The sequence below is a fragment of the Marmota monax genome, unplaced genomic scaffold (assembly GCF_021218885.2).
Source record: "Marmota monax isolate L192 unplaced genomic scaffold, Marmota_monax_Labrador192_F-V1.1 WCK01_AAM20220418_F8-fsc00149, whole genome shotgun sequence".
NCBI classification, from domain to species: domain Eukaryota; kingdom Metazoa; phylum Chordata; class Mammalia; order Rodentia; family Sciuridae; genus Marmota; species Marmota monax.
Window position 1 is genome coordinate 1,150,514 of NW_026693170.1, and position 110,566 is coordinate 1,261,079.

General features: G+C 50.2%; 3 protein-coding genes, 1 long non-coding RNA gene, 1 other non-coding gene and 1 pseudogene across 15 annotated transcripts; 3 read left to right on the forward strand and 3 right to left on the reverse strand.

The window, feature by feature from the left end:
- The first annotated feature begins 12,914 nt into the window (after nucleotides 1-12,914).
- On the forward strand, nucleotides 12,915-14,119 carry LOC124100135 (paraneoplastic antigen-like protein 8B; annotated as a pseudogene).
- Nucleotides 14,120-19,884: 5,765 nt separating this feature from the next.
- On the reverse strand, nucleotides 19,885-22,636 carry Ccdc8 (coiled-coil domain containing 8). Its single transcript, XM_046455755.2, has one exon. It carries the CDS (start codon nucleotides 21,887-21,889, stop codon nucleotides 20,303-20,305), a length of 1,587 nt encoding a protein of 528 aa, XP_046311711.1. The 5' UTR covers nucleotides 21,890-22,636; the 3' UTR covers nucleotides 19,885-20,302.
- Nucleotides 22,637-32,767: 10,131 nt separating this feature from the next.
- Nucleotides 32,768-33,985, reverse strand: Pnma8c (PNMA family member 8C). Its single transcript, XM_046455758.2, has one exon. The coding sequence runs from the start codon at nucleotides 33,434-33,436 to the stop codon at nucleotides 32,822-32,824; it is 615 nt and encodes a 204-aa protein (XP_046311714.1). The 5' UTR covers nucleotides 33,437-33,985; the 3' UTR covers nucleotides 32,768-32,821.
- A 1,933-nt stretch (nucleotides 33,986-35,918) lies between these two features.
- Nucleotides 35,919-78,828, reverse strand: Pnma8a (PNMA family member 8A). Of its 11 annotated transcripts, XR_009227902.1 has the most exons (11): nucleotides 78,586-78,828; nucleotides 77,081-78,445; nucleotides 76,478-76,635; nucleotides 63,949-64,023; nucleotides 61,324-61,406; nucleotides 54,369-54,627; nucleotides 51,909-51,978; nucleotides 42,457-42,663; nucleotides 40,968-41,131; nucleotides 39,830-39,880; nucleotides 35,919-38,542 (listed from the first exon to the last, which is right to left on the reverse strand). XR_009227902.1 is itself a non-coding variant. In XM_046455756.2 (3 exons), exons 2-3 carry the CDS (start codon nucleotides 78,372-78,374, stop codon nucleotides 76,619-76,621), a joined length of 1,311 nt encoding a protein of 436 aa, XP_046311712.1. In that variant the 5' UTR covers nucleotides 78,375-78,445; nucleotides 78,586-78,828; the 3' UTR covers nucleotides 74,866-76,618. The 11 variants fall into 11 exon arrangements, 1 of the variants encoding a protein (XP_046311712.1); XR_006854204.2 differs by lacking the exon at nucleotides 51,909-51,978; XR_009227904.1 differs by lacking the exons at nucleotides 54,369-54,627; nucleotides 61,324-61,406.
- LOC131424602 (uncharacterized) lies at nucleotides 43,106-50,636 on the forward strand. Its single transcript, XR_009227906.1, has 2 exons — nucleotides 43,106-43,405; nucleotides 48,641-50,636. It is a non-coding gene; the product is annotated as an uncharacterized LOC131424602 (long non-coding RNA).
- A 3,476-nt stretch (nucleotides 78,829-82,304) lies between the features above and the next one.
- Trnat-ugu (transfer RNA threonine (anticodon UGU)) lies at nucleotides 82,305-82,377 on the forward strand. Its single transcript has one exon. It is a non-coding gene; the product is annotated as a tRNA-Thr (tRNA).
- The last annotated feature ends 28,189 nt before the right edge of the window (nucleotides 82,378-110,566 follow it).

Genomic DNA, 110,566 nt, shown 5'->3' on the forward strand with positions numbered 1-110,566 from the left:
ACTTGTCCTTCCTTTTGGAGACACATCCTGAGATATTCTATACCCTTCCCTTCACGGGAGAGTTTACTTCTCCTCCCCTTGAGTGCGGGCTGGACTTAGAGACTCACTTCTAACAAGTAGAATATGGGTGAAGGGAGGGTGTGTGACTTCTGAGGTCCCCGAGCCTTGTTCCCCTCAGGGCATTACCCGGCTCAAAGTAGAAATGCCTTGGGAAGGTTCCTGTCCTCCTTCCTCCTCCACCTTCCTCTGGACAGTGGCCTCCACTCTGAGGCCCGGCCTCCTTCACCTTCCCTTGGGTTCTGGATGTGTCCTTGGACCTGAGGGACAGGCTCGGGAAGGGCACCTTGTTTGTCCCTCTGCCTGGTCCAGCCCGGGGACTGATCTCAGGAGCGAAGTTTCCACCCTCCTGTGAGTTTTGGTGTCTGAGGGGCTGGTGTAGACCAGATGGCCACAGACCCTGGGCTCTCTGTACCCTATTGCTGACCTGTTTGTGGCCTTCCTGGGGTGCACTCTGAGGCATTGCCATCCTGGACAGTTGTCCGTAAGGTCTCCTTCGGCTGTGAGAGCTGACACGTCGGGGAAACTCCTGTCTTCTCTGATGGTCTTCAGATCAGGGGCTCTTTCTCCATCTCCTCCTTTTTGGTTTTGTCTGTCATGGTCACCAAAGCCAAGCACTTCATGGGGTCATCGGCCCTGTCCCCATCCTAGGGAAGGGCCCACTTCTTGTTTTGTTTTTGTTTTTTAATATCTATTCTTCAGTTTTGGGTGGACACACTGTCTGCATTTTACATCTATGCGGGGCGGAGGATCGAACCCAGTGCCTCGTGCACGGTGGGCGAGCCCTCTACCACTGAGCCCCAGCCCCAGCCCCCCATTCTTGGTAAGAAGCTTTCTCCTGCACAGCTCTCTGTCACTGTCATCTCTGCTCCCGTCCCCCTTGTCCGCCTCCTCAATCTGGACTCCAGGCTCTCTCTCTGGGGATCCTCAGACTCGTTCTTCAGCATGGGGACAACATCCTCCTAGTCACGGGGTGCCCTTCAGCAATGCTGGCTGCCCTCCAAGGGGCTGACCTCCCCTGCCTCCTGTGCTGTCCCTGAGCCTGGGTTCCCCAGAGCGAGGGCTGGGCCTGCCCCTGGGGCCTCTGGGCCTCTCGTCCTGCAGCAGGAGTTCCATCTGCCCAGGACTCCTGTGTCCTGCGCCCGGTCCTCACACAGAACCCTCCAGACCTGCTCCTTGCCCCATCTCCCTGGGGATGGCAGCGTGACCCGTGTCCTCCACAGACTCCACCAGGGTGGCCTTGGCTTCCGGCTCCTTCCTCTAGGCACTCCCTCTGCTCAGCCTGAACCTGCCCAGGGCAGGACGGTGGGCTTCGGGAGGGCTTCCTGTCTGCCTGCTCCAGGCCCTCGGGGACCCAAGTGACTAGCAGGCCCTGTGCACGTCCATGTCCAGCCCCCCACCAGTCCTGCCCAAGGAGCATGGCCATAGTCTGCTGGCTCCATGCTGATCTTGGGGCAGGAGGGCACCCGGGCAGGCTGGGCGGCAGCACACCGTGCCCATAGCTCTCTGGAAGGCCACCCTCTGGGGTTGGCGGCAAGGCTCAGGGTCCTGCTACCTGCCAGCGGGCTGGACCTGACACCAAGGTCTTCTCCCACACCCGCTCCTCAGGGCTCTCTGAGGATGTGACCACTGGCTAGAGGACCCATGGGGGACGTAGGTACCTCCTATCTGGGGTGCCACTGGCCAGGCTCTGAGGCCAGCTGGAAGGACCCTTCTGGACAGTGGGTCCCCCACTACCCCCACCCACCAGCTGCTGGGGACTTAAAGATGAGGACACTGTGCCTCCTGCAACAGCCCACGTGGACACTTGCTGCCCTTTAACCCTGTGGCTTCTCCACCCAGCAGAGCTTTGGGCTCCTAGTGGACCTGGCTCTGTGGCACCATTAGCTATCACTGTTCCCATAGCAACCGTATTCAGGGGTCATTTTAAGGAGCCCAGTGAATGTGAGCGTGGGCATGGGGTGTGTTTATTGGGTCACTCAGGACCCTGGGAGGCAGCCTCACACTGAGCTGGCTCCAGTGGGGGTCCAGGCCTATATCAGAGGCCTCTCTCTTGGGAGAACCAGGCTCCAGGTCTGGGGTGAGCTGGACAGTGAGGGTGGCCAGGGAGACAGGAGAAGTGGGGGCATGCAGGGCACAGCAGTCCAGGTTCCCCAGGGCTGCTTGGTATAGGGGGCGGGGTGCTCAGAGGGCCCTGGGAGGAGCCCGGGGACACCTGCAGAGTATCCTTAAATAAAGTCCGTGGGAGGCCGCGGAGTGGGAGGGGTCTCCTGCAAGAGGCCCAGGCCCAGCAAACACCCAGGGAACAGGGAGGGTGCTCAGGGCCCATGACTCAGTGTTGGGACTTGGCAGAAGCTAATGCCTGTCACTTGGTCAACTGGAGAAGGTGAGCATTCCACTGGGCAGACACCGACCTGGACCGACTGACCCGTTAGGCTGGAGCCTCGGAGTCAAAGTCAGTGGCCTCCACGTCCCTCTGCTGTCCTTCTGGAGCCGACTGGTCTGGAGGCTGCTCACCTCGTTCCATTGCTTGTTTTGCTTTCTGTTTCTGGAGCTGGGATCCAGCCCAGGGCCTCTCCCGGGCTACGCCTCCATTCTCCCGCTGAGCTTCAGTCCCAACCTCATTTTGGGGGGAATCAAGGGTTGAACCCAGGGCTGCTTAACCACTCAGCCATGTCCCCAGCTCTTTTTATATTTTATTTTGAGACACGGTCTCACTAAGTTGCTGAGGTTGGCCTTGAACTCGCCATCCTCCTGCCTCAGCCTCCAGAGCCGCTGGGGTGACGGCGTGTGCCACTGCGCCTGGCTGCACTGATCTTGTTTTAACAGCTGAACAAACTCTGCTCAGTTTAATTAGCCTGAGGCCTTTTTCCTTTTTGACACTATCATACTATGATATGTGGGGAGGTACGTTCTGATATCTGTTGGCACCCCAAATGTGTGGCCCCACTATGCTCCAGGGCCACACCTGGTGGTGCCTCTAGAGCTACCTGCTAATGCCTGCTCCTGCCCCTTCACCCCCTGGGGGCGGAGATCTGGGGACTCTGGTGATGAGCCCTGGATTAGGCCTTCACCCCTCTCTCCCTCCCTCCTTCCATTTGGGCAAAATAGCCGCTATTTCTTTATCCAGGACCCACCCCGAGGCCAAGGCCGAGCTGGGGTTAGCACAGGCGGGGGTCTGTCCTGCAAGCCCAGGTATAGGGGGGTCTGACAACCCCAGGGGGCTGAATGCTGGGAGCCTGTGCCCTCGGCGAGGGAGCGGGCCAGGGTGCCCAGGTGGGCGTTTGTGGAAGGTGTCTGGATCCTTGGCTGGGGAGGAGGAGGCTCCATCCCGTCCCCTGCTCACGTCAACGCCCGAGGCTCTGCTCACCCTCTCAGTGTTTTGTGGCTGATGTGGGGGGCTCTGGGGGACCTTGGCGATCCCGGCAGACCCTCCTGGGGCTCTGGCCTGACCCCACATGGACGTCAACACTGGGAGGAAGAGGCCGGGGCTGTCCCGGAGGTGGGTTGGATCAGGGCAGGCTTCCCAGAGGTGACACCCAGTGACCTTTGTGGGACGTGGTGGAAGGAAAGGGAAAGTGCTATCCAGGTGGCTGGTGGCCGGTGGCCTGCCTGACTGGAGGAGGACAGGGGGACTGAGGTGCTGAGAGTAGGTGTGTTAGCTGGATTAGGGAGGTGGTGGGGCCAGGCTCACAGGGTCTGAGAGTTGGTCATGCCAGGGGTGTGACCAAAGAGCAGAGAGCGGTGGGGTCACTGAGGACACCAGATGTTTCCAAGCAGTTTAGGTGCTGTGCAACACTGGGAAAGTCAACCTCTCTGGGCCTCACTTTGCTCCTTCCTGAGGTGGCCGAGTGGCTGTGTTGGGTTGGGCACCGAGGGTTTAACCAGGCAGCAGGAGGTTTAAGAGGAGGTTGTTGGTGCTAATGGTCCTCTTCACTGTCCTAATTCCTTTTCGAAGACACAAACTGAAGCGCCATTAGGCACTGGCTGGGTCAGAGCGCCCTCTGGTGGGTCTAGGGAGGCAGTTCAGGGAAGGGAAGGAACCAGAGATTTAAAGGGTCCTCCTGGGGGCTCCTCCTGGGGCTCCTCTTGTCCTCCTTCCTCTTTCATTCTTCACACTCTTCCTCCTCCTCCTCCTCCTCCTCCTCCTCCTTCTCCCCCCCCCCTCTCTCTTTGTCTATACCAGGGATTGAGCTGGGGCACTCAACCGAGCCACATCCCCACCCCTTTTTGTATTGTATTTCGAGACAGGTCTCACCGAGTCGCTTAGCTCTTCGCTGTTGCTGAGGCTGGCTTTGAACTCGCGATCCTCCTGCCTCATCCTCCCGAGCCAGTGGGATTACAGGCGTGGGCCACCGGGCCGGGCTCTTCACACACTTTCCTCACAACCTTCTCCCTGAAACCTAGGATATCAATGAGCAGGACAGCTCAGGTCCTGACGTCCCGGGGTTCACAGCCTGTGGGGAGACCCAGGACCCCTGTGGAGTGGGCTTAAGCCCAGAGCCTGGCGCTTTAGGCTGGAGTACAGCAAGCAGGGCCTCATACTAGCAGGCCAGGAGGGAGCTGGGGAGCCACGGGGAGCTCTGGGGTAAGAGAGAGGAAGGGTCACATTTGTGGCGTGTGGCAGATGAATGGGAAGGGCGCTACGGGGGCTGGAGCGGAGGAGGCGGCTGCCCTCTCTGGTGTGACCAGGTCCCGGAACTGCATGAGGGAAGACTGGGCTCCAGCCCTAGTGGACCAGCCCCCTCAGCTTCTCCTGTGAGGACGGGGTGTGTCAGCCAGTGTCCCCCACCAGGGGCGCTGTCCCAGGGCACAGGGGTCGGCCCAAAAGTCTCCAAAAAGATTCGGCTCAAGTGGGTGCCGGGATTCAGTACTCAAACAAGACCCGTGAGCATGTGTGTCTTACCACGTGCTCATCCATCATCTTAGGCAAGTTTCGTCTCTTTATTGTGCCCCTTTCACAGATGGGCGAACTAAGGCTCAGAGAAGGTGGGGGACTTGCCCAGGGTTGCACAGTGCTAGACTCTGAATCCAGGCAGCCTGGCTTGACTCAAGTCCCCTCCATGTGTCCCCTGAGTCTGACTGGAAGATCCCCACTTGCTGATCCCCCTGGACTCCAGGTAGCGGGAAGCCAGTGTGAGGGGTGGGGACCAGGCACCTAAGTGGAAAAGCCACCCTGGACATTTCTTCCCCAATCGAGGCTCATGAAGCAGAACCAGCCAACTCAACACAGCATTGATTGCAAAATCGACAGAATAATATGCCGTCGCTGTTATTTTAAGCCATAAAATTTTGTTTTGCAGCAATACACAAGGTCCACCCAACCCCTCGCAGCTCCTGCTCACAGCAAAACCAGTGTCGTCACCCCACCCTGCACTGTCCTCCCCGCGGCTCAGTGTACTCGAGTGGCGGCCACGTCTCCTCCTGCCCCACTCGGCAGCTTTCTGCTCTCTGCCCCAGGTCACCCTCCTTGGCACCCCTGCACCCCCCTCACGCTGTCTCACAGACACAGACCAGATCTGCCTCGCCCTGGGACTGAGCCCACCCTCGGTGGACCCCAGGTTCTCCCCAGGACCACCAGGGAGGTGACAACCAGAGCTCTGCGTGGGGACTCACACGTGGCGGCCTGAGGGAGGTCATGAGGTGTGTGATCAGGGGCCCCATCAGACCTCTACCGCGGAGGTCTTGTTACAGCCCCCTCTCCCCTGGTTTTCCTGCAGATGCCGGGGCAGGTTCTTACTGTGTCACTGGCCTGCGGTTCAACAAGGACTTTATCTTTGCTCCTGTATTTTCTGTGGCACTGGAGGCTGAACCCAGGGGCGCTTTACCACTGAGCTACACCCCAGCTCCTTTTCTTTGTTTTTTTAAATATTTATTTTTTAGTTGTAGTTGGACATAGTGCCTTTATTTTATTTATTTACTTTTATGTGGTGCTGAGGATTGAACCCAGGGCCTCGCACGTGCCAGGCAGCGCTCTACCGCTGAGCCACAACCCCAGCACCGCCCCACCCCCACCCCAGATCCTTTTATATTTAATTTTGTCAATTTGTCCAGACTGGCCTTGGCTTTGCGATCCTCCTGCCTCAGCCTCCCGAGTCAGGGCTGCACAGAGCTAGACTCTGAATTATGAGCATGCGCCATCGTGCCTGGTGGCTGGGCACATTTTGCAAGAACACTTGTCAATAAAAGGACAGACAAAAAATAAAAAGTGACAGAGTTTGCTCAGGGCACGGGAGGAAAGGGGGAGAGGGACACATTCAAGAGGCCATTTTAAAGATGTGGCGTCCAGCAGAGGTGACAGTTCCTTGGAGATGCAGGTCCTGGAAGGTGCTTGCTCCCCTGCCATCCTGACGTGAGGGAGTTAAACTGATTTTGCTTTGGGGATATGCTGATCTGGTTTCCCTGGCAACACTGCTTGGGCTGAGAGAGGGTGAGACAGAAAGACTGGAATGGAGACCCACCTGCAGTGCCCTCAGCTCCCGGTTGTAACCCACGGGAGAAAACACCCCCAATCCTTTCTTAGTTGGGGGTCCAGGGAACATTGCATTACATTCTCTGCAAGTCTTTGGTCTCAAGTCCCCTCAAATTATTTTTTTTAATTATTTTTGTACTGGGGGTTGAACCCAGGGGTGCTTAACCACAGAGCCACATCCCCATCCCACCCCCTTTTTAAATTTTGAGGCACGGTCTTGCTAAGTTGCGGAGGATCTCCCTGAGTTGCTGAGTCTGGCTTTGAACTTGCAATCCTCCTGCCTCAGCCTCCCAAGCCACTGGGATTACAGGCGTGCACCACCACGCCCAGCTCAAATTATTAGAAATTTGTAAAGGAAAAGCATTTGAAGATATTTAATCAGTACAAGATATGTCTGTTTTGCAAAAATGAAATACTGCTTAGAGATTCTCTTTAAATACTTTAGAATTTTTGTGCTCAAATATATTTTCTGTTCATTTGTGCTTTGGTCTAGATTCATTAAAAAAAAATCCAGACTTAGTCAAGTATATTTGATCCTGTCAAAAATGATATCTTTGTTATTAAAAATTTGATTGCACAAAAATTATCAAGAAGTTTTAAGAGTTTTTATTTATGTGGTTTTTATCTGTCCACATTTGCCTTATTTGTTTATAACTCTTTGAAAAATAGCAGTAACATGTTACATATTCATGTATATGAATTTATTATTATTATTATTATTATTTGGTACTAGGGATTAAACCCAGGGACACTTAACCACTGGGCCACATCTCCAGCTCTTTTTTTTAAAAAAAAATTTTTAATTGTAGATGGACGCAATGCCTTTATTTTATTAATTTATTTTTATGTGGTGCTGAAGGTCTAACCCCCGTGCCTCACACATGCTAGGCGAGCGCTCTACCACTGAGCTACAGCCCCAGCCCCCAGCTCTGTTTATTTTTTATTTTGAGACAGGGTCTCGAAAAGTTGCTTAGGGCCTTGCTAAGTTGCTGAGGCTGGCCTCAAACTTGCAATCCTCCTGCCTCAGCCTCTGGGTTACTGGTATTACAGGTGTGCACCACCACAACCAACAACAGACATATTTTTCTTTCTTTGTTTAATTTATTGATATTAATTTTATTCCAATTTTTTAAATATTGTAAACTTTGACTCATCGGGATTACTTACATGTACATTCTTTCAAATTGATCAGCATTTATAATTCCCTTTAAGAAGAATTGACCAAAATAAATGTGAAACTCTATTTATTTATTTAATTTGTAACATAAACATATTTCATTTTGATAATATCTATTCATAAATATGAAAAACTAAGTAAGTTTTTGCTTCACACAATAAGTTGTACTAATTGCAACTCAGATATTTGGGATGTCATGTCCTGCATCTTACATCTTCCCAATTATTTCAAGTTCCATTATATTTTCAAATTACTTAGTAGATGATTGATTCTAATCTGAGGCAGAACATCTACCAACCTTTCTAAGATTACCTCTAAAATCATTCACATCGATACTCCTTGAAATGTTGACGATATCATGGAAAGGATATGACTCGTCAAAAAGTCATTCTTAGAAAAAAACCTTTTTCCTTTTTACGTATCTGCTGCAGTTTATGATAATGAAAACAGGGAAGAGGAACTTCTTACGAGCACATTTAGATTCCAGACATATCATACTTTACAAGTGTTGTGTTATTCAACCTTAATAGCAGGATTATGATCTTGATGACTAGATGTATTTTTCGAGACAAAAAAAGGATTCAGGAGAAGACTGGCGCTGTTCTCTTTTAACAGTTTTGCAAATCTTTCATGTCTGACTCAACAGTCCTTCTACCTGCTTCTTCTGTCAGTTGCAATGTCAGACACCATGTAGGTTCTAGAAAATTCCACTGAAGGCTGGTAAGAGTGAAAAGACCAATGATGGCACCTCCCCTTCCCCTATTATGAAAATAGGTTAGACCTCAGGGACTCCCTGAAATGGCCTGGGGTCCCCTGGGCCACCACACTTTGAGAATCCCTGCTCCTACCAGGCGAGCACCAGTTAAAGGGACTTGATTTCCCCACTTTAAATGCAGAAAGAGGGAAAGAATTTTGCAAAACGTTTCATGTGCCCTTTTCTCCCAGCTGCTCCCACAGGAAACTTAGAGGCAGCAGGTCCCATCTCTGTCCGGGAGGAGATCACCGCCACCACCAGGGGAAATGTCAAGGGAGGGGGTGAGACAGGACATTTGGGTCCAGTCTGTCCTTATCCTCTGCCCTGGAACTTGTCAACCACAGGGATCCTCAGCTTCTTGAATGCCGCACGACTCCTTCAGCATGTTTCAGTCTCTAATTCTCTTTTTGGCTTCTGAAACCAAGACACCCCCACCCAGCCCTGCTCGTCACCCCACCCACCAGGAGAGAAATGAATGGGGTAGAGCAGCCAGAAAGCAGGGGAAGAGGATCAAAGGTCACACCTGCCTTCCACCGACCCAGGGGTTTAAGAGAAGCAAGAAAAGGAGTTGGTTGGACTGTAACATGGAGGATGCGGGGGGGGGGGGGCTCTAGGTGTCTGTGTGAAACAGAGAGAGCTTCCGGGCTGAGCTCCTTGCAAGCAGAAGTTTCACCTATGTGAGTGCCGGTGGCTTGTGAGACACGGGGCAAGTCACAGTTCAGGACCCACCTGGGCATTGGATATCCCTGGACCACCCTCGAATGCAGCAAGTTCCCAGGTCACTGTGACAACCCAAAGAGCCCCTCTTCTCTGCCAGGTGTCTGTATCGTAGCCCACTCCCAGGGGGTCAGACTGCCCCGCGAAGAAGCCCTGAGACACACTTCAGGGCAGGGGACTTCCGCGGGCCCCTAGTGTTAGGTGCCAGGGCGGTGACAACAAAGCGCCACGGTGTGGGTGGTTTAAAGAGGAGGAACCCACTGTGGCTGGACAGCCCAGAGCAGCGGGCGGCCAGGGCTGGCTTCTGGAGCAGACTTCTCCTTGGTTGAGACCTGCCTTCCTGCTGTCTTCAGAGGCTCTTCCTCTGCACATGCTCAAGGAGGGGGGGGCTCTGGCGCCCCTCCCACTGAGACCCCCCCACCCCCCCACCAGGTTTTGCTTTTTATTTAGAGACAGGGTCTCACTGAGCTGCTTAGGGCCTCAGTAAGTTGCCGAGGCTGGCTTTGAACTTGCCATCCTTCTGCCTCCGCCTCCAGAGCCGCTGGGATTACAGGCGTGGACCATCGCGCCCTGCAACCAAGAGGTTTTCTGAGTCTGGCTTATTTCACTGAAGATAATGCCTTCAAGATGGGGGCACAATGCACCCCTACACTTGTGGGCCTGCCTAAAAGCCAGATGCTCTCCTGGGGCAGAAGTCCTGTATGTCCCTCTGTCCTGTCCTATGGTGGGAAGGAAACTTATTTCCAGTCACACTCAGGGCTGGGCATGTTCCAACTCCAATGCACCTCTTCTCGAATCCTCGTGACCTCATGAAAAAGTGGGGTCACTGAGGCACAAAAAGACAAAGTGACACGCCCTGCCATGGCCAGTACCCAGCTGTCGGGGAGCATTCCCCCCACCTTTGTGGGAACTAGAATGAGGCTCTTGCTCTAAAATGAATCTTGCAAGAAGCACCCCTCAGTTACTGAAATGACTAAACACAGAGTCACCGTGTGACCCAGCTCCCCACCCCTACGTGTGTACCCAAGAGAGAGAAAACACAAGCCCACGCAGAAATTTCTACCCAGATATTCACAGCGGCATTATTCACAACAGCCCTAAGTAGAAAGGACCTAAGTTCTGATCAGTTGATGAATGGATAAAAAAAATGTGGCACAGGTATCCAGTAGGACGCCATCCAGCCACGAGCGCAGTGGGCCCTGACCCCGGCGTCAGCAGGGAGGAACTTGGAGAGTGGGACACTTGGATGGACTGTCCAGAACAGGTGCGTCTGTAGCCACAGACAGGAGGTCAGTAGGACTGGGGACTGGGAGATCGAGAGGCTGATGGCTAAGGGGGGTTGAGCTTCTTCTCTGGAGTCATGAGCTTGTTCAGAAGTGGATGTGGTAGCCAGGCACATGCCTGCAACCCCATGACCCTGCTGCAGCAGGAGGATCACAAGTCCAAGGTCAGCCTGGGATGTTTATCGAGATCTTATCTCAAAATAAAACATGGCTGGGGATGCAGCTCTGTGGTAGAGCACCCCTGGGTCTCCCAGCCCTGCCCACCCTCCCAAAGAGTCGACCGTGGTGATGTCACAACTCTGTGAAAACAGTAAAACCCATTGACCTACACACTTAAATGGGTGAGCTAGCAGGTGTACGCATCTTCATTTTCACATGAACTTCATCCACGGTCATCCTCCCTGGGCATGGAAAACTTTTTTCATTGTGATTTCCAGTTGGGTAGGGTAATTAACAACACTTGTGCTGAACATGTTCACACACAAACACACAAACACACACACACAACACACCCCTGAGAAATTCCTCAATGGCTGTGTGTGACTGTCATGCCTTTGGAATGCAGCTCTTCCAAGGGACTCATTTTGGAGAAGACAATGTGCATTGATTGCTTTGTACCATGGTGTGTGCTTACGACAGCGCCTTGTGCATTTCAGGGTCAGTGAAATCTAGCCTTAAATTCACTTCGCCTGCTTCTTCTTTTTTCTTTTAATTATTTATTTTTTGTTCTAGGTGGACACAATGTCTTTATTCGCCTGCTTTTTTTTTTTTTTAATTAACGAATCTTAGCTGTCATTTAGCATGATGCATGGAGTTATCATTCAGGGTTGGGGTGGCACTTCTGTTGGACAAGACTGCTTGTGGGAGAATAGGAATGTCCATTTCAGGATAAGAAAGGTGAAAGGAGACAAAAAAAAAAAAAAAAAAAAAAAAACAGTAGGCAAAATAAGTAAGTAGTTTGGCCCAGTTGCCATGACAACCTTGCAATTACATCTCTTCCTATGTAAAAGTCAAACAAACAACAAAAACACTGCCTGAGGGAGGGGGAACCGAGGTGTCTTTGTTCTGTTTATTTATTATTTAACAAATGCTTATATAATGTAAGTGCTCCATAAATAGTTCTCCTGGTCCCTCTCCAGGGAGCATGACTGTGTGTGGGCAGCCCCTCTTCCAACAGCTCCCACGGAGTTAACCTCTTTAATCCCAGGAGAGCCCTTTGAGGTAGGGACCATGGTAGTTGCCATTTCACAGAGGAACAGTGAGACCATGGAAAATGCCAGAATGTTCCGGAGTTCAGCTGGGGAAACCGTTGGGATGGGGTATAAACCTAAGGATGGGGCTGCTGGGCCCCATGGAGGACAGGACAGCTTCAGGGAGTGCAAAGGATGGTGGGACCAGCGCCCGTGGGAGTGACTCTGACACTCACAGCCAAGCCATTAATTCTTCACCATGCTGTGTCTGTCGGATAATCGCAGGTTCAGACCACACGTGTGGCGTAAATGCACATGCGTGGTTAAGAACAGGAGCACACACCAGAGCGAGGCCCAGTCCTGCTGGTGCCCCGCAGGCGAGTCCTGTGCGCTCTGGTGTCAGGCGCCTGCCTCTCCTGTCGCAGCCTGGGCCCCGAACTGCACAGACACTGGGACTGAGCCTCATGTCCCCAGCGAGTCCTGGCCGCACTGGATGAGGCCAGTGCCCTTGATCTAGCCTATAATCAGAGTCCCACCTGTCCCCTGGGAGGGGGGATTACACTCCCCCGGAGGCCTCTGACTCCTGAATGAGGCCCGTCCCCTCCAGTGAAGTCTGGTCCTCTGGGAACACCGCCTTGTTCTCTGACTAACGGAGCTGGTGCTTCCAGCGCCCCCATCTTTCTTCCAGGACCGCCCTTGAAGATTGGGCTGCTTCCCTTCCGCCAGGCAGACCCAGCTCCAGTGTGAAGCGTTGCTATGGAGACAGGGTCCAGCCACCAGGGGAAGAAAATGGGCGGGGATGCGCGGGGGGGGGGGGAGGGGGGGTGCAGTCGCAGGAACAGTCTCAGAGGTGGCGCTGAGACCCTGCGGAGTGGAGACCAGCCATTGATCTCAGACACCACTGTGAGTGTCAGCTCCCATGCCCCACGCCCACCTACTGGGCTGGGTGCTGCCCCCCCTACACCTGGCATCCGATGGAGACATTGGGGCTTGTGTCAGGGACAAAGGGAGACAGGAGTCGGACAAGCCAGGAGGGCAGCCAGGGAAGTCCCCTGCGGATTCTCGGATTCCCTGCCTGCCCTGGGGGGGCGGGTGTGGGAGAAGACCTTGGTGTCAGGTCCAGCCCGCTGGTAGGTAGCAGGAGCCCTGAGCCTTGCTGCCAACCCCAGAGGGTGGCCTTCCAGAGAGCTATGGGCACGGTGTGCTGCCGCCCAGCCTGCCCGGGTGCCCTCCTGCCCCAAGATCAGCATGGAGCCAGCAGACTATGGCCATGCTCCTTGGGCGGGACTGGTGGGGGGCTGGACATGGACGTGCACAGGGCCTGCTAGTCACTTGGGTCCCCGAGGGCCTGGAGCAGGCAGACAGGAAGCCCTCCCGAAGCCCACCGTCCTGCCCTGGGCAGGTTCAGGCTGAGCAGAGGGAGTGCCTAGAGGAAGGAGCCGGAAGCCAAGGCCACCCTGGTGGAGTCTGTGGAGGACACGGGTCACGCTGCCATCCCCAGGGAGATGGGGCAAGGAGCAGGTCTGGAGGGTTCTGTGTGAGGACCGGGTGCAGCACACAGGAGTCCTGGGCAGATGGAACTCCTGCTGCAGGACGAAGAGGCCCAGAGGCCCCAGGGGCAGGCCCAGCCCTCGCTCTGGGGAACCCAGGCTCAGGGACAGCACAGGAGGCAGGGGAGGTCAGCCCCTTGGAGGGTCAGTCTGGGTGGCAGGAACAGAGGTTGACCCAGAAGGGCAAGAAGAGGAGTCAGGGATGGTGACCTGGAAGGAGTGGGTCTGAGGACTCCTTGGAGGGAGCCTGGGCCTGGTGATAGCGGGGGACCTGAGTGGAGATCAGGATCCCAGTGCCTCAGGCCCAGCCGGGGAACTCAGTGGAAAATGGGCCTTTGGGGCTGTGGGGATGGAGCTGGACCCCTCATGTTCTTGGCTGTGGTCACCTTGACAGACAAGCCAAGAGGGACTGCACCCCTGAAACCTGGGGTGCAGTGCACCTGCTTGAACACCAAGGAAGACAAGAGCAGAGTCCCCGACTTAGTGGCATACTGGCTGTGAGAGACATGTCCGAGGAGGAACTGTGGACAGGACATATTGGGGAGCCGGTTGTGGTAAAATCAGAGCTGAGAAAAGAGGAAGTAGACAGACAACCCTGAGTTCCTGGCTACTGCGGTGTACACCGACCCCCCGCCCCGGGACCTTTCCCCTGGGAGGACAGGTTAAAAATCCCTTCCTTCTGTGATCCTGAGTTGAACCGACAAGAAAGAAAAAAAAAGAGGCCCTTCCCCAAATTGTCATTTATGTGCAAGGACACATCGGAACCCACGTGAAATCGTGGAGGAGGGAGGCCTTGGGGTGGACGCCAGCCAGAGTCCTGAGGAAGCCAAGGGGACGGGAACCTTCTGGAATGCATTTGCACTTGGCTGAGTCAGAGAACCGCCCCAAGGAGAAGAAGGCTCCGCGTGGCCTCCGATGACAGCCAAGAAGGCTCCGGGTGGCCTCCTGGATGTGGCTCAGGAGTGGAAGGAAACACGTGGGAGGGCGGGGCTCACAGAACCCACACAGGTGGCCAAGGCCACGGCCCCAGCACCCATTCGTAGAAGAAAGCTGGTTGAGGGGCTTTACCCAGAAGGATGCGCCAGAAAGCAAGAGGGGCTCGCGGAGGCCAAGGGTCAGCAGCCCGCTGGCCACAAGTCGACTGGTGGGAAGAAGACGCATCTGGGGTGGGGGATGCTCCCCAAAAGCTGCTAGTGGGACCCACAGACATCAGGGCGGGGAGCAGACCTTGCCGGGCCACCGCGCAGACCCAGCTGGCTCCTCTCTCCCTCCCTTCCTGGCCTCTAGTGCACCTGACCTGGCCTCCCCCCATCCCACAAGGGTCCCCAGGTTCTGTCCTGGTCTCCGCCCAACGGTGCCTCTCCACGCATGGCCCTCAGCCTTCTCCAGCTCTGCCCTCGTGGCACCCCAGAGCCACCCACCCCATCGGCCCTCACCCTGGTGCCCACCTGGGTCTTCACCCTGCATTGTGCCCTCCAGCCCTCTATGCCCAGCTCACACTTGTCCCCAAAGACCTCTATCCAGGCTTTGCCCCGGGCCTCTGCTCTGGTCCTCAGCCTGGTCCTCTGCTCTGGTCCTCAGGGCTCCTGGTAGAAGTCACATCTGACCTCTGGTCAAGCCACTCCATCTCCAAATCCTTGAAAGGCTTCTTCCTTTGTCACCGCAGTTCAAAGCCAAAGATCTTATAACTATCTGCTGTGTCTAACCGCGTAGCCGGACTTCCCTGCAGGGGTGTAATTTGAATTTAACTGTAGTTAACTTTCCTCAAATGCCACACTCCCAGGGAGGGCGCCCCTGACCACCCTATTAACAATGCAACCTTTTCTGCAGCTCCTCCCTTGACCTTCAGAGTCCGGCTGCTCCCTGCGCGCTGACTTGTTCTCCGTGGCACACCAGTGATGGTTGTCAGGGAGTTTAATAGAGAAATTGGTGACAAGGTACTGCTGTCAGCAGGTGCAACAAGGGCAAGTGCAGGTTGCCCAGAGGTTAGTAACCGGCAAGTGGCTGCCGCCCAGAGGCTAGAGGGGCCCCGTGGGAAATGCTGCCAGGCTGCCCAGGTTCCCTACACAGAGCCCGTCTGTGAGGACAGTCCCGGGAGCTTGCAGCCTACCCCTGCGGCTCCCCCACGGAGCAGCCTCCAGATATCGACCCCCTCCTCCGGCTTTCCAACCTCAGCGCCCCCTCCACACACAGCAGCCCCTGGCAAAGGGCCCTGGCAGTGGCTGCAGGGTCCTGCCTGCACCAGGGCAGGTGGGCACAGAGGGGAGGGGCAGCAGAGCCGCTCAGGTCCAGCTCCCCAGGTGGAATGGGGTCTATCCTGTCTTTGTGGTGTCCCAAGCTCCAACGCTGTGCCCGTCATGGGAAAGAGCTGACATTTGTTGAATGACTAACGGACAGAATGAACCAGGCTGGGAGAACCAGGCCACGGATGCACCAGGTGGGGAATGTTCTAGAACAGCACGGCCCCTGGAGCGAGGGAGCAGAGGGGTGTGGAGAGAGGAGCAGGTGAGGCCCGAGGAGCAGCGCCAAGGCCCTGAGGCCGGCAGGAAGCAGCACCAGGTGGGCAGCCCCCAAGGCCACCTCCTGTGCGGGTTGGGACTGCAGGGGTGTCCCGGGGGAGGTCGGTGCAGTTCACAGTCCAGGGTCCCCAGGAACCAACTTCTAGATGAGGACAAGATCCTACTTCGGAGAGCGAGGCCAGCCGGGCAGAGGAGTCCCCCCCTAGGAGGGCAAGGGAGACAGCGTTGCGCTCAGGGTGAATGGGGCGCTCTGGGTGCTCTGGGGCGCCCCGCAGAGAGGTGACCTGAGCAAAGACCCGAAGGCGGAAGGCAGGAGGCGTGGGGCGGGTGGCCCCTGGAAAGCGCAGGACAGAAGCGGGAACAGCCAGGGTTAAAGCCCAAGCCAGGCCGTGGCTATCGGGGTTGGTAAACATGGAATCACTGGCCCCTCACCTGCCAGGCACAGTGCAGAGGGAGATGTGTCACCCAAACAAGCCACCTGCCTCCGGATGTGTGTGCGGGGTGTCGGAGTCTAGTTGAAATGCAGTTCAGAAGGAGAATTTAGAATGGAAGCCAGCGTGCGCACTACAGGGAGCTGAGCTGGCACCCTGGGCAGAAAGACCGGGTCCCCCAGGGTGGGGTTGTGGGGACCACAGGAAGTGAGCGAATCAATTTTCAGGGAGACTGGCTCCACCGCACCCTCCCCTGGCAGGCTGAGTGTCCAGGTGTTCGTGCATCCCTGCCTGAATCTGTTTCCGGGTGGACCTGGGGATGCCTACATTAGGGGGTGTTGCCGTCTGTACCCCACCAGACCTGCTTTGCCCTGCAGGCTGCCTGCCGGCACTGAAACTCCGGGGGGAAAAGGAGTTCGCCAGAGAGACCTGGTTTATTGGAGAGTCAAGCATGAAGATGGAGAGCAGGTCTCAAACCTGCCCCCCAAAGCTCCAGTTCAGGGGTGTTCATGGGATAAAGAAGCAGGGTCTGGGGGGGATTGGAGGTGAGAACATCTGTTGCCTTCCCTACATAACAACCTTTGTGGGCTGGGGATGTGGCTCGAGCGGTGGCGCGCTCGCCTGGCATGCGTGCGGCCCGGGTTCGATCCTCAGCACCACATACAAACAAAGATGTTGTGTCCGCCGAGAACTGAAAAATAAATATTAAAATTCGCTCTCTCTCTCTCAAAAAAAAAAAAAAAAAACAAAAAAACAAAAAAAACCAACCTTTGTGGCTCCCTGTGGGACGCGGGTCCAGGAATGGCGTGACCTTAGAGGTTTTCAGCCATTTGAGAGCAAACACATTGCCCATCAGACAGACACCGGGGCCCAACACAGGCGGGGTCTCCCTGTGTTGCCCAGGCTGGCCCTGGACTCCTAGGCTCAAGCCACCCTCCCACCTCAGCTCCTGAGAACTGGGACTGCAGGCAGATGAGGCTTTTTCAATTTTCTCTTGGTTTCATGTCTGGGTGTCTTTATTTGGTTCTGGAGAGAGAAGAGCAGGTTTGGGCCAATAGGATGAGGGCAGGTTTTCACGCCTAGTTCCCAGGTAAAGAATCAGGCTTAGAGAAGCAGGGGAGGTTGCTGAACGCCAGTTTGTCCTGCTCCAAGGTCCCCTCTGGATCTGGGGAAGACTCCATCAACCTGGAGCAGGACTTCTTCCTCGTCCCTCGGCCGGCTCAAGCGGGGAGGGGGCGTCACATGACTTCCAGGCGTGAAGCGGTGTTCCAGATCTGGTTCTAGAACTGCGGGAGGGAAGAGGGAAGAGTGGCAGCCAAGGACTGTCCCCACCGCTGTGGCGCCCCGGGTCTCCAGCGCCCTCAAGAGCCAGAGCGAGCTGCGGCTCCCGTAGTGCCCATCAGGGGGCGCTCCACGACCGCTGGTTTAAAGCACACGGGGGCCGCGCTCCCCCTGGTCTCAGATGCCAGGCTGCTTTGGGGTGGGGGCGGGTGACCGTGCAGGCGCCACGCGAAAAACCCTTGGATTCTCAACAATACGGAACACCCTGTTACTGTCTCGGGTTACCCAAGGGATCCTTCCACCTCTGGGGCCTCGTTGGAGGCCCACCCTGAGGATGCTGGGGACCGAAGGGCAGAGAAGGCCGTGTCCACTGGAGGGAGGGACAAGCTGAGACTCAGTGGGGGACAGATTTTAGAGCTACTCAGAAGGCTGTAAAAATAGGCCCCAGGAAGAGGGTGTGAAAGCGTAATTGTCTCGAGTTTTGTGATTGTGTGTGTGTGCACAAGTCCAGCCAAGTGTGTGCACGTCCTGTGCATGGGTGTAAAGGTTGACATTTGTGGGCTGGGGTGGTGGCTCTGCGGTGGATCACTTGCCTAGCACGTGGGAGGCCCTGGGTTGATCCTCAGCACCACATAAAAACAAATAAAGGTATTGTGTCCAACTACAAATAATCAAATAAATATATTTAAAAGGGCTGGGGATGTGGCTCAAGCAGTAGCACGCTTGCCTGGCATGCATGCGGCCCGGGTTCGATCCTCAGCACCACATACAAAGAAAGATGTTGTGTCCACCGAAAACTAAAAAAATAAATATTAAAAATTCTCTCTCTCTCTCTCTCTTTTAAAAAAAAATAAAAAATAAAAAGAGCTGGGGATGTAGCTCCGTGGTAAAGCACCCCTGGGCTCAATCTCCTATGTTAAAAAAAAATTATATATTTAAAAAAAAAAGTTGACATTTGTGAGTGTGGCGGGGAATGTGTGAGGGGCCTCTCGTGTGTACATGGGGCCCAGCAGGTCTGCGTGTCCGAGGGTATGTGTGGGCTCACATTTGTGTCCATGGGTCTGTGCATGTCGGCTGGGGGTTTAAGGTGTTTGTGCGGATCTGCGTGTGTCGGGCAGGAGTTGGTCATCGTGGTGTGCGTCTGGGTCTGTGTGTGCACGCACACTTGTGGCGGTGACGAGGGTGTGACCCAGTGTCGCCAAGAGGACCTGATGACTATGAAATCCAGCTTCACATCAAATCCATCTTGCCTGTTGTTAGGGCCAACAAGCCTTTCCCTTCAAGGACCCCACTGACCCCCAAGGCCCACTGAGCTCTGGGTACTGCAGGGACAGGCGGGCAGCGCCGGGGTTGGCTGGAGACCCACCACAGCATCTGTTCCTTCTGAGATTTCTTCCAGGGTCTCTCTGGGACCCTGCTGTTCCCTTTTACCTTCCAACTGCTCAGGTCCCTACGGCCTTGAGACCACTGTCCTCCCAACTGGGCATCCACGAAGGACAGCCCCACCACCCCACAGACCTGGTATGGAGGGCACTGCTCAGTGGCTCCCGACACCTGTCCACCTCACCAAGCCCACCCTCCAGGCAGGGCCGCACCTGCCCATTCTCCCAAACCTCTGTGGCCTCTTTCTAGTCAGGCTGAGCTGTGAACAAAAGGCCAAGTCCATGCCCAAGGGCCACTCAGGGCTCTGTGTGCTACCACCAGTGACCACCTCCTCTCAGGGCACAGCAGGGAAGAAAAAGGGGCTGGGGTGAGGTAGAGCATGTGCCTGGCACTCTGAGGCCATGGGTGCGTCCCCAGCACCACAAAAAGGGGCAGGGAGGGTGGGCAGGATTTTTACTTACCAGAGATGTTCCGGCCAGTTCTGCGGCCGAGTCTGGGGGGTGGAATTTGTTGTGAACCCCTCGCTGCAAATACCCTTTGCTCTTGCTGAACTTCAGCAGAGTTGGGGTGTAGACAGTTGCTGTCCGGTTTTTCACTGCTAGGGGTCGCAGGGCCACAAGGCAATTCAAAGAAGCCCCCCACCCCCTCCGGGTCTTGGCAACCCAGTCCTTCCCCGATTTCAAGAACCAATCATGGCCCACTGCCCTGCACCCCATTTCTGCCCTGTCCCTATGACTTTCCAACACATCGGTGGCCAAGCCGCCTCAGGTATAGAGTAGAGGGTCACACAACCAGCACAGGCAAAGCCACATTCTAGCACCCCAAGGGCCCCCAGAGGTGTTTCAGGTGTGTTTTCCAGAAAATTGTTTTGTAGCTGGTCACCAACTGGGGTGCAGCTACGCAAAACCATGAGCCCTGTATCCTCCGACCCACAGAGCCCAGGGCAGAGTATGTTAACCAAAGTGAGGACATAGACACAGGGGTCCCCTTCATGGAAGACCCGAGTGGAACACCAGCAAGGGCCAAATCACCCTGGAGCATAGTCAGCTGCCAAGTCCAGACCCAAGACATCAACTCAGAGACACTTTTATTTGCATGTTGGCTTAAGCCCTCTTTTCAAGTTCAAGGAGGCCAAGTTACAAGTGCTGGCAAAATGGAGGCAGGAAGGCTGGGAAGTCCCCCCCTTGCTCTGCCCTCCTCCCTTTTTCAAACTGAGCACTTAGAAGTTAAAACCCCGGGCAATGCCACCCTGACCTATCAGCTTCTTTCTTTACATTCTTTGGGATATAGTATTAAAAAAAAAATAAATGCACAATAGATAAGACGAGGGTCACTGGGTAGAGATATGGGAGGTGCTGCCTGTCCCTCTGTCCACCTCTATTTACAAGTCTGGAGGGAGAGAGTAGCTCCGCTGGGACCTGGGAGGGAGGTACCTTAGTGGCTGGTGGGAGGTGGGGCACAGGATGCTCTGAGGTCCCCAGGGAACCCTCACAGCGGATCTTCTTGTTCTCCCTGCTCTGCTTCTGCTCTGGCCTCAGCCCTTAGCACCCTGAGGTTCCTGGCCTCACCTGCCCTGGGGACTCTCTTGGGCAGGGTTGGCAGCCGGGGAGTGTGCCAGAAGGCTCTCCTGCGTTTTCGAAACCATGAAAAGCGCCCAGGGGTCTGGAACCTCACGGTCTTGACTTGTTTCCGAGCCCCAGCCCCTGGGGCTGCCCCGGCGGCCCCCAGACCAGCTAAGGCTTCGGCTTCCTGGATAGCCTGGGCCTCCCCAGCCTCTTCCCTCTGATCACCTGAGGCCCTGGCCCTCTGGTCAGCTGGGACCCCTGCTCCCTGGTCAGCTGGGACCCCTGCCCCCTGGTCAGCTGGGACCTCTGCCCCCTGGTCAGCTGGGACCCCTGCCCCCTGGTCAGCTGGGACCCCTGCCCCCTGGTCAGCTGGGACCCCTGCCCCCTGGTCAGCTGGGACCTCTGCCCCCTGGTCAGCTGGGACCCCTGCCCCCTGGTCAGCTGGGACCTCTGCCCCTTGGTCAGCTGGGACCCCTGCCCCTTGTACAGCTGGAGCCCCTGCCCCTTGATCTGCTGGGGCCTCTGCCCTCTGGTCAGCTTCAGCCTCTGCCCCTTGATCTGCTGGGGCCTCTGCCCTCTGGTCAGCTGGAGCCTCTGCCCCCTGGTTATGTACACCCTCTGCCCTCTGGTCAGCTGGTATGTCTGCCTCAGGAGCTGGGGATGCTGCCTCCCCCTTCCGACGACGTCTGAAGGAGGCCCAGTTGATCTTGGGCCTCCATCTTCTGGAGGAGGTGGCCAGCACGCTCCTATCTCCTGCGTTTCCCGTGTTTTCCCCGGGGCTGGCACTGTGGTTGGGCCCTGCCGCCCCATCTCTCTCCGCCCGGGGGGAGGCTTGTGGGGCCTCCCCGACCTCGGGGCCAGATCTGGGAGCCCAACCCTTCACCCGTCGTTTCAGCTTCCCCCAGGACACCTGGCTGACGTACTCTCGCCACCTGTCTGCCTTGGACTGTGGGGGCCCCGAGTTGTTCTCGAACATGGGTACTGGCAGGTTGACCCTGCGGCGCACGGGTGGGGCGCTGGGCTTCTTCTCCCCGCGCCGGAGGAAGGCCTCCACCAGCTCCTCATCGTCCTCGCTCTCCAGGTCGCTGCCCAGGAATTTGCTGCCCAAGTAGCTGACGGGCATTTTGCGCACCTTCCTGCGGCTGCGCGGGCCTTTGCAGCCCTTGGCTCTGGAGGTCTCGAAGTCGCTGAAGTCGCTGTCGCTGGCGTTGCTGCTGTCGAACGTGCCCACGACCAGCCGAGGCGGGGGAGGGACCATCTGTTGGACTCTCCTCCTCACCTGGGGCTCCTTGGGCTTCTTGGGGGGCTGAGGCGGGTGTGGGGTGCTCTTCTCTATGATGCGGGCCACGTCCTCCAGGGTGCGGCCCTCTTCCTCTAGAAACTGGATCAGCCGCTCCCGAAATTCCGCTTCCTTGGTGGCGGGCTTGGAGATGACCCTCCACACGCCCCCCGCCAGCCTGACCTCCCGGGGGATGAGCAGATAGTCCACGTCCTCCCCGATCTGCAGCATGCCCACCGTGGAGTCCTCCTCCTTGCGGAACACCTTGCCGATCTTCTTGAAGGTGCCCACGGGCTTCAGGGCTTCCACGAGGACGTCCAGATCCACATCTTTGCAGACATCGGGGACGCTCCAGAGGATGAGGCAGTCGGGGGACGGGAGGAAGCCCCAGGGGAACCAGCCCCCGATATGGCTTTTCTCCAGCGTCTTTAAGATCTCCAGGGTGATATCTGGGGTGGGGGGCAAGGAGCCCAAACAGACGACGGGAAGCCCCTAGTCTAGGGGGAAGAGGGGCGGAGGGTCCCGGCAACGCTGCCCGGAGGGTCTCACCTCCCCTCTCCTTCCAAAGTCCCCTCCTGCAACAAGCCCAGTCTTGACCAAGTCGGGCTCCCCACAAAGGGCTGGCGGGTATCAAGTCCCAGGATGCTTATGTGAGCCGGGGTGAGATCAGTCCCGAGGCTCGAGGCCCGCTCCGAGATGGTAACGTGGTGTCCCGACTCCAAGTTGGCGCGCGAGGGCTGCGAGTCCTCCCCGGTCCTGGCACCCGGGACGCGGCAGGGACTTGGGAGAGGTCTTCGCAGACAAAGACGGCTCGGCGTGGCTGTTCAATATGGCCGAGGAGCTTGGAGGCCTCAGCCCAGCCCCCAGGAGGGTCTCCCGCCCCCAGGCAGGCGGCCACCCGCTCCAAGCTGACCTTGACGCGCCGCCCGCCTCCCGCCCGCGCGCTCAGGCGGTGCGGTGCAGCGCACGGGCAGGAAGTTCCCCGGCGCCCTCCCCCTGTGAGGCCCACCTTCCCTTCTCAGCTTACACTCCGGGACTGGGAAGACTGACAGGGGGGCTGTCCACTCCCTTCGGGGCAGCCCTCCCCCCAGGGGTGTGGCTGCGCCCCGGGCCTAGCTGCGGCGGTGGCTTCTTAGCTAAAGGGCGGCGCAGGCCCACGTCAGCACCTTTCCCCAAAGCCAGCGGTCCCCAAAGCTACCTTCCTAAATGTGCAGGTTTCAGACAAGCCCCGAGGTAGGATGTTAATGGAGCCGATCATCTGAGAGCCATTGGCGCCTTCGATTACAATTTAAAATCCACCGAACTGTTGGTACCCGCAATTCCTACCCGCACACCCATACTTGAGGGTAGAGAAGTCCGTGCCAGGTCTTATTGTACCACTCCCTAGAGTGGTGGTTGGCACACAGTCTGTGCTCAATAAGTATGAGTGAATGGATGAACCTAAATGGTCATCCGAAGGGACTGATGACATTTTATGGCCTAACCTGATAATGAAGTTCTATGCGCCTATGAAAACTGAAGCGGCTAAGGCCACGCAAGTTTTAGGGAACCGCTGTGCTAGGCGCCATTCTAAGTGCTTTCTATGAATTAACTCATGAAATCCGCACGATGAGACAAAAGTCCCATTTTACAGTTGGAGAAACGGAGCCCCCCTACCCCAAAATAAAATCACTTGCTCAAAGTCACACAGCCAGCCCCCAAGCAGTTGAAGCCTGGGTGTGAAAGCAGAACTGTTTTGACTTTTGTGTGGAGGTCAAGGAGTCCAGATGTGTCTGTATGCTGGTCACAGGCGCGCCGACTCCCCAGATTTCTGGGGAGAGGGAACCTCCCCCCCCCCCCCCCCCGCAGCAGAGAGCCTCCAGAGGCAGGAGAGAGTGTATATTTCATTTTACACGTTTTTAGATTGCTTGGACTTTTAGCAATCAAAAATGTTAATTAAAATAAGTTAAATAAAAGAGAAGGCCCCCAGGCCCCATCGCGGCAGACTGGGTCAGAATGCCTGGGCCGCGGGGAGCAGGCTGCGATGAGATGGCCCGTCGCACCACCACGGCTGCGCTGCTACTCCTGTCGGTTGCAGGGAGTGCGGAGCCCGTGAGCTGAGCTGCGCCTGTGGGTACAACCCTCGCAGCACCCTGGGGAGGTGGGTGGGCACCATCGCTACCATTTTCTTAGAGATGGGAGATGAGGCTGGCCTGAAGACAGCTCTAAGTGGAGGCCTGACCACTGAGCCAGGTCTCGGGTGCTGGAATAAACACGAGGCCGCTGCAGGAGCAGCTGAGCTACTCCAGGCCTCCTTCCAGGGTTGGCTGCTTAACCCCAGAACAGCCACAGCCTGTGAAGCAGCTGTCAGATGTGTCTCTGCTGGAAAACCCTCCATCTCCTTCAGAGTAAAATCAAAGGTCTCACTGCAGTCCAGGATACCTACAGCCTGGGCCCTGCTTCCCCTCTCCTGTGGGCTTCTCCCTCCCCTCCAGCTGCTGGCCCCTTTGCTGTTTCCCGGGCAGAGTGGGCTTGTTTCAGCCTCAGGGCCTTTGTACATGCTGTCCTTCCTCACAGAAAGTTCTGCCCCAGCCTACTCTTGGCAATCTCCCTCACCCTACTCTCCCTTTCTCAGGGGCCCTTCAGCATCCTCCATCAGGAGCACCACCACCAACACCTCCACTGGCAACTACCATCTCCAGGTCTCCCGGACCCTGTTCAGAGCAGTCTTTCAACACATGGAATGGCATCCACTGGATGACCAAGGAAGCCAATTTATAGTGAAATGCAGGGGTAAAAAGTGATTTTACACAAAAGCCAGGTGCACTAATGACTTTGATAATAGTATAGAAACGATCCGGTGTGATTTTATTTCACTAATGGCGTGTGATTTTATTTAACTCAGAAAGAAACCAGGTAGATATTTAGAGAAAGAGGGGAGGAGGGAAAATAGAAAAGAGAGGAGGAAGCAGACAGATGCGCGGGGTGGAGGGGTTACAGTCTCGGCGGGGCCTTTGCAGTTATTGGCTCCGCGGGTTGTTTTTTGCTCTTGCAGAGCCTGGATCTTGGGCTCCGCTGGATTTTCCTCCTCCCGCGAGCAGCCGCCCAGCCCTCGCGCACGCCGGGGCCTCCCGCAGCCACGCCCCTCCAGCCTGACCCTCTCCCAGCAGACTAGGGGTCTCCATGGCAACCAGGAACGCTGAGGGGCCAAGGTGGAGGACTCAAGCCTTCCTGAGGCCCCATTCCCAGGCCAGCTCCCCTGAAAACCTGTTTTGTAGGGGCCCAAATCCAAAACTCCTGGGAAGACCCTGGTGTCAAGAAAGTTGGCTTAAAGAATCCCAACTCTCCTTCCTAGAGGTGACCTCAGAGATGAGACTCTGGGTTTTGTAACCAGTATTTTCTTAAAGGGGGGGCGGTCGGGGAAGGGAGATAGGTCCTAAAAATGAAAAGTCCTAAACTCAACATTCTCATAAAAATTGCCAACCCTGAAGCGCTGGGACGAACGCTTGTAAACCCAGAGACGCAGGAGGCTGAGACAGGAGGATCGCAAGTTCGAGGCCAGCTTCAGTCAACAGAGACTCTGACTCAAATTTTTTAAAAAAATGATAAGACAGAGGTTGGAGCTCAGTAAACCAGACCCCCTGTCCCCCTTGCTTCAATCCCCAGTACCAGGAAGAAAAAAATGTTTTGTCCCCCCTGAGCAGTTCTGCTGTGAGCGGTATTAAATGGCCCAGATCTCTGGCCTCGGCCACCACAGAAAGAAACCAAAACAAAACAATTATAGCTTTCACTTTAAATTTGTTTTAAAAGAAAAAAAAAAAAGTCGGGAAAGAATGAAAAAGGAAGTCAAACCCGGCGGAAATCCCTCCACCCAGCCACGCTTTTCACCTGTCATTCATGTATTTATTTGGTACCACGGATTGACCCAGGGCGCTTTACCACCGAGGCCACAGGGTCTCGCTGAGTGGCTTAGGGCCTCACTAAGTTGCTGAGGCTGAGTTGGAGCTGCGATCCTCCTGCCCCAGCCTCCTGAGCCTCTGGGATTACAGGCGTGCGCCACCGCACCTGACACTTTTTGCCATTTAGGAAAAAAAAAATACTACTAAAAGTGACACACTTGGTGGGACAAGACAGAGGTTCCTGTTAAATATGTCTGTACTGACAAAGAGAAGCAGAGAGCGAGGCAGAGAAAGGAAAGGAAGCCGGGCAGCTTACTGAGGGCATGTGTTAGGGTTAGAATTTACTGTACCAGGACCCCCCCCCCCCACACACACACACACACATCATCCTGGATTATTTCCAGCACAGCACTTCCTGATTTGGGGGGTGTTGCTGGGGACTTGAACCCAAGCCTCCGGGTGTGGCCTCTACTGTGCTGCTCTCCCAGCCTCCTGATATTTTCTACTGATCAACTCACCCTGTGAGCATCTGAGCCCCACCCAGCAGGGACGGGTGTCCGCGGCGCTCACTGCTCCAATCTCAGCCTCTGGGAGAAATTGCAAAATATTTGTTGAGTGAGTGAATGAAGAAGGAGGGGGCTGCCCTGATCAGTTTCTCTAAATCGTGCATTTTCCACTCGGTAGCGGGTCCTGAGTCTTTCTGCATCAGTGTGCGCTCACCCACATCCGGGTATTTCTTCATGACAGCTAGGGCCTCTGCAGAAGCCCATGAGCTACCCTGTGGTGATGTTAATACTAACTGACCGTGTGTGTGTGTGTGTGTGTGTGTGTGTGTGTGTGTGTGTAAGTGGAAATTGAATCCAGTGATCGACATTCCAGAACTTCCTCGGCCACCTCCCCTTTGTGGCTGAGACTGGGGAGCGCTCAAGTCTGCCCTTGAACTTGCACTCCTGGGCCTCAGTCTGGGGTCTAGCTGGGATTGTGGGCTGGACCACTGCACCTGGCAAACTCACTTTTACAGAGCACCTACTTTGTCCCTGGCCCTGTACATTTTCTCATTTAATCTCAACAACTCGGCCTAAATGATTGTTATTCTCATTATTTCCCGTTGGCTCGGGTCTGTTGGATCCAGCCACCACACTGTCCGGTTGCCTCAGTGGGAGGGGGGAGGGGAGCAGGGTTGGTGGTAAGGTCCCCAGAGTTTTCTCTCTCACATGACATTGGTAATCTTGGCATAGACACCAGACTTGTCCTCAGTCTTAATGCCTAGAAATCAGATCCCTGTCTACACTGGACAGGATATGAATTATCCACCCTTCCTTTCCGGATACTAAGCGGTTAACTGACAGCGTGGGAAGTAGGTCCCCAACACACACAGCAAGCAGCAGCGCTGTGTGGCAGCCTGGCCACTTAACTGCCCCCACCCCCACCCCAATTCAATCTACCAAAGATCTGAAAGTTGTTTGGAGGGGGCAGAAGCCCAGCCGGCAGGCCACATCTCTGAGGGCTTCATTCATTAGAATCCTTGGGGAAAGTTCCAGAGATCTACCTCCCCAAGACAGTATGAGGCTGCGGGTTGGTGGCTGGGCAGCCACAGGCAGGGACTGAGCATCCTGAGGAGCTGGGGCAGCTGGAACTAGGCACAGCAGGCAGATTGGAGGTGAGTTCCTCCATTCTGAGCAGCATAGAGGCCCCTTTAGTGAGGAGAGGATCCCTGACATTAAAACTCCTGCACTGGGAGCTGCGCTGACTGACAGCTGACCTCCCCGGGAGCCGCCTCACCTTCAAGGCCAGGTGCCTCCTCAGCATCTCAGATTCTGTCTTCTGAGCTGCATGGCCACCCTCAGCTGTGGGACTGTTATTATCAACCCATTTTGTGGACAAGGAAACTGAGGCACGCAGAGTGAGTAAATAACCCAGGCAGCGCCCCCTCCCCAGCTGCTCTGCCTGGGTTTTCATTTTTCAAAATTGGTTTTATTGAAGCATCTGATACAAAGTAGCCTTTTAATATTCAACATATTTTGGAGTCCCTGTCACTGCAGTCGACATATAGAACACTTCCATCGTCCCCGAATATCCCTCCCGCCTACGCCAAGCCCTAGCAATCATGATCTCACTCCTCTCCTGCTGCATTTTGTCTACAGTTTTACATAAGGGATCCATGGGGTGTCCTTTTCTCGGCTGGCTTCTCTCACTGCACAGAGCGACCCTGAGATCCTGGGTGCCACCACGCCGGTCCGAGGTTCACCCCTTTTTGTCCCGATATCCTGTTCTGCAGTTTGGTTATCCATTCCCTACCTGCGGGCCATCTGGGTTGTGTCCAGCCCCGGCTTCTTGGGCTGCTGTGGATATTCCAGAGCCTAAGTCCCAGGTCAAGGGGCACACAATCTAGGGCAAAGAACCCTGTGGCATGAGGAATATTAGACCCATTTTATGGGTGAAGAAACTGAGGCCCAGAAAGGTGAAGCCTCCCCCTCCCCCCAGTCACACAGCTAGTTGGTGGCAGAGCCAAGATTCAAACCCAGGTCTGTGCATTCCAGGGCCTCCAATGCCCTTTCTGTCTGGGGCACAGATTGGTTAAACGTCTCCCAAAAAGCATTACCTGGGCATACTTGCCTGCTTGGCTCTTAGCATCCAGGGTCCAAAACAGCCTTCTGCAGGCACAGAGAGAACAGATGCCTCTTTTGAGGGATACTTATCAGTTTAGGAATCTGAGCTGGAAAATCAGGCTAAGGTCTTTGTGGATGCAACACACATTTGTCCCTGGTGCAGGATCCCAGGGGCCAGCATTTCACAGCTTCCTCCCTACCCCCACCTCCCACACAGCACATTTTGCTATTTTTTGTTTGTTGTTGTACTGGGGATGGAACCCAGCAGCACTTTTCCACTGAGCTCCATCCTCAGCCCTTTTTATTTTTTGAGACAGGGTCATACCAAGTAGCTGAGGACCTCACTAAATTGCTGAGGCTGGCCTCAAACTTGCAATTCTCAGCCTCCCAAGGTGCTGGGATTACAGGAGTGTGCCATAGCCCCCAGCCTGGCTACACAGCTGCACGTTTACCCACATCTCTGAACCTGCGGAAATAGGTGGCTGCTGTCCCATTTTACAGATAAGATAACGGAGGCCCAGGAAGGTTAAATGCCTTGCCCAGGCTCTCACCCTGGTTCATAATCCAATTCCTTGTCGGCTCTTCCGAAATCTGAAGGAATCTGAACACCAAGAGCTCAGCATGAGTAAAGGACATTGGAAGCCAGCCTTGGTGGCAATGACTGTGGTCCTAGCTACTCAGGAGGGTGAGGCAGGACGATCCCTTGAGCCCAGTTGCCAACCTGTGCAACATAGTGAGACCCCCCGCTGAAAAAGAAGGAAGGGTAGATGGATGGGGAGGGAAAGAGAAAAAATCTAGACGTAGGCAAATATAAGAACACTCATAGTCTTCTTTGGTGTCAATATACTACTTTTTCCTACAAAATTATTGTGATTATGGGGCCTGCCCGACTCCCTGGGGAGTAGACCCTACAATCTTAGTTTTAGTCACCACATCATTGTTCTAGAACTCAAAGTTCCCTGGCCTGGGGGTGCAGCCCAGTGGCCGAGCGCTTGCTTAGTGGTGCAAAGTCCCGGGCATCCCCAGCATTGCAAAAAATAATAATAAAATTCAAAGCTGCAACAATCTGCAAGTCATTGCCACTACAGCTGGCAGGAGGGCTCCGTCTAGGGATTGTGGCCCGCAGCAGATGAAGGAAAACATAGATTCCCCTCAAACACTGAGGACTAATGAGTTAAGGAGGTTAGGAGGCAGAGCACTCCCTGTTCTTTTTCTCTGTCCGCCTAAAGGCAGGACATAAATCCTCCTCCACTGGACACAGCTTTTATCCTCTCAGAGCCAGGCACCAGAGAAATCTGAAAACAAACACAATCCTCCGGTTTATTTGCATTCCACCCGCTTCCGCTTTTAAGCTTTTAAGCTGCTGCTTTGTCTTGTCCGGTGCTCCATGGATTGTTCTGGGGCTGGAGCTCAGGGGTCGCCCTGCCCAGCACACAGGGGGCCCTGGTTCTATCCCTCACGCTGCAAAAACAGACACCAAACACGCATGCAAACAAAACCCCACAGATTGACTCTTTGTCTAAAAGGTATGAGAGTGTCTGGCTTTGGTCACTGTCCTCTCTCCTGCTCCTTTGTGCAGTGCCTTGGAGCCCAAGGGCCCTGTGCTGCTTTTATTCCTGATCTGTTTTTCCATCTTTCATATCAGCCACAGGGAAATGGCCTCAGGTTTTGGGAAGCTCACGGCATAGAAGAAACCTACATATTTTGGTCCTCTTGGCTCTCATGATTGGATAACATTCCTTTTAAAATAACACAGTCCTGGAAACCTTCAGACAATCCATGGAAGAGATTTTTTTTTTTTAAGAAATTTTTTTTTCCCAAATTGAACCTTATATAGACCCCCCTCAACTGCCCAAAACATTAAAGAGCAGACTTGTTTCAGTAGCATACATTTATTTTGCCAATTCTTATTTGTACAATAGAACATCAACCACAAAAAGCAATGAAGGGTTTCAGCTAAACCCACCTTTGAAATCGGGGCTTTACAAAGGCAGCTGCGGCCTGTCCAATCTACTTGGGAATTCCTGCTTGGAATCTGCTGTGCTAGTGAGGCCTTGACTCAAGGTGGTTGATGGTTTTTAATCTAATGGTGTGCATTGCAACCCCGTCAGACTCTCCAATGGGTCCCAAAAAGTCTCGGAAAGGAAGTGATTTTGATGCATCAAAACCAACACACACTCAGGTTGTGTATCACAAATACAAAAGCTAGATGGGAGACACCCAAACCCATGAGAAGCACAAACACTGTCTCAGGACTGCAAAATGATGATAAGAAATGTCACATTGTCCTATACAACAGTTGTGCCCTGAAGGGAGCACGGTCTGCATGCAACAAACATGCTGGGACCTATGTGGCCTTTATCCAAGTTCAGACTGTGAGGGAACAAGAAGCAGAGTGGTAGAACGTTCTGCAAGTGGATGTGCCCTGGGCGGGGATTTATAGGAGATGAAAAGATCGGTATGGAGCTACAGACTTCTTGACCATGGATGGGCAGAAGTTCAAATATATATGTGAGGATGGCAGGAAAAGCTTCATCCCACTGTTGTGCGCGAACACACACACACACACACATACACACACACACATAAAGACGCTGAGGTCAACGCTTGGGAAATGGGCAGCAATCAGAGTCTTCAAGGTTGGGGTTTGGTTACATCAACCAAGTGAATCCTAAAAATTCCTTAGGTTTCTTGAAGCTTGCTGGACCAGGGGGACCTAACAGGACCTGAGGGGTCTGGCTGTTAGGGTGAGGGGTTGGCTCTGGTCAGGGGTTGTTGGGGACAGCTTTCCAAAAAATGAGAAAGGGGAATGGATGCTGGAGGTTCTACACAGGACTGATGCCCACCCCCCTAAGACACTGTGGGGGCTCCAGTGGATAAGAATCTAAGCATGTGTGTGTGTGTGTGTGTGTGTGTAAATTACACTTTTGAAAATAAAGTCATTCAAACCTTTGCAGATCCCTGAACCGATGGAGGTTTGCAAATTCAGTCTGGTGTCCCTGAAGGAGAGAGGACTGGACACTCACAATTGCATTTTATCTGATTCCTTTTCTCCTTCATCACCATCCAGGGTACTCAGCTCACGGGATTGGGGACTCGGTGTTTCTTAATGACTCTTCAAAGTGGACTCTTACTTAGTTTTTCTTCTCTTTTACGGGAAGCCTTGCCTTTCCTTCTTTAGAGAGTGGAGTGACCGCCCCGCCCCCGCCCGGGAGGACTTCTGGGACTTAATGTGGGGAGACCCACTCTTCACCCCAGGGCCAATGAGGGCAGAAGCGCCCAGTCTCACCACTTCTGCAAGAGAGACAACGTGTGGAGAACAGCGACAGTTTTTGAGAGTCATGCACAGTTCCTCAGTGGTGGTGAGCAGGGAGCCCGCTCACCACGGTGGCACCCTCGGGACAAATTCGAGCCAGAGGTACATTCAAGGGACATCCCTTTGAAAGACGGAAAACCGCTCAAGACTTTGCAATGGCGGGATTTCCAGAAGAATGTAAAGATAGGGAGTCTAGGTCCCTTGTCCCTCACCAGCGGGGCCATGCGCAACACCTGGCCCCTGATGATGGCGGAGCAGGGGTCACCTTGACAGTCTTCCAGGCTGTGCGTGGGTTGTTCTCAACTCTGGCAAAAGACCTTCTGCAAACCCTGAAATCCAGAACACTGTGTGTCCCCTCCGTTTCCTGCAAACCCCAGCAGGCGCCCAGCAGGCGTGGGGGCAGTCTCCACGGCAACTGTCGGGACGCAGGGCTTCTCTCTGGCTCCGACTGCGACTGCGCGGCTGGTCCCCGCGCTGTCCCCGCGTAGTGAGAAGCGGGTCTTTGTGACCCCTCCTCACTCAGAAGTTACCCTCACTCACTCAAACCCACGCACACACTCAGGTGCCTACTCTCAAATGTCACCCATAGGTTTTCAAATGACTACCCACAGGAACTCAGCACAATCATGCGCAGATGCCGCCCATAAGCTGAGCGCCCTGCTCAATCCGTGTATTCAGGTGACTCAGATGTCATCCGCATCGACTCACATTGGGTATGACAGCCACGAGGGCAAGGTTTAGGTCTGAATTGTTTCCCGCCATTTCCCCAGTGCCTAGCACACGGCAGATGCTCAGGAAATATTCGCTGGTTAGAGGAAATAATGAATGAATGGGCCGATGAGTGAAGTATCCAGACTCAACCAGACGTGAGCACGGAGCCCACCTACAGCTACTCAGACCACCTCCCTCCCTCCATGTGTCCAAGTAACACGATCATTATGGTCTTTACCCACTGACGAGTGAGTGTCCTGAAGGCAGGGATTATTATTATTTTTTAATGCTCTTCTGTATCCCCAGCTCTTAGGACAAAGCTAGGGCACGGCAGGTCCATAAATATCTGCAGAGCGAATGAAAGAAGGAAGGACCCACATTGAACCAGATGTTAGCCACACCCACTCGGCTGCAACCCAAAGTTAGATGAAAATCCCTAGTTCATCCACACTAGTGGGATGTCACCTCTGACACTCATTCTTACTCAGAAGTCACCCACTCATTGGAACCACCACCGTCCCTTGGCGCAGGCTACCCCCCTCACTACAACCCCCAAGGTTCCTCAGCTATGCCCGCCCTCCCCCGTCACCCCCACAACCACTCAGAACATTCCCACGCTGCTCCACGTGCCCCGCCCCCCGACGCCGGCTCACAGCTTCTTGTCGGAGGCGTGGCGCCGTCGACGGTTTTTCTTGTGCTTCCTCTTGCTCCTCTTGCCCTCTCCAGCCTTGCTCTCCTTCTCCAGGGAGCTCGGAGGTGGCACCGCATCCACCCTGGCAGTGGCCCCGGCCTCTGGGTGCTCCCCCGGCAGAGGCAGGCAGCACTTCACGGCGGGCAGCTCTCTGGGACCTGTCGCCGTCGGGCACAGTTCCTGTCTCAGGACTCGGGCCACATCTTCCACCGTTCGGCCCTCGCTCTGCAGGAACAGGTTCAGCTTGGTCAGGAATTCGACGTCCTGCTTCCGGGGCATGTAGACCACTCTCCACATCCCGCCCTTGCCCTTGATCTCCCTGGGGACCACGGCATAGTTGAGCTCCTCCGCCAGTCTAATGATGGCTGCCTTGGTCCTGTCTTCCTCCAGAAAGGCTTTCCCAGCCACTTCGAATTTGCCCAGAGGCTTGAGAGGGACCCGTATGATCTCCTCAAACTCCTCGTGGTTGCAGTCCTCCGGAATCCCCAGGATCATCAGGGACTTGTAACTGTCCACCTCCAAGGCCTTGCACCCGTGCTCCAGCAGTGCGATGTCCTTGACACCAAACAGCATCTTGCCCAACTCCTTGAGGCAGCTGTATGCCCGCTGGTGCGCGCTGGAGCTGCCTCGGGAATCCAAAAACTGATCCAGGGTGCCACGATCGCTTTCCCAAGCCTACCTGGGAATGAGGCCTCACCGGCGGAGGCTAGAGACAGACCCAGCTAGAAGCTCAGGCAGGGCGTCCCCGGTCCCTGCGAGCAGGGCTGCACGATGTAGCCCTAGGAGAGGGGACTCACGCGTCCCAGGCTAGCCGAGGTGGGTGTTTGCCAGCCGATTCGTGGCTCCCGGGTCCGGCGCAAGGCCGCACGAGGGAGGGTCTGAAGATGCCTCTTTATTGGTGGTGGCCTCCGAAGGTCCCCCAGGCCCTGACAGTCTCAGCAGATTTGTGACGGCTGATCTCCCTGGGACTGCTGCCACCAGCGCGTCCTGGGTGCGGGTCTGGCAGGCAGGGTGACTCGTCCCCTACCGCTGGCCCAGAGGTTGCCCTTAGTGCCCTGGGGCGGGGCCAAGACCAGGACGCGGCCGCTGCACTTGCTCCTGCAGTGACGTCACCGCCTTCTTCCGTTCTGCGGCCCGGAGATCTCCATGGCAACTGCTAGAGCATCGCCTCTGCCATTGGCGGGCCCCGTCGCATTGAAATCAGAGTCCGAGGGGGTCACTCGGAGGTGAGGGGTCAGCTACCCAATTTCAAAAATCCCCACTCTTTGGAAAAATGGCTGATTCCGGAGGGCTGGGGTGGGGGTGGGGCACAAGGAAGAGACAAGATGAACCTGGAACATCTTTTGGGGACACAAATTTGGAAAATGTATAAAGACAGATGAGAACACCTGGAAGGACTCAGGAGGCAGCTTAAAGGACCCCCACTGGCCAGTTCAGATGACTTGAGCATCAAGTTAGAAATAAGAGTAACAGATTATAACCCCTCCGCGCAGATATAAATGAATGGGAAGTTTGTTGAGGAATGTGCGCAGTTATAAGACCTTGTCCTTGTAATACTTTTTTTTTTTTAATCTGATTCATTTATTTCATGATCATGCGTTTCTCGGAAAACTTACTGGTGAAATGTGAAATGTTACAAAGTAATCGGGAGATTACAAAGTACAGAAGAATAAACCCTTTTTATCTTTCCACAACTTTGCTCTTTATTTCAACGTCACACATCACAGTCTGCGCAGGCACGTGCCCTTACACGCACTCAGTAGATTCCTTTCCTGCAGAAAGCTAAAGCCGGAAGGCAGAGAGAGAGAGAGAGAGAGAGAGAGAGAGAGAGAGAGAGAGAGAGAGAGAGAGAGAGAGAACATCAAGTATGTATCGTTGCCACTTGATGATGCTGGCTTCCGATTTAATCTTCTGCCCCTATAATACTTATTCGTCAAAGGGACAAGCACCCTTTACAATGGAATGTCCCTTAATTTTTCTTTTTTTTCCCTTTTTAAGATAGAGAATTTTTTAATATTTATTTTTTAGTTTTTCGGTGGACACAACATCTTTATTTTATTTTTTTTATGTGGTGCTGAGGATCGAACCTAGCGCCCCACGCATGCCAGGCGAGCAGGCTACCGCTTGAGCCACATCCTCAGCCCCTTCCTTTCTTTCTTTCTCTCTCTCTCTCTCTCTCTCTCTCTCTCTTTCTTTCTTTCTTTCAAGACAGGCCTCGCCTAGTGGCTTAGGGGCCTCACTAAACTGCTGAGGCTGGCTGAGAACTCCTGATCTTCATGGCTCAGCCTCCTGAGTCCCTGGGATTACAGGGGTGCCCCACCACACCCAGAGGAGTGTCCTTCTTTGTAGGACACACATGCCACAATATTCAGGGAGCCTATGGCACCAAATTGGCAAGGTACTCTCAGAAAGGCTCAGAGCAAAAACTTCTCTGTGCCATCTTGGTAACTTTTTTTTTTTTTTTTTTTTTTGCAGGTTTGTGGTTGTTTCAAATAAAATTTACACAGGGAAAAATAAATGTCCCCTATCCATCCCCCCCACTGTGTCCATTCTGCCCTCCCTAATCCATTAATAAAGGCCACCTGCCTGCTCCAAGGGCGGGCCCTGATTGGGTGGAACTAACAACCCCACCCCTTTGCCACTTAATTGCTTCAGAAATGGTCACTCACTGGGGCCCAAAATAATCGGGACATATCTCCCTGGTCAGAGAGATTGGTTAGAGCCTGGACTCTTGAACTCAGTAAAGCCATTAGAATGACGGGAAGGACTTCTGCGACTAGTGAAGCAGGGATACTCCCCCTCCCCCAAATATGAAAGAGTAAGTCTGGAAGCTGCAGAAGGACATTCTGGCATCATGAGAGAAGACATTTCTTTTGGGTGCTGGGGATAGAACCCAAGGATTCCTGCACACTAAGCACCCAGCGTGACACTGAGCTGCATCCACAATCCTAGAAGAGGCTGTTCTGAGGAGGAAGGCAGAGCTAAGAGAATCACTGACAAACCCAGCCATAGTCCTAATGACACCATGTGTCTCTGGATCAAACCATACCTGAAACCCATTCCTTTGAAACTTTATTTTTAAATACTCATTGAATTACAATGTCTGTAACGAGGAGCATATAGATTATAAATGAAAACCCACACATGAATAGCACCCAAATCATAAATGGACACCATCAGCATCCCAAGAAGGGTGTCTTGTACTCTGTCCAAGTCACTGTATCCTTTCAAGGGTAGCCAGCCCCCTGACTTTCAAGGTCACAGATAAATTCAGTTTGATTTTTGCATTTTTTTATGACGGATTCACAGACGAGGTGCCCTGTGTTTCTTGGTGAACATATATGTACACATGTGTTGCTTCTGCAGGGAGAGGCAGCACAGTATTGGTCTAACCTCCAAAGACAAACTTCCTCTCCCAAATTTCAAAGACTTTCTCCCATCAATGCGTTTTTCTCCTTTGGGTCATCCTGGGAGCAGACTGGACAGGGGGCCTGTTCCCACTTTAGGGCAGGGCAGGGCAGTGAGGGATCTGGGAGTGACCAGGAGGGAAGAGGCTCTTCTGGGCAGGCAGGTGGCCTCTCTGTTGGGGACCTTCCATCCAGGATCTGCATCAAGTGGCCAGTGCGGGTTTGTCAATGGGCAGAGTCTGAGGGGGAGGGGGGAGTGTGATAGTGACCTTGCGTCCTGTCCTGTCCCAGGGCACTCCACTGAGAGTTGGAGGGAAAAGCTTAACTCAGAGGCCACGAATGGGAACCCTCTCCTCAGGAAACTGGGCTCAGATCTGCTTGATTTGTTCAGCTCTGCTTTCCAAAAGCTTTAAGTCAGTGACCGACTTTTAAAATGAAACGTAAAAGGACTCCAGATTTCTGGCTTCTATTTGAAACGAGAGAATCTGCTAGACAAGGAGCCCACACTCCTAGTCCCAGCCACCTGGAGGCTGAGACCGGAGAAAGACTTGTCTGAGCCTAGGAATTTGGGGCCAGCCCTGGCAATATACCAAGATCCCTTCACTTAAAAAAAATGGGGGGAAGAGAGGATCTGTCATATAGACCTTCATTGTCACCTGAAGAAAACCTGTTGGGACTGAGAAGCCTCTGCCTCCCTTTCAGATGGAGCTCCTGTTCTGGTTTTCCACAGGCCCTGCCAGTCCTTATTGCTCCCCGTCCTTGATTTGTGTATCTGCATTCCCGCTTAGCTTTGCAGACTGGAGTGAGATGCCTGATTGACACCTTCAGTAACCTTCTTATTATTAACTCACCCTTCCGTATGCTTGAGTAACTCTTCATAAAGGAATTTAAACACTGACTGATGGTGGCGATGCCCATGTCACCAGCACACGGAGGAGGCTTCGCTTTTGTGTCAAGCTTCTCTAACAGCCACCTGAAGCCTCTATTTTTCTTTGGTGTTGCTGAGTGTGGAACCCGGGCTCTGTGCGTGCTAGACATGGGCTGCACCACTGAGCCCCACCGCAGCCCAGGCCAGCCATTTTGTTAATGTTCCCGCCATCCCCTCTGGGTTTTTATTTTTGACCCACAATCACCAAAGGTCCGATTCCATGATGAGTTCCTCCCCGGGGCGGGGGGAGACCCACAGAGGCCTTGCTCCTCCCTGGAGGCAGAGCTGGACAGGGCTGGTGGACCCATTACTCACGTTCTCCAGCACAGAGAAGAAAAGGGAGGCTTGCCCTCTCCTCCAGGGGGTTTCAGGAACCAGCTCTTCCATAGAGATTTCTTTGAAGCTTTAGTCATTTATTTAGGTACAGGGGACTGAACCCAACGGTGCCCACAGACCACATCCCCAGCCCTTTTTTGTACTTTATTTAGAGACAGGGTCTCCCTGAGTTGCTAAGTGTCTCGCTAAGTTGCTGAGGCTGGCTTTGAACTCTCGACCCTTCTGCTTCAGCCTCTTGAACTGCTGGGATTACCGGGGAGCCCCACTGATGCCTTATTTTGTCATTAAAAAGTCACCTTTCTGGCCATTGTGACACATGCCTGTAACCCCAGAGTCTTCCGAGGCTGAAGCAGGATGATTGCAAGTTGGAGGCCAGCCTCAGAAAGTTAGTGAGGCCCTAAGCGAATTAAGGAGACGTTGTCTCCAAATAAAAAACAAAAAAGGACTGGGATGTGGCTTAGTAATTGAGTGTCCCTGAGTTCAGACCCCACCATATCTATCTATCTATCTCAGGGGTTGGGGTATGTAGTTCAGCGCAGAGAGCTTGCCCAGCATGTGCTAGGACCTGGGTTCCGGCCCCAGTGTTAAAATAAATTAAAAAAAAAAGTTCACCCTCCACTCCACGCGGACAGTGTTCATTATGTACAAAGACGAATTCTCCTTCAAAAGATGTAGTGAACTTGGCAATGGAAACGGTTTGCCGTGGATTTTGAGTCCTTGGCACGCCGTGGTGGATCCCTGGGTTTACGCACATTCTGGTTCCAGAAGCAGGCGACACAACGGCTCATTTATTTGATCCACCAACATTTCCTGAGAGGCTCCTTGTTCCAGGCCTGGGGTGCCGCGCCCTGGGGTGAGTGGGGCGGCTGGGCCTTAGGAGCTCTGCCAGGCAGCCAGGAGGGCACCTCTGCCCGTTTACAGCAGGGACAAGCCTGCGACCCCAGGAAGAGCTGATGCGCAGAGTCCACGACGTGCTAACGGAGCTCAGTTTTCCTGGGACGTCTTTCGCTAGAATTTTTTTTTTTTTTTTTTTTTTTTAACATTTATTTTTTAGTTTTTTGGCGGGCACAACATCTTTGTTTGTATGTGGTGCTGAGGATTGAACCCGGGCCGCACGCATGCCAGGCGAGCGCGCTACCGCTTGAGCCACATCCCCAGCCCCTTTCGCTAGAATTTAAAGAGAGAATTGTGTAAAGTGCTTTGGGAGCCCCAGCAACTGGTCCTGTCCAGGAAGACTGCCCTGATCTTGGAAGTCTTCCTGGAGGAGGTGACATTTGGGTGTTTTGTTTGTTTGTTTTTTCTCTTTCTTTCTCTCTCTCTCTCTCTCTCTCTCTCTCTCTCTCTTTCTTTCTTTCTTTCTTTCCGGTGCTGGGGACTGAACCCAGTGCCTCAAGCACGCTGGCGCGAGCACTCTATCTACCAAGCCACATCTAAATACCACTTTTTCTTTCTTGTTCTAATGAGTTACCCACGGCAGTGGAATGCACTTTGACACATCATACATGAATCGCGTGTGACTTCTCATTCTTGGGGTTGTACACAATGCAGAGTCACACCATTGACCTAGGGACACCTAGGGAAATGTCGCCTGACTCATCTTACTGCCCCCTCACTCCCCCACCTTCACTCCCCTCTGCCCCATCCAAAGTGGCTGTCTTCCCTAGAGTTTGTTGTAGATGAGCACCCACATATCAGGGAACACACTCTGCCTTTGATGTGGGGGGAATGGTATTTCACTTAGCATGATATTTTCCAGCTCTATCCACAAAAATACCATTTTTTTAAGAGAGAGAAAGAGAGAGAGAGAGAGAGAGAGAGAGAATTTTTAAAACGTTTATTTAGTTAGTTAGTTTTCAGTGGACACAACATCTTTATTTATTTGTATGTGGTGCTGAGGATCGAACCCAGCGCCCCGCGCATGCCAGGCGAGCGAGCTACCGCTTGAGCCACATCCCCAGACCATAAAAAAATACCATTTTAAAAGTAGTTTGCACTGCTCTCCTTACACAGGCACACTATGTGCCAGACAGTATTTTAAGCTAGGTGTACTAAGTCATTTACTTTTTACAGTTCATTAGTTAAATATTGACTTAATGATTCAATCATTTATTTCTTCAGTGAATACTCATTGAGCAGTTTCTGTATGTTTTAGCCAGAAAACTGAGGATCAGAGAAGTCAGATCATTTTATCAAAGCCACTCAACTAGTGAGATTGTGAATACTTAAATTTTAAATATTTAGTATAAATTTTCTGCTTATATATTTTAGCCTTTTTCAAACTGGGGATCCTCCTACCTCAGCCTCCTGGAGTCTCAGGTGTGCACCACCACACTGGGCAGGGAGATCCTGTCCCAAAATAAAAAATAAAAAGGGTTAGGGATCCTCCGATTTGTGGTAGGGCACTTATCTAGCATGTATGAGACTCTGGGCCCCATCCACAGCAACCCACATGTGTACACACACACACACACACACAAAGTTGTTATCCTGTATTGTTTAGAAATAATAAGAAAAATATCTAGACAAGTTCACTGCAGATGAAATATTCTTTCACATACTTTCTGTTTGCAGTTGGTTGAGTCCGTGGCTGTAAAACCCAAGGCATGGAGTCCAACTATATGAGTGGTCTTGGGGAGAAGGAGAGCAGGAAAGCCAGGGGTGGAGGGCAGGGAGAGATTTTGAATTTTTTACAGTGCACCAAGTAAAGGTTCCTTGATGCAACTTCCCAGGGAGGCAATTCAGCCAGAGTGGCTCCAGGGGCGAAGGTCAGAGCTCGACCCCAGGCAGCAGAGCAAACACTATGTAAAGGAGCAGTATTCCAAGCAAAGGAATAGCCAGTGCAAAGGCCCTGCGGCTGAAGACTGCTGGGGGGGGGGGGTCTGAGGAACAGCCAGGAGACCCTGAGGGAACAGGAGAGAGCTGAGGAGACAGAAGAGCAGGTGGCAGGAGAAGGGAAGTGACAGCTAGATCTTTTTTTTTTTTTTAATATTTATTTATTTTTTTAGCTGTAGTTGACACAATACCTTTATTTATTTATTTTTATGTGGTGCTGAGGATCGAACCCAGGGCCTCCCACATGCTAGGCCAGCGCTCTACCCGTGAGCCCCAGGCCCAGCCCAATGGCCAGATCTTGCAGGGCCTTGTATCCTGTGGTGGGGAATTTGGACTTTTCTCTGGGGAGCTGGACAGGGAGGGGAGGTTGGTGAGGTTTCTGAGGGTCAGGGTAGGACAGGAGTTTGCCAGTCAGGCAAGAGACTGGAGTTGGAGGGTGTCAATTTCTGGAAGAGCAATTAATTCCCTCACACAGCAAATAGATAACAGATTAGATAGATATTGATATAGAAATATATATCTTTTTTTTTTTTAGCTACCGCTATGTTCTGAGCCCTGTGAACCCTGGGGACACATCAGTGAGCCTGACAGAGGTAAATACCAGTAAAGTGGAATGCTGGGAACTCCAGGAGTGACCGCAGGGGACCTGAGCCAGGCTGGGAGGCTGTCCGGTTGAGGCTGTGTCTGCAGGTCCTAGAACAGATCCTGGGCTGGAGGTGTGGCTCAGGGATGGAGCTCCTGCTTGGCACATTTCAATCCCCAGCTCTGCAAACAAAGCAAAACCCAAACAAGGTCCTGTGTACAGCAGGTGCTTAATAAACACCTTTTGGCCACCAATGCACCCAAATTCACTCCCTTGCCAATTCTACAATCCTTGTTTCATGCAGGACCCGGAACCTTATAGTATTAATTTGTTTAATCCTCACATAAAGAATTTGAGGGAGATCCTGTTATTATCACCATTTTGCAGACAAGGCACAGCAGGACTAATACACAGGCTAGAGGTCACACAGCTCATAGGTGGCAAGAGTCGGACCTTGAATCCAAGCAAGGCACAGAGCCCGTCTCCCTAAACTGTCCTCCTGGAAGGTGGTGGGCACCGTGCCTTTACTGGGAGAAAGAGGAGGATGCCTGTGTCTCTCTGGCCACTGCTTTTTTTTTTAATATTTATTTTTCAGTTTTGGGCGGACACAACATCTTTGTTTGTATGTGGTGCTGAGGATCGAACCCGGGTCACATGCATGCCAGGCGAGCGCGCTACCGCTTGAGCCACATCCCCAGCCCTGGCCATTGCTTGTATTATGTATTTATTTGGGTATTCATTTGTTTATTTTCTGTGCTGGGCAGCTAGGCAAGCCCTCCCCCCAAACTACACCCCCAGTTTCATATTAGTGGGGTTCTTTGCAATCTAACAGGCTGCAGCTTGTTTTATAATTCCAATATTTGTTTCTTTTTCTGTGAGCTTTCTGTCCGTATCTTTCACACTGTGGCTTTATTTATTTATTTATTTATTTTTAGCTGCAGGGTGAGAGTTTGGCAAACGAAGGAAACTGACCCCTCTCTGTGCCCCAGGCGTGAACCACTTCATAGGGCTCAAAAATATTCTTTTGGAGCTGGGACAAAATTTCCTTGCACGAGGCCCCGCCTCTTAAAGAGCCTACCACCTCAATGCTACCACACCTCCGAGCTACAGAGAAGAGCCCAGGGGGCAAAGGTGAATGGGGACTGAACACTGAGCACCGAGGACAGAGCACTGGCCAGTGGACCTGCGAGGAGGAGGAAGCGCAGGAGCACGGAGTGACTGTCCCCTGACTCCGTGTGTGGCTATCGCCCTGACACCCATCGCTGTAGGTTACACTGATGCTGGAGGGAGAGCCCTGGGGACCTCCGCAGCTGGCAGCTGATACGTGGGCAGGGTCGGGGCTCACCTGGTTTGATCTGCATTTTGATGACACTACTGAGCGTTTTTCTATGTGCTTATGGCCACTTGCAAATCATCGGAGGAATTTCTATTCAAGTCCTATGTCCATTTTTGAAATAGATTTATTTTTTGTTGTTGAGATATGTATAGTTAAATATTTAACTATTACCAACGAATTGATAAACCATCAAATAAGGTGTGTGGTTTTCTCCTATCTTCGTGTGTGTCTTCCTAAGGTCCTGGAAGTCAGGTTCAAATCTGGAATCCTCCATCAGGTGGGGTGGTGCACGCCTGTGATCCTGAAGTGGCTCCCCCTTTCTCCACAGAAAAGCCCGCTTCACCATGGCTGATTTTAGGACTGTCAGCAAAAGAGTCTCTGCAAAAGAGTTCAATGTAGATAAACTTCCTATTTTCGAGTCGCCCTGTTTACTTGGCCACTGGCCAAGAAGATACCAGCCCTCCAGGTGCTGGACACCCCTTACTAGTATAGTACTTTGAAGAAATGTGCAAACAAGGCCTCTGGCCTTGAGCTGGGCTTCACAGAGATGTCTATATTTTTAAGATAAGTTACAAATGGGCCCATGGTAACAGTTGGCAGGGGGAGGAAGGAGAGGGGAGAAGAAGCTCTCCCCTTCTCAGGTGTTGTCCTTGAAGAGTTAACTTGCCCAGAACAGTGAGAGAAAAAGCTGCTTTTATGTGAACTTCTGCAGACTGGGAACTTCTGAGCCCCTCCCCTTACATGCTGGGTATGAAACTCGAAACTCCCTGAACTCAGGGTTCAGGGATTAATTGATTAATGCAAAAGCTGTGCCCTCTGAACCTGGCTGCAGCCAAATAAAACTGTTTCCTGCTGTCTTCGGTGCCTTGCCTCATTTGTCCCATTTGGCGACCCAGATGGGACAGAGCAGGTAAGGAAGGCTGTTCTGCCTCTCTTGTCTCCGGGGACCGGCTTCCCTGGGGTGATGGGGGACAGCGGTCCCCTTGGCGTGCCCAGTCCACTCTTGGCCTGAAGAGTGATCGACTCACCAAGAGCCCTGGGGCTGCCACCCTGGAGCACAACAGGACCCACAGGCAGCAGGAACCAGAATTAGGGTTTTGAGCACCTCCCAGCTAAACAGGTAGGACCCGGGTCCATTTGGTTTGCAGCCCACCAGACTTCCCCTTCGAGGCCTAAGCGGGTGGAAGAGAGGCTTGATTGCCCTCTGTTGGGTCCTGAGTGCCCTCCAAAGTGGTTGGAGCTGAAAGGGACCCAGGGAGTCGCCCGAGTAGTCTCTGTTCGGGGTCAGCGAGCAGAGGGGACACCGTGACTCCCTTTTCTGTTTGGTTTGGAATTGTTGGAATCTGGGCGGTATAGAAATTCTGTCCTGGCCATGTCTGTGGGAAAGTGTGTGAATGAGACGGACAAAGGGAAGGGCTCCGACCCAACCTGAGGGCTGAAGTGAGTGCAGAGTCCTGATCCGCGGTTCCGTGGCCCCTCATACAGTCTATGGCGGAATTTCACCAATCAACGTCTAGGTCAAAGCTCCAGGTCCGGGGTTGATACAGACCCACAAGGCTAAGAGGGTCCTAAGTCTCTGCGAGGGGAGCGGCTGGAGATGGACGAAGCGAGTCTTGTCCTAAATGTGTTTTGTTCTAAGTGTGTGACACTGATGCAGGGTGGACCATGGGAGGCACACTAAGGAAACTGAGCCTTCTGAAATGTGTGTTAGAGACACCTTTAGGAAGGTTTTCCTGGTGACTGTGGGTGAGACTCACTCCACAAAGGTGGCATACTCTGTGAATTAGAGTGGCTCACTCAAGACGTGGGCTGGCCACCAGAAGGATCTTTAGATGAGAGAGTCATTGCTGAGGTCTTTTGATTGTTGTTGGAACTTTCTCTGAACCAATTCTTTTATATGGATTGCTGGCAAGAGATAGTACAGAAACAGTCCCCTTGGTTGAGAGCCTGTCTAGATGGACAGTCCAAGAAGATGTTAGTCAGGAGCACAATGGTCTCTAAGACCCAGCGGAAAGCAGCTAAACAGAAAACCTGACTAGGAAAGACAGGAAGGGAACAGTATTCCCCGTGAGCCAGAAGAGGACCCAGGACCTATGTGCCACTCTACCCAACTTTGCCAAGACCACTGGGACAGCAGACTGTACCCTAGCCCCCTCGTCCTCAGAGGCAACAAATGATGGCTCCCAATACTGGCCATTCCTTCCTTTGTGATGTCCTCAGAGCCAAAGGCTTCGTAGGACCAAAGACTTTTAACCTCCCAAGATTAAGATGGGAGATGTGTCCCCAAAGCAGAGCCACAGCCCGTATGAGTGCTCTCCAGATGCCCCAGCAAGGGACTAAAGGACCTGCCCATGTTGTCCAGAAGGGAAACGCCTGAGGGAGACAAGGCAGTTTTGTGTGCCAGCCTTTCTCCACCCCAGAGCTCATAAGCTGGAAAAATCATGCTCCCTCCTACACGGAGAAACCCTGGGCCAGGACTGATCTGGGGCAGCCCATTATCCAGACCAGGGATGGGGCCCAACCAAGAAGAAGGTCTAAAGATAAAGAGATGTCAAGAAGCCCTCATAGGAAGTCTAAAAGAAAAGGGGGGGGGGAGATAATAAAACACACTGTGCCCAAGAGTTAGAAGGGATCGGAGCCAGCCCTGAGCCCTGGCCTAAGCCAAGTGCATCTGCAGACAGAGCCCAGCTAGGCCTCCCGCTGCTCCAGCATCTCCCTCTCGCACCCTCGATAGCCCTGAACATTTCTCTTGGCCCCACATCTGCTTAAGGCCCCTCTGCCCTATGAACCTGGCAGCAATGATCAAAAGAGATGTGCCCAACTGACTCAGAGCTAAGTGTCCAGGCCACTGCTGCTGCCAGCCCTCTCCCTGCCCAGAGGTCCCCAAGGGAGGAGGGGCACCATACAAACATTGTAGCCACAGTGCAAGTTTGTCAGTAAAGAAATGCACAGGTGCAAGCAACAGGTGATCAGTGCAGCCTTCCTGGGACAGGCTCAGAGAGCCATTTGCCAAAAATTACAATCCTAGAGGACTTACTGAGAAGTGTGACAGTGAGCTGATTAAGGTGGACACCACAGTTTTCATCAGTCGAGATCCAGAGACTCAAAGACAGGCAGACCAGAAAGATAAAGAGGAGGATGGATCTCCTTACAAACCCAGAGGTCACTCAAAGGGGGGTCTCACTAGAACAAAGCCAATGGTCCAAATGTTTACAAGGAAAAAAAGTGTGGCCAGACAAAAGGGGAAGCCTCCAGTGGCCCCGGCAGACAAGCACCCACTGCCATGCTCAAAAGCTGAGACTTGAACAGAGAAGGAAGGAATGCTTTCCCCAAGCCTTTGGCCCCAGCCCCTCCTTTCAGTTTCTTCCCACTTGCTGGGAAGTCGATGATTGACGAATATGGCAGGGTCCCAGAGACACACAGAACTGCATCTGATGCACAAGACCCACTGCCTCAGGAGGGCTCAGCTGCTGCAAGCCCCAAATGAACCAGAAATATGCTCATGTTAACAGCCAATAGTGGGCCATAGGGTGCTCACTCCTAAAGGACATGTCACCCTGGCTCCAAGCCACACGCTGTGAGCCACCTGCAGGAAGGGCCACAGAGTCCCATGCACCCAGACATAGCGAACAAAACACAAGCAGGGCAGCTGCTATATACAATTAGAGCAGGCTCCCACCTGGCAGGAGGAGAAAAGCCACACAGTCAAAGAGCAACACCTAGGTGAGCGCAATGTGGCTGCCACACTGGGACCTGCACGGAACCGCACCACTGCCCTCCAACCTTGGCAGATGGCCCACGGAGAGATTGACATAGGTGCCTTTTACACAAGTGATATCCCAGGTCATCAGTCTCTGCTAAGATTTACATTAGATTTCAGAGTTGGAGAATCCTTGCAGCCAAGATCCTGCACAGGGAGATAACAAAAAAATTCCTGCATCTTAAAGCGCCAGAGGCTCTGTGTGCGTCTTCCTTCCCTAAATGACAGTTCCTCCCAGGGGCTGGAGTACACCATCCTTGGGACAGCACTGGACTCTGATTTAAAGTCCACATCTATCAAGAAAAAGTCAAATACCATGGTTACCATCTGACTCAGCAACAGAACTGACAATAGCCACTGGGCCTCAACAGAAACAGGAGATCTGCTCAATTCCAGTCCCTCCAACCTGCCAACAGACTAGAGAATTCCTGGGGGCTACTGGGTTCAGCCATATACGGATCCCCAACTTTCAGTTATGGAAAAACCCCTCTATGAAGCCACAAAGTGGGGAGAATGAGATCCTCTGATGTGGGGGCCAGCACAGCAAAAGGCCTTGGAGGACATTAAACAAGCACTCACCTGTGCACCTGGACTAGGGCTCCCTGACCTCACGAAGCCTTTCTTTCTGTATGTCCATGATCTGTCTGGAGTGGCTGTGGGAGTTTTGACTCAGATGCTGAGGACGTGGCACCGTCCAGTGGCCTATTTGTCCAAACAGCCGGACTCTGTAGCCCAGGGCTGGCCACCTTGTTTATGGGCCCTTGCGGCCACAGCTCTTCTGGTGTTGGAAGCTGATAAACTGGCCATGGGACAAGAACTGGTTGTCAGAGTTCCTCATTCAATTTTGACTTTGTTAGAATATAAAGGACACTATTGGTTGACTAATGAAGGAATGGTCAATACCAGGGCATACTATGTGAAAACCCACATATTCATGTTGAGGTCGTCAGAATTCTAAACCCAGCAACTTTGCTGCCCATTGGACTGGAAAACCTGATCACTAATGTCTTGAGGTCATGGATGAAGTGTTCTCCAGCAGACCAGACCTGGCAGACCAGCCCTCAGGGACACTGATGCAGAGTACTTCACAGACGGAAGCAGTTTCATAAAAGATGGGGTATGTTTTGCTGGATATGCAGTGGTCACTCTGGACTTTACTGCCGAGGCAAAACCTCTGCCTCAGGGAACTTCAGCACAAAAAGTAAAATTTATTGCTTTGACTCAAGCACCTCAGTTGACAACAGGAATCTTTAGATATTTACAGACTCAAAATATGTGTTCTCTACCCTTCATGTTCATAGGGCCTTATGTAGGCTAATTAACTCAGGAGAAAAAAAGGGGGGGGGACATGATGGATAGGCAAGAAATTCTTAAACTTTTGGATGCAGTGTGGGCTCCCAGGAAGGTTGTGATTATATATTGCCGAGGTCATCAAAAGGGAAACACTGTGGTTTCTCAGGGCAACTGGAGAGCTGACAGAGAGGCCAGGTTAGCTGTCTTCAAGAAACGGGAAGAAAATCCAGTCCCAGGTTTAAATGCTGCCCTTCTGCCTGGCCGACTAGCTAACAGAAAGGGAGCCAACATACTCCCAGCATGAAAGTAAGTGATTTAAGACTGAAAAAGGACATTTTCTCCCAGGTGGATGGTGGAGATTTTCTGATGGCCTAAATAGCCATCCCAGAGATTCTAGCCCCAGCCTTTATCAACACAGTTTCGCAGGAAAACATGTTGGACATACAGCACTTGAGACAGTTCTGAGTCAACATTTCTATGTCCCCCCGCTCACAAGCAACACCTGGATGATCTGCAAACAATGTGAGGTTTGTGCTCACAACAATCCTTGTCAGGGGCCAAAACTCCCACCAGGAATCCAAATTATAGGAGGAGCACCTTTTGAAGACTTGGAAGTAGACTTCACTGAACTTCCACGCTCACGGGGCTATAAGTAACTTGTTTTTTATATGTTCATACTCTGATGGGTGGAAGCCTTTCCCACCCACACTGAAAAGGCCAGGGACATGCTAGGATGCTTCTCTTGTGAAATTATTCCCAGATTTGGTGTCCCAATAATTATTGGCTCAGACAATGGGCCAGCTTCGGGGCAGAGATAATCTGATTACTGACCAAGAGTGTAAACATCAGATGGAAGTTACATACTGTCTATAGGCTGCAGAGTTCTGGTAAAGTTCAAGGGATGAACAGGACTTTAAGGCTCAATTGGGTGAGCTGTGTCAGGAGACTCACTTACATTGTGATGAACTGCTCCCTATTACACTGTTGAGGATTACATCCACTCCCACTAGGAGGAATGGATTCTTTTCTTTTGAGATAATATATGGGACATTCTCCACCCCTTTTATTAGGGGACTACAGGGAGACTTAAGAGAGACAGGAAAATTAACCCTGAGATGACAGCTTCAGGCCTTAGGGAAAACTTTCCAGGTTCTCAACCAATGGGTTAGAGAAAGAGAGCCAGTAAGTTTGACCCAGTGCACACTCCTTCAAGCCTGGAGATTGAGTCTGGGTCAAAGAATGGAATATTCAACCCCTGAACTTGTTTGGAAGGGCCCTTCCCTGTTATTTTATCCCCCCCAGCTGCAGTCAAGTTTGCAGAGACAGGTCCCTGGATTCACTACACCAGACTCACGCCTGCAGCTGCGGACTGGGAGTGCTCTCCAGATGCTGCTACGCCCTTGACGCTGACCATCCCGAAGAAAAAGGAGCACCGGAGAAGCTTGAGGATCAGAAGGACAACAGCCCTGCTCCAGTCACTCCGGAAGCTGACTGGTCTATGCACGGCCGAAGCTTGAGGAGACTACGGCCCTGTTTCAGCCACACAGGAGGGAATGGCTGATCAATGCCCCGTGAAAGATAAACTTCCCACCAGGACTAATGAACTCTTTCAACCTCTGAGATAGTTCTTATACTGTAATGCATTGCCACCCCTTGCTTCTAGATATATACACAGTTCTCTGTTTGGTTTTAGCTACTGGTTTGATAACAGTAACTCCTACTGACTGGATTCTGGGTAACAAAATTTCACTTATACTTTTTTATCTTGCTTATATAAGCTTTCTAGGATTTGTTTGGTGTTTTAGTTTTGCTTTGTTAATTTATGCTGTTTAACCTATGCTAACCAAAACATTACTCTATTATTTAGTTTGGTTTCCTTTGATAACCTTAAGGGATTCTGCCCTACTCCTATTCCAACCACGGAGATCATGTAAACCATGTGTCAAGACAATCCACTATAACTAAGAGGTGGTAAAACATACATTTAAGACCTGTCCCACCAGAGGAATGCTATAGATGGATGACTATTTGGAAAGGAAAAAGAGGTCCATTGGAAAGAAACTTGATTTAGGAGGTCATCGATCTTGGGGTGAAGGTAACTGGCCACCCCAGAGGATTATTGCCACTTATGATCCCGCTACCTGAGCACAAAATGGCAGTTGGAGCTATAGAACTTCTATTTACATGTTAAACAGAATTATTCACTTACAAGCTGTACTAGAAATTATTATTAATCAGACTGCCACAGCCTTTGACCTCCTAGCCACACAACAGATCAGATGCGAGTGGCTAACTATCAGAACCGCTTGGCATTAGATTACTTACTGGTTGAGAAAAAAGAAATACGTGGAGAGTTCAACACCTCAAATTGTGGCATCCAAATGGATGACAATAGACAAGCAGTTAACGATACCAACAACACAAGAGAACTAGCACATGTGTTAGTTCATATCTAGAAGGGCATTAAAGTTTGGGTCCCAACCATGCTTTTGGGAGATGGTTTTCAACTCTTGTAGATTTAAAAGCTTAACTAGTGTAGTGGGTATTCTGTTTGGCTCCACTGTGCATTAAAACTATTGGGTCCACTGTAGAAGCTTCTGTTGAAAGTATGACAACAACTAAGATTTTGACATTGTATAACACTTTAAGCCAAGATAATGGTAATGATGCTCTTAAATTTAAAGGATTAAATTATGGGGAGCATCATTAAATGGGGAATTGAAGTGGCACCCCCTTTCTCCACAGAAAAGCCCGATTCACCATGGCTGATTTTAGGACTGTCAGCAAGAGAGTCTCTGAGAAAGAGTTCAATGGAGATAAATTTCCTATTTTCATGTTGCCCCGTTTACTTGGCCACTGGCAGAGAAGATACCAGCACTCCAGGTGCTAGACACCCCCTTATTAGTTTTTCACAAACAGTATCCAGTACACTAGTTTGTAGAAATGTGCCAACAAGGCCTCTGGCCTTGAGCTGGGCTTCACAGAGATGTCTATATTTTTAAGATAAGTTACAAATGGGCCCATGGTAACAGTTGGCAGGGGGAGGAAGGAGAGGGGAGAAGAAGCTCCCCCCTTCTCAGGTGTTGTCCTTGAAGAGTTAACTTGCCCAGAACAATGAGAGAAAAAGCTGCTTTTATGTGAACTTCTGCAGACCGGGAACTTCTGAGCCCCTCCCCTTACACGCTGGGTATAAAATTCTGAAACTCTCTGAACTCGGGGTTCAGGGGATTGATTATAGCAAAGGCTGTGTCCCCTGAACCTGGCTGTAGCCAAATAAAACTGTTTCCTGCTGTCTTCAGTGCCTTGCCTCATTTGTCCCTACAACAATCCTAGTGGCTCAGGAGGCTGAGGCAGGAGGCTGAGGCAGGAGGCTCGCCAGTTCAAAGCCAGCCTCACAACTCAGTAAGATCCGGACTCTAATTAAAATGTAAAAAGGGGGGCTGGGGATATGACTCAAGCGGTAGCGTGCTGGCCTGGCATGCATGCGGCCCGGGTTGGACATACAAAGATGTTGTGGCCGCCGAAAAAACTAAAAAAAAATAAATATTAAAATTCTCTCTCTCTCTGACTCTCTTTAAAAAAAATAAAATATAAAAAGGGCTGGGGATGTGGCTCACTGGTTGAGCACCTCTGGGTTCAATCCTTGGTTCCCCCAGAGCCCCCTCCAAACACCAAAATTTGAATCCTCATGCCCCTAAGAGATTCATGCATGGGAAGAGGCACCTCCATGCCACATCTGAGCCCACTTCTCCTCCCACCTGTGGTTGGCTGAGCAATGGCTTCCTAAATGTGCCCAGGGCCTGATCCCTAGAACCTGTGAATACTACCTTCTGTGGTAAAAGGGCTTTTGCAGGTGAGATTAAACAGGATTTTGAGATGGAGAGACGGGTCATCTGGGAGGGCCCACGGTAACCACAGGGTTTTCTACAAGAGAGAGGGAGGAGGCCAGAGGGAGACAAGGTCACGTGTCAACAGAATCAGAGATGGAGTGATACGGCCAGAAGCCAAGGAATGCGGCAGACTCTAGAAGCTGCAAGAGACAAGGAACAGAGTCTCCCCTGGAGACCTCCACAGTGTGAGGGAAAAAAATTATATATGTTTTTTAAACTGCTAAGATGTGGTAACTTGTTACAGCAGCACGGGAAGCTTACACCGAAGCCAACTTTGCGGCATAAGGTGAGTCCTCGCCCACCTGCACGCTGATAACCCCAGCCACACATCCAAGCTCCACTCATGCCCACCCTGAGTGACAGTCTTCAGCCACCCCTGTGCCTGGAGGTGTACAGAGCAATGTCACCTGGGGAAGCGCTCTCACATGATCTGGAAGTGGACTCAGGTCAAGGACAAGGAATTACGGGTCCCAGTAGCAGACATGGTCTAGAAGGGGTAGGTGCCCATGCGCCTGTCCCCATGGACTCCTCACCCAGAGGAGGAGGCTTAGAGAGGGATCTGGACTCTGGGTCTAAAGGCAGCATTGGACTTGAGACACACTTCAGAGACCAAAACAAAAGGACTTGCTAAAGAATTGGATGGAGGGGCTGGGGTTGAGGCTCAGAGGTAAAGCACTCACCTAGCATGCGGGAGGCACTGGGTTCCATCCTCAGCACCACGTGAAAATAAAATATTGTGTCCACCTATAACTAAAAAATAGATACATTTTTTATGAGGTTCTTTTTTTTTAAGAGAGAGAGAGAGAGAATTTTTTAATATTTATTTTTTAGTTTTCGGCCGACACAACATCTTTGTTTGTATGTGGTGCTGAGGATCGAACCCGGGCTGCACGCATGCCAGGCGAGCGTGCTACCGCTTGAGCCACATTCCCAGCCCCTAAAAAATAGATATTAAAAAAAGAATTGGATGGCAGCAGAGACTGAGACAAAAGTCAGATTCGGATCAGAGATGACGCTCCAAATTCAGTAAATGCATGACCCAGCAATTCCATGCCTAGGAGAACTGAAAAGCAGCACTTAACAAATACTGTAAACAAATCTTCATAGCTCTTGTATTCACAGTAGCCAGGAGGTGGACGCAACCCCAACAGCCAAATGTATATCCACATGGTGGAATACTACTCAGCCATAAAAAGGAACTAAGCACCGACACGTGTTAATAGGGATGACCCTTGAAAACAGGATGCTCAGGGAAAGAAGCCAGACCCAGAAGGCCACCTGGGTATGGTTCTAAAATAGACAAACCCACAGAGACAGGAAGTGGATTAGTGGTTGCCAGGGTCAGGGGAAGGGGTGGAGAATGACTGCTTAATGAGCCCCCAAATCCTTTGGGCGTGATGAAACTGGACAGAAGGGTGCTTGCAAGACATTGTAAACGTATTAAGTGCCCTTTACACACACATTTAAATGCTTCGTTTCATGTTATGGGAACTTTACCTCAATAATTTTTTTCTTGTTTTCTTTACTTTTGATTGACACATAATGACTGTACACATTTAAGGGGTGCAGTGTCATATTTCAACACATGCATATTATATACTTGTGATCAAATCAGGGTAAATTAGCACATCCATCACTGCAAACATTTATCGTTTCTTTGTGGTAAGAATATTCCAGATCCTCTCTTCAAAGTTACAGTTAGGAAGAATGCTTCCAGGTGTTCCACTGCAGAGCAGGGTTATAAGGTCCCTGCTTAGCATCTGGAGGTCCTTCTTAAGTGACAGCCTCCAATTTAAGGAAAAAGTTTCACTTTCCCTCCCAGGGGCCCTTCTAGAAAGGCCCACCACTCCCTCACACCAACCCAACCCCTAACCACCGCCTTAGGACCCGCTGAGCTCTGATTCCTGAACCTGCCCCATGAAAGTCCCAGAACCCAAGCCTGTTTGGCCTCTCTCCTATAGAGACATGGCCTTTATTTCTCAGCTCTGACAAACTCTCGTGTGTACCTCTGCCTGGTCTCCGTCTTTCATTTCTCACGTTCCCGTCTCTCGTCCCTCGATTTCCCTTTAAGGGTGACTAGGGGTAATAATGTATTGCATATTAAAACAATTTTTTTTTGTAATGACTCCATTTTTGTCTGAAACTCTTAAAGGACGCGGAGAGGTCTGTGCACTTGATGGGAGAAGCCACAGGGAGAAATGAGCTGGGGAGGGGCTCCCACTTTGGAGTTCTTGAATTTGATGTGCCTCCTGAATGGAGTTAGATATGTGAACTTGGAGTTCAGGGACGCGACTGGTGGAGGGATAAGTTAGAAGCCTTTGGCACAGGAGAAGTATTTAAGCCCTGGGACTGGATGAGATCATCCAGATAGAGGGTGGGGGAAATGGACCAGGCCCAGGCTCGCAGAGTCAGTGCTGGAGGAAGAACCAGGGAAAGGGCTGGGGCTGGGGCGGGGGCGGGGGAAGAGCCCCAAGAATGTGCATCTGCAGAGCCGAAGCGTCTCCAGTCTTACACACAAGGGGTAAGTTCCAAGACGTTCCACGGCGTCCAAGACGTTCCACGGCGTCCAAGACGGCGGACAGCATGAAGCCTGAGCACACAGCCCGGGCCTCCCTACATGATGCACCTAGAACAGCTCCACTGAGAAATCAGGCACAGCAGATCGGCACCAGTCACTAATAATAGACTATTATTTTATTAGTAGTAAACAGCGTAGGGCTGGGGATGTAGCCCGGGAAGAGGTTCTCTAGCACGTGCAAGGCCCTGGGTTCAATCCCCAGCCTGGAAAAGATATCAACCAGGCTGGGGAAACAGCTCAGTTGGGAGAGGGCGTGCCCCAGAAACACAGGCCCCAAGTTCAACCCCCAGCACCACAGAAAATAAATAAATAAATAGATAAAAACCAAACATAGAACAATATCACAACCTACTCTGACAGGAGATTGTTTCCAGCAAATGAATTGATCACTTCTGGAACTTTCCATGTCATGCTTCTGGACTACATCGAACCAAGGGCAACTAAAATTTCAGAAAGCAACACCTTGGGTAGGAGGGCTGACCCTGTAGGGGTAGGTGGGGACCACCCTCTGCAGGACAGTGTTAGCGTGCCCTGCTGCGTCTGCGCACTGGAATGTTTGTACCTGCTCAAGAAAGTGGAGAGGAAGATCTCTGAGCGCTGATGAGACTCCTTCCCCACGTCAGAGATGCTGACATTCTCAGGACATGGTTGAAATAACAAAGCCACGAGTCCAGTACGACCGACCCTGTCACATAGCAGCAAGGAGAGCGGTTTCCAAGGGCAGAGTAGCAGCTTCCTGGTGGAGGGGCCTGGCGGCCATCCAGAAGGGGACGAGGAGGATGTGGCCCCAGTGCCACCCATGATCCTGAAGAAAGCCCGTCCTGTGGGAGGGAATGGAAGTGCCCAAGGGACATCACTGTGGCCCAGAGGTCTCTGTCCCACAAAAACTCCTGTGTTGAAACCTAATCCCCATGAGACGGAGGCAGGAGGGGGCCCCTGGAGGTGACAGGGCCAGAGGAAGCACCCCTTGTGTTGGGGCTGTGCCCTCACCAAAGGCCTCAGGGAACTCCTGGCCCCTCCACATGAGGACGTGGCCAGAGGGCATCGGCTAAGAGTGTCCTCCTCCGACCCCAGGTCTGTCGTGCCCTATCATCACTTCAGCCTCTGGAGCTGCGAGAAAGAGCGCTTGTTGTTTACAAGCTGAGGTCATTTGTTAGGGCTACTAGACGCGACAGGGACAGCTGTCGGGAGCTACCCTGGCTGCAGACACCTTTAGGTCCTGATACACCGGGTGCTGGACAATCACTGCGCCCCGCAGTCACCTGGGCTTTACCCCCTGGGATAGGAGGCGGCTCCAGGAGCAGGCGTCCCCCATGGGGTTGAGCTCCACTCACCTGTTCCTTTGTAATCCTTTTGGGGATAGAATGTTCCATGGAACCTGCCCTTGTGTCTCCTATATAAGAATCAAGAATTCCAGTGGCTTTCTCTTTCCAGGGACCCCTAAGGTTGCAGAGCTATCCTTGGGTTTTGAAAAGGCACTTCTGTGTGTTTGTATGCTTTCTTGGCTGTTTTCTTAAGTTATTGGAACAGTCAGAGCCCAGCATGAGGTTCCCAGTGAGGGTAGAAGGTGATGCTGAGCATGGACGGTGGATAGGAAACGGTGTGGCTCCAACGTCACTTCCTGATCTGGGGGGTGGGTATTGGGGTTTGAACCCAGGAGCTCTTCGCCACTGAGACCCATCCCCAGCCCTTTTTTGTATTTTATTTAGAGACAGGGTCTCCCTGAGTTGCTGAGGCCTCGCTAAGTTCCTGAGGTTGGCTTTGAACTTGAGAGCCTCCTGCCTCAGCCTCCTGAGTTGCCCAGATCACAGGCGAGTGCCACTGCGCCGGCTGCATTTCCTGAATTTGATAACCACCTGGTTGTGTAAAGAAAGCCTTTATTTTTAGGAGGTAAACCCGGACGTATTTAGGGGCGGGAGAATGACGCCTGCTCCGTACCCTCCAATTGCACATCTGCGGCGGGAAAGGGGCTGCCGTGACGAGGTGCCCCCAAACGGGGTGACTCAGAACAACAAAAACCTGGCCGTTCTGGAGGCTGAGGTCCAGGGTCAGGGTGTCGGCAGGCAGGACCAGCTGCTCGCCTCTCAGGGGCTTTGGGGGGCTGTGGCCACTGGGCTCCTTCTGGCAGCCGTCACTGCCAGGTCCCTCTGTGTCCGCATCGCCCGGTCCTCCCTGGGCGTCTGTGGGCTCCTCATGCAAGGACACCAGCCACCCCGCTGCACTGTGACCTCACCCTGACTGATGACATCAACATCAACCCTGTTTCCAAATCAGGTCACCGCCCAGGTTGTGGGGATAGGACATAGGGAGAGTGGACCGGGGGACAGAGGAGTCCAACCTAAAACCAGGGGCAGGAGAGAGGGAGAGAGAGGACAGCTCAGCCACGGAAATAAGAAACTAAACAGCCCAGAGAGGGGAGGGCTTCAGGGAAGGGGTGCAGCCCCATAAGGACAGAGACGCGGTCACTGGGTTTATGGGCTGTGGACCAGGTGCCGTGACCCGCTGCCTGGGCAGAGAGGTGGGGACAGGAAGCAGCCCTCGGGAACAGACAGACGGAGCTTCCCACTTCCCTCTGGGGAGGAGGGGGGCCTGCATGCAGAAAGGGACCGTCTTCAGCTGGCAGAGAAGCTCCGCCCACAGCCCGGAGAGAAGGAGGAGCGCAAGCTGCAAACAGGGACGTCATGGGCGGAAGCCAAAGAAGCAAAAATGTATTTTTATCTTATTAGTTTCTAAAGCGTGTGCTACACACCCTGTTCTAAGCACTTTGAAAACATGAATTCATTTTATTCCCATGGTGATGACGGGAGGTGGCTACAGTAGCACTGCTGTCCCCATCTTACAAATAAGGAAACTGAGGCACAGAAAGGGCAAGCACCTTCCCCAAGATCACACAGCCAGCAAAGGCAGGGCCACTTAAAGGGTGTGGGTGGTCAGGCTGCGGGATCCACACTTGACCTCTCCTCCCAGAGGCTTCTTTGTGCTTTGTTCTTAACAGGAGAGGCTGCAAGATGGGCCGTAGAGGGTTCAGGCTGGATGGGTCGCCTGGGGGTTTGAAAGAGGGGAGACTTAGAAGCAGGGGTGCTCATGGGAGGGGCAAATGTTAGAGAAACGGAGGGGTCACGGACTGAGGTCTGCGGTGAGGGATAGCGGTGAACTTCTGCGCGGCCGGGAGGCGGGAAGTGGGTCTCTTTCCCTGTTCACCGCCAGCTGCCAATCCAGAGGTGCTCTGGAGCCCTGGATCTGGTGCCACGGCCCAGCTGTGGTTCTGACCTGGGGCCCCTGACCAAAGTTCTGGGAACCAATCGTGTCCAGGGCAGCTGAGGGGGAGGGAAGCCCCTGGAAGGGTGTCCACGGGCCGCAGTCCAAAGGAAATGAGTGACATTCCAGGGACCGGCGCCAGAGGCCCAGGCTGGAGAGGTGGGGACTGGAGGGAAAGCTGCCTCCGGAGCCCGGGAGCGCCAGGGTAGGGTGGGGTGGTGGGGGGGAGGGCCTGCATGCACCCCCTCCCTCCACATTAACCTGAGAGTGAAGAGCAGCCCCCGGGAAAACCCGACCTTGATCCCAGGAACTGCTAATATGCAGCCTCCAGTGGCAAATGCGGGGCAGGTGCAGGGGTCAAGCTCAGGGTCTCCTTAATTACCCAGGTGAGCCCAGAGGCGGCAGGGAGTCTTAAGGCACAAAGGGTGGTCAAGCCCCGGGTGGGCGCAACCTGTAATCCCAGCGACTCCTGAGGCTAAGGCAGGAGGATGGCAAATTCCAGGCCAGCCTCAGCAATTTAGCAAGGCCCTAAGCAACTCAGCAAGAGCCTGTCTCATACATAAATAAATACATAAATAAGAGGCGGGAGGGGCAGAAGCAGAGGAGGGATCTGCTGAGGGGAGCCACAAAATGCCGCCCTCCAGGAACAGGCCAGCACACATCCTCCCTGGAGCCTCCCGAAGGAGCCAGCTGGGCCTCCCATCTTGTAGACTCTAATTTCCAGGACTGTCAGATAATAAGCACATGTCACCTCAGGCCACTAAATCTGCAGTAATTCGTTACCACAGTAGAAACTTGATATGGTCAATTTCTTCATCTTCCAGGTCCTCTGTTTCTTGGTCAGTAATTTGGGGACAATTTAGCTTGTAGCATGGTAAGAAGGGTCTGTGTGTGGGAAGGCGGCTGGCACACAGTAAGGGCTCAGTAAACAGCAACTGTAAACATGGGCGAGAAGGGGTTTCTTCCTTCTGCCTGCCTCAAATGTAGTGACACCCAGACGATGGCAGTCATTTTGCGGCCATTCAGTGAGAAGCAAAGGCCTGAAAGCCAATGTTTGTTTGTTTGCTTGCTTAGTATTGCAGTGCTCGGGTAGAACCCAGGTTCTCACGCATGCTAGGCGAGTGCTCTAGCTCGAGGCTACAATGCCCATGCCCCAAAGCTGATTATTAAAGATGGCGAGGCCAAGGGACCTAAAGAACCTGGGACATCAGATGTTACTGAACCAACTGCTGGATCGTCCTGCTTCTAGATCTTTTGTTATGTGAGAAAACCCGTGCCCACTTGCTTACATCCTGGCTCCTGTTCTTACAGCGAGCGTCTCTTTACTGATTTACTTTCAGAATCGAGCTAGGCCCAGAGAGCCAGAGGGGTGCTCGCCATCACATGGGCTGTGAATGGAGGGACTGGGACGGGCTTCAGGAGGGGACCTGTGGACCTTGAGACAAGTGGCCTTGATTCTTTAGAAAAAAATGAGGAATTGGGAGCATGAGTTTAGAACATGCAGCAGCTTGACCTGGGTTTGATGCCCAGTACAAAAAAAAAACTAAAGAAAAGAAAACCAGGGAGCTGAGCCCGTGTGTCAGCTGAGGAAGCCACGTCCCCTTGCCCCGCCAGATCTGTCTTGGGAAGAAAGCTGAGCCTGTCACCGTTTGATGGATAGTTAAAATTTTTAATCAGCATGTTCTCAGGAGAGCTTTTACCTTCAAAGGTCAATTTCTTAAATTCCAGCCTGGGCTCGTCCCTTCTTGCAAAACTTGAAAAGCAAGGGAGATGCTATCCTTCCTCCATTGCATGGGGAGGGGAGGGGAGGGGAGGGGGGATAGTAGAGGATAGGAAAGGCAGCAGAACACAACAGACACTAGTATGGCAATATGTAAATCAATGGATGTGTAACTGATGTGATTCTGCAATCTGTGTATGGGGTAAAAATGGGAGTTCATAAGCCACTTGAATCAAAGTGTGAAATATGATATACCAAGAACTATGTAATGTTTTGAACAGCCAACAATAAAAAATTTTTTTAAAAAAAAAGAAAAAAAGAAAAGCAAGGGAGAATATAAGAGCACAAATCGGTTCACACTCAGGTAAAGCGGAGCCTGGGGCTCCAGCCTCCGTGGAGTGTTCTGGAACAATGGCAAATGGGTACTGAGGTCAATGATCACAGGCCCCTTCCTGCGGAGGAGTGAACCAGTGTCTCTCCTCTGACCTTTACTCCTTGATAATAAGCCTGAGCACTTATAGAATATTGCAGAGCAAAAGTCTGAAGCAAATATTTCCTATCACTGCTTTTTAAATACCCTGTGTGGCTTAACTGAAGCATTTTCGATGAACACCAGGTGAGCTGTTTTTATTTATTTATGTTTTGGTACCAGGGATTAAACCCAGAGATGCATAACCACTGAGCCACATCTCCAGCCCTTTTCTGTATCTTATTTAGAGACAGGGTCTCACTGAATTGCTTAGGGCCTAGATAAATTGTGGAAGCTGGCCTTGAATTTGTGATCCTCCTGCCTCAGCCTCCCAAGCCACCAGGGTTACAGGCATGCGTCACCATATCCCATGGAGAGCAGTTTTTACAATGGTCAATATGTGAGCATGACAGTGGGGAGTCTGAAATAAACAAATAAACAAATCAAAAACAGAGAGTAAATAGTGACCCCAGGCTTGGCTTTAATAAATATCAAAACATATTATGAACCTGATAATTATTACAGGTCACTACAGACTGAAGAAAAGGAGAATATAGACTGTGGAAGCAGCATTATCAACTTACAAGCACAATTTTCAACATGGGTAGGATTTAAAAGTGGCACCAAAAATATGAATTGTTGAAAAACTGGTGTTGTCAATGATGCGGGAGGCTGAGGCAGGAGGATCACAAGATTGAGGCCAGCCTCAGCAACTTAGTGTGAGACCCTGTCTCAAAACAAAAAGGGCTGGGGATGTAGCTCAGTGGAAAAGCACTCCTGGGCTCAGTCCCCAGCACCAACAAAAGGGGGAGAGCCTAGTTAAAATAAACTGTGGTACCACTATAGGAAGATGGAACTGTCCAGAGACATTAAAAAGAGGAGTTTAGGTATAGAACGGTAGAAAGGGATTTCTAAAATATTTTATTAGGTGAAAAATATCAAGGTTCAAACTATGGTGCTTTATAAGAAGAGCAAAATATTGTCCAGAAGCGGCAGGAAACATTTCCAAGAAATGGAAAAAAAAAACAAAAAACCCCACCACCAAAAGTGATGGTTTGCTTTTGCTTTTGATGGTGGGGTTTTTTTGTGTGTGTGTGGGGGAGGGTACCAGGATTTGAACTCGGGGGCACTCAACCACTAAGCCCATCCGCAGCCCTATTATTTATTTTATTTAGAGACAGGATCTCACTGAGTTGCTTAGTGCCTCACCACTGCAGTTGTTGAGGCTGGCTTTGAACTTGGGATCCTCCTGCCTCAGCCCCTGGAGCCACTGGGATGTCAGGTGTGCACCCCTGGTGCCTGGCTTGAAGTGGCACCCCCTTTCTCCACAGAAAAGTCCTAACTGGGCTGCTTTAGAAATCATCACCTTGGCTGATTTTAGGACTGTCAGCAAAAGAGTCCATCGTAGATAAACTTCCCATTTTCCTGTCGCCCTGTTTACTTGGCCACTGGCGGAGAAGATACCAGCCCTCCAGGTGCTGAACACCCCTCACTAGTTTTCACAAACATGTATCCAGTAGAGTACTTTGTAGAAATGTGTAAACTAGGCCTCTGGCCTTGAGCAGGGCTTCACAGAGATGTCTACCTTTTTAAGATAAGTTACAAATGGGCTCCATGGTAACAGCTGGCAGGGGGAGGAAGGAGAGGGGAGGAGAGGCTCTCCCCTTCTCAGTCAGGTGTTGTCCTTGAAGGGTTAACTTGCCCACAACAGTGAAAGAAAAAGCTGCTTTATGTGAACTTCTGCAGACTGTGAACTTCGGAGCCCCTCCCCTTACATGCTGGGTATAAAACCCTGAAACTCCCTGAACTCGGGGTTCAGGGGATTGATTGATGACAGCAAAGGCTGTGCCCTCTGAACCTGTGTCCTGCTGTCTTTGGTGCCTTGCCTCGTCTGTCCTACCACAGGCTCACGTGATCACTTTTGTATAAATGAAAGAGAATACATATACATATCAGTTATGTAGCAACCTTTTTTCTTTCTTTCTTTCTGGAAGGCGGTTGCTTCTTGGGGAGATGGGGTGGAAGGGAGGGAGGGCCTTTCTCAAGTCCCCAGCTGTAGCTCTTGCTCACCATTTCAGAATGCTGATGTGGACAGACAGTAGGACACTTCTCATTTTCTCTGTACTTCTTTACATTAAAACAACACCATCATACTTTAAAATGAAAAAAAAAAAAATTACATTAACCCCAAACCATGTTTACTAATATTGCTCAGTTAACCAGATTTTTCTGCATTTCTTGGAAATGTTTCCTGCCGCTTCTGGACAAATATTTGCTCTTCTCATAAAGCACCCTTGTTTGGGAAGCTGTGTCCCTGCCTGTGCCCGGTTGGTTAGTTTCAGGCTTTTTTTTTTTTTTCTTGGTGGGGGCCTGTTTGTGCCTGAAAAACTCTGCAGAGCATTTCTGCAAAGCCCATGCCTGGTCACGCTCGATCCCAGGGACAGGAAGCCTGAGGCACGGCTGCCATGGAGAAGGGAGCCTGGTCCCTCGTCACAGTGCCATAAATACAAGTGAATGTGCACCAAATCAGGACACAATCACGGGTCCAGGGCAGCGCCTGCGGGCACCATTCACCAGTGACTGTGACATCCAGCTGAGCTGTGGGAACAGCTGCAGGAGCCCTGCTTACTCCACAGCAAAACAAAATCCCTCCTGCCTCTGCACCAGCCCCTGGGGCTCGGTGGGGCAGGGCGAGAGGGGCGGTGGAGAAACAGTCGCCATAGGAACGTAACCCGGGTCGTCACTGTGCAATTTTTCCAACTGTTTGGTGCCCCCAAATGTGGGATTTTTTTTTTTTTGGTGCTGGAGGGGTGCAGGGCTCTCAGGGGTGCTAACTGGGCACAGGTTCTTCCACTGCGCTCCACCCCAGCCCCCAGAATTTTGGCTTTGATGAAGGCAGTGTCGCCAACCCCCTGGCAAGACAAGAGCCAAGCCATCAAACATCTAGAAAAGCTAGATTCCTGTGTTCCTGTCACCAAAATAAACTTCAGATGGATCAAAGATTGAAATGTAAACTAGAAAACCACCCAGGGCTCCAAAAAAATTTGGTGAATCAATATATAGTCTTGGTGGGAAGAGGGGGATATTTTCTTAGGCAGAGAAACAAACCCCAACAACTCCGAGGAATAAGCTCCGTACATTCGTATTTTGAAAGTTGCACGTGGTCCAAAAATAAAAAAGGCAAAACTGTGAGTGCATATGCTGGAAGTCATTCCATTGATGTGTCCCTGCTCTTTTTATTTCTAACATCTTCTTAAGCAACCTGTATAAGGAGTTTATTTTAATTTTTTTCTAACATTTAAATTAGTGTTTGCCTGGCAGGCTGTGGTGGGAGGGTCACCTGAACTCAAGAGTTTGAGGCGAGCCTGGGGACCCCAGTGAGACCCCATCTAAAAAATAAAAATATGGTAAATAAAGCATTGCTTTTCCTGTGCATTTTAATCTGTGGAATGCATATCTTTTTCTTTCACTAACATCCTGGATCCAGCAATCCCATAACAGTGTTTAGACAACTGCCTCTTCTCACCCCTATTTCATGATCCAGAGGATCCGGGTGGGGAGGGGGTGATGGGAACCTTGTAAAACTGTTTCTGAGCAGAATGCAAAACTCCTCACATCCCCTGATCCACACCCAGCCCCGGCCAGAACACAAGCCCCGTGTTCCCCTCGTTGCACAATCGCTTGTTGTTCTGAAGCTCATATGTCACCAGGCCGAGGCTGTCCTTGGCAGGCGCTGCCACTCAGAGCCCAAGGAATGTGGCCGCGGCAGCTGCCGGCTTGGACCCTCCTGCGAGGACGCCTGGGGCCAGGGTGCTGGGGTCGGGTGCTCCGGGTCTTATTTGGCAACAGATTTACAGGAGTCAATCAGATGAATGTGGTCTTGGCTCCCAGCACATTTTGTTTTTAGGTCACAGTGGTCTGACTTTTATTTTAAAATAGGAGCCATGTAAAGATGCAAACAAGAAGTGACCCAGCAGCTCATGGCCAAAATAGCCCTTAGACAGTTTAAAATAAGATAGGCAGTGTTAGGCATTCACACGGAGCAGCCCCGAAAATAGAACGCCACCCCGCCCTGTTTGTCCCCTACTCCCCAAAGCAGAACGACAGCAGGTTCTCATTTTCCTTCCAAAAGAGGAAAAAATATTTACATATATATATACCAGCATATATATATATATATATATATATACCAGCATATATATATATATGCTCTGTATAAATAGGCACGTATCGCACATGCATGCATGTGTATGTATGCGTGTGCATGTACACGTATGTTGATCTGTATTTTGTGCCCTTGCGAATACACAGGAGTGTATCTGTAAATACAGGCGTATAATTGGTTTTAATGTTCACGTGTCTTTGCATGTTTGTGTGTATACTGTGGCCTAAATGCAGTGAAATAATGACATACTAAATATGGTTCTTTTAAAATTTTTCTTGTGATGCTGGAGATTGAACCAAGGACTTCGTGCATGCTAAGCAAGTGCTCTACCCTTGAGCTATATCACCATCCCTAAATTTGGCTCTTTAAGGTCATTTCATGGACTATTAAGAATTATAGGGCAGTAACTCAGTTGGTAGAGTGCTTGCCTCGCACACACAAGGCCCTGGGTTCAATCCCCAACACCACACACACAAACAAACAAACAAAAATTATATAATATTAACTGGATGAGGGGAAGTGGCACATACCTGTAATCCCTGTGGCTTGGGAGGCTGAGGCAAGAGGATCACAAGTTCGAAGCCAGCAATTCAGTGAGACCCTCTCTGTCAATATAAAAAAAACATAAAAAAGGACTGAGGTTGTGGTTCAGTGGAACTATTAATTATATAATTATTATAATAAAATAATTCTGTAAGATGAGAATCATAGTAAATCACAATAAAGCCCGATCTCTATTAATTGTTCTTACTTAATTACTTTAAATGTTAACTTCAGCTCCATCTCGCTCAAAGAGGGTATAACGACTTTCTGACAGGAACAGACACCATATTCTCTGATATGCACCTCTATTTCTCTCTATAAATAGTTGTAAGCCTGTTAATAGTTGTTTTGGTCTCAAAATCAGCATATTTCACAATGATCATTTATGACTGCAGCATTTCACTCTATTAATTTTTATTCGGATTTATTTTTTATTTGTTCTAATTAGTTATACGTGACAGTAGAATGCACTTTGATACATCATACATAGATGGTGTGTAATTTCTCATTCTTCCAGTTGTACATGATGTAGAATCCCACCAGTCATGTAGTTCTATAAGCATTGACGTGGCTGCGTCACTACAGTGTGCTGATTTTAAGTCCTTTAGGAATAAACCGAGGAGCGGGATAGCTGGTTTAATGGTGGTTCCAAGTTTTCTGAGGAATCTCCGTACTGCTTTCCATAATGGTTGCACCAATTTGCATTCCCACCAGCAATGTATGAGTGTGCCTTTTCCCCACATCCTTGCCCACATTTATTGTTTGTATTCTTGATGATTGCCATTCTGATTGGGGCGAGATGAAATCTTAGTTTTGATTTTTTTTCTCTAATTGCTAGAGATGTTGAACATTTTTTCATATATTTGTTGATCATTTGTATTTCTTCTTCTGTGAAGAGTCAATTCAATTCCTTAGCCCATTTATTGACTGGGTTATTTGGTTTTTTGAGTTCTTTATAGATCCTGGAGATTAATGCTGCATCTGAGGTGCCTGTGGTAAAGATTTTCTCCCATTCTGTAGGCTCTCTCCTCACATTACTTATTGTTTTCTTTGTTAAGAAGCTTTTTAGTTGGAATCCATCCCATTTATTGATTCTTGATTTTACTTCTTGCTTTAGAAGTCTTGTTAGGGAAGTCAGATCCTAGGGTGACATGGCAGAGATTTGGGCCTACTTTTTCTTCTATTAGGTGCAGAGTCTCTATCTGGTGCCTATGTCTTTAATCCACTTTGAGTTGAGTTTCGTGCAGGGTGAGAGATGGGGGTTTATTCATTTTGTTACATGTGGATTTCCAATTTTCCCAGCACTATTTGTTGAAGAGGCTATCTTTTCTCCAGTGAATGTTTTGGTGCCTTTGTCTAATACAAGATAACTGTATTTATGTGGGTTTGTCTCTGTCTTCTATTCTGTACCATTGGTCCACATGTCTAATTTGGTGCCAATACCACACCATTTTTATTACTATTGCTTTGTAGTATAGTTTAAGGTCTGGTATTGTGATGCCTCCTGCTTCACTCTTCTTGCTGAGGATTGCTTTGGCTATTCTGGGTCTTTTATTATTCCAAATTAATTTCATGATTGCTTTTTCTAGTTCTATGAAGAATGTCATTGAGATTTTAATAGGAATTGCATTAAATCTATATAACGTTTTGGTAGCATGGCCATTTTGACAACATTAATTATCCAGGAGCATGGGAGATCTTTCCATCTTCTAAGGTCTTATTCTAGGTCTTTCTTTAGTGTTCTGTCATTTTCACTGTAGAGGTCTTTCACCTTTCTTGTTAGATTGATTCCGAAGTATTTTATTATTTTTTGAGGCTATTGTGAATGGAGTGGATTCATCGTTGATGTATAGCAATCGTTTGATTTATGGGTGTTGATTTTATAACCTGCTACTTTGCTGAATTCATTTATGAGTTCTAGAAGTTTTCTGGTGGAATTTTTTGGATCTTCTAAATATAGAATCATGGCATCAGCAAATAGTGATAGTCTGAGTTCTTCTTTTCCTATTTATATGCTTTTAATTTCTTTCTCCTGTCTGATTGCTCTGGCTAGAGCTTCAAGGACGATGTTGAATAGAATTGGTGAAAGGGCATTCCACATTTCACTCTTGCCGTATAAGTTATTCTTTCATAATTCAACTGAAAAAAATTAACATATAAAGAACACAAGGAGAATTTCATTCCTGTTACCTCAAGAACTATAAGCCAGGTAGGGTGTGTTCAGACACTGACAGAGATCTGCTTGGTGTCTGCACCAAGCATGGGATCAGCTGGGCAGTCGCCTAGGCAACCATGGCATCTCTGGCCCTGCTTGGGTCAGGGAGGTGAAGGTGGCGCAGATGGTTGGAGACACTTGGCTCTCCAAACACTGAACCCAAGGCTAAAGCCACATTTTCACATCTGAAGTAGACTGTGCTGATTGTGCTGTGAATTTCATTGTTTTCTACCCCTTTCCTTAGTGTTTAGTCTCTGAACTCCATATTTGTTTCTATGCAGAAATTTCATTAATTTCCAAATTACAGAAAGTATTGGGAATGAATAAGGAAGCAGAGAACTTTCTTTGTTTCTTCCCCTTCCTGGCTAATTGGAGTTCAGATTTGATGACTGGAGCTAACGCAGTCATTTTAGACCATGAGACAGAAGTCACCTGATAGAGAAAAGCAGAGTCACAAGTTAGAAGGAAGGAGCTCCTCAGGGTTGTGGAGCTACATGGCATCCTGGAAATGCCAGCCTTCAGATCGCCGCCTCTCATAAGCACTTTTTCATTAAGCATTCATATCTTTCATTTCTACAGTGTATTAAATGCATGTTCTTATCATATTCAAGGACAATTATAATTTCCAGGAAAAAGATCAAAAGGCATTATTTGAGCTATGCAGAATTTGCCAATTTCTTTTCCATCTTTACCCATTTATATACTAAAATGAAAGCAGTGTTTTTAAAACTTTTGATTATTTATGTTGACAGTCAATCATCCTGCACCCTGGACAAGTGACTCAAGACACCAAGATTAATTGAATTCTAAGAGTCATATGAGATCAACAACTATCATTCATACCCTCGATTCTAACCAGCATTTCTGAGATCGTTGATCATTATGACTGAGGGTCAAAATAAAATGTCCAAAAAAATCATAGCACCACACTAACGTTTTTAGCTCTTTGAAAAACTGAATGTTGATTAGTCTTTATTTTATTTTAGTTTGCTGGTACAGGGATTGAACCCATGGCGGTCTACCACTGAGCTACATTCTCAGTCCTCCTCTTTCTTTCTTTCAAATAGGGCTTCGCTATATTGCTGAGGCTAGCCTTGATTTTTGATCCTCCTGTCCTAGCCTCCCAACTCACTGGGATTATAGGCAGGAGCCCCCATGCCTGTTTTAGAGTCTATTATTTTAAAAATAATTTGAAGTTGTCTCAAAATAAAATAAAACAGCTGGGGATGTAGCTCAGTGGTAGAGCACTCTGGGTTCAATCCTCTATACAAAAACAAACAAAAATTGTTCATGCATGCTGGGAAACTGACAAAGCACAAGAGGTCAAAACCAAACCCTGAGGGCTCCAGTTGCCCCCTCTGCCTTCTTTCCCTCCATCACTCCAAACACATTCACTGTATTAAAAAAAAAAAAAAAAATCCATACCTTCCTGAAACAAAGAGGGGGTGGGGCTCAGTGGCAGAGTCTTGTCACTCTGTGGGAGGCCCTGGGTTCCATTCTCAGCTCCAAAAAATTTAAATAAATATTTTTGGTACTGGGGTTGGAACCCAGGAGTGCTTTAGTACTGAGTTACATCTCCAGCCCTTTTTATTTTTTATTTTGAGACAGTCTCCCTAAATTGCTGAGTCTGGCTTGAACTTGGGATCCTCCTGCCTCTGCCTCAGGTCGCTGGGAACACAGGCAGGCGCCACCATGCCCAGCCTGGTGCATCTGTTTTTGGAGTGTGCTTTGTGCACTAGTGGGTGTGCCTGCGTTGGCACTGCCTGTGCAAGGTGGGGTGGGGAATGGGGAGGGGCTGACCTTGCCTGGCACTAGTTACATAGGTGTGCTCTGTTGGTGAAAATGTGCCCAGATGAACGCTCTGGATACACTTAGATTTTAGCCAGCTTTGTCACTGTGACCAAAAGACCTAAGAAGAAAAACTAGGGGAGGAAAAACTTCTGTTGGCTCAGAAGTCCTAGTCCATAGATGGCCGGCCATTCCCCGGCTCTGGGTCCTGGTGAGACAGGACATCAGAGCAGAAGGGTGTGGAGGAGGAAGGCAGTTCAGGACATGGCAATCAGGAAGCAGAGGGACAAAATATAAACCCCAAAGGCATGCCCCCAGTGATCCACCTCCTCCAGCCACACCTCACCTGCCTATAGTCACCACCCTGTCGACCCACATGAGTGGATTAATCCACAGATTGGATTACAACTCTCACAATCCAATTGCTTCACCTCTGAATGTTCGCACACGAGGTTTTGGGGGACACCTGATAATCTAAACCATAACAATTTACTTTTCAATAAAAAAGTTCTAAAATGTGGCCTACCAGGTGTGGTGGTGCACACCTATAATCCCAGTGGCTTGGGAGGCTGAGGCAGGAGGATCACAAGTTTAACACCAGCCTCAGCAACTCAGTGAGACCCTGTCTGTGAATAAAAGATAAAAAGGGCCGGGAATGTGGCTCAGTGGTTAGTGCCCCTGGGTTCAATCCCGGCACTAAATAAATAAATAAATAAATAGCGGACTGGACGTCAGCAGCCAGCCAGGTCATCCCAACCACTGCGTGACATTCCTCTCTGTCGTCCCATAAATGACGTAACCCGATTGCTTCCAATGGCCGTGTCTTTTATAAAATCCTCGTGACGCGCATCTCGGGCGCGCCTCTGCGGCACAGCCGGTGCATGTCGGGCCTTGACCGCTGGAGCCCCATGTCCCGCCCCGGAAGGAGATGCCAATTTTCGGGCCTAAGCGACCCGTCCTTCCGGCCCCAGCGCTGGGCTCCCTGGACATTTCGGGGGCGGGGGGGGGGCCGGGGGGTCACCAAGTGGAATCTGGATGATGGGACTGCGCGACGTCCGGCCTCACGCTCATTGTGGCCGTGAGACTGGCAAGGGGCGGGCGCGGTGGCACGCGTGACCGCGGGGAGCCGGGGCAGCGGTTCGCGAGTTCAAAGCCAGCCTCGGCTACTCCGCGAGACCCGGTCTCTAATATTAAACAGCCAGGACTGGGGTGTGGTCTGGACCTTAGGTGGCCCTGGGGCCAGCTGCCGGGGTGCGGGGTGGACGCTGTGGCCTCGCGATGAAGGCCCACACCCCGCGCTGCCCGGGTCCTCATCGGGCCAGGCTGTGACGCAGGGGGACAGCGCCCGGCTGCACCGAGGTGGCCGCGCGGTCCGTGCGGTCCGCAAAAATAAAAATCAGGCCGCGGCCTGCCGGTGGGGGGGTGCGCGGGTCAGCCTCTCGGGCATCGGGCCGTGGCCTCTAAGGCGGGGCAGAGCGGCGCCCGCTGCCCCTCATTTAAGGCTTTTCATTAGTAGTGGGGCGGCAGCGCCACCGTGCCGCGGGAGGCCGCCTAGCGCCAGGGAGGCCGCCTCTGGGGGCTCTCTGCCTCTTCCCTTCTGAGGTCTTCCCTTGGCATATGCAAGCTCTTTGTGAACCCAGAAAATGAATCCCGACCCCACCAGCCTTGCAGGAAACGTGTTCCCCCCTTTGTTGGTTGTCATTTGACTTTGTGGGTTTTTTCCCCTCCTGGGGACAAAGTGTTTAAATAGTCAGGTTGATTAATCTTTTCCTTTATGACTTCTGGGCTTTGTGTCCTTAAAGACGCCTTCTGCTTCCAAATGTATAAGTAAACTGACTCCTGTTCTTATCTAAATGTTACCTGATTTCATTTTTTACATTGATATCTTCAAATCATCTGGAAAGTATTTGGGGACACAAAAGAGAAGGAAGAGAATCCAACTTTATTCCTTTTTTCCAAAGAGCCAGCCAGTTTTCTAAGCACCAGCTAAGTTTAGGAAATTCTTTTCTCTCCTACTGATTTAAAATAAATAGCACTGTGGTCAGAGTCTAGGGTTTCAGAGGCATGAAGCTCTCTTTCTGTATGCATTATTCTGTCCAACCATTTTTCTGGCTTAATTCTTTACCATCAATCAATTCTATTTATTTCAGAGTCTCATAATCCAGCCCCCACAGACCAGCCCCCATCATTAAATTGAGTATAACATGTACACCCTTGAGATGTGGATTGGATGCACAATTTCAAGTGCACACCCACCCTAGGCTGGTCTTAATCCACAGCGCCTGGATCAGGAGTCTAGACAGCACACAGAGAGGGCAAGAGCAGGTTTGTCTCAAGAGCTATGATCATACGCAGTCGGTGTTAAGCTGGCCCATCTCAAACTGCGATTTTAGTATACATTGCTATGGTTTCGGCTGTATATTAAGAGCACAGAACTGTAAAGATGAGGGCTGGGGTGTAGCTCTGGTGGGACACTGGCCTAGTATGTGTGAAGCCCTGGTTCCAATCCCAACACCAACAACAACAACAAAAAAAAAATTGCAAAGATGAAATTAAAATAACCCCTTGTTACTTTTCACAAAACACTTTTATCAAAATGTAATTTACATGCAGTGAAATGCATGCCAAATATGAACATTTAAAGTCCACATTACTCAAGGAGCACAAGTTTGAGATCAGCCTCAGCAACTTAGAGGGACCCTGTCTCAAAATAAAAAACAAAAAGGGCTGGGGGTGTGGCTCAGTGGTTAAGTACCCCTGGGTTCAATCCCTGGTACCAAAAAAAAAAGAAAAGTTTCCCCTGAGACTTGACTAGAGCCATAAGGGAACACTCACTTTCCCGGGGAGCTGCAAGGAACTAACAGCTTTACCCTCCTGGCAGCGACCTGTCAGCCCATGGAGAGGCTGGCCTAACAACAAACCCACAGAGAGCAAGGAGCTCAGAGTGACAGGGAGCCAGAATCCTGAGAATGTTCTTTGAGCAGCTGGATAGAAACATACCTGAAGTTATCGCCCCTGACATTTCAGTAAGAAGCCAGTAAATCCCTTTTTTCTCTCTCTAGCTAGTTTGAATGCATGTAAATGTTGGACTGTTCCAAGTACACAGAGCATCTCTGCAAGAAACTATTAACACTTCCTCTGGGGAGGAAGAGAGGAGGTCAAGGGTGGAAAGATGATTTAGTTTTCATTGTAATCCTATGGTGGGGGCGGGGTACTGGGGATTGAACCCAGAGGCACTTCACCACTGAGCTACCTCCCTAACTAGCCCTTTTTTTTTTAAAGACAGGTTCTCACCAAGTTGCTTAGGGCCTTGCTAAGTTGCTGAAGCTGGTCTTGAACTTGCGGTCCTCCTGCTTCAGGCTCCTGAGCCGCTGGGATTAAGGGTATGTATGTACCAGCACATTTCAAGTATGACATGAGCTAATTCAGGATGTTGTCAGGTGGTGGGGGGAGAGGAAAAAAGAAAAATGTTAGTTATGGACTTATGTAACCAAAAACAGTTTTGGCTTTCAGGTATGGCTAGATCCAGGCTCGTATATAAATGTCAACAATATTCTCTTTCTTCTAGCCGCTTTCCACTGATTGTCTACGGTTCAGAAAATCTACTCTCTGTAACCTCACCTCCTACTATTTCCCTTCCACTCCATGTATACTGGTCTCCCACAAAGCAGAAATAACCTGCCTCAGAGCCTGTGTACTTCCTGCCCAGGTGGTGGCAAGAAGGCCTTCATCAGCATTAGACTTACATTCTATTGGTAGGGGACACCAGTAAAAAAGAGACTTTATGGGATGGGCTGAAACTCAGTGGCAAAGCACTTGCCTAGCATGCATGAGGCACTGGATTCAATCCTCAGCACCACATAAAAATTAAAAAATAAAATAAAGGATGTTGTCTATCTACAACATAAAAAAATAAAAATAAAAAAAAAGACTTTATTCCTCAGAGTGTCAAACTCCTAGGAGTCTTATTGGCTCAATTACTGTAGCCTGGTGAAAAGAATGCTCTGATTGGCTGGCCGTGAGTCATGTAACATCTCTGGGCCTAGCAGTGGTGATGGTGTAGATGCAGGTCTGTTCTTCAGAAGAAAATAGGTAAATCATCCAAAGAAGAGGGGATGAATACAGGGAGGAGAGAACCAACGGGCTTCTACAACATTGCTGTTAATTTTTCGAAAGACACAGAGATGTATTATTTTTTTTCTTTAAAAAGCAATGAATTCAGCCAGGCGTGGTGGTGCATGCTGAGGCAGGAGGATTGAGAGTTCAAGGCCAATCAGACATCACTTTCCTATGTTCATGTATAAATGCACGACCAGTGAAATCCACATCATGCACCACCCCAAGAATGGGATCCTAATTAAAATAAGTTACACTGCATGCATGTATAACATGTCAAAATACACTCTACCATCAGGTGTATCTAAAAAGAGCAAATTGAAAAATTCAAAATAAAAAAAAAAAGTTCAAGGCCAATGTGTGAGGCCCGGGTTTGAGCCTCAGCACCAAAAAAAAAAAAAAAAAAAAAAAAATCAAAATAAAACAAAAAAGCTTATGCCTTGTATGACTTAATTTATACAAAGCTCTGGGTCAGGTAAAACAGCTTTGGTTGAGAAACCTGGTCTCTGTGGATGGGAGTGGCTCAGCGTTAGGGTCTGCCAGGAACTCACCTGTGCTCGGCAAATGCTCTACCACTGAGCCCCAGCCCAGCCCCATCCACAGTCCTTTTTATTTTCTAAGACAGGGACGTGCTAAGTAGCTAAGGATCTTGCAAGTTGCCCAGCTGGCCTGGAACTTGCCTCCGCCTGGAACTTGCCTCCGCCTCCCAAATTGCTGGAATTATAGGTCTGTGCCACCTTTGGTGGCAACACATCAGTGACTTTATCAGAGGAAGAGAGACCTGAGCCAACGGCTTGCACTGCCATGGTGACGCAGCATGAGGCCCTCACCAGATGCCAGGCTGACGCCGAGCAGATGCCAGCACCATGCTGTTGGGCTTTCCAGCTCCAGTATTGTGCTCTAAATAAACCTCTCGTGTTTACAGATACATGAACACTCCCTCTTCCAGGTATCTGTTACAGCAACAGAAGCCAACCAAGACACCTGTGAAAATCTGAGTCAGATCTGCACAGCACCTGCCCAGGGCTCCCATTTCACTCAGTTTAAAACCCAGATCCAGCCAGGCACCGTGATACAAGCCTGTAAGGCCAGCGGCTTGGGAGGTGAGGCGGGAGGATTGCTAGTTCACAGCCAGCCTCAGCAGCAGCAAGGCACTAAGCAACTCAGTGAGACCCTGTCTCTAAATAAAATACAAAAAAGGGAGGTGACACAGTGGTCAAGTGCGCCTGAGCTCAGTCTCTAGTACCCTCTCCCCCACCCCCCAGAACAACAAATCCACCCTCCCTGGAGCCCACTGGCCCTAGGCAATCCGCCTCCCAATTCTGCTCTGGTCACACCAGCCTCCTTGCCTCCCCTTATGCTGACTGTTCCCTCTACCTGGATGCCACGCCCCAATGTTCACCTCACTCCCTGTCCTTCCGCAGGTCTGTTGGAGCACTGCTTCGGCGAAGAACCCCCACCCACTGCTACGCACAACAGCCCGCTTGGCCAGGCCTGGCTGCCTGGAGCCCCAGCTCTTCAGAAAGCTGAGGCCAGAGGGGTACCCGAGCCTAGGAGTTTGAGGACAGCCTGAGCAACACAGCGAAGGTCAGCGCACCCTAGAGCCCCCACCGCCTGTGGTCACCGGTGCTCAGCATGCTGTCTGCCCTACAGGGTGACCATCAGAAGCATGTGGCTCCTGGAAGCATGGAGCTGTTTGGTCTCTGGCTGTCATACAGTGATACTTAGTAATCCTGGCTGGAGGACAGCATGAACCCACAAGGAAACGACACCTCCTGATGCTCCTAGTGTCCATGGTGCTCCTCTGTTCTGCTCCCACTCCCCCCGGTACCCTGGCTGGGCCTTGCCCCCAGGCACACCCTGACCAGACACTGCCCCAAGGGCTTCCTGGGGGCCCACAACCCCTTACCCAGGTCCTGTCCTAGATTTCCCCTGCTTCTGGCCATGGTGGCCTTCCAGACTTCCCTAGTGGCCTGAATATAACCAGGCGTGACTACCACTGTGGGAGGTCAATCTTGCCCAAACGTGGCTTTTCCCATCATGCAGTGGGAAAGACCCGAGAATAAGCATTTCCCCAGATCCTCACCAGCCCCAAGGCCACAGCTCCCGTCCTCCAACCCCACTGGCTTTTGAGGTCTCTTGTCTTTTCCCTCCGGATTATCCTCTGCTCATGCTCCACAAAACTCCAGCTTTGACCCGAGGATACTCCCTTCCCCAAGTCTTGATTATTCCACCTACAGCTCTCTGATCCACGCATGAACCAGAATTCTCAGGGGAAAGATGCTGATTCCCAGAGATGCCAAGAGATTCTGATTCTACAGTTAGGGCCATAAAAATAGGGCATTTTAAACAGAGGTTCCAGGTGACTGATCCATGGCCACCCTGGTTCAGGAGTCCCTAGTGGGGGGAAAGCTTGGACAGAAGAAAACTAACTTTTAATTCAAAGACCTCAGCCTCTGCCTAGGGCGATGAAAAGGGAGGAATTATCTTCATTTCCAGCTGCTTTTAAAATAAACTAGCACTTCCAGATACTCCACACACCCCTGGCCTATCATAGATCTTCTAGAAACCCTAAGATTTATGGGAGATATTATCACTGGGGAAGGACCACAGCAAAGAACAAATGGCTTCTCCTCTCCTGAGAAATTACCAATCCTGTGGCCACAACCCAGGTCTGCTGGCTGCAGCATAGCTGGGGTGGAGGAGGAGGCCTAGATAGCAGGGGTTCCTTACCGGATCAAGCAGTCCCCGTGCTCTCCACCTACAGAGAAGACTGAAGAGATACTTAATTTGCTGAACTTTATTATGCATATACATTTACATTTACTAATCCTGGTGTCAACCTTTTGTACAACAAGCCCCCACAGACCCGACTTGAATTTCAGGAGCTGGGCAGCTGCAGCCTCGTCACCCTGCGAGTCCAGTCCTCCCCGTGTTAATTGCACACAACCAAGACAAACCTTGAGGCGGAGAGGAGGAGCTGCAGGTGGGAACCATTCTTGTTTTCTATATCTTCAGTGAGACTCATGCAGGATTTTGAAATGAATCGTCACAAGAAATTTGTCTTAAAGTGGAATCACTAACAACATCTAACAATTGTTCACATTTTTACCACAAAAACCAAAGTCAGAAAAAGAGACCACGAACACTAGCGAGGGCTAAAACTCCAGGACAGGATATCATTGTGTGCGGGTTAACATGGTAACTTGCTATCACACAGCTGAAGGGTCACAGCAGAACGAGAGCATGTGAAATACAACAGGAAACGAGCTTTCAGACATGCGCAGGACCGAGCCACCCACTGCCAAGCTTCCTCATCAGGTCACATTTACAAGCAATTTAATTATATGCAAAGAGAAGGCAGAAACGACTAGTTACAGACCTGTACAGAAACAAGTTAACCTATAAACACAAGGTAATATTCTGATAGTTCTCGATGTGACTGGTCTGGGTTACAACATACTTGAGTACTTGTTTTTCACACATTAAAACACATGAGAAAGTAGATTTGGATTACATCTTTGTGGATACCTTGGGATTCCCCAAAATACAGTGTGGAAACTGTATTTTGGGGCCCCTGCCCTCTCTCTTACACATGCATGCGCGCGCGCGCGCGCGCACACACACACACACACACACACACACACACACACACTATGGGACGGAGCGATCTGTTCTGATTTAGTGTGTCTAATCCAGATAGCAGAAACAGCTAATTTTTAAAAGACTTTTTCCCCCTCTTCTATGTGAGAAGTGGCTTCTGCCTCAAAGTTGGTGAGTCTGGTGGCTCTGGATAGAACTAGAGCCAAGAACCCAGGAATGACCCAGTCTTCCCTACTAACCACCCCTCTTCTCCACATGCTTCCTGAAAGGGCTTCAGCCCAAAACGGGAGTCAAAGTGCCAATTTTATAAATAGACTCTCAAACTTGACTACTTCAATGGCGAGGCAGACAGTCACTCTTCCCAGAACTCTTGGGACTGAACCACCTTCCAGTTTGACAACTGGAGGATGGAAGCTCAAGACTGAAGGAGCAAGAGGGCCAGGTGTGCATCCAAGACCTGGGCTTAACTCACCCACTGGTCACGGCCCAGGGAGGCTGGAGGGGAGAAAGCAGGTGCCCTGCTCTTCAAACACCAAGCCTGAAGGTTAGCTGACCATCCAGAAGAGCAAGCAGGGGGTGGGGAGAAAGGCTGGACATGAATGAGCGAAACAGTAACCTGCCCATGCATAAAAGGTAATGAACATTCTAGAATTTTCCCAAGCCACTTACCAACCCTCCTTCCTCTGAGGGTGAGTGAAGGAGGAGGTGAAAAGCTGGCCTGGTAGAGAAAAAGGCAGAGAGACACACCTCCCTCCCCCAATTTCTCCCAAGACCTAAGATCTCATATCATTTACCTCCGAGAGCCAGACCTTTAGAAACTGGGTCCCTCAAAGAGCCAAGTGTCGTTTCACTCAATGACAAGAGAAAGCTTTGCTTCTAACTTGGAACTTCTTCCTTGGTCTTCTTTCACCTCCATGGGCATGGGTGGTCTCCCTTCAAAGCTTTCTGGAATCTGTGGGTAAAGTATAAGAGCTCAAGAGAAGAAGCAGGGAGAAGCACCGGAGGACATCGCCACCTCCCAGGCCCTTCTGAGTCATCAAACACTCCATCCCCCAATCAGGTCTCCAGAAAGCTCATCCTTAAAGCCATGTACCCACCAACAGTACAATCCCCAACCTGAATTCCTGTGGAGAGAGATGGGTTATGTGCAGTGGTTCAGTGACCACAGAGCCACTCATGCATGACATGTGGGTGGGTGGGTTTGCAAGGGGGGGTGGCAATCGAAGCCATCAGGGGCTCCTAGGAGGGAGCCCGGGCTCTCACCCTCTAAAACCTCACCTGGGGTCATCCACCTCCTCCACTGCACTGGGATCCTCAGTCACCTGCCTGGCTACCACCCCTGTAGGCCCCTCTGCCCCTCCTCCCACTTCATCCAAATCACATGCTGTCATCCTCACCATTGGAGGCACGAGGAGAGCCTCCTGGCTTGGCCTTCAGACCCCTGGATGTTGAGGCTTGTGATCTGGAGTGCTGGAGGCCTCTAGGGCCCTTCTGGGCTGACACATCCCTTCTCAAGCCAGAGGCCTTCTTTGCAATCATGGGCTTCTTCTTTGCCTCTTCGGAATCAACCAGGACGTAAGAGACTGGGCCCAAGCTCACCTTCTTCTTCTTCCTCATGGGGGCAGGGCTCTTTCCGGAGGCCCAGCCCATGGCCTTCTTCTTTGGGGGCCTTTGCTGACCACCACCTTGAGCTAACTGAGCGGTGCTTGCAGGGCTCTCCACTTCCCTAGGGGCCTCCTGAGGCGGATCCCGGGGCACCTTCCAGGCACTTTTTGCCAAAGGCTTCTTCAGAGCTGATTCCTCCTGCTTCACACACGGTTTTTTGTTGCTCTTGATAGACTCGGAGATCTCCATGCTTTCCCCCTCCCCGGCATTGCGATTCTCCAAGTAGGAGGAGCTACTGGGACGGTTGCCTTTGGGCTTTTTCCAGGGCACTGGTTCCTGTTTGAGATTTTTTTTCTGCTTCTTTCTCCTGGAGCGAGCCTTAGCTCCAGCCCTGCGAACTAGAGGTTTGGGAGGGTCACCCTGGTTTTCCACGGCATTCCAGTGGCGGGGGTTCTCCATCTTCAAGGTGGAACCCAGTTCTGCAGCCAGCCCCGGCTCCTTCTTGACCTTTTTCCCTGCTGCTGATACCCAGGCTGCTGCCTCCTCTGCCTCGGCGGTCTCCAGAGCCCTAGCTTCCTCCCGACTGCGGATCTCCGCATCCATGTAAAAGATGACTTGCACCACAGCCCCCAGGAGCACCCCCAAAGTCTCTGCCCAGTTCTCCGAAGGCTGGTTCTGGGACGGCGAGGGGTGGTTAAGCTGCAGCAAGCGGACCACATCCTCCCATGTGCGCCCCTCGGCATCCAGGAATTCGTTCAGGTTTTTCAAAAACTCGGCATCCTGGGTGGGGTCCCTACAGGCCACTCTCCAGGCACCGCCTCTTCCTGGGAACTCCCGCGGTATGGCGCTCAGATTCACACCCTCGCTAACCTCGATAAGGGCAGCCTTCACGTTCTCCTCCCTCAAGAAAATCTTGTTAAGCACGCGGTAGGAGCCCAGGGGCGAGAGGACCCCATTCAAGGTCTCCTCGATTTCTGCCTGTCCACAGTCCTCTGGGATGCCCGTGACCAACAGGGACCTGTGGATGTCCACTTCCATCCCGCGACACCAATCCTCCAGAAGGTTCATTGCCATAGCCTCCGACATCTGGCCGCTCTAACCCCACGCAAAGGGCCTACTAAGTGGATGTGAGCTGCAGGGGTCCCCAGATAGGAATCCTGCAAGGTCACAAGAGGGTGAGGTCAGATTCCCTGGAAGCTAGCCCGGCTCCCGGACCTCAGCGGCCCACTGCGGCTGGCCCGCAGGCGGCCTCGCGCTTTCCCAGACCCTCCTCCCCAGCCGGGGCCCGAGTGCTCACACGAATCCCGGGATCTGGCGCAACGGTCCTCGGGGCTGGCGCTCGGCCAGCGGCAGGGATGGACCGGGCAGCCCCGCCTCGGACGGCCCAGCCAGGCCAAGGAGAGGCCCCGGGGTGCAGCCACTCCTCAGGAGCCGGCTCCGGCCGCCCTGGCGCTGCGGCTAGAGCCAGACAGGGCAGGAAGCCGCAGTCCGCCCCCGCTCCGGCGCGCCGAGTCACGCGAAGCGGGGCCCGATCAGCAGCAACTGCGCCGACTGAGCCTGGCGTCGCAGCGCGCGCCTGCGCACTTGCTCCCGCACCGCGGCGCCGGTCTCGGCCCCCGCAGCTCCGGCGGTCTCCATGGCAACTGGAGGCTGGTTGCTAAGAGGCGGCGTGGCCTGCGGCGGGCTCTGCAGTAGGGTCTAGCGAGCTGATGCAAAAACTGCGACAGTTCAGGGGTGCACCCCGCGAGGGGTCTAGAGAGCCCCCCATCGCCCCTGCAGACCCGCTCTTTCCACCCTTGACTGCCTGGTGTGGGTCTCGGGATGGGGTGGGGGCGCTGACGTCCATGGCTGTGCACAAAACAACTCTCACCCTCTGCCCTCCTGGGAGACACCAGAAATCAGAGAGCAAAAGGAAAGAGAAGCTTTAATGTCTTCTGCCCCCGCCCCTAGTTCCGCTCATAATAGCCACAGCTCCGTTTGGAGCAGCATTCTCTCCCTACAGTTCCTGGGTTCTGGAACCTTCCAGAAATTTCTAGAAATCTCTCCCTCCCTTTTAGGCAACTCCTTTAGGCTTGAGATGAGTGCATCACCTGACCTTGTTGATTCTTTAACTTGCTGCCTTAACACCTTTGTTTATAGTGAGAAACTGATGTGGCTCCATTTTTAAAAATAAATAACAGCAGCTTCTACCTCAAGGCCTGTCCTAAGGAAAGGGGCATGACCCTTGTCCTTGAAAACATCCACAGAGCACTCCTAAGCACATACCCACCCTGCTGAGATGTTTGTCTGTAAATAACAGGAGAGGTCTGAGGCACCAGGTGTCCCTGACTCAGTTAGGCTAGGTGAGGACCCATAGCAACCCCCCTAGCAACCTCCAATCAGCATGAGGCAGGGAAAATACCTGGGATGCCAGATGACCCCCCAGTAGGTTATGGTGGTTGATAACATGTTGGGAAACCATGTAGTTTAGCATGTACACCCCTCGTGGCCTAAACCAATCAGTTCAAATGAATCTCCCTTTGTACTAACCAAGCACTCCTACTCAACTTGTTCCTGCCATTGAATGTGCTAATCAATGTTAAGAGTTGTTTGATTTTCCCACGGTTTGGAATGATTTGCTGTGTGATGTTGTGATGCATAGAGTATCCCCCAAAACCTATAAAATCTCACTGAACAAAGGACCAGGACTCACTCCCTGGGACTGCTGTGTCGGAAAGGTTATGAGTCCAGGCTCGAGCTTGCAATAAAGACTCTTGTGTGATTGCATCGGATTCGGCTCCTAGAGGTCTATTGGGGTCCCAGGAATCTGGCATTACAATAGATGATTAAGTGCTCCTCAGTGGCTCAGTGTTGAGTCGCCTTCTTTTCCTGCCAGGACATCCTAGCAATGCTGCTTCCTAGCAGTTTCATTTCAGAGAAGTGATTTGCATTCTCCAAGTGCCTTCCGTTTCTCCAGGAAACTTTTCACATCTAGAAGTTTTGAAGATTCAGGGAACTCGCATATGAAAGATGCAATGAAAAACCAATTCTGACTTTGGTATTCCATGGAAAAATCTCTTCTTCGCATTCAGTTTTACAATTGACCTTTGTGAGGCCAAATGGCTGAATGCCTAATTCATTGTCATCTCTGGCATCCCTAAACATGGGTGGGATCAATTTTGTGTGATTGCCCTCTCACCTTGAACCAATAGAGTAATGAGAAGGGACGTTTTGTGACTTCTCAGGCTAGGTTCATCCTCTTTCCTATTGGTTGGAACACTCTCATTCTTGGATGCCTGAGTTTTCAAGTAAGAAATTCAGCTGTCTTCTGGCTGCCATGCTGTGAGGAAGCACAACCATAGTGAGAAGCCACCAGTGCTCCAGTTAACAGTGCCCAGCTAAGCACAGCTCCATAGCATCTCAGCCCAAAGCACCAGACATATAAGCGAAGAAACTTCCAAATGATTCTAGCTCCCATTAGAGTCACTCAACCATTTGCATTTGAGTCCCAGACATCGGCTACCAGAAACAAAACATGACTGTTGTACCCTATGTGAATTCTCAACACATTCAACCCAGGAGTATAACAAAATAATTGTTCTGTGCCACTACATTTTGGGGTGACTTACTATGTATCAATAGATTGCTGGGAAGTAGGGCAAAGGTCAAATGCAGCAAGCATTGATGATGTTTGGCAAAGCATTACTGCAACAGAAAACAAGAGCAGAAGTCTTAAGTCAGCTTCTGAAGAGAGTCCCGAGCAATTTTTTAAAAGCAGTGTGCAGCTTCAGTCTGTGGAATTATTCCAGTGAAACAACATCCTCATCAAGCTTAAGGATTGAAGAAGAGGTAAAATTTCCACTCTCGTCAATTACTTTTAGGGAAGAAGAAAGCTTGATAGTTCACCATTAGCAGAGCTGATTAAAAAGAAAAAAAAAAGTCTTGTTCTTTCTGTAGCCATTTAGCCTTATTCATAGGAAGTAGAGTAGCCAGAGGGAGCACCTTGTAGCTGATGATGCTATGAAGTTATAACAACCAACATTTAAAGTTTGTTTACTAAATTTTTAAAAAAATATTTATTTTTCAGTTCTCGGCGGACACAACATCTTTGTTTGTAATGTGGTGCTGAGGATCGAACCCGGGCCTCACGCATGCCAGGCAAGCACGCCACCGCTCGAGCCACATCCCCAGCCCCACTAAATTTTTTAAAGTAAAATTATGATCCAAATTTAAAATTTCTTCCAGGCACTGTGGTGCATGCCTGTAATCTCAGCAGCTCAGGAGGCTGAGGCAGGAGGATTGCAAGTTCAAAGCCAGCCTTAGCAACCTAGCAAGGCCCTAAGCCTTAAATTTGAGACCCTGTCTCAAATTTAAAAAATAAAAAGGGGTAAGGATGTGGATCAGCGGTTAAGTGCCCCTTGGTTCAATCCCTGGCCCCCTCACCCCACACAATTTAAAATTTCTCATAAAATTTCAGATTTACTTTTATATTCCCTAAAATTCATATTATGATTATGATTTTTGCCTTTGGCCAAATGCTCAGCTATTCAATGTTTTGTCAAAATCTATGTATTTTGTTCTGACATTTGATAAACATTTATTATTATTATTGCAAAATCAAGAGTAGCAAGAGGCCTGCTCAAGGCTGGGAAGCATTCTTCTTAGAGTACCTTTGCAGTGAACTGGGATGGACCATTGGGTCCAGAAAAATAAGAGAGTATGGCCTAATTGATACCAAATGAGATATTCTTCTTAAAAGATTGTGGCAAGTGATAGCAAAATCCAGTGCAAGCACAAGGAGCACAAATTGTTGCAAATTTGCTAATCAAGAGTGGATAGAATGAAAAGAAAACTACCAAGAGTGGACGAGGGGAGAATTCTCATACCTGTGAGTGACTGATACACATAAAGTCATTTTGGAAGACCCTTTGCTGTACCTAGTTAAGCAGAACATTTGCAAACATTGTAGCCTAAATTCCACTCCTAAATATATGTACCAAACATAAATGTGTTCACTAAAACATAGGGACATGGGCTGGGGATATAGCTCAGTTGGTAGAGTGCTTGCCTTGTGTGCACAAGGCCCTGGGTTCAATCACCAGTACCCCCTCCAAAAAAAATATAGGAACAAAGTCACACAGCACCATGCAGAATAGCCAGAATTTAGGAACTAAATTAACTAAATGCTATTTAACAGAAGAATGGATAAATAGTGGTCTGTTCACGTACTCAAACACTAAACAACGAGAATGAATGATCTACAGCCACAAACAATATATAGAAGAAGCTTTTAACTATAATGTTGAGCAAAAAAAAAAAAAAAAAAAAAAACCACAGACATACAAGAGTTCATGGGCATGTTGTCACTAGAAACGCAAAAACAGCTCAAGGAATCTGTGCTGTCAGAAGTCAGGAAGAGTCTTGCTGGTGAATGTCTAATGACTTCCAAGGTGGGACTCCCACTGGTAAAATTCTGTGTCTTGTCTTGGGTGTTTGGTTACCAGTTTGTTTAGATGGTAGAAATCCAGCGCGCTCTGTGCTCCCATCACGTGCACTTTCCTGTCAATCTGGGATTCTGCACTGACAGCCTTTGCTGTTTTGCTGAGGAGCTGGATGTGAGCTGTGAGGGAAGCTGTGCACCTTGCAGGTTTGGGGATTGAGCCTCTGGAAGAACGAGGCTTATTTTTGTATGGGGGGGGACTTGGATGAGAACAGACTGGGGTGAGGACAGAGTCGGGGAACGCAAACCAAAAACTAGTTTGGGCCATGCTCAGTGTGAGATGCTGAGACCACTCGCAGGTACAGGAATTTGCTAGAAGGACTCACAGGGCTCTGAAAAGCCATCTACTCACTGCTAGAGCTCTTTATAGGGAAAGGATAAATTGATCAGCAAAGGGAGAGATCAGGCATGGGCTTCCAGCTGTCCTCGCCCTGCGGAGTCACATGAACAGTGCTATGTCTCCAGGCAATGATGTGCGACAACACACAGTCGCTCACCCAAGCCTTGGCATCCAGAGTTTTTAACTGGGAGTCAGTCTGTAAGCATAGAGCACTGTGCGGTTGACCTTAGATACTGGGTCTCCAGCACCCCCAGAGCAGCTGGGATTCCAGGCATGCGCGACCACCAGCCTCCTGTGGCAGTGTTATTTATTTATTAGCAGTGATGGGGAATCAAACCCGGGGCCCTGTGGATATTAAATAAGACTCTACATCCCCAGCCCTGCCAGCCCCTCCAGAGTCAAACTGATACGACACATCACAAGGCCTCCACCATTAATCACATTGCTAGCACAGGGCTTAACAGTCATCTCCTCGGAGCTGGTTGAAGGTCAGTCTCTTGTTTGGAATGTGCAGGGTTTGGACAGCCCAGGCCTGCCGAGTTCACCTTTCACGGGAGTTACATAGACTGCGGGATTCATTACAGGCCTTCTGCAGTGTGCATCAGGCAGTGAGTGGCGGGAGGGGCAGCTAGAAATCTGCACAAGGCCTTTTCATCTGCTGTAAGGCCTGAAATAGAGACGTATCATTTGGGCCAACACCTGGAAAGGAAAGCTGTATTGAAAACAGTGACTAAGGACAACCTGAACCTGAGGGTTGACTGGATCCTTCTCTCTCTCTCTCTTTCCCCCTCTCTCCCTCTCTCTCTCTCCCTCCCCCCCCTCCCTTGCCCTCCTCATCATGCATGACCTGCCAGATGCCAGAGATACTGGAGACCTTTGCCCCTCACTGCCCATGCTCTCCTGGACCAAGATTGAAGGAAAAGCCATTCTCAGTTTGGTTTTCTCTCATTTATTTTGCCTGCAAGGGAATTACAGACACTAGGTTTTGAAAAACTGGATTTTTCAATGCAGTCACCCTCAAAGCAGCCATCTTTGGGGAGGAAGAGAAGAGGGATGGGGTGGAGAGCTGCTTGAACAATAATTTGTCACTTGTTTTGTCTTGAAGTTGGTCTAAATCTCCTGGGACAAGAACCTTCCTGCCTCAGCCTCCTGAGTAGGTGGGCTAACAGGTGCATTCCACCATGCCTGGCTTTTATGTTTTATTTTGTTTTTTAAACATGAGGTATACTGCCGGACGTGGTGAAGGACCTCAAGACCCCAGGCCCAACATTAGGTAATCTAACCCCTGGGCCTTGAAGCTGCAAGATGCTCCCTTACCCAACCCCCATGTCAGAACCCCTCCAGCAGCACGTAGCATTTCGAGTTCTGCACAATGCTACCACAAGATGTTCCATATAGATAACCCTAAGGGCAAACTTGAGCAAAACAGGAGAAAAACAGGAACTGAGAGGACAGGTGCAATTTTATGGTTTTTCCGAGAACAGAAAGTTGAAAAACAAGTTTACCCCCTAGGTGACCCAACTGCTGGATTTAGAGGGACCAACAGAAAGACTGTTGCTGTGCTATGCTAAGAACTAACCCACTTGTTCCCTATAAAAGATCTGTACCCCAAAGCCCGGTGTGCCAGTTCACCGAAGCTCCGGCTGAGGTATAGCTGTGCACCCGCAGGCGCCTGTGTGAGAATAAACGCCTCCTGCTTTTTGCAGCCAGTGTCTCGCGTAGTTCATTCCGGGTTTGGGATCTGTGGATCTTTCAGCGGTGATGCACACCTGTGATCTCAGCGACTCCAGAGGCTGAGGCAAGAGGATCAACAAATTACAGAGGCAGAGGGAAACTTGCACTGTAAATAAAAATCGAGTTATAAAAAGGAGGATCTCAAGTTTGAGGCCAGTCTCAGCAACTTAGTAATGCCCTAAGCAATTTAGCGAGACCCTGTCTCAAAATAAAAAATGAAAAGGTGGGGTTGGGGTTGTGGCTCAGCAGTAGAGGGTTCGCCCAGCATGTGCGAGGCACTGGGTTCAATCCTTAGCACCACATACAAATAAATAAAATAAGAGTATTATGTTCAACTACAACTGAAAAAAAAAACAACCAATTTTTTAAATGAAAAAGGCTGGGTATGTAGCTCAGTGGTAAATGGCCCCTGTGTTCACTCGTCAGTACGAAAATAATAATAAAAAAATAATAACAATAGGACTGGGATTGTGGCTCAGTGGTAGAGTGCTTGCCTAGCACTTGTGAGGCACTGGGTTCGGTTCTCAGCACCGCATATAAATAAATGCATAAAATGAAGAGGTCCGTCAACAACTAAAAAAATTTTTTTAATTGTTAAGAAATAATAACTATAATAAATGCATATAAAACAATATTGTGTGTATATAACTATATATCATATTTTGTGAGTATATATACCTTTATATCATGCATATCAAAATATTTGAAATAAATAAATTTTTAAGAGAAAAATGTAAATGCTTATATATAAAAATGAACATATAAATCACATAAACATACATTTATAAACGTACACTTATATGCATTACATATATATGGACGTGTATTAGGTCAGCTGCCTGCCTGCTCTCCTGTTATGGAGCCACCCTGATTGCCAGTAGATTTAAAAATAGTTTCAAAGCTCTCTTAATAGGAGCCCTTCCTGTGGTTTCCATGACAACATTTGGGACTGCGGTTTCCATGACACAACTTTGCATGATGGTTTCCATAACGACGCATCCTGCAGCCCCAGCCCCGCCAGCCTGTCTGCCCTGCAGGTTTAGGGCCGCCTGTGCCATCTTCTTCCTCTCTCTTCCACTTGGGTTCCTATCTTGCCTAGCTGTGTATTTTAAAGGACAACTCATGGATTTTCCATAAATACTGAACCCCCAAGAAGGTGTAGGGGTCTCGGGGCTTCTGTCTAGATTTCCTCTCCGGGGTAAGATGTAGCAATCTGCCGCAGTGGTTCTGGGACTCCTTCTGGATTGTTCTTGCTGCTGCAGAGTGTTCCGGGTGGGCACCTGCTTCCTGGCTCTCCTCCTTGTCCAGGTCTCACTTTCATCGGCTATAGATTGGATCTAGAATGTTCCCAAGGTCTATGCTCAACATTTGGTCCCTAGCTTGGCACTTTGGGGATTGGGACCTGGAAGGAGGATTTAGATATTACAGAGTTGAGAAAATTCTAAAAAGAGAAAAATTAAATCCCTCTGCAATTTCATTCCTCCAGGAGAACCCTGTTGCAAGCCTTGTCTGTCATGCAAATGCAAAATGGACTCTTAGCAAATGTTTAACCCATCGTAGGTTAGTGAGATCTCATGGCCAGTCAAAGGGGAAATGCACGCGCCTATACAGGCCATTAGGCAGGTTGAAAGGCATTACCTTATTATATAGAAAATTGGCTTTTCCCACAGTGGGAGGGAGAAATCAATCTTTACCAGATCAAATTCATCTACATGTCTGCAGACGAGGATCATTTACATCGCTTTTATCTACAATTTACAGAGGTACAAATACTCAAGACTCAGACACTTCACAAAATCAGCAAAACTGGAAGGATGTGACGGGCCCCTAAATTTGCCGCAAAGACATCCATCATCGGTTTGGCTGACTTCAAGACCTTTCATAGTTTTTTTTTTCCCCCTATGGAAACAACAGAATGCAAGATATCCGAGTTCAGTTTGTGTGGTGGTATCTTGCTTTATGAAGCTTTATTTCCAATTCTACGTGTGTGTTTCCAGGTCAAAACAAAATGTATTTCTTAGCCGGGATCATAGTCAATCATGTGTGACAGCCGCTGCCATGGTCAATTAGCTGTTCCACGCTGGATATTTTCTATTTCCGGTGAAAAGCTGGTAAGGGTTGGTGGATGTTGCTTGGACTGTGCTGTGACTTCTCAACCTGCTTGAAATTATGATGCTTTTTAAAATACAGAGTGTCTGGTTTGTACATTTTCATCGCACAGAACAAGAATCTAAAATAAATCCTGATGCGTCTGCACCAGAAACCCAGCACCTCTCTACCGCGCTGTTCTCTCTCTCTTTCTGGAAATAATCGACAAAACCTGGGAATTATGTGGACAGAGAGATGTGTTCTGTCTGAGCTGGGGCTCAGGTTACAGCCACAGCTGCAGACAATGAATTCACTCCCGACAATAAAACAGCAGCAGCTGTTCTTGCAGAGAGCTGGGGAAGGACGCTCCCAGCAAGGAGCCCTGGCCAGGAAACCAAGAGGCCCCACATTCTTTTCCTTAATTTGTTTTTCCTTAAAATCAGCCACAGAACAAAACAACCCATCCACTCAGTAGGATTACCGTAATATAACATTCAAAAGTAATCGAATCTACTGTGTGGAAAGATACACAGTTTTGTAATACACATGTATGTCTATAGAAAAGCACAGAAGTGTTAATCACAAAATGGGGTATGTTTTACCCCTAGAGCAGGAGGGGTTTGGGATGAGCAGAGCACAAGAGGGGCCCTGGGAGGCTACTTCTTGATGGCGGTGGAAATAACATGGAGTTTGCAATAGAATTATTTCTTCAGGAGCTGGGGATGTGGCTCAAGCGGTAGCGCGTTCCACTGGCATGCATGCGGCCTGGGTTCAATCCTCAGCACCACATACAAACAAAGATGTTGTGTCTGCTGAAAACTAAAAAATAAATGTTAAAAATTCTCTCTCTCTCTCTCTTTGAAAAAAAAAAGAGAGAATTATTTCTTCACCTGTACATGTGTGTTTTGGGCACGCATTTCTGTATGATGCTTTTAAAAAATTTACCATTTTAGCCATTTTATTTTTTTAAATATTTTTAGTTATAGATGAACAATGAACACAATACTTTTTTTTTACTTACTTTTTTATGAGATGCTGAGGATTGAACCCAGTGCCTCACATATACCAGGCAAGTGTTCTACCACTGAGCCACAATTCCAGCCCACATGCTGTGAATTTTTAAAAAATGTGTGTTTAAAAATAGCCACAGATTCAGGGTTACCACAGTCAAATAAGTGTTAAAATCATTTTCTAGAATGTTCCACAGCTGAACCCCAGCAGTACAAGCATGCATTCTATAAAGGTTCATTAACTAGACACACAAAACCTAGCCAGGTGCAGTTTCCCTCCTCTGTTGTGGGGGTGGAGCTTATGATTGGAGAATGTCTTGTGGACCCAACACTCTTGGCTGGTGACTAACCTGCTTTTTCTGGAAACCCTTAGTCAAAGAAAAAAAAAAAAAAAGAGAGAGAGAATGAACTATCCTACTTTTTTATAAGAAGGTGTGTATTATATTTTTTGATTTCTAAACATATACTTGTGTTTCATAAAAATTATAAATATCTTCTTGAAGAGGAAAGGTGGTAGAAAGACAATTGCCAAGCCAAGTTGTTTTTGGTTGAGTGGATGAATGGATAAAGAAGAAAGAAGATGTGGTACGTATGCACAATGGGGTTTTATTCACCCATAAAGAAGAATGAAATCACATCATTTGCAGTAAAATTGAGGCAACTTGAGACCATATGTTAAGGGAAATAAGTCAAAGTCAGGTCAAGGGCTGTATATTGTCTCTTATGTGTGGAAGCCAAAGAGGGAAAAGGAAAAGAAAGGTGTGGGGGGAGATGTCCTAAAAATAAAAGGGAGATCAGGAGAATAGAGGAAAGGAACTCGGGGTGGAAATGGGGAGGGAGGGAGGAGTCTTGGAAGTGATTTTGGGCAAATTATATTGTTCTTGTGTGCAGGACCCAATATGTAACAACAAATCCTGCCATTATGTACAACTATGATGCACCAATAAAAAATGTGGGGAAAAAATAATAAAATACTTCTAACACCTTAAAAATAGTCACCTAATAAGGAATGCAAATGGATGACCAAGAGTAGCAAGATTTCATTCCAACTGAAACAAGGTTTAGGCAGGAATAAGGCTGCCCTCCAAGGCCACCCACTGGTCCTGGAGGAAGATTGAAGAGAAAAATGAATCATTATACATCTTTTTTTTTTGTTGTACATCTTTCTTTCTTTTGTTTCCCTTGGTTACAACTAGCATTTCCATTACAATGCTCCATGTCCATCCATCCTATTTCTATTGGCTCATTTTTAGATTTTTCCCCCAGTGCCATTTACATATTCTTGTTAAAAAATTATATTTAACCAACACATAATAATTGTATATATTTGTGCAGTATAGTGTAATAATCCAATATGTGTATATGATGGGCAGTGATCAAATCAGGTTAGTTATCAATTTCCTCTCCCTAAGTAGTGTCTAGTGCGGCGTTAGCTTTCTGTTGCTGTGACAAAATATGCATGAGAAAAACAACTTAAGGAAGAAAAAGTTTACCATATTTCCCTGCATAACCATCTCCAGCACATAATTGTCATGCCATTTTTGCAATCCAAAAATTGGTTTATAACTTGTCATCATGTAATTTGTTGCATGGTATAATTCTGTTCATCATGCCACTTGAAAAGTAAACAGAGCATCAATGTGTTCACCGTGGGCACATGTGTGCGGATTTGTCTTCTCACGCTTTGCAAGACATGAGCCTAGAATTCTCAGCCCTGGGGCTTTGTCAGTTTATTTCTGAAAGTTGACTTGTATAGTTTGTTTAGAGCGCCACAGTGCTAACAGTAAACACATGGGACTGGTGCTGAGGATAGCAGGTCAGAGATCATCAACAAACCGATGATTGCAGTGCAGAATCTTCTACACAGATTGAATTTTGTAAGTTCGCACTTCGCAACACAGAAGTAAATTTCCTTAAGTGTGGTATTTCAAATATAATGCACAAATCAATAACAACTAATGTGTTGCCTTTTTTTCCAAACCCAAAAAATGTTTCCTAAACTGTCACAAAGAAATGTTGTGCCTTGGGCTGGGGATGTAGTTCAGTGGTTGAGAGCTTGCCTAACATGAGCGAGGCCCTGATTCCATCCCCAATATGCACACACACAAAAAAGATGTGCAATGATTTGGGCAATTTGATTTTAACATATATTCACAAGTATTCTGTGCATCCTAATTTTGCACTGAAGACAGTTTAGTAATAAATTACTTTTGAGTAATACTGGTACAATTTTTTAAAAGCTTATATTATGGCCAGGTGTGGTAGTGCACGCCTGTTAGAGTCTGTAAATAAGTCAAAATAACACCTGGCATTTTGCCAGGGGAATGTTAGAGTTCGTAAACAAGTCTGGATGGTGCCTGGCAAAATGCCAGAGGGAGTGGTTTGAGAAGTAACAAAAGCCAGCCATTAAGTGTGGAGATTCCTTATTGGTTGACTGATGTATCTAGTTTATGCTAATTAGATAAGCTGTGTGGAATGTATAAATACTGCTCCTGTCCTGCAATAAACGGCTCCCACTCCTGCTGTATCAATCTACACAAGTTCTTCGTCACCCACTGGTTATTTTGCTGCAGCTGGACTGCGGCACACGCCTGTAATCCCAGGAGTTTGGAAGACTGAGACAGGAGGATCGTGAGTTCAAAGCCAGCCTCAGCAACTTAGAGAGGCCCTAAGTAACTTGTGGAGACCCTCTCTGTAAATAAAATATTAAAAAGGGCTGGGGGTGTGGCTCAGAGGTTAAGCACCCCTAAGTTCGATCCCCGAATCCCTGGTACCAAAAAAAAAATTTAAAAGAAAAGGCTTGGCATAGAATCTGTGGTGGAATTCAGTATTTGGGGCCCATACTTTCAGCGGTCTCTGTCCATGGTTGGCTGACTTCATATTCCTGAGGCAGAACTTCATGGTGGGAGGGTTTGGAGAAACAAAGGTGCTCACCTTATGGCAACCAGGAGAGGAAGCAGGTGAGGGAGAGGCAGGGGCACACCTCTAGTGACCAGCTTTCTCCATCTGGGCCCCAGCTCCTAATAGTCCAGTCAGCCCTGGATCCACCGATGCATTAGTCCATCCATGAGGTTAGCACTCTCATGATCCAGTCACTTCCCCAAAGTCCACCTCTGAACATCGCTGTATTGGGGACCTGAGCTTTCAACACAGGAGCCTTTGGGGAGCTTTGGTGACCTTCAGACCTCTCCCTTTGAGTCCTTTATAAGATATATAGTAAGTTCTTATAAACTGTAGTCACCTCCTATGCTGTTGAACCCTAGATCATTCCTCCTAACTATATTTAGCCATTATCCAACCTCCCTCCCCCTCCTCCCTGGGTCCTTCCAGGCCTCTGGAGACCTCCATTCCACTCTCCACTTCCATGAGATCAACTTTCTTAGCTTCCACATAAGAATGAGAGCCTGCAGCACTTGCTTATTTCTCTTAACATAATGACCTCCAGTTCCATCAGTTCCATTCATTTTGCCACAGTGACAAAATTTCTTTCTTTCTTTCTTTTTCCTTTCTTTTCTTTTCTTTTTTTTTGCAGGGGGGTGGGTACCTGAGATTGAACTCAGGGGCACTTGACCACTAAGCCACATCCTTATTTTGTATTTTATTTTGAAACAGGGTCTCACTGAGTTGCTTAGCACCTCACTTTTGCTGAGGCTGACTTTGAACTTGAGATCGTCCTGCCTGAGCCTCCCAAGCCACTGGAATTACAGGCATGTACCACCTTGCCCAGCGATTTCATTCTCTTTATAGTCAAATAATATTTCTTTGTGTACATACCCCACATTTTCTTTTTCCAGGCATCCATCGATGGACACCCAGCTGATTCCATACCTTGGCAATTTTGAAATCTAGATATTCTCTTTAAAAAATATATATATATTTTATTTTTTTTTAGTTGTAGTTGGACACAATACCTTTATTTTATCTATTTATTTTACTTAGTGCTGAGGATCCAACCCAGGACCAGGAACATGCTAGGTGGGCACTCTACCGCTGAGCCACAACCCCAGCCCAATCTAGACATTCTTTACCTGACTGTAAAAGTGATGTATGATTACTATAGAAAACCTCGACAAAGACGAAAAATATCACCCATTATTTTGCCATGCATATATTCCTTGATGCTTTATTCTAGAACTTTTTGCTTATTAAAGCTAGAATATTGGTTTTAATTCAAAGAACATGGAAACTTTTAAAGTCAGACATCCATCCTCCAATAGCACATGATCCAACAAGCAGGATGCAGGGCAGCCAGGGGTAACGGAAAGAAGTTGGGTGGGAGTCAGGACTCCTAGATTCTGTTCCCCCGTGTCACCAATCTGCCCCACGACCTTAGGGATTCTTTGCCCAGCTAGCTTCAGCTTCCTTGAATAGGAATGCGGAGTAGAAATGGTTCCAACTGTGACTTAGTGTTAGAATCGCCCATAGAGAGTTTAAATTTATCAAGTTCAGATCAACAGCATTTAACCCCCTGGGATGGGGGTGAGGCATCCCAAAGACTTTTAAAGCCCCCCGAGCGATTCTAAGGTGCAGCCTTGTTTAGGAGCCTCCTCGCCCACCTGCGCGGCTCTGATTCAATAGCTACTGGGCCAGGGAGAGTGGGGTGGGTGGGGTGGCATCCGAAGCTTCTTCCCTGGAGGAACTCCCTTGGAGAATCTCCTCCCTGGCTGTGAGCCCACTCTCTCCCGCGGGGACATCCTACAAGTGTGAGTGTCCAGCTGTTGCGGACAGGACCGGCTTCCTGGATGAAAGCAGGGTATTTTGTTGTTGTTGTTGTTTGTGGTTGTAGATGGACACAATACCTTTATTTTATTTGTTTATTTTTATGTGGTGCTGAGGCTCGAACCCAGGGCCTCACGTGTGCTAGGCAAGTGCTGTACCGCTGAGCCCCAGCCCTAGCCCCAGCCCCAGCCCCCGAAAGCCGGGTTTAACACTGATGTGCTTCTGTGGTTACTCCACGGAGGGCGGAATCACCACTCACCCCAAACTGTGCATCAAAAGGTTTAGTACACGATGGGGTTTTTCGGGGGAGACCAGGGCGGCTGCAAGTCACTACAGGAGGCTTGAACAAAATCAGAGCGAGGGGACTGGGATTTTTAGTGGCCGCGGGCGGGGCAAATGGGGCAAGGTGGTGGCACAACTTGTACTTCCCATCGGCTCCAAGGGGGGCGCTATTGAGCTCTCTGTTTCCCAGAGAAGAGGTGCCTGGGGGTGCACCGGTGCAGAGGGCGGTCTAAAAGCCTCCATTAGTCAAACGTCTAAAGTAAAGTCAGCCTCCTTATTACATAGGCTTTATATTTTTAAAATACTAGTTAAACATGTTGCGCCACGTAAGCAGCCCAAGCTACAGGCAGCTACACGTGTGTGGACCCGGGTGGTGATGAGCCATCCTGAGTCCTAGGTGCTCCAGGGCTCCAGCCCTACCTGGGAGGCTGCGGCTGGCGTCCGCCTGGGTTCAGAGGAGGAAACCTAGGCCCACAGGTGGCCTAAGATCACACAGCCAGCAAGTGGGAAGTTCAGGATTTGAACTCCAATGGGGTTTCTCAGCTCCTGCGCGATTCTCAGTTGTTCCCCCCCCCCCCCCCCGAGATTTTTTTTTTCTTTTTCCTGTAAATCGAATGGCAGTGCACAGATGATAATGGGCATCCAAATGACCCAGGTACCTTGTTAAAATGCAGATTCAGACGCCGTACGTCTGGGATGGAGCCTGAGAGTCTGCTATTTAACAAGTCCCCTGGGATGCTTATGCTGTTGTTGCAGACAGGAAACATCCACACTTTGCTATTTTCAATTGATTACATTTTGAAGTTTTTCATACCAACATACTCATTTTATCTACCTATCTATCCATCCATGTTTTTCAATTCTTTTTAGTTATAGATGTACAGAATAACTTTATTTTATTTTTATTTATTTTTATGTGGTGCTGAGGATCAAACCCAGTGCCTTACACATGCCAGGCAAGCACTCTACCACTAAGCCACAACCCCAGCTCCTCTGTCCTTGTTTTAAGGCAAGAGCACAGTACTAAGAGTACTATATTCACAGTCAGACTCCCTGGGAGTCAACACTTCCTGGCTGTGTGACTTTGGACAAGTAATTAACTTCTCTGTGCCTCAGTTTGCTCATGGATAAAATGGGAATTATGAGACTTGTCCTCAACTCCGAGGGATGTGAGGACTAGAGGGGTTATTTCAAGCAAAAGTCTTAGAACTGTGCTTTATAAATGCTAAATCAATGAGTGCTATGAAGATGTTGTGAGGATTATGTTAGTTAAATCAGATTGTTTAGAATGATCCCTGCCGAAGTCTGGCTGGGCACAAATGCCGCAGTCTGGCTGGGCACACAATCACGAGCCACCACACAGCTTGTAGATTCAAACAGCAACTCTTTATTCCCGAACTCACACCAGCCGTCTACAATCACGTTCTGGGGAAATCCACGTTCTCTGCCCAAATCCACCTCCACTGGGCTTCTATCTCCAAAATATACTGTCTGAATCCCGTGAGAACTCAAGGGGAACTCAGGCAGCAGGATACGCCCTATTCCCAGCAGGAATAATCTTAAACCTTAAACCTGGAACCTAAACTGGGAACACCCTAAACTCGATTATCTTAAAACCGGGAACACCCTAATCTGCCTTGGTCCTTGAGCAAGGTCACCTACATTCAATGTCACTGCAACATGGGGTACGCTGGCAAGGAAATTGTCATACCTACTTGGCTAATGGCTCCCAGCATCTCCCCCCTTCTGATTAATTAAACAACAAGCAATGTGGCTTAAGGACCGTGCCTGGTAGGTTGTCCAATTCAACATGTGGTTCTTACCCGTCATCGGAAAACTGACCTTTAGGCGTCAGCCTCCTGTCTTAGGTTGATACCACTGCAATTGAATCATACCCGTCACTGACTACCGGTCCAGCATACAGCCATACTTGTGGATAGGTCTATGCACCAGTGCGGGGGTGAGGTTCTTTGCCTCACCTCTGTTGGCCCCCAAATTTGGCCTTGGTGCCAGTGGGGGAGTGAGGTTAATGTGGCTTAAGGACCGTGCCTGGTAGGTTGTCCAATTCAACATGTGGTTCTTACCCGTCATCGGAAAACTGACCTTTAGGCGTCAGCCTCCTGTCTTAGGTTGATACCACTGCAATTGGATCATACCCGTCACTGACTACTGGTCCAGCATAAGCCATTGGCCCCCAAATTTTAGACCATCACTAGCAGAAGGGAGGAGGATACAGAAATGCCATGACACCAAGCCAATTGACGGCTCCTTGGGAAAAATTGCATCACTGGTGACACCATCAGCAAAGATATGCCAGCATTACCACAATTCGCTGCACCAAACGATAGTTACATAGTCCAGGCAAGTTCTGCAAGCAGTTCAAAGCGGAGGAATCTATCAATATGTCCATTTCCTCCCAAAGTAAGTTAACTCCTTGATTGAGCATTACTTGTTGAGTTATATTCATTGATGCATCAGTTTATACAGTTTACTGTGATAGCTATCATAGAAGCTGTAGTCTGGTTGTATCTTTGTCTTCACCGGCACTGGGATGAAGATAGGAATTCTGGCAATGATGCTAAAGAGACATTATCCTGAAAAGAATTATTAAATATAATGAAAAAGAAAGGTGAAAGTAAACAAACAGATCTGTTAACCTACTTTAAAAACAATCCTTAACAGCTGTTTACCTAATTTAAATTAAACCATTTAAATCACGTGAATAAAAAAAAAATAATAATTCAGATCCATTTTTTCATGAGCGCTCCTCATATAAGAAATATGGACATACGCACATACAGACATACAACACAAAACACAAGAGTGTACACAAACGTACAACACATAAGAAAATAGTAAAGGCCTTGTAGCTTTACCTGGGTGAAATCTCCATTGCAATGTTTAAAAACTCCACAGTCAAAAAATAAAACTGATCAGAAAAACATTAACCTAGGTTTGTATGAGCTCAAAAAATAAAAATAGAACCTTATGATGTGGAAAAATGCAATAATAAAATAGCTATTGAAAAAAGCATCCTGGTTAATCACTGTCGCAGATGTAAGAATGGCCAAGCTGGAGTTCTGGATATCAGCTGTTATGGATTTGAGTCAAATCATCTTCTTTTCGATCTGTAGAAACTGTTTTAGTTAATCTCTCTGGAATCCAAATGGGCTGCTGTTCTCCCTGTGGAAAAACACAAACAGACCCCCGACTCCAGACAATCACTGGGTCAGGACCTTTCCATTGTCCTGTTAGAATATCTTTCCAAAGTACTTTAGGCTTATGTACATTTTTTGGATACATATGCCTTTCCGCAGCACTAAGTCCTGATGAATCCAAATTTAAAAAGTTTAGAGTAAAAAGCGTTATTTTAAGTTTATCTTTGGGGGATATATACCCCCTTCCAATTCCCTCTTTTTGCTTTAATAAGTATGTTTTAATAGTTTGATGAGCTCTTTCAACTATGCCTTGTCCCTGTGGATTGTATGGGATTCCTGTTATATGAGTAATACCAAATGATGAGCAAAATTGTTTAAAAGAGGTAGAGGTATAGCCAGGACCATTATCAGTTTTTAACTGTTTAGGAACGCCCACAGTGGCAAAATTTTGTAAGCAATGAGCTATAACATCTTTAGTTTTTTCTCCGGCATGAAGGGAGCCCATCAAAAATCCAGAAGAAGTATAGACTGTAACGTGTAAATATTTTAATTTTCCAAATTCTGGCAAGTGTGTGACGTCCATCTGCCAAATATGGTTAGGTATCAGTCCTCTAGGATTGACTCCAAGATTAACTTGTGGTAAAAAGGTCACACAATTTTGACATTGTTTTATTATATGTCTGGCTTGTTCCTTAGTTATTTTAAAACGCTTTTGTAAAGTATTAGCATTAACATGAAACCTTTTATGAAAATTTGTAGCTTCTTCAAATGTAGAGAAAATATGTATGTCATGTGTAGTTTTATCTGCTAAATCATTGCCTAAACTAAGGGCTCCAGGCAATCCTGTATGTGCCCTAATATGTCCTATAAAGAATGGATCTTTTCTGTCCCAGATTAGACTTTGTATAGTGGAAAACAAAGAGAAAACAGTAGAAGAAGGGGAAATCCTACCAGCATCTTCAAGAGATACTATAGCATTAACTACATACTGACTGTCAGAAAATAAATTAAATACAGAATCTTTAAACATCAAAAAAGCTTGTAAAACTGCATTAAGCTCTACCTTTTGAGCTGATTGTTTGGGTACTAAAAATGTAAAAGTTTGATCAGGGGTAACTACTGCTGCTGTACCATTATTTGACCCATCAGTAAATATATTTGGAGCATTCATGATAGGTGTTTTTCTTGTCATTTTAGGAAAAACTACAGGATGCTTAGACCAAAAAGACAACAAAGGATTAGATGGTAAATGATTATCAAATGAAACATTAGATTTACACAGAATTATTGCCCAAGTATTTAACTCATTAGCTAACTCATCAATTTGATCCATAGTATATGGAGTAATAATTTTATTGGGAGAAATTCCAAACACTCCCTTCGCTGCTTTTATTCCTTTGAGTATTAATTGTCCTACAGCCTCAGGATACCTAGTAAGAATAGTGTTAGGAGAATAAGATAAATGTATCCACAATAATGGACCTTCTTGCCAAAATACTCCTGTAGGAATATTTTTTGTTGGTAGTACAATAAATAATAAAGGCAAACTTATATCAATTCTATCCAAATGCATATTTTCCATATATGTTTCAATAATTTTTAATGCCTTTCTTGCTTTAGGAGTTAACATGCGGGGTGAATTTGGATCTGATGGACCTTTTAGAATATCAAATAAAGGTCCCAATTCTCCTGTTGGTATACCTAGATAAGGCCTTATCCAATTTATGTCTCCCAATAACTTTTGAAAGTCGTTAAGTGATTTGAGTTGATCTACTCGTATTTGAATTTTTGGTGGACGGACCATGGTTGAGGATAGTAGAACTCCTAAATAATTAATTGGAAAATTTAATTGTACTTTATCTATTGCTATCTCTAGATTATAATTTTTTAATAAGTTTGTAAGTGTGGCATAACATTCCAGCAATATGTTTTTATCTTTATGTGCCAATAATACATCATCCATATAGTGAAATATTTGTAGTTCAGGATTTTGATTTCTAAGTGGCTGGATTGCTTTGTTAACATATATTTGACACATAGTTGGACTGTTAGCCATCCCTTGAGGGAGTACTTTCCATTCATATCTCTGATCAGGACCTTCATGATTTAATGCAGGGATAGTAAATGCAAAACGTGGACTATCCTCGGGATGAATTGGAATTGAAAAAAAACAATCTTTAATATCTATAGCTAAAACATGCCAGGTTTTTGGCAAAGCAGACAATTGAGGAATCCCTGATTGAGCAGGTCCCATAATAACCATCTCATTATTAATGGCTCTTAAATCTTGCAATAATCTCCATTTACCAGACTTCTTTTTGATGACAAAAATGGGAGTATTATGGGGAGATACAGAAGGTTGTATATGTCCTTCCGCTAATTGTTGTTTGACCAGATCATGGGCTACTTGTGTCTTTTCTTTTGTCAGGGGCCACTGAGGAACCCACACTGGTCTTTCTGATTTCCAAGTAATTTTGATTGTCTCAGTGGCCCTTTCTGAAAATCCAACCCATGTCTGTCTGTTCCTTGATCTATTTGTACTGGTGCTGCTATAACTTGCCCTTGTTTTCCTAATCTTTTTTCTTTCCTAAAGCCTTGTCTAGCCCTAGTAGTGGGCGCATTAGGATTGATGTTATTTGTTAACGTCAAACCTAGTTGATCTAGGACATCTCGTCCCCATAAATTTAGGTGCCAGGTCCCAGGCAAACGCTCTTATTAGGCAGGACAGTCCACGAGCTTGGAAGGGACCGCCCAGTGGCCAGGCCAGGATCAGTCCCTTTTCTTGGAACCTGCAGGATTTGGGCAGCGCAGTGGGCTGAGTTAACCCTTCACAGCACAAGGGGTGTTTGGGGGCTGGCTGTGAGGGAGCACTGGGCTGAGGTGGGAGGGCCACTTCCTGTAGAGTAAGGAGGTCTCTTCTATTTGGAAATCGGAGAGGTGGAGGACTCTGGAGAAGCAGAGCTGGTGAGAGAGATTAGGAGGTCAGAGAGCTGGGACAGGGGAGCCCTGCCCCCGGCTCAGGGAAGAGGATCCGCTATGGCATTTTCCAATAAACCTCGCTTATTGGCAGCTGGGTGGGTCTCTGTGTCCCTTAGTTCTATGACGGTTGACTTGAGTGAGAAGAAAAACGGTGGGGGAGGGTTGGGCCCTCCATGATGGAACCAGGTCAGGTTCAAGGTGGGAGCTGTCACCAGCTGCTGTGGTTCTTCCTGTAATCCCAATGGGTCTGGAGGCTGAGGCAGGAAGATCCCAAGTTTGAGGCCAGCCTCAGCAATTAAGTAAGACCCTGTGTCAAAATAAAAAAATAAAAAGGACTGGGAATGCAGCTCGGTACTAGAGTGCTTGTCTAGCATGTGCAAGACCCTGGGTTCAATCTGCAATACTGCAAAAGAGGGGGGGGGGCGGGGGCGGGGGAGCTGCGTGGCTTTCACTCATATCCTCCTACCTGCTCCCCACCCCCGCGTGCACATGCACGCATACACGTGCACTCAGTACAGAGGCAGCCCCTACACAGGCTCCCAGAAACACTCACGGACATAGACAAGCACACTCATAGCGACAGACCCCCACTCACACACACTCACAAAAGCAGGCCTTCATACAGATGTGCACCAGGTACCAATACAAGCACATTCCGGCATGCACACTGGGACACACACACACAACACAGACTTACATGTGCAAACACGCACAGGCACTCAGAAGCATGCTGCCAACTCACACACTGCGCATTGATGCTCCCACACCCCTCTGAGTAGCCAAGTGACTCGGGCAAATCTGTCTCCCACTGAGTCTCAGCTTGTCCCTCCCTCCCCAGCAGCAGAGTGTGGGCATCCAGATGTGGGAGGAGCCCTTGGGTAACCCGCGTGGCAACAGGGTGTTCCGTATTGTTGTGGCTCCAAACCAGGTTTCACGCGGTGCCCCACAGGTTTCCCTGTAGGAAAGCCCTCTGGGCCGTCGGAAGCGACGCTTTCAGGTTTCCAAGCTCTGAACCGACGCCCGCGCGCGGGTGGTTCTGACCCGCGCTCCTGGAGCTCCGCCTGGCGGGTGAGTTGGGCGCTGCAGCTCCTGTAGGCGGGGCGGGGTGTCCTGTGTAAGGGGCGGAGCCTGAGCGGAGCGTCCAGGACCTGGGTGGGTGCTAGACGTCGGAGAACCCGAAGAGAGGAGGGGGCGTCGTTTTCAGTCACTGATCCTGACTTCTCCCTCCTTCGAGGACCTGGTCACATCTCCAGGAGTCTGGGGCTCCTCAGTCGCGGCCTGGATGAAAACCTTGAGGTCCCAAGCAGGGGTCTCGCTCCCCTGTAGGTGAGTCTACATTCTGCACCCCCACTCTGGTCTCAGGCCTCTGCCCCTCAGTTGTAAGGCTGCCTCGCCTTCCCAACGCCACTCACCGAGGCACCCCACTGGGTAGAGACGCCGCTGGGGGCGGTGGGCCTCCTAGGGCGACACCACCTCTCCTGTTCCCAGCACCGAGCCTGGCACGGGAGGGGCCTGTAATTACGTTATTAAACCCCCATGTTATAAAGAAAAATAAAAATCATGTCACTTGCAGGAACATGAATGAAACTAGAGACAATTACATTAAGCAAAATACGTCAAATTGGGGTTAAGAATCCTAAGTTTTCTCTCGTGCGGAGGCTGGAGAGGAACGGGGCGGATCCCAAGAAGATCAAAGGGATCAGTGGAAAGGGACCAAGAGGTGGAGGCGGGGAGGGAAGGGGAAGAGCTGGGGAGAGACACTGGCCAACTGTATTGGTGTATGGCGTGTTGTGTGCACGTAGGAATAGCAACGACCAGTCCCATCAGAATGCACAACATAATGACCAAGACAGGAGTCGGGGAAGAAGCTGACCTTAAAGTTACCTACGGGTCTTTGCTCAGGTCACCTCTCTGCGGGGCGTCCCAGAGCGCCCCATTCACCCTGAGTGCAACGCTGTCTCCCTTGCCCTCCTCGGGCCGGACTCCTCTGCCCGGCTGGCCTCGCTCTCCGATGCAGGATCTTGTCTTCATCTAGAAGTTTGTCACCTGACGCCCCACCATATGGATGCCTGGGAGAGTCCTGCTTCCTGCCCCGGAGCAGGGCCTGGAGCTCCGGGCCCTGGGGACCCTGGACTGCGCCGACCTCCCACCAGGATGGCCCTGCTGTCCTGCCGCATAGGAGGCTCCTGCAGCGACCCACCGGGCTGCCCACCTGGCGCTGCGCTTCCCTGCCGGCCTCAGGGCCTTGGCAATGCTCCTCGGGCCTCACCTGCTCCTCTCTCCACACCCCTCTGCCCCCTCACTCCAGGGGCCGTGCTGTTCTAGAATGTCCCTCACCTGGTTATGGTGGCCTGGTTCTCCCAGCCTGCATGGTTCGTTCTGTCCGTCAGTCTTTCAACAAACATGAAAGGGACAAGACAGACCCCATTCCACCTGGGGAGCTGGACCTGAGCGGCTCTGCTGCCCCTCTCCTTCGTGCCCACCTGCCCTGGTGCGGGCAGGACCCCTCAGCCATCGCTCGAGTCCTTTGCCAGGGGCTGCTGTGTGTGGAGGGGGCACTGAGGGTGGAAAGCGGGAGGAAGGGGGTCGCTATCTGGAGGCTGCTCCGTGGGGGAGCCACAGAGGTGGGCTGCGAGCTCCTGGGACTGTCCTCAGCAGATGGGCTCTTTTTATGGGACCTGGGCAGCCTGGCAGCATTTCCCTTAGGCTCCTCTGGTCCCTGGGTGGCAGCCACTTGCCAGTTACTAATCTCTGGGCAACCTGCACTTGCCCTTGTTGCACCTGCTGACAGCAGTACCTTGTCACCAATTTCTCTATTAAACTCCCTGACAACCATCACTGGTGTGCCACGGAGAACAAGTCAGTGCGCAGGGAGCAGCCGGACTCTGAAGGTCAAGCGAGGAGCTGCAGAAAAGGTTGCATTGTTAATAGGGTGGTCAGGGGCGCCCTCCCTGGGAGTGTGGCATTTGAGGAAAGTCTGCCTGGGGGACGGGAAGGAGCCTTGGGAGTATCCTGGGGAAGGGCTCTCCAGGCAGCAGGATCAGCCAGTGCAAAGGCTCTGGGGCTGGAGCATGCCTGGTGTTTCCTGAGACCTGGGGCTCTGAAGCCAAGAGTCACACAGATAGGCTGATGAGAAATGAGGCAGAGAGATAAGATGGAGGCAGATGTATGTAGACAGTGCCGTCCCAGAGAGCTTTGTGTGGTGATGAAAATGTCCCGTATCTGTACTCCGCATTCATCTAATTACACTGAAACTGAATTCACTCCATGTGGGTGGCTAGTGGCTAACTCAATGAACCGAACAGGTCAAGACTACCATAGGGACTTTTGTTTTGATCTTTAGTGACATAAAGCCACTAGAGTTTTTTGGAGAGGACAGTCCTTTATAATCATTCAGTCATGGTGAAAGAAAAGTGGTGTAGGACTGATCACCCAGGCGTCAGAGATAGAGGCACAAGCAGATTTATTGTCAGGCGCCTGACTAGGCAGAGAGCAGCAACGGCCCCTAGAATGTTCCCATTTACACCAGAATCGTGGCCGCGTGTTAGGGTGGCTTAGTCTTGGTGACTGGCAGAGCAGGCAACCCCTGATTTGGTAGAAGGCCAGTTTGTTTCTGGGGAACAGAGACAGGCAGTTTCCCATCTCTCAAGGAGGGCACCTCACAGGGGCCGGTAAGTGGTCTCCTATCTTCAATGAGAGAACAGAGACCAGGGCGGCTCCAGACCCGTGGGTTTGGCCTGGGGCTAGTTTCTGTTCCTTGGGAATAATCGTGTTCGTGGGTTGGGGGAAAGGAAGATGGCTGTACTTACGCCAACAGCTCTCCCTTCTTGTTCTGCTATTGGGGTTGGGGTGGCTTATGGATGGGGGTCTCCTTATTCTTGCTGACATAGGGATGGTGACAGGGGCGGAGGCAGGTCCTAAAGGGGGGTTTCTTCTGTCAGGAGAGTGTATTCTCCCGAAGCATCTGACGGACGGCCTGCTTGGTGAAGCTCTTCGTCCTTCCATGATGGCTTCCTGTAAAACCTCGAAAACACACCGTCACAGAAAGGCCCGGCAGAGAGTGGCAGTGAGGGGGTCTCAGGAGGGGCAGGACCAAGCAAGGACAGGGTTCCACAGGTTGCTGAGAGAGGGAGGGAGGGAATTGCCAGAGAACTCGAGTTTCAGCTCAGCTGTTGGATTCTGTAAAGTTTGTATGTTTTGCTCTGTTTGTTCCTGATTGGCTGACAGGGTACCTGGAGGCTCCTACCTGGAGGCTCGGCCCCTATTGTCGGGTCAAGGTGCTTTGAGACAAATGCCACTGCTTCGAAGGATGGTCCCAACTGTGACCAGTGCTCGCAGGGCAAGTCCTGGGTTTTCTGTGACACACAGAGAAAGGGCGAGGCAGTGAGGGAGAGCGGGCCCACAGCAGGGCTGGGCCAGGGCCTGAGGGGGTGTGTGGGGTGATGAGGGGCTCTCCAGGGGGCCTTGTGGCGTTGTAAGGGGGTCAGCCGTGCCTTCAAGCGTCCTGTCAGTCCCAGGAATGGGAGTAGTTCAGCCTGGGTGTGGGAACAGGAGGGTGAGAGATGGGATTTTCCCAATCCACTGCAGTGGCCCTGGGGATGGGGTTCCCTGGAAGCCCAAATAAGTGGCGGAGGGAAGAAAGCCCTGAACCTTAGAGCGGGACGCGGTATCCTCCAAGGCCAGGAAGTTCAGTGATTTGGCCGCTTGGGCTCTACTGTGGTGCAGGGAGGGACGGCGGAGGAGGTCATCCACGGATCGCAGGAGGAACCGTGGTGACAGGATAGGTGGGTGAGTCTCAGGCCAAGGCTTGTCCAAAAAGACGGGCGCTGTCACTAAAGCCCTGAGGAAGGACGGTCCTGCAGGTCGAGGGGACACCTGGGTGTCTGGGTCAGGCCAGGTAAAGCAAAGAGGTCTTGGGAATCTTTGTGGAAGGGAATGGAGAGGGAGGGCCCCCTAGGGTCCAGAAGGGGAAAGTGCTCAGGAGGCGGGGGTGGGGGAGAGGAGAGCGCGTGGAGCAGTGGGGTGTGGGGACCGCTGCGTGGGCCATGTGGAGGCCTTGAAGGCGCCCGAGGGTTTCCGATGGTGGGAATGGGTGTGTGAGGGAGTGTGCGCCGTGCACCGCGCAGTGTTTGGCTGGAGGTGGGGATCGATGCTCTGAGTCCCCAGGGCTGTTTGGAGGTGGGGGTATGGGGTCCGCAAGGAAAGAGGGATGGGTTTTTGAGTGTGACGAGGGCGGGACCTTGGCGTGTGGCTGCAGAGGGGCTGTGCGCGTCCCTTACCTAGGGTTTGACCAAGGACGGGGGGCAAGGGTGTCGATGAGGGGTGGTTGTAGGTGCTAGAAGGAGGAGGACTGGCAGCAGACCTGGGAAGGAAGATTGAAGATTGAAGCCAATTTACTTAGGAGATCCCTGCCGAGCAAGGACGGGGCTTGGGGAGAAGGGGAGAAAGGGACCCCACGCCTGGAGCACGTGAGAGGGGGCTCTTCGTGGTCCCTGTGGTTGCCTTCCACCCGGACAAGGGAGGTCGCGGGGGCAGAGGTGGGTCCCCAGAGTTGGACAAGTACTGAGAACGTAGCCCCTGTGTCAAAAGGAAAGAGGCGGCCTACCTGCTACCACATGGCCACCCTACAGCACCCTACAGCATCCTGTTGTGACGGTGGCCGTCGGGTCCTGGGATCCTGGGCCTCATGGGTCATCCGTAGCTAGTCCCAGAAGGTCTGCGGAGGGGCTGTGTGACCTCCCTCCTCGCTGGGCAAGAGGGCAATCAATCAGTGGCCCACCTGGTGGCCCTTGGGACAGGGACTGGGAGGTTGGCTAGGATTAGGGCGCTCTCTGGGGGAGGGTGTTGGATAGGACCCCGTGCCCATCGTGAAAGGTGGGGCTGTAGCCCGTTATTGTAACTCCTTGGTGTTTGCGGCAGGGTTGGAGGTAAAGGCGACTCTCGATTTGGGAGAGGTCACCAAGGGAGAAGGGCACAAGGACTCTGATTACACTCAGGCCCAGTGACTGTGTGAAGAGGGAGTGAGGGGGTGGGTCCCTGAGTGGCTGTGTGAGAGATGGGGTGACAGGAGGACTGCGGGGTGGCCGGGATGGTGGTGTGGACGGAGCGGGTGGGTTTGGTGGAAGTCGGTGAGAGTGAGGCTCATCAGTGGGGTCCAAGGAGGGTTTGGGGTCCCTTGTTTGTCCAGGAGTAGGGTCTCTGGAGGAATCCAAAGCCTTAGTGGCAAATAGGAGCTGGTGGGGGAGCAAGAGGAGCAAAGAGGAGGCTTAGAGCGAGAAAGGAGAAAGCCGGCACATAGGGATGTCTCCATTTCCCTGAAGATCCCGCAAAATATTGGGATCAAAGGTGCCATCAGGTGGCTATTTAGATCCATTGTCCAAGTCATAGAAGGGCCATGACTGAGTGGAAAGTCGAATCAGTCGATGGGCCTTTAGATCCGGAGCCAAAGGGAAGGGGGGTGACGCCGTGGGCAGGAGGCGGGCAGAGGTGAGTCAGGTGATCTGGACTGGGAGCTCCCCAGGGCGGGCTGGAGTGCTGCAGTGGCTAGAGGCAGGCGTCCCCAGCTCTAGGCCAAACCAGAGTAGAATGACAGGGGACGGCAAGGGGGTTGTCACCCCAGGATTCACTGGCCCCGGGATGAAGCCTTTCTGGGACTGAGAGAAGGGAGTCCTCACTTGGTCCTTCCCTAGTCCCGGGCAAAAAGCCGGTGGAGAGTCTTGGTGCGGGGCCAGGGCTTCATGAGCTCTGCTGGGGGGCTGAGAACCAGGGCCTGAGAGCGGACTCGCCAGGGGACGGGGTGGGAAGGTCAAGAATCCTGGTGCTGGGCCAAGACCTGAGTCTCTCTAGAGAGACTTGTGAGGAGGAGGAAGGGAAGGGCAAAGTCCCTTACCCAAATGAGGCCAGTGGGGATACAGAAGGCGGCGCTGGGTAACGAAGGAGGTGTATGGTGATTGCAGAGCAAGACCAGAGGGAGGGCCTGGGCCTGGTCCCAGTCACCAGCACCAGTGAAAGAAAAGTGGTGCAGGACTGGGCACACACCTGTCAGCAGTCTGACAGGCTCCTCTGCAGAGGGAGAGAGCAGTAGCAACGGCCCCTTGGATGTTCCCTTTTATAGGCTAGAATCATGGCTGTGTGCCTTAGGGGTGGCTCAGTCTTGGTGACTGGCAGAGCAGGCATCCCCTGGTGTGTTTCTTGGGAACAGAGACAGGCAGTTTTCCCGTCTCTCAAGGAGGGAACAGAGAGAGAGGGCAAGTTTTATCTCAGCCTGGTTTCTATTTCCTGAGAATAAGAACTATTCATAAGGCGGGGGTGGAGGAAAGGAAGGTGGCTGTAAGAATGCCAACAGTAAAGCTAGCCCAAATGCAAGCAGGGGAAGCCTCCATCTTTTGGTGGGAGAAGGATGGAGAGCCTACAGGGAGGGGGAGAATGGAGAGAAAAGGCTCCCAGTGCGCCCTCTGGTGGCGACTGGTGGAGTCACTTTGCCTCTCCGGAATGAACACGTAACCACTTTGGTGACCCCACGCCAGCATGAGCTCAGGTGTCCAATGGTGCCTGGCCGTGGGAACCCTGAGATGGCTGCAAGAGCCTCACTGCCTCCCCACGACACCCAATGAGGATTTGAAAGGCGCCTGAAGGATCCAGTCCTCAAATTCAGCCACTGGGACAGTGGTTTCAAACTCGGAGTTACCAGAGCCATGGAAATCTGGACCAACCCAGCCACCAGCACCGTCACCAAAGAGAAAACGACAGGACGCAGATGTGAAGGGGACAGAGGCCGCCTATTCTGTCCTAGGAGGGGGGCAGGTGGGGGGTTCCCGACCCTTCGTCCCAGGCCCGGGAAAAGGGGAGCGGATGCGCAGTGGGAGTGAGGGTGTGGAGCGGAGTCCCTGGGCTCACGCCCCCCAGCCCACCCACACCCCGTCTTCAAGATCCTGGACTGGTCACTTGCCTCTCAGCCCCTCAATTCATGTCCTGGAAATCACATCCTCTTAGCGTCGTCAGAAACAAGGAAGGGCCTGTGACTTGCTCCTGCTTGCGACCCGTGAACAGGCTGTCTCCGCTAACACCACCACCCCGCCCCGCCGGCTCTCAGCAAGTCCAGCAGAGACATTAGTCGGTGGGGGCTGACCGTTTCCAGTCTACACCGCACCTGATCGCGACTGCAGGGGGAGTGGCTGTGTAAAGACCATTGCAACGCCCCCCCCCCACACACACACCGCACCGTTTTGTGACCTCACTCATTCCCGCTACTTTCTGTCCCTTGCTTCTCCACGAAGCGCTTCCTCCTGCCTGGGGCTTGGGGGAGCGAGTGGGGTTGTCCAGTCAGACTCTGGAGTTGCTGGGGCTTGAGTCATACCACGCTGACTGGGTTCCAGCGCTGTGTGGCTCTGGCATGTCCCTACCCCAGCTTCCCTGTTTGTGAAATGTGCACATCGGGGCTCTGAGCTTGCATTAAACTACCTGAGCGCTCTAAGCAGTGCCTGGGTACTCCTGGTAGTAGGAGCTATGCAAATATTGTTATTGTTGTAACTAGTGTTAAATCCGAGCCGTTGGCTTCAAGAGCTCAGTCTGGGCACCTGGTTCTCCTCGCTCACCTGAGCGTTCAGGACGCACCAGCGCCCGCGGGTCTTTAACCGGCGGTCCTGGAGCGCCGCCTGGTGGGGGACTAGAGCGCCGCGGCTCGCGCGGGCGGACGCAAAGCCAGGTCTGGCGCGGGGAATGGGTTGCTTTGTCCCCAGAATGTCCATTCCTCCCCGTGAGCTGTTCTAGGTCCTGGCCACACACTCGGAAGTATTGGGTGTCCCTTTCCCCGTTCATCCGCTGAGGCTGGATTGAGGGCTCAGGGCAGGCACCTGGGGCTCCGGCGGAGAGAGGCTGACAGGCTCCTCTGCAGAGAGAGGGAGAGAGCAGCAGCAGTAGTGTCGCTCCTACCCCGGGGGGGGGGGGGGGGGGCGGGACTAGGGCGCCACGTGAGAGGAGCCCTGGAGTCGGGCTGAGCACCTCTTCTCCAACGTTTCGAGCCTCAGTTTCCTCATATAACACGGTGTGAAAAATCTGCTTACATCTTGTTCCCCAACAGTCCTGGGAAGGCGCCCTGCCCAACTTGCACAGGTGGTGACAACGTCAAGAAGGGTGGAAAAAGTTAAGTTAGGAAGCGGTATTTATAGAAACCTAAAAGCACTTCACTTAAAATGCGCTCCCTTTGCGGGGCGTGGTGGTGCACGCCTGCAATCCCTGCGCGGATCCAGCCAAGAGGATTGCAAGTTGGAGGCCAGCCTCGGAAGCGTAGGGAGACCTTCTCAAGATAAAAAATTAAAGAGCTGGAGATGTAGGTCAGTGGTAAAGCGTCCCCGGGGTCCATCCCCACTAACAACAAACATAAAAGTTTGAGATACACTGTTCTAGGAACTTGCATTTTCTTTTTCTTTTGGTACAAGGGGTTAAACCCAGGGGGTGCCTAACCACTGAGCCACATCCTCAGACTTTAATTTTTTTTTTTGGTATTAGAGACAGCGTCTTGCAAAGTTGCTTAGGGCCTAAGTTGACAAGACTGACTTTACTGATTGATTGATTGATTGGAACTGGGGATTGAACTCAGGGACACTCAACCACTGAGCTACACCCGTAGCCTTTTGTTGTTGTTGTTGTATTTTATTTAGAGACAAAATCTCACTGAAACAGGGTCTCACTGAGTTGCTTGGTGCCTCACTAAAATTGCTGAGGTTGGCTTTCAACTTGAGACCCTCCTGCTTCAGCCTCCAGAACTGCTGGGATTTTATGTGCATTTCCTTAAAGTGGGACAGGAGCACAGGCACAATTATGAGGAGAAAGGAAGTCACATCTGGAAGGGGCAGAAAAGGCTCATTCTCAAGAAAGACCCCAGGGTGGGGTGGTGGTATGGGATGGGCAGGGAAGCCCCCAGCCCTCCCATGTGTCCATCAGGGGTACACACGCCTGAACACGTGTACGAGACATACTCTTTCTACCATACAAATGGCATCATGTTCTGCCCACCAAGGATCGCCATAACAAAGGTCCACAGTCTGGTGGCTTAAACAATGGCAATTAATTTTCTCATAATTCTGGAGGCCAGAAGATCAAGGTGTTGGCGGGGTTGGTTTCTTCTGTATTTTTCCTGGACTTGTACACTGCTGGGGATTGACCCAGGGTTTAGTGCATGGTAAGCATATGCTTGACCACTGAGCCGCACAGCCAGTCCTCTCCTTGGCTTGTAAATGGCTGTCTTCTGTGTCCTCTACAGCTGTCCCTGTATGTTTCTATGTCCTGATCTCCTTTATAAGGACACTAGTCAACTTGGATTGGGGCCTACTCCATTTTACCTTAATTACTTAAAAAAAATTTATTCTTTAGTTGTAGGTGGACACAATCCCTTTAATTTTTATGTGGTGCTGAGGGTCAAACTCAGTGCCTCACGCATGCTAGGCGAGCATTTCCCTCTGAGACACAACCCCAGCCCCTTAATTACCTCTTTAAAGGTTCTACCTCCAAATAAAGTCATATTCAGAGGTGCTGGGATTTAGGGCTTCAAGATATGCATTAGAGGGACACACACGAGCTGGCCCAGGACATGTGGTTGCTCTATGCTCAGCCTCCAGGAACTGCCAGACTTCCACCATGACCACAGGCACAGTAACTCTTTAATTTACACTTGGCCGTTTCCTCTGGTTCATTCTGCCTGCTAGAGAATTCTTCCAAATCAAGACGAAGCTAACCTCCACAGTGTTCAAAAGTAAAGGCACGATAGGAATGAATACTTACCAATGGGCCATCTCACCTGTGGATGGATGCTTAGGGAGATGCCGGCTAAGTGATTTTGCTTGTTTCTTTTTGTATTTTGAAATCAAGACTTTTTCCCCCCTCCCTCTGGCCAGTGTCTTTCTGTTTTTAATGATGTCTTTACTGGGCATCTATTAATTTTTTTCTAAATTTATTTATTTTTTAGTTTTAGGTGGACACAACATCTTTATTTTTATGTGGTGCTGATAATTGAACCCAGTACCTCATGCATGCTAGGTGAGCACGCTACCACTTGAGCCACATCCCCACCCAGCCCCAGCATCTATTATTTTTTATGATGGGAAAAATACTTTTAAAATAGTACAATAAATTGTGGGAAGCTGTGGCTTGAACAAGAATGTACAGAAATAAGATCCAAGCCAGGTGCGTTGGTACACACCTGTAGTCTTGGGACTTGGGAGGCTAAGGCAGGAGGATCAAAAGTTTGAGGCCAGCTTCCCACTCAAAAAAAAAGGCTGGGGATGTGGCTCAGTGGTAGAGCATCCCTGAATTCAGTCCCCAGTGCTGCAAAAGAAAAATGAGAGGGGTGGGGGAGGGGGAGAGAAAGAGGGGAGAATTTAGCTTTAACTGGAGTGAAGGGTTTGTGGGAAGGTAAGGTCAAATTGTTCCAGTCCTTGTGGGCTCTTAGGGGTTTATCTAGAGTGTCTGGTGCCATGGATTTGTCTAGGATG

Bases quoted from the DNA above. Each gene is read 5' to 3' on its own strand.
- Ccdc8 (XM_046455755.2), bottom strand. From the start codon at position 21,889: ATGCTGCAGATCGGGGAGGACGTGGACTATCTGCTCATCCCCCGGGAG.
- Pnma8c (XM_046455758.2), bottom strand. From the start codon at position 33,436: ATGCTGTTTGGTGTCAAGGACATCGCACTGCTGGAGCACGGGTGCAAG.
- Pnma8a (XM_046455756.2), bottom strand. From the start codon at position 78,374: ATGTCGGAGGCTATGGCAATGAACCTTCTGGAGGATTGGTGTCGCGGG.